Source organism: Ctenopharyngodon idella, chromosome 9 (assembly GCF_019924925.1).
Source record: "Ctenopharyngodon idella isolate HZGC_01 chromosome 9, HZGC01, whole genome shotgun sequence".
Classification (NCBI taxonomy): Eukaryota; Metazoa; Chordata; class Actinopteri; order Cypriniformes; family Xenocyprididae; genus Ctenopharyngodon; species Ctenopharyngodon idella.
The window spans coordinates 6,461,411-6,575,817 of record NC_067228.1 but is presented as its reverse complement, the minus strand read 5'-3'; the positions used below and the strand labels follow the sequence as shown (position 1 = coordinate 6,575,817).

Below are 114,407 nucleotides of genomic sequence, written 5' to 3'. Positions count from 1 at the left end.
GGCCATGTTGGGCTGCTTTTGAGAAGAGGAAGAGTTGTTGTAGTAGAGTGTTGTTGCCATGCCGTCATCTTACGCCGGACTGCTTCACAAACGAGGGTCAGTTCAACGTTGGATTTGCACAAAAGATTAACATGACGGCACATGCTAGTCGATGAGTTGAATCAACTCCACAGCAACTACATAAATTTATCCACTAGCCATTCAGAAATGTCCAGTTGCAGTTTCTAAAAGTTGTAACTTCTTCCTGAGTCTCTCTATCAGTGTCCGACTCCGGTTTGAACAATGTAAGGCTGAACACCGTTACTGACAATTGTCATTTTGGCTGCGTGAGATTCTCCAGCTTTGTTGTTGTTGAGCAACCGAAGCATGAGCTGTTAAAGCTCCGCCCTCTTCTGGAAAGAGGGATGGGAGCAGCAGCTCATTTGCATTTAAAGGGACACACAAAAACGGCATGTTTTTGTTCACACCCAAATAGGGGCAAATTTGACAAGCTATAATAAATGATCTGTGGGGTATTTTGAGCTGAAACTTCACAGACACATTCTGGGGACACCAGACACTTATATTACATCTTGTAAAAGGGGCATTATAGGTCCCCTTTAAGAGGCTGCATTCAGACTGCTCTGAAATCAAAACTGACCGTATTTACTTATTTAAGGTTAAAATGTGTAATTTCTACATCATTTGCATCACCAAATTTGGGAATTACAATAAAATAATGACTGTTTTCAAGCGGGTTTCCTGACCTGAAAACTCCCCTCGTCTTCCTTTGGCCATTGGTCACTGGATTGAGAGCAAACCTGGAGCCAGTCCAAACTAGTTTTGTGAAGCATTCCTGCTGTCAGGGAAAGAGAGAGAGTCTCTGTTCATGCTTCTCAATGCTGTGGGTCAGTATTGGGCCTGTAATCTACAGTAACAGAGTCATACAGTCATACCTGCTCCTGAGAGCTGTTGCAGTGACAGCTGCTGACTCCACGTCCACCAGCACAGGTACAGACTGCAACAGAGAGCATGCTACGGAAACACATAAGAGACTTTTTAAACTAACATGAAATGTATTTGACACTATTTACTTTTTAAATGCATGTTCCCGGCGTTATTGTGCATGATTCATCAGTGCATGTTATTCCATATAAAACATCTTTGTAGTCTTTACCATTTTTAAAGTTTAAAGTTGGCATAAGGGTTATTATCATTAACTAAATCCATAACAATTTTTTTCTTACTTGAAACAAAACGTTAACAGAATTAAAATAAAACAAATAATAAACTTTTCAAAATTTCTCATTTTCAGTTAATTTAACTTGTCTGAAGTACTAAAAACTAGTGCTGTCATATCGATTAATCAGGATTAATCACATCTAACCTAAAAGTCTGTAAATATACAATATGTGTGTGTATATACATACACGCACATATATATATATATATATATATATATATATATATATATATATATATACACATACATACAAGCTTTTATGTTAGATGTGATTAATCACGATTAATCGAAATGACAGCACTACTAAAAACTAAAAATCAATCAACTAAAACTGATTAATAAAAACTATTTAGACATTAAAAACAATAAAAATGACAAAAATACAAAATTAGTAAAACTAAATAAAATTCAAGTGAAAATATAAAAAAATTATTAAATTTGTATTATTGTTATACTTTGTTCTCAAACTGTTAATGTTAACAACATCAGCATTGCGTGACTATGTGTATTTAGTGTGTATTAGTGTTACCTGTAAATTTCAATGTCTTTAGCCACTCCGCAGTCCGAAGTCTTTTGCTTTTGACTACGGGTGAATCTCCAGCTGTCACTGATGATTGTCATTTGGACCTCGACTACAATCGGCCATCAAAATGATAAGTTTAAATGATAAGTTTAATTATTCCAGCTGCTTTGAGAAAATGATATAAATGATCTGTTACCTGTAGCATACTCACATGCCATATAGCCTACTAGCTGGGACTCCTTCTTCATGTAAACAGACGTGATGTAGGCCTAATGACGCAAAGACGAAGGGCGACATGCTCAAATTTCCCACCGAAACCTACAGTACCAGTTTTCTCTGAGTCATGGTAAAGCATGGTACTCGCAAAAAATCAAGAAAATTAGATTTAAACAAAGAGACTAAACGTGTTGAGCTATATAACAATAATTAGTTTTCTGTCTATAAATATATCAAAACAGTTGTTCTCTTACCTATTAAAACACGTAAATATTAAAGCGTCTTTGGTGTTTCCATGGTTTCTACAAAATAAAACCGGAAACCGAGGGTAAGGCAGGTATGACGCAATTGACAGGCGACTCCTCACACGTCCCGTATCCTTGGTTAAAATTGCAATTTTCTCACTATTTACAAATAGTTGCAAACATTTGTTATATTGTAAGTACTCAAGTGAACAAAATATATAACACTGGCCTAGTGGTTTTTGGATAATTTACTGAAAAATTCTTACATGTTACACCTTTAAATGAAATTTCACCCTATACTAATTTTATATTTTCTATATGTATGTTACTTATTTTACTGTAAACATATCATCAGTGCAAATTTTTTATTTAAAAAAATATTTAATCGAAATATCATAACTCGTTCTTCCGGTTCTCATGACATGCAGGAATTCTCCAATCATTTAGTCCGCTTAAACCCCGCCTCTGCAAGCTCATGTTAATCTTCCCCCACATCTCAACATCCAATCAGTAACTGACACATTCTAGATGGTATAATTTTACCTTGCATACTATGTTGATGGTTTTTGAGGTTGAGGGCATGTCACAACCTGTCCATGTTAGCTTTGATTGGATGCATCGCCATTGATGTCAGCAACATCAGTCCTATGCATGACATCAGTCAATATCAATCCTATGCCTGATTATATGGTTAGTTGTATTTTATTAATTACAAATAGAATTGTTTTTCTGTCCCCTGCTGTCCTTGACTTCATCAGAACATACCTGCGATCCGTGGTTTGAGATCCACCGCTATAGGCCATCCATCCAGTGAGTGCTGACCCATGTTATGTCATGTTGTCGGTTGCTGCTGGCCCAAGAAAAATTACTCTGCAACAAATTTATGTACGTGAAGGGTCGGCGTAATCACAGGCAGGGGGTTTATGGAGGATTAACATGAAATGGATTATTTATTGTGACATAAATTGACCAGCCTGTCTTGGCCTGTGGATCTTATGTTAAGAGCCACTGTAACCGGGACTAATGAAATGCTCCTACAATCAGTCTGTCCTGCTGCCCTCATATTTTAACTTGTTGAAATTATGCGACATGTGGGAGTCATCAAACAACATAGCGGCAATGTAAATCCCCTGTTTCCGTTTCTCTAGAGCTGCCGGGAGGAGGAGTGGGGTCACGTCTCTGCTCACTCAGCATCTGGCCCTGCGTCAAACCGATGGCCAGCTTCCCTAAAACATATCACTGACTTCACAAAACAGGCCTGTAATGACTACCAGAGGAGCACTTCAGTGAGGCCTAACTACAGTTTCTCCATTTAAAATCAGCTTACGCACCATCACTGAGCAGGTTTGACATCCTATTATGCATGAGAAGGGAAAGAATGGCTGATATATTCATTTTATGATGATGAGCAAAAGTGTTCGCTCTGATGCTGCTTCCATACAGACCAAAAGAAAATCTCCACAGCAAGGAGAAACAAAATGTGTGTAAAATCTAGTTCTAAATGGATAGACAGAATTTAAATTCCATAGAGTTTCATTTTTATTCATTCTCAGTATAAAATTGAAGCTGTGAGAAGACTTTTGCAGAGACAAGCAACACTTGAGGCCCAAAACATACTCTACTCAAGTATGTGAAAGCAAACACCAGTTCATTTCACGTTTTTGTGCTCCAAAATGTATAAGCAGTACGTTCTCAGTGTGGGACCAAGAGACCAAGTATTCCCATCTTTCTTTGTGTACCCATGTAAAATATGTTACTTGTTTTAACATATTGTTACACGAGGGGGCGATAGAGCTACCTTCAAATGTTTAACATGTCCACCATAAAAAAAAAAAAATATATATATATATATATATATATAACTTGCAGTGTGTTATGAATTGTGATCTGCCTCAATAGATAAAATTACTTATTACTTACAAAATTACAAATTACAAATTGAAAGAAAGCATTTGCTTTCACATAAATAAAATACGTAAATACTATATAAATAACATAATTTTAAGAATATATAGATATTGCATGTGTAATTATATATATATATATATATATATATAGAGAGAGAGAGAGAGAGAGAGAGAGAGAGTAGCACATAACTTAAAAAATAAGATCTCAGATATATACTATATATATATATATATATATATATATAAAAATTACACACACACACACACACACATATATATTTCTAATATAATTTGTTAATAAATAATACATATAATATTTAATATACACTATATTGCCAAAAGTATTGGGACACCCCTCCAAATCATTGAATTCAGGTGTTCCAATCACTTCCATGGCCACAGGTGTATAAAATCAAGCACCTAGGCATGCAGACTGCTTCTACAAACATTTGTGAAGGAATGGGTCGCTCTCAGGAGCTCAGTGAATTCAAACGTGGTACCGTGATAGGTTGCCACCTGTGCAATAAGTCCATTCCTGAAATTTCCTCACTACTAAATATTCCACGGTAACAAAGTGGAAGCAATTGGGAACAACACGAAGTGGTAGGCCACGTAAAATCACAGAGCGGGGTCAGCGCATGCTGAGGCGCACAGTGCGCAGAAGTCGCCAACTTTCTGCAGAGTCAATAGCTACAGAGCTTCATGGAATGGGTTTCCATGGCCGAGCAGCTGCATCCAAGCCTTACATCACCAAGTGCAATGCAAAGCGTCGGATGCAGTGGTGTAAAGCACGCCGCCACTGGACTCTAGAGCAGTGGAGACGTGTTCTCTGGAGTGACGAATCACGCTTCTCTGTCTGGCAATCTGATGGACGAGTCTGGGTTTGGCGGTTGCCAGGAGAACGGTACTTGCCTGACTGCATTGTGCCAAGTGTAAAGTTGGTGGAGGGGAGATTATGGTCTGGGGTTGTTTTTCAGGGGTTGGGCTTGGTCCCTTAGTTCCAGTGAAAGGAACACTTAATGCTTCAGCATACCAAGACATTTTGGACAATTTCATGCTCCCAACTTTGTGGGAACAGTTTGGGGATGGCCCCTTCCTGTTCCAACATGACTGCGCACCTGTGCACAAAGCAAGGTCCATAAAGACATGGATGAGCGAGTTTGGTGTGGAGGAACTTGACTGGCCTGCACAGAGTCCTGACCTCAACCCTGATAGAACACCTTTGGGATGAATTAGAGCGGAGACTGCGAGCCAGGCCTTCTCGCCAACATCAGTGCCTGACCTCACAAATGCGCTTCTAGAAGAATGGTCAAAAATTCCCATAAACACACTCCTAAACCTTGTGGAAAGCCTTCCCAGAAGAGTTGAGGCTGTTATAGCTGCAAAGGGTGGGCCAACTCCATATTAAACCCTACGGATTAAGAATGGGATGTCATTAAAGTTCATGTGCACGTAAAGGCAGGCGTCCCAAAACTTTTGGCAATTTAGTGTAGGTATATGTACATAATATTATATTTATACATACTCTGTATATATTGTAGCAATATCTTCTAAGTAACTGTAAAGATAGATAGATAGGTATCTTTTATATATAGATCTTGTTGCAAAAGTTATCACTACAAAACTCTCCAAAAGTCTTTAGTTGGCACAGCACACACTGCTTGGGTCTGGTGCTTAGAAGAGTACCAATAAAAATATGATTTGCTCAGCAAGAAAAAAAAAATAGGGAACATTGCTGAGCAGAACAACTCCTAAAATTGATCTAGGCCTATTTGATGTGGCCAGTCTATCCAGAACCGCTGACAATGAGAACTGTCCCCAGACCCTTCGACGGGACCTCCCTGCACTTCTGAATGGTGAGAAAGTATCAAAGACTTACTGACCTCCATATATCACACCATAAAGAACTGCTGACAAGAGAAACTGGCCTTTTGGGTCTCTTTTTCCCTTTTTAGACATTTCCTGTCACACCGTAGGGTCTGTGTTCATGAATATGAACTGTGATCAGAAACACGTGTGTGAAAAATCTGGGAATTGTTTCAAATTTGAGGTGTGCAGTGCAGTCCAAGTCACAATTACATGCTGATAATATTTCAAGGTCACAGTCATTCATATTTAATGATAATTTTCTCCATTTAATGTTTTTGTCCATGTGAGAATGAGTTACTGCCATACTAACTTAATAAATATTCTTATTATACATTAAAACAAATTAACTGATTAACAAACATACCTTTTCATTACTTTCATTACTTTCACTACTTTAAAGTAGAAGTGTGTAATTTTTTGGATGTTAAAATGGTTTTAAATATATATATGATACGCCCTCTGATACGTCTACATTCACATTCATATCTCATATGACTGAACTTCATTATAATTGTATTAATCAAAAGTATTATTCGTGCCCTTATGTGTAAAACATTTTTAATGAGGAAAAAAAGTACTGAGTGTACCTTTAAACTGCTCCTTGGTATTTTCTTCTGGTTTCTGTTTCTTCAGTATGTGTTAACAGGGAAAAAGATATTCCAATGCTAATTAAGTTTTGCACGCAAAGGGAATGAAATGGGCACAGCAAAGCCAAGAGTCACTTAGCAATAACCTTTCTCAAACAAGGCAACAGTTATGCTTATACATAATTTGGGCTTTTACAGCGGAGGAAACCCTAATTTAATATTTAACACATTTTGGGACTCCTTATCCAATCTACCTAATAGATTTTTTTAGACATTGATGGCACAAAGTAGTTTTGAAAATATTAACATTTCTACTTTAAGATGACCCCTGTAGAATGTGATTTGTCTTCAGACCACAACTCAGTACTTTATATAGGGGAAAAAAAATAATAAGAAGAAAAGCAGAAACATATGTATCTTACGTATATGAATATGCTTTTTTAAAAGAAAAATGACTTTCCTGCCACGACAGAGGGAAGAGTGTTTCTACTTTTGGTCAACACTGCCAGATATTTCTGAAAACATTTTTAAAAATCAGGCAAAAAGAAAAGTCAACTGTTATCCTGAAGGTCCTCTTTGCTTATTTAACCAGCTGTGAGTTCAACAACAGAACACAAACTATGGTGAGTTAATTTGTATGTTTTTAATAGTAATTTTCTTTTATTTTCTGTCATGAACATGAAATTTTAACTCCATCACACAAATTGTACATTTGCTGTTTTTTTTAGATACTTTTTTTTTTTTTTTACATATTGAGAAAATTTTCCTCATTTCGTAGGCTGTAGCTAGCTAGGATGCTAAATGCTATCTATCTGATCTGTCTGTCTGTCATATATTTACGCTAGTGGCAATTAGCTATTTTTTAAACGACGAGCAGTTTGATATGTCTCACTCAGACTTCTTATTTCATTAGGAAATACATCAACACCACTCTCTGGTTAGCATGGCTCAATTAGCCCCTTCTGGTCAAGGCTTGAACTTCACCGTTTTCAGGTAAAAAGCATATATTATGTTGTATGTAATGAATGGGAATTATAGATGGGAAAGGAAACTGTGTTTGTCAAGTCATATCATGGCATATTTAAATATGGTAAATGATTTATACAGAGCTGAGAGGACTACACTCTTCTTAGTAGCTGAAAACATGATAAAATTAGCCAAAAACTTTAATACACAAACACAAAGATATATGGGTATGTGTAGAACTTTGCCAGGAATTCCAAATCTGTGGAACTTTCTGAGAAGTTCTGATTCCATGTGGCTGTGCAGATAACTGACTCAAAGCACTTTCATATGTGCCTGGAGCTCTGCCGTGTGATCGGCCTCCTTCTGATCACCCTTGTTTTTGGAACATGAATAGGCCTATTGCACAATGCAGCACAGAGCAGCGCTGGACTATTTTGTTGAAATCAAGCCTGTTGTTTCCAATTAAGCATCAAAAGAAATCCATGACACAGAATCAGCGACACTTACTGTATGTTACCATTTCTATTATGCACACACACAGGGCCGTGCATGTGAGTCTCCTCCGCAGGTGCGAAGTGGTGGATGATGAAGGGTTGTCTGAAGGCTAGAGATCCAGCTCAAATGCTTTGCAGATGTCTGATTTAGTCTGCCTCACTGTTGCTGTTGCAAAACATTAAAACATCTGCGCTGCACGCATTTACGGCTTCTTTTCTTTGCCCTCTGCCACAGAAAAACAACTCTGCCCTTTAATGAGGCCAAAGACAAGTGGAGGCTTCCTGAGCCCCGTGTGGGCACTTACAGGAGAACGTCAAAACGTGAACAGCAGCTTTCTGGTGTGCGAACAGACAGTCTTAAACGGTTAGTTCAGGCACAGATTAACATTTTTGGTATCATTTACACACCCTAGTGTTGTTCCAAACCTCTATGACTTTATTTCTTCTGTGAAAACAAAAGGAGAAATTTTGCGCCAGTCGCTCTTTTTCATACGAATGCAATGAACGGAGACTTTCAAACTTTACAATGGATGCAAAAGCACCAAAACTACTATTCAAAATGTGTCTTTTTGTGCTTCATAGAAGAAAAAAACTCATCAGGTTTGGAACAGCATGAAAATAAGTAAATCAAAGTAAATAAAATTAAATAATTATGCAATGTTATAAAAATAAAAACAAATATATATAATGTTTTTATTTTTATAACATTGTATAATTATTTAAATAATTTTATTGACTATATACTGTATATATGCATGTATATTATTACTATATATTTAATGTATGTATGATTTATTATTTCTTATTATATTAATTTAATTAATACTATTTTGATTTACAGTATATATCCTTTTTTATTATTTATATATACAATTTATTATTTATTATCATTTAATTATATATTAATTAAAAAACAGAACAAATTAGCACCATGAATGTGGTCCATATGGCTTGTGCACTATGTATATACATATTTACTATTATGTTTTATATATATTTAAAGCCTTCTGAAGTCAAATGACAGCTTTGTGTGAGAAACAGACTGAAATTTAGATCATTATTTACTGAAAAAGGGATTTGAAGGGATTTGTCATGGTTCCTGCAGCAGTGATTCACTTCACACTAGATTCCCTCTGAGCACCACATTATCCAAGACTCCCACAATTCCATTCTTTAGAACTATTATGCTTTGTCTAGCATTGTTCTTGTTAACTTTGTGTACTAATTGATTCATTACCTGAAAAGAAGCCTTTTCCTCTCAAGGGAAATGTCAATGCTAATTGTTCAAATACAAAACCTGCCGTGAGGTTTTGAGGACTGAATAAGCGTACAGATGAATCCGTTATGATAAGATCTCTGGAATGATAAGCAGCCGCAAGCTGTTTTTGGATGTTCTGTAGAGCCAATTAGATGTAATATAGAGCTGTTCACAAAGACCCAATTATCACGTTTACATTGTCTGGACAAATAGATGCTTTACATTTTAGGTATCTTGTTTACCTAATCATTAACACCAAAGACTTCCACACACATCAAACAGAAGATTTACACACACACACACACACACACACACACACACACACACACACACACACACACAAGTTGATTAGACTTGATGGATTTAGAGCCCTTGTTTAATTCCCAAAGCGGAACATTCAGCTTTTAAAATGTTTTATTCGTTTGGACAAAATTTTAGCTCATAGGTCACTGACAAAAATATTGTGATATTTTAAAAATCTAGTTTAAAACACATGCACCAGTTTTATATATATATATATATATATACATACAGTCAAACCAAAAATTATTCAGGTATTTTTAATATATTTTTACTAGTGAGTGCAGGACACTATAGTTCATTTATGTAAGTGAGGATAGCAAAATAAAGTAAACTGTGACATATTATACCCAAAAATTCTTCATACAGTGGACTACCAATAAAACTGATAAAAATTTGGGACCAAAAATTATTCAGACACTTTGACCTGACCATGTTTTGCTTAAGTGTTATCTGACATAATTAAGATTATTTTTTTCTGACACAGTTGAACTCTGAGATCTTGTCATATTTTATTACCATTTTTTTTAAACTATAGTGAATAAACTGTAATAATGAATGAAATGTTCAAGGTGTCTGAAAAAAATTTGGTTTGACTATCTATCTATGTATGCATATACATATATATATATATATATATATATATATATATATAAACATATTCACATCTTGACTACCAAGCATTTTAAGGTAAAAATATTTTCATAAACATCTTGAATTATGACTATCATTATGTTTTGTGGTTATTTTATGTAATACTTGAAAACCTGAACTAAATCTTTTTTTTTTTTTAAATAATAATAATACATTTTAAAATATTTAATAAAATCGTTTTAATAAATAACATGTCAAACTACTGTCAAAGTTTTAAGTTTTTTCTAGAATATCAAAATTACCTTTAATTGAAACATATTGACCATACAAGCTGTGCATTCAAATCATTGTCTGTGTGACGATTGCAACTTAATAGATGCAAAAAAATAAATAAATAAATAAAATAAAATAGAAATGCTCATCACGTCATCAACACATCTACAAGACTTTCCCCTCGTCAGTATCTGCATCTGAATTTATAGTCATCAGGGAGTTTTATAGTCATTTTAGTTGAGTTGTGCACCTGATGGAGAAAAATCATTACACTTGCCACATGGGCTTCATAAAGCCTTCACCTCGACTCCCTAATGTCTGCGAACGTCAACTGCAGCAAAATAAAAGACTCAATTAAAAAAAAAAAAGAAAAAGTATTATTTTGGTGTGATATTTAATAAAAAAAAGTATAAAATTTTAATCAGGGTGTAAATTTCAAAACAATTTTATGATTGTCCAAAATGACGTTGGTTTTTAAAAGCATATAGTGTGTGTTTTCCGTGAACTCCAGTGTTTCTCTCGTAAAAACCACATTGTGGTTACAAGGTGCTACAACGCGCTGACGCCAGAACTGGGAAAAGCGCTGCCAGCCGAGAGAGCCTGTCCAGCGGCCCCAGGTGGGATTTTTCCACCTCAGAATGAAAGAAAATAAACATGTAGCGATCCCGCAGGGTCGCCCAGTTCCCCAGGAATCACCAGGGCAACCGCAGCTCTGGGAACGCTGCCTCACCTGGGCAGGACGTTCACACGCTTCCCATGATTCCTTTCCAATGTTCTCTAATGGTCAAAATGACCTTGAACAATTACTACTGAACCTTGCTTTAATTTGGGGTGTGCTGCTTTTTTATGGCCTTCTCCCCACCCTGTGCGTTACCCATGATTTCATAAGTGCTGGATGGGACCCGGCGGTTAGGGGGGTGCAGTGGGGTCACGCCGCTGAGGGATTTTCTTCCAGCGCCCGCATGCGAGAGGCCCGTGCGAGCTTTCATCCAAGGTAAGCAGCGTGTCCTTGGTGTCCGTGCGAGGGTGAGCCCTGTTCCAGCGCCCATGCCAGGACACACACTATGCACTATGAAGGGAGCTCCTGATGGACAAGGGGAAGAAAAGAGTTTGATGTGTTGCCACAGCCCCTGGACATTTCATCCTCCGAACATCTGCGCACGGGGCTGCCGTACCCTTCTCTTCTCCCTTGCTAAAATGGAGGAAGTTCAGATGAACTTAGACTGGAGGCGGCGACACGGTCGCAGAGGCCCCTGTAGAGATGGAAGAACAAATAGAAAGGTGCAGTTTTCAAAACCCAAACAAGTAGATCCATAATACCTGTTCAGAAATAACCCTTAGCATTCCCATTCATTGTACAGTACACAACCTGCTTGATGTCATCTTTGCTCTTGTTCTTCTGGGTATGTTTTTGAGCCATCTACGCAGACATCACAGTCTAGTAACTATCGTGAGCTGTAACAGCAGACAGCTAAAAAATGAAGTCCTCAAAGCCTCAAAAATAAATCCGGCACTGGCAAAATATCTGCTATAATATAATAAATTATTTGCAACTTGTATGCTTTCTTGCTTCTTTTTCATCAGATTACACAGGTACTTTTGAATGGCTGCCAATGAAAAAGGTCATCTTTAAACATTCTACTAACTTTGCAACTACATGTCAACTACCAGTCAATAGAGTATTAGCAGATATTAAGCAGCCAATCTCTTCTATCGCTTTATTTTGATGTTCCCCCAACAGACATTGTACTGACTATTAGTATCTTTGAAAGTAGATGTTAACTTATTCTACTAACCCTAACCTAAAACTCTGAGAGTTAGTTGACACGTAGTTACAAATTAGTGAGTTAGTTGACATGTAGTTGCAGTTACTTATAGTTAGTAGAATGTCTAAAGTGGACTATCAAAAAATAAAGTGTTAACATGGAGAAACATGATTTTTAGCCCCATTGTGCTGTAGTTTTGACACGTACCAGTAGAGGCTAACTAGACCATGCCAATCTGTTGATAATTTCATATCTTACCCTGCGTTCCATTTGGAAGTGCTCATCCCTATGCTCTAATCCGTTTGTGTAGGGTTTTTTTTTTAATGCACTTCTGCGTCATCTTAACGAGACAATCAAGGGGGCACCTTCGTCCCACATTTTGTATGCTGGTTGACCCCCCAAAAACGCTCTGAACGATGAGTAGATTGTGCAAACTGTGCCTTTTGTTTAATGTTAGTTTATTTATTTTTAGTTTATCGCACCATATTGTATCTTGTGTCTATGTATTTGAAACATTTGAATGGACTGACAAATGGAGCTGTAAAGTATTTTTGTTGAAGTACAATGTCATTTTGACTATAATAATGTACCAAATCTAACTCGTATAAATATTACAGTAGTATAGAAAAATACTATACCATTCTGTGATGCCAAACAACTTCCCTGTGCAAAGAATCATGGGGGCCCGAAGTGTCCATCAGTTGTACCCTTTGAAATCCTTCATTCCGAAAGGCCCTTTGAAGTGGCCAGTTTTGAGCACTTTGGTTTGGAACACTTCAATATGGCGGCCATGATTGTTTTCACTCCGAAGTGCCCTTCGGAGGCCAATATATCCCATTTGGAACGCACCGTAAATAAACCATTCGCCGCTAGAGGTCGCCTATTCGAAACAAAGGCATAGCTTGATGACACCAAGACTGAGTGCGGAATCATGGGAGGGGTCGTCTTCACCTCAGCTAGGGGAAAATCTGATGGGCAGAAATCATGTTCATGGATGAAATTATTAACATTACTGTAGTATGAAGCAGAGCAGGGCCGAGTACAGTGAGAGCTGAACGAGGCCGCTGGAGTGATTGCTAATGAGAGAAGAGCGCGACACATGGCTCAAAAGCAGCGTAACTTTTATGTCGCAGTCGCCGCTTTCGCTTTTTCAGGTCAAGCGAATGTGGGGTAAAGCAGCGCTGTTTATCATATTAGATACATTTGAGTGTGTTGAAAGTGATGTTATAACATTACTCTGTGCGTTCGCTCGGCGACTGCTATGAGACAGTTGTTGCACACTGCAGTAAGCTAGATCGATATTAGAATATCGTTTAATATAATCAAGAAAACGAGATTCAAACAATAAGACTAAATAGTGTTGAGCTATATAACAATGATTAGTTTTCTGTCTATAAATGTATCCAAGCAGTTGTTCCCTTGTCTAATAAACATAATAAAAGTGTCTTTGGTGTTTCCATGGTTTTTACCAAATAACAGAAATCGGGGGTAACGTGTGTATGATGTCATTGATAGGCGACGCACGGACACAGTCTATGTCCTGGTTAAAATTACTTATCGCTCTGGATTTAAACATTCTTGGAAACATTTGGGATAATGTAAGTATACAAGTCAACAAAATATATAACACTGTTCTTGTGGTTTAATCCAAAAATCTTATATATTGTGCCTTTAATGGAAAATGTGCAAAAATTAGGGGGATAAAACCTATGGAATAAAACCTGTATAATTTAAAGAGTTGGAATGAAAAATGGTCATAAAAATAGTTTCTTATTGGTAACATCATAAAGTGACCCACTTCACATACAACTTGAAGTAATCCTTAGAAATTTGGGATAGTATTTAACCATTATCTCAGCAAATATTAGAAATATAGCTAATATGTGCTATATAGAACTTACTTAATTAAACCCCCTTAATGAAAAACAACATATTAATGTAACTCAGTCAAAACAGCCAGTAACAAAATATCAGAAAGAACTATTTCACATAAACAGGGCATTGTGTCATGTTTATTAAGCTGTTGTTTCTACAAAACAATAGTGAATATCCCTCAGAATAAATGCAAACGTTCAATTTAACAGGCCTATGAGATCTTGATGTTAAATCACCGCCTCCTAGTGGCCACCTGGAGACCATTCACACACCTTTAATACAGAAAGATCAGTAAACAAAGTTTAAAAAAAAAAAGTATTCTACAACGAATCTCTGCAAACAAATATAGCTGCTGGACGCTAAAATGGTTAAAAGAGAACAAATAAAACAACATAACTGCAGAAAAATAAATTCAACTACAGATTTCATCTATAGCCAGTGTAGTTTTATGCTTTATACAATAATTTGCTTTAAACTCCATGATAGTTCTAAAAGCACATTGAAATAAAAGTCTTCTAAAGTTGTTCAGAAATGCAACTCCGAATTGCATTTTACCAAGTAAAATACATCTTTCTTTACAAAACAAATTCTTTACATTTCACCAGACCGTTTGAATCACAGAAATCCAACTGAAAGCTGAGCAGCTATGAGAAAATACATCTATTGTTACAGTCATAAATACAGTCTCTGTAAGGAAATGAAGACACGTTTTGACAGTACATTCACTGATTACAGAAGATCATAAATAATTGCACTGTGGTGACCTCTTCTTGAATCAGTAACACATTTAGAGGTGCATATTGAATCCTGATTCACTCCTCAAACCCTCTCTGAAGTTGAGGTGAGGCTGCTCCTTTCTACAGTCCATTTGGCAGTAAAAAACTCAAACAAATCTCTCACGCTCATCAAAGTGAGTTCATGAGTGTGCGTTTTCTCCCATCACTCTTACCACGCCACAAACAACAGCTTCTGTGGATCGCAAGATGTTTCCTATAGTTCATCCTGTAGGGAAGTAAATAAAAAAACAACAAAAACTTGATTTCAATGATTATAAAAACAGGATAATCGAGATAAAATTAGCTTCATCTGAGTTGGGAAAAATCTGCTTATTCATTGGACATCAGGCTTTCAACCATGTTACTTCCTGCCTAGAGGCTGGCTTCTTTGTATGGTGATTGGTCAAGCTCTCAAATGGCCGGTGATTGAATGGGTAATACATATATCTCATCACAGTCAGTCAGTGGAAATGTGTTGTGATTTGGCATTTTAGTTGAATGTTCACAATCTTGTGCTCATGCGTACTGTCAGTTGTAAATATCGTAAAATACAGTTTTGAACTTGGTTAATTATTATAATTTCACCTTCCCTGCTGAAAAAAAAAAACAACAACCGCTGAACCAGCCTATGCACCGGATTCTGTTGCATTTCACATTAACTGACAACAAATGCAAAGATTGAGTTTGCTGCATTTACTGTGAACCAAGCCACTCTAAAGCAGTGAACTCAATCAATATATTAATTTATTTTATCTCACTTTACATTTTTTTTTTATTGATTTTCAATAAAACATTAATGTGTAAAAGAGCACCAGTCAACATCCAAATCTTTACTTGAGAATGGCGAGCAGCAATATTTGCTTAGATTTCCAAATACCTGCAGTACTCCGACTCTCTGCCACAAGGACAAGTGTGTACGTCTGCTTAGACCCTGACGTGGTGCTAAGCACTTTTCCATGTCAAAGACCTTTTTTATAAAAATGAACATTGGCGGGGATTTTAGTGTATGCATGCTCTATAGTCAAATCCGTTTTATAAATGAGGCCCTATGATTCTAGAAATGATCTGTGCATGTGATGGAGGAATGCACAGTGCATTCAGGGGGTGTGGCCTCAATAGCACTGCAGGAAGTAGTGTGCCGTGTGCATGTGATTGAGGAATGCGCATGGTAGAAATTTAACTGAATTTGCATTAAATCTGGTTGTTTTTAAGATTATGCTGCGAGATGTTTTTTTCCCCAACTACATTTAACTTCCTTGTTATAGGCTAACCTGAAAATTTGCAGTATATTCCTGTTAATTCCCATGGAAAGCTTTTAACTTTGAAAATTCCTGGAATTTTGCAACCCTAGTTAAAATCATAGCAAAATTATTCCTAAACCAAAAGCAGTGAGATCCAATAGGCAGCGAGTATCTTACTTTAAGTTTGGAGGACTTTCCCTGTAACGCTAGCTGCTGGAGTCTCTGTCGGAGAACATCTGCGATGACGGTGGCGTCTCTGCTGTTAATATGCTCTCCTCCATGATCTCGCTAAAATAATTTGGGACACAAAGATAGAGAGGTTTGAGTAGATACAGAAATAACCCAGAGAGCACCTGGAACAATATGATGGCTAGCACTTGTGCCGTACCCGTGTGGTGCCTAGGTGGGGGTAGAATCGGACAGTGGGGTAAGCCTTGATCCCAGCGCTTTGGCAGGTCTGGTAGTGTGCCTGGCAGTCCACTTTGCCAGCTCGCACAGTTCCCTTCATCATCTGCAAAAGGGAGGAATAGATGACTGATGCTGGTGAATTATTCATGATCAGAGCACCTGCACTGATTGAAGCTAGTCAAGAGCCAGTGAAAATGTTCCTGTGTTGCATTTTTTAATTACAATTGCACTTATTGCATTTTTAATTTTCAATTTGATTGAAAAGTCTCAACTGAATTGCCCTTTTGCTTAAATGACTGTAGCACTGGAGCTGACATGAATAAAACCTGATGATCACGTTCTCCAGCATGATTTGAGAACGAACCAAAGAGAATATTGAGATTACACCGATACACAAGACTACAAAACGTGCAGGTGTGCAAGCTCGGTTCTGGAAGTATTTTCCCCATTCATTTTTCCCTTAAGGATTTAAAAAAAAAAAAAAAAAAAGCCATAAACCAAACCAACCAGCTATTTGATGAATTACAATATTACAAACTTTGATTTAAAGCAAAAAAGTATTTGAAAAATGAACAAAAAGACAAAGGTGATAGACTTGTATAACTTTAATGAAGTATGAAGTATGAAATTTGTCTTAATGAAAAGTAATACCCTGGCAAGAACTTCAAATTCAGGGGCAAATTGCTGGCATGGGCCGCACCATGGGGCGTAGAAATCCAACACCCAGTGGTCCTTCCCGCCCAAAACCTTTCTCTTAAAGTCCTCGGGTGTCAGATCTACTGAGGCACGAGGTAGCGAGCTGCAGACAGAAGAGTCCATGGGTTAGGGACTATGCAATATAGCAATATGACACAATTCACTGTGAATAAAAATCATATGTTGTTATAAAAGCCACATGCCCAAATTTTACAGAAATCAATTTAATTAAATCTCTCGCATGCTTACGAAAACGATCAAGCTAATTAAAACGCTGGTTAATTACTTTGTGAGAATTAATCTGACTCACCTCAAGGCCCAAGACTTGAGTGAAAAGGCATCCCGGTGCCATCCATTGTAGCTCCTGTTAACAATGGGAGAGAGAAACAGAACTTGTTTAACTGGTGTAATTATATATGAGGTAGAGAATGTAAAGCACACGCACTGGTACTGGTCTCTGCGGTTGCTGTTCTGAGGGAACAGGCGGATCTCTGGGTAAGCTCGGACACTCTCGCTCTGGCAGAACGAGTGGTGTCTCTGGCAGTCGACTGTTCCCACGTTTACAATCCCACTCAGCATCTAGAACAGACACAGCGGTAGGGTAGTTATGATCTTGACATTTTTGCAAGGAATTAATTGCCAAATGACTGCAATAAATTATTGGTCTTTTTTGTTCATGTAAAGTGTAATCTTAAAACCTTAAGATAAAGTCACTTATTCACACGGAACTTGGAAATATTTAAAATGAGCACCTGTAAGGCTGTGCAAAACAGATATTGCACAGGTTAAAATTATATGAGTAATATTTCAAATACTAAATATTATATACAATTAAATTTAAATTTTTAAATATAAATATTAATATAGAATATCATAACATTAAATAAAAATTAATCTAGAAGTCTAAAAGAAATAGAAAATAAATCTAAAGAAAAAAAATATTTTAGGCCAACTATACTTTTTAAATCCAGTACAATTATTACTTGTTATACTGAACGTGAACATAGTATTATGCCAAGCTGATAGACTGTAATAAAATCAATGGGTGCTTCAACTATTATAATTAACAATGTATTAGATCAGGGGTGTACATACTTATAATAACCTAACTGCATAAGTTTTTTTCTTTTTTCTGAAATGTAGCTTGTTTTCAGTGGCATAGCATAGGTTGTAATTTTTTTTACAATAAAATAAGCAAAAGTTCTGATATGATTTATCTGGTAACACTTTACAATAATGTTTCATTTGTTAACTAGTTAATGCATTAACTAACATGAACTAACAATGAGCAATACATTTGTTATTGTATTTATTAATCTTTGTTAATGTTAGTTAATAAAAATACAGCTGTTCATAGTTTGTTCATGTTAGTTCACAGTGCATTAACTAATGTAAACCAGCTGTTAACAGGAGTGTAGACTTTTTATATCCACTGTGTGTATGTGTGTGTGTACATATATATATATATATATATAAAATATAACATATGTTTTATTATATTTATTTTATTATAACCTATAATAATAATAATGACATTTTAATTGGTATTTATTATACCAATGAATTGGTATTTATAAGCATAATAGTATAGTTAATAATAGTAAACCGGACTTCATATGAACATTCAGGATTTTAAGCTTTGGATGAAGGAAGATCTTTTAGTTTTTTGTTTATATTTTAAATTTTGTCCTCTGTGTTGTTAGGCAGATAGTTACACAAATCACAAAAAGTGCACCTAGAATTCTCAATTAGTTTCATGGCTTTTCTAGTATTTGTGAAAATGTAAAAAAAATAAATGACAAGTGCACAATGACTGTGGTTATCACAAATCACAATTAAATCAAACATTTGTGGACAGGTGCTTATGTAATAAGTGCTTTCACATCGAAATCATATACAACTGCAAAAAGCAGTAATAAAAAGGTAAAAAAGGTAATGCTTTAGCACTCAGATGGGCTGTCAGTGTAATATATGAGGGCAGATACCCGTGCCATTCTCCTCCACTCTGGCAGCAGGGCCTGGCAGGGGCCACACCACGGAGCGTAGAAATCCACCATCCATGTCTCTGAGGACTTGCGTCTCTTCACCAGCTCCTGGAATGACTCTGGGGTCAAAGTCACCACCACAGGGTTCACCAGGTCCTGCAACAGACACAGAAATCTATTCATCTAAACAGATACGTGTGTAGTGTATGAATTATGAATAAGGGTATGAAGAATTGTAACCATAATCTGTGCCTCAGTCCTTTCTCACCTCTATGAACTCCAGGATACCGTCTGCAGAGTGATGGCCCTCATACTCATGAATGCTGGACTTGTTGAAGATTACAGTTGTTGGATATGCATGAATGTTGTACTGAAGAAGGGAGAGATGCAAAAGATGAGAACCGGCTACCACCTGAACGTTCATACTCTTGTAAATATTATTATAATTACTATTATAAGTTATTATAATTATTATTCTAAAAAAACATTATTATTATAAAATGTTTTGCGATTTTGTTGCTAGTGGTATAGTAATGACACCCTTCACCTTATGAAGAGAAAGTAAAAAGTTAAATGCTGTGGTTTCCTGTGGCAAAGATTCAGAAGGTATTGCGATGATTCTATAAACAGATTTGTTACCTGAGACAGGAAGCTAATGAGGATCTCAATCCCTATTAAGAACACGCTCTGCAGGAAACCACATTATTTCGCTAGAGAAACCGAGCACATGATGCTACCAGCTTCAAATCTAAGCCATCATGCCCAATCAACTGTCAATTTCTGCAACATTTGAGCGAAGGTGAAAATCTTAGTACCATGTTGCAGAGCCCCTCATGTATGGTACAGTCCAGAGTCCCAAACTTCAGCTGTCCAAAGAGCTGGACGGAGGCTTTTCTCAACTCAGGGAGAAGAGCTCGGCAAGGCGGACACCACTGTAGGACAGAATAATTACCCATAATAAAGGAGCCAAATTTCAAATGATGCTTTTAATGTATGAATTTCACACTGTGTCAGTAATGTTCACTGTGCTTGCCTCCGCAGATCATTTCTCACCCTACTGAGCTTGATGTACTGTATCAAGGAAGTTACCATGGTAATGTAAGTACTGTATGTGCTTAGCAGATAATCATTAGCATTCAAATGGAGGCTTCAGCAGAGGTTTAGATGTAACTCACAGGAGCGAAGAAATCAACCAGCCAGGGCTCTTTCTCATGGCTGGGGAAGTTCTCAGGTCTGAGGGTGGTGACGTGGGCATTCACACTTTCTTTTGCAAAGGCCACAACATTGTACAGGGCATCCTTACCTGGAGATTTAACACAAAGTACAATCACAAACATTTTAGACTAATATCAAATTAAATTTTACCAATTTGGACGAAAGGATTTAATGTCTTTTAACCCTCTGATACAGGAAATCTTTAAAGGCCATTTTTTGCTATTCAGGGTGTGAAGTTACATCTAAACCACATTTGACCTTTATTTAATACATTAGTGTTTACTAATGGGTGTTAGAATTTTTTTTTTAAAGAAATTAATGCGTTAAATTAATCAAAACCGACAGTAAAGACATTTATAATGTTACAAAGAAAATTATATTTCGAATAAATGCTGCTCTTTTGAACTTTCTATTCGTCAAAGTATCCTAAAAAAATGTATCACAGTTTCCACAAAAATATTGAGAATCACAACTGTTTTCAACATTGATGATAAATATTTCTTAAGCAGCAAATCAGCATATTAGAATGATTTCTGAAGGATCATGTGACATTGAAGACTGGAGTAATGATGCTGAAAAATTTGAACCACAGGAATAAATTACATTTTAAAATATATTAACATAGAAAACAGTTATTTTAAATTGCAATATTTCACAATATTAGTGAACATAGATGTCTTTCAAAAATTTTTTTTGAATGCATCAGAGGGCTAAAAAACACTTGTCTTTGTTGATATTTAGATGCAGAATATTAAGTCTTACTAAAACTCACCGTGGTAAATCTCAAAATCATGAATTCCAACCCCTTTAAAAACAGCCACACAGGGCTTCTGGATATACAGAGAAGCACACAGCTCTGAATCTGAGACGCAGTCCACCTTTCCCACCTGTACAAACAGATGAACGCAATAAATGCATCATAACAGCACCATATACCAGAAATCATATGACCTATGTACTGAATAAAACAACAGTAAAAACAGCAAATGTTCTGTCACCATTTACTCGCCACGTTGTTCTAAACCTGTATGAGTTTCAGCCTCAAAAAATAGGTGAACTATAAGTTCACTGTAAGTACTATAAATTAGTCCATATGACTTGCCTAAAGTTGGTTAAAGTTGTCTGAAGCCATACGATAGCTATATATCAGAAACAGACTGAATCTTAAAGCTTTAAAACACTTGGAATATATTGCGAACAATTCATATGAACTACTTTTATAGTGCTTTTTTGATTGTTTTTGCTTGATATGGTTACAAGCAGAATGACCACTCTTCAAAATTACTACTTTTGTGTTTCATGGATGAAAGTCAGTCATACGAGTTTTGGACATGAGGGTGAGTAAATTACATAATTGTATTTAAGCTAACTATAACTAAAATCAACATCATCCAAAAAAAAAAAAAAAAAAAAAAAAAATAATAATAATAATCATCAAGAACCTGTATGTGAGAATCCTTAAGAAGAGCTTTGAGTTTTTTATACTCATGTGTTGCCAAATTGTTGTGTCCAAAGGAGAAACTGACGAGCCATCGGTGATGAGCCAATTTATGCTGAAATGACAAAATCAGAAAAAAATTGATCATTAGTAGGGTATCTTTCATGACATTTCCAAACAGATGCACATAATTATGCCACGCAATCATATTTCATCCAGCGTGTCAGTTACTGTGTAAACAGTGATACTGCAGGTAGTTCAGGGTGCGGTACAGTTCAGTGCAAACAAACACTTTTTCTACAGCTTTTCCTTGTTCTTATGATCTTGAAGTCACTCGCACTCTTACCTCGAAGCTGCTCTTTGTAAGAATCTCCAGGTCAGGCAGATGCTGCAACACTTGTGCATATATCTCTCTAGTATCCAAACTCTGGATAAACTGCAAGGTTAATCAAATCAAAATGAAAACCAGCCCATCAGATTTGCTCAATTAAGAACTACTAAACAGAAAAGTTTAGCGTACAGACGACAACGTTGTCAAAATGATCCTCTTTCACACGGATCCACGAAAACGACTAAAAACACTGTATTATGCATGCCAGGACAGTAGTTGGCGCTGTCATTTTGTAAAAAAACACTACACACTTACACATAGGCATTCTTCTACAGAGCGGTGAATACAAACTGTAAATCTTTGCTGGAGAAGCATTAATAAACTCACTGAACATGTAATACGCATGTGCATGACGTCACCGTTTTCACAAATTTGCGTTTTTGTAGTTAACATGGAGACAATAACGGTATAATTTTCAAAAACTTGCACTTTGAAACCCATTTTCAAAAGTTTGCATTTTCAGACCCCCAAAACCCTGTTGTCGTGTAAATAAATGGTCTAAAATGCATAAAAAGTTTTCTGTTTTTAGTTGAAAAAGGTGTCAACACCCCCTTAGAAAACACCAATCCCTACCAATACGCTGCCTTTCTGAGCGAGGGAACTGCCAGGGGGAAAGAGGGCCGTTGTGCTAGTGGTGATCTCAAAGCTCTCACACAAATCTGCCTGTTTGGAGCAATCCATCCATCCTACATTGACCAGACCATCCTGTAGAGAAAAACATGTTCATTCATGCTCACAAGACAATAACATGCTTTATTAAATGCTTTGTTTGTGATATGTGACACTTGAATTGAATTTGGTTAAACATGATCAGCTCAACGCTTACCAACATTCCAGCTAGCTTCCGTCTCGTCTGAGGTTCCAGACAATCTATGAAAAAAAAAGTTATTATTAGTGATATTTTAAGAAAACAAGGTTTTGGATTTGCATTCCTAACCTTATACTTTAGTTGCTGTCTTACCCCCGGTGTCTGCACAGAAACTTATCAACCAGCCGATTCTTTCAGCAAACGCTTGTTCAATCTCATTGAAAATGTTCCCTGAAAATGAAAATCCATTTTACATACAATTTTCAGCATAAATCAAAGGAAATACAACATAAAAGACTATTTAATAGAATATTTAATAAAACTTAATACTTTGTATAAATACTTTACAACAATATATTCACATTACTTTAATAAATAAGAGTTTTTTTGCATTACTGTAAGGGGAATTGGGAGGAAACATGCTTAAATTTTAATGAAAATAATGTCGCAATGCAAGAAAGAAATAGGAACAATTTTCTTTATCCAAAATAAAACTTATTTTTTCGTTTGAATTTAGGGATGAACAGTAGTAAATGAAAAGGAATCTAAAAAGGTGTCGTCACACCAAATTGCACGAAACGAAAAAGTATGAAAGGGGTCATCATGACATGGATTTTTTAAAAATATTTTAATGTGTTTCTTGAGGTTCACTTAAAATGTTAATCAAGTTTTTTGCACAAAAAAGAACAAAAAAACCAAATAACTCTCTCGTGAACATGCAAAGCAGGAATTTTTCTTACAAAAACCCATTGTTTCACTTCAGAAGGCTTTTATTAATCCATTAAGTCATATGGTTTACTTTTCGGACACTATTCAATGCCATTAAAAAGCTGGGAAGAGCCAGGATATTATTTAGTATAACTCCGATTGTGTTCGGCTGAAAGAAGATAGTCATATACACCTAGGATGACTAAATTATGGGATAATTTTCATTTTTGGGTGAACTATTCCTTTACGGGGCAGCTCCTTTAAGGCTGAATGCCCACTGTTATGATTGGATAACATCATTACATTGGAAACAGCATCAACACCCACTCGCTATTGCACGCGACTAAGTGTTTTGAAAACACTTATGGTTTGCGATGTAGCTGCTGTCAGATCCAATTCAGCTGACTGCTTCGTCTTGTTCTTTGCAAACTCTCCATTACACTGTGCCTCGTTTACAAAACAATCTGCAGTCAAATTCTCCGAACAAGCATATGATCCTCCGACACAATCCATGACTCCATTAACAATAAACTATCCACTTCTCCCTGAAGCTGGTATCCTTCTGAAGTCTCTACAGAAATTAGCAAATCAGCTGTTTAAACAGGACATATCCAAGCGAACATTCCTTTATGCTTTCATTTACTCTTCCATTTGTCTAGTTGTCGGCAGACTCAAAGCATAGTGAATGCGCATCTGTATACTGTATCCAGTGTAGACAGCGTCAGTGATTATAATGGGTTCTATTTGCTTTTGACACAACGCTCACATCCAGTGTAGGCAAATTTTAGCCGTTAAGTGACTGAATGCCCGTGGTTGCTCTGGAGGCAGGCATATGCAAATGTATTTGCCCATGTGACATCACAAATTCCACAATATCCAAACGAGTCGTTTCTGGAGCCTGATTAAATAAATGCCTTGTTTATAACAAGGAGGATGTTTTAAGCTATGAAACTTGCAGGATGTTTGAATGGTACAAAGACCTCTCCTATGTCAAAAGATCAAGGCAAGTTTGATTTCTCATGTCATGACCCTTTAATATACATGTATAAAAAAAAAAAAAAAAAAAAAAAAAAAAAAAAAATTCAACTGGGCACAGACCACAAGTGAAAATGCATCTAAATACATAAATCTTATTACTTAGTATATTCACCTTTTGCTTTTTCGAGAGCAGCAGTTGAGCTGCATGAACTTCACAAGTCCTGAATATCTATTTTATTATTTCCTGATTTAAATAGGAAAATAAATAAATAAAATTCAACACCTTGCCATAGTTCCGTCACTTTGCTCTTCACAAACTGCATTGCATGTTTGGTGAGGCTTGATTTTGTTCTGTCGCCATAGTATTTTTCTGGATTCTGTTGGCATGATTACATTTATGTTTTATTAGATATTAAACGTACACATATATTATGTATATCATTTTAATAAAAGACAGAATGTTCTCACCATTCCCGCTCTGAACACATAGAGGCTGGGGTAGCTGCTGATGCCTTTGCTACGGCACAACATGCCATTATCACCGCAGTTCACGGCACCAATCCGAATCACACCATCCATTTCCTTAGCAAACTCCCGCCACTGTGGGGTGCGTTCACTTGTCAGTCAAATAAACTACAGTGCCTATAACAATTCTGAAATGTGTGCTGAGGAGGAAGTGACTAAGAGAAGAAGAAAATAGAGTTACGCACCGTGGGGGCAAGGTCGTGACAGTGCGAGCAGCGTGGGAAATAGAAATTCACAAACCAGACCTCTCCAGAATTTACAGCTGCATCTGTGGAAAAAGACAAAACCGGTGTCACAACACTCCACCATTGGCAAAAACAGGTTAGGCCTCTATTTGAATAATACAAAATCAGCTGAAAAACACAGAAGGGTGGATAAAATATTAAAAAAAAAAAAAAAAAAAAGCTTTTTCAGGTCATATTTCACCCCAAATTCAATGTAAATTTTTTTTTTTTTTTTTTTTTTTTTTTAAAGAAATCAAAATCTCAGAAAAAAAATATTTTAACTGGTATAAAGTATTTATAAAGATGTATTTATATAGTATTAAGTTTATATAATCACATTTATTATACCGCATTTAATTTGTGCTGAATTAAATATTTCTTAAAAATATGAATTATTATTATTATTAATGACAATCACCATTAACAATAATGAAAATTGCAAAATAAAAATATAAAGTAAACATATGGATGCATAATTTGAAAAACTGGAGGAAATTTTTTGAAAAATTGTCATAGAAATAATGTCACTGCACAAATTCTTAATTTATTTTATTAAAAAAAATATAATTCATTTTTTATCTTTTTGATTTTAGGGTGAAATATAACCTGGACATTTTTTTTTTTTTTTTTGTGAGATTCAGTCCAGCATACAAATGCTTTTTCCATTTGCCTAGAAACACAATATAATCGCATAATCTGGTTAATTTAAGATCATAACTTACCAAAGTCCCCTCTGTCTAGTGTAGTAATTTCTGGATCATCATCATAAATTCCTGAAAAACACAACTTCATGGTTTTTCCTCCAATATAGAGACAAGTACGGCATATCTTCTTACCCATTTACACTATGAGATAACATCCACACAGAACATAACGCAGAAAACTGAATTACCAAAATCATATCTGTAATAGTTCCAGCTTTCATATCTTCCTCCCTGTTGTTCATCTTGCAGGCCCTTCTCTCCATACTTGTCGTATTTCTTCCTCAAGTCCTCGTCCTTCAGCACCTCATAGGCACGATTGATCTTCAAGAACCTGTCATGGGCCGCTTCATCATTCTAAAAAGACAATAGCAGCGTTCTCAGAGTGTCACAAGAAAGGAAGACACACAGTCTGGGTGGCATGCCATAATAAATCTACTCACAGGGTTTTTATCTGGATGCATTGTGAGAGCAAGCTTTTTGAAAGCCTGCCGAATCTCACGCGTACTGGCCTCTCTTGAGATACCTAACAACTTGTAGTAATCTTCATCGGAGGAAATGGAAACGAAAAGCCATACTGCGATGAAGACAAACAGCAAAGACTTCCTCGGAGGTCTCAAATGATTTTGGAACGACTCCATTGTTGAAAGTTGTTGTTGATGCAGGTCTTCAGTGTTTTAAGGTTGGAGAACAGCTTACAGGAGTGTGATGATCATCCTGAATTAATACACCCTGTAAGTGATGACAAGAGAGTGAAAGAAAGAGAAAGAGGAAAGATCTCAAATGAACACGTAGGTGTTTACAGAGGGCGGAGCTACTTTCTCATGCCATCTCTGAAATAATTCACATCACTCTAACCATTTTTTAAAAAAATAAAATTACTATTAATACATTATTAAATAAAATATCAATATCTCAATCTCATTACTGTAATAATAATACAGTATATACATTATAACTAAAGGCAGTTCAATAAAAACTACAATGATGTAAACTTGTTTACAACATATATATATATATATATATATATATATTACAGTTGTCATGAAAATATATATATATATAAATATATAAAACATTCTAAATAATATTTATTTTTTGAAACGCATTTAAAATTGGTAAATTAAAGCTTTGTTAGTGTGTCTAGAGAAAAACTAGGGTTAGTTGTGCAAAGCTAAAGCTCCAAACTAGTACGAGGCTAGTCGGTTTAATATAACAGTTCACATTTAGATCCATACTTAAATGTTTTTAATTCATTTTCGTGTGTTAGTGAATGTTTATGTGAGATTACAGACACAAGCTGATAGATCATCAGCAGGCTAATTACTGCATTCCAGTCCAAAACTTTTGATAAAAAGCCACAAGTGATTCCCCGAGATAAATGTGAGTAACATTAACACCTGTATTACGATACAATGTGTATATTGTCTTACCTGTTCTTGAATGTTCTTTATTACTCCACCAGTTCTCCCCTAATTCATGATCTTACTCGCCGAATCACCGGTGTGCCTGCAGCAGTGTGAAGAAAGAGGCCGAGAGAGAACAACAAACCGCCCGGAAGTACGTAATTTTTCAAAATAAAAGATGTGCTCGATATTACTGAATTTGTTTCTCATGATCTTAAAGTTTTGACATGAAGGTTTTATGTTTAAATACTTGAAATTAGTTTTGTTGACAACTATAAACTGTGCCTACGTGTACATTTATTTACAATAACTAAAATTAAAATCAGAATGGGTTATCTGGAGTGGATAGTGAAGAAAATGAGCCACGCTCCTTCAGTGCCGTTTAAAAATATCCCAGGATGCATCTCATGAAATTGCTTGAGAAAATAAACAGCTGAAATCTAGTCAAAGAAGCTCAAATATAAGGGAACTTTTTTTTTTTTTTTTTTTTTTAAAAAAGAAACTTTATTGATCACTACATATTCCCTAATCATCATATGTGGTATTTCATAGTTTTGATAACTTTACTATTATTCTAAACAATAATAAATAAAAGTGTAGATAGTAATAATAAGGAATAGGAATGTCCAAACTTTTGACCAACGGTGGTTTATTATATTAAATGACCAAACATAGATATTCACAATGAAACAATTCATTTTAATCAAGGCACTGTGTTATTGCAAAAGTTCCCCATATTTTATTTGGTCAAATTTTCTTCAAACCTGAGGCAATTTTAAAATGATTCTAGTGTAAATTTACAGGATAATGGGGATCATATCACTTGAGGGCACTGTATGTATTTTAGAAAATATTATTTAACATTGTTCTGCATGTGGGAAAGAATATTTCTCCATCAGTACTACACGTACAACACGTTGGAGTTTAACAATTAACTAGACAGAGATATGCATGGTGATCAGTCACCATGTGATCAGTTGTATGTAGGATTTGCTGTTTATCAGGCAGCCTTTGGATCATTTAAACACTAAAATTGTGCAAGTCTATAAGGTGTGAGAGCAAGTCTATAAAATGCTATACACTCATAAAATGTTATACAATCATAAAACCAAAGTATATGTTGCCCTCTCTTTGGGATTGTATGTTCAATCGGCGTAATAGCTTATGAGTCTTTCTGCTTCTCTGACGCCTGTGAGGTACGCTCCATGGGTCGTGGTGTAAAAGTTCACATGTGTAGCTTCACCAGCAAATAACACCTGAAGGTGCTTCAAAAACAGAGAGAAATAAAATCATTTTGTTAACTTCATCACTGCTTGATTTTGGAAAATGCAATCTGCTACTTATCTTTTACACTTTACAGTTTACATAAGAATATGTGGATATGAGTATTGTTATTGTTGACTAAAACTAAAGCTATTAAAATTATTTTACTTATTTACTTAATTACTGAAATAAAATAATATATATATATATATATATATATATGGAAAACTGCCTTGGAAACTGAGGTAAAAGTAGTGAGTGCTGCTGTAAGTAGTGCTGTCAAATCGATTAATCATGATTAATCGCATCGAACATAAAAGTTTGTAAATATATAATATGTGTGTATTATATATATATATATATATATATATGAAATGTCAAAATTAACACGTTAATGCATGTGATTTTTTTTTTCAGTTTAAAGCATCTGTTTTTTTCCGTCATTCTTTAGCATTACATTATATAATCATGCTCTTATTTATGCAAATGATTTTAAACCATTCACGCGTGACAAGACACAAACTCAGTGCAGTACTGGCACACTGTCTGTCAATCTCCGGTCTGTGTGACACACACGACTCATGCTCACAGAAAGCCACTTCAGAGAGCGCACCAGTACCACTCTTTCGCACTTGAACGGACAAAAACACACAGAATTATGCTAAAGTGCCTGTTTTGTTGAGTATCCTTGTAAGCATATTCTTAAATGAGTTTAATAAAGTCTTAAATGAACATAAAAATGAAAAAATGGATGTGTGAAAATAGGATGTGTGTCAGATCTGCATCATGTGCGTCAGGTCTTAAAGTGACAGCAGCCTAATAAACCTGCTGCAGTCTGTGTCATTAATATTAATCAAAGAACAAAAGAAAAAGAGAAAATCATTCACTGCTCTTGACTGAATAACTTTTGTAGCTTTAATAAAAATTAATCTATTTTTATTTTATAATTTATGCAGTGAAAAACTGTGGTGTTTGATAACTATTCAATTTCTGTATATTTCCTAACTGTTAGATCAAATATTTAAAATATACTGTCTTTATGTTGTTTCTACATTTATTTGGAGATTGTTACGTGCAATTAATTGTAATTAATTACAGAAAAATGTGAGATTAATTTGTTATTTTTTTAATCTATTAAATTATTTATTTTTTAATCGATATATGTGTGTGCGTGTATATGTACACATATGTATACACAAACACATAAATACAAACCTTTATGTTAGATGTGATTAATCACGATTAATTGATTTGACAAAACTAAAAATAAGTTGAAGTACTAAAATTACTAAAATTTAAACAAAACAATTATTACAAAAACAAAAACTAATAAAAATGATTAAAAGAAAAACAAAATTATTAAAACTTAAAAGTCAAAATGAAAACTGAAAATGTAAATATAAGCTAATTTAAAAACTTACGTGATATCAAACACTACTAAAGATTTTGTTCTATACACATAAAAATTAAATGTATGTATATAATAGAACACGTATACAAGATATTAAGTTACCTTCCTTCCTCTGCATTTATCTTTAGGGGGAAGAGGTGACGCTAATGCCTTGTGTGCTTCCACTCCATTGACACCATCAGAAATGAATGTATAGGAGCCACGGACGTGGGGATCAGAACCCCATCTGGTGATCAGTGTCTTTGAGACTTCTGGCACTGACCAGCCTGTGAAAGACCTGAGCAACCTTTAAAAGACATAAACAGAGTTTGTTATATATGAAGAAAGACATGATATTTGACAGAGAGAGATATTTGACCATGGTAAAATGATCATGTATTTCATCATTATGTTACCATACCTCACACAGATAGCTCCGATTTCACTGTCCTGAAGACTCTCCATATACAGTGCTTCTCTACCTGTGATCCAGCCACAGAGAGCCGTGGGATGACGAGCCACAGTATCAAAACCAGTGATCTTCTTGAACCACGTCTTTTTCCAGGTTTCTCCTTCGGACAGAGATTCATAAACATCTTTATCTTCAGGCCCCTCTTTCCACACCAGCTGAACCCCGGCACAGTCGTCTGGCCAGAAACTTTTCTCGAAAAACAGGAAAATTTTGTCCACTATCCCAAAGCTAAGATTCTCAATTGCAGACAGCTTTTCTTCTGGTAAGGACGGTTCGAACATGGTTGTCGCTTTGTCTTTGAGAACCCCCAGAGATACGGTGACAATCACATGGTCTGCCTCAAAGCTCTGTCCATTTTCACAGACAACCTTAACAGGATACCTTTGATCTTCACCACTGCCTTTTTGGCCCAAGTCCCATTGGATGCTCTTGACCGGTGCATTACACTGGACAGTTCCTGAAGGCAGATCTTTCAGAAGAACATCCAAGATTGCTTGATATCCACCAGTTCCCAAAGTATTAAAAAATCCTCCCTCTAGAGCGGTGTAATAGCTAATCTGAGATGCAGAAACCTCATAGAGGCTAGAGCAAGCCTCATCTGTGCATTCGATCCTCTTGCACCATTCATAAACTTGCTGGCCTGTCTTCTGTTGAAGCTAAAGGAGATTCACCAAAGGCATCGTCCAGATAAGCACCTAGAGTTAGTTTTCTGTGCTTGCACTCAAGTTCATCATCAAAAGCTTTGTCGGTGAGCTTGTTGAAGTGCGAACACACCTGATCTACAACTTTTGTGGAGACCTGCTTGCCATCTTCTTTGAAAAAGTAATCTTGAGGAGTTACAGAACGGGGTAAGCACATGTTTTTGCGTGCAGACAGTCCCTCGGATAGCAGGTTCTTCTCTTTTGCAATCTTGAACAGGGGGTTTTCTTTCTGCCCGTGAATCCAGTTAGCTCCAATTTCAATGATATTCTCGGTGAATGGTTTAGTGGTGTGAACTCGACCTCCAACCCTCTCCTTTGCCTCAAGTACCAAGACATTTTTAAATCCTCCCTTCACCAACCTGGCTGCAGCAGCCAAACCTGCAAAACCTGAACCTATCACTACAACTTTGGCATTTTCTGGTCCTGTACAAGTACTCATTCTTACTACTTAGTTGTGCTGTTTAGAGAGAGAAAAGCAGAAAATGTATAAATGTAGTCGTAAGAACTAAAATCAACTCTTGCTCAGCAATAAGTAGCAAATAACAGAGAGTACAGGTGATAGGAGTGAAGTGCACTATGCTCTAAAGGAGTTTCGTTTATGTACCAGTGCTTAAACACCTGTAACACCTTATAAACCTGACCTTTGTAGTCCACTGATTCTTGAGATAAGGGACAAAACGTGTCTACACACAAAAGCCCTCTTTATGTTAAAAATGAAGAAATTCATAAAAATGTTCAAAAAGTTACATCTGATGGAAACCTGTATACTCAGGGCATTCATTGCTTATATTTTTTTTAAAAAAGTTTTTAGTATTATTTTGAATACTGGAAAACACATGTAATTTAACCTGTCCTCAGCATGAGGTCACAATGTAAAACTGCCTAACAAAGTGTTTAAAAATGCAAAAAAAAAACTATACAGTTAAATTGAAAGGCACAGATCTTAAGATCTTAAGATATTAAGCAATACAAAAGGTACATTTTTAATTATATTTTCCATAAAAAATGCCTATCAAAGTTGTGTCCTCACTTTGCATCAACTCCATCAAGATTTTGTAATTCTGAATAAATCAGGCAATGCCATGGTCAACTTTAACTGTGAGGACCCTTTCCTATTTCCAGCTCATTTTGGATGCCACAGTAGGACACATAGCCCTAGAAGTTTTATATAGATATTTTTTATATTTTAAACAAATAATGTTGAATTATCTGCCGTCACAGCTTTAACATGTCAACTCCGTCTTCCCAGTCTAATAGTTTCTGTAAATACAGTAGTTGTGGAATAACTCTTGGCATTTTTGTTATGTGTATAAGAAAGCTAAAACTGAGGAAAAAACGAAATGGCTCCACTGATACAACACATGGTTAAGATGGGAAAAATATTCAATTTTGTCAACTCCGTAAGACGTCAACTCCATCAGTTTTTATGTGTGACGGAGTTGACTTGTAAGCTAACTGAGTTGGCAAGTTCTCACAAAAACTATTATATATATTTTTTGCATATTGGGAATTATTGTATTGTTGCTTCATGATTATATTTACATATATTTGGCCTGATTTACATGCCTTTTATACATAAAATCTTTAAATCTACTGCTGACATGCACACAGACACACACACCTGTTTGTATAGCTATCTTTGTGAGGACATATATTGATATTAGGGATGTAACGATACCCTCATGTCACACTTTCATACATATCACAATACTGAACTCATGATATGATATTATTGCGATACTTCAAGGCATATGGTAAAAGGTTAACAAAAAATTAACTGTTGATTAAAATGCTAAATTTGTTATTACATTGGGGGTGGAAATGAATAGGCTTGGACTTGGTGCTGGTAACCCAATGCACAGGACAATGTTGATACCAGAATAAAAATATTCATGATTCTGAAGCTGAAAATGCAGAAAAATATGAACATGCTTGCACTGTCATTGACTAGATATATTTAAAATAATGTAGGCCACTTTTTACTGGTAACACAAGACATTTGGCATTATCAGGACCCACAAATATTCCCCCAATGCATTGTTATACATTATATTCAACATTATAAATAGTAGTTCAATGTAGAACTGACACTAAAAATTTGTAAACTTCAATTTTTTCTCACACAGTAATTTTCATTTCGGGTGAACTATACACAATACATATTGTCACTATCCACAAATCATATTGTTGCATTTCTTTATTGCGATATATTGTGACACGATATATTGTTACACCCCTAATTAATATACTAATGCAATCCCTAGCCCCTTATCCTAACAATCACAACTAATTTCCTAACCCTAACCTAAAAAAACAGCTCTTTTAAAGGTTTATTATACATGATCTATCCATGCACATTATTATTATTATTATTTTTACCACCTGTCACTCACATGAGATCATAGCAATAGCAAACCCTAATGTAATGGACTTAATAGAGAGCAAACATGTCCAACGCCAGCTGCCCAAAGCTTAAGTCTTGCAGGACAGTCACAAATTAAATTTACATAATAGTTTCGGTTTAAAGACAGGATACAGATCCTTTGGATTCACACAGAATTGAGAACATTGCTGTTGCTGCTACAGGGTGGCACATAGTAATGCTTACCTTTCTGGTCCCGAACAAGTACATTCTTGCTGCTTTGTTGAGCTGTTTATAGAGAGAAAGGCAGAAAATCTTTAAATGTACAAAAAAGCAACACTTGCTCAGCAATAAGTAGCAAATAACAGAGAGTACAGGTGATACAAGCGTAGTGCACGATGCTCTAAAGTAGTTTCCTTTATATAGTGCTTATAAACTCCTGTAAAACCTGACCTTTGTCTGTAGTCTATACAATGTATATTTGTTTACATAGATAGTCGGCCATGGGACATCCAATGGCAGATGAAGATTCAAATACTATCCTCTCATCTCGTTTGCATTTTTGAGGCTGTATGATACTTACAAAATGTAATTGCTGCCCTGTAAAACTAAATAAACGAACACATTTTTGTTTTCAATTCATACAGCTTCCTTGACGACCAGTAATGACAGTGTGAAGACATCAACGATAACGTTTTTTCAAAACGAATTCAAATTAAATGTCTGTGTAGAAAAAAAAAAGAAAAAAAAAATTAAAAAATTAAAAATAATAAAACTAAATACATTTTAAAAATGACACTTGTTCCACCAAACAAATAAAAGAATTTATAAAATATTCTTAATATTCCTTTTTTTCTGGATGAATACAGTTAACAGTTCTGCTCATGCAGAAGATGGCGCTAGTAAACTATTCTTTGGCCACTGTGCGTCCTGAGGTAAAAGTGGCTTCGCCCAAACTTAAGATCAACTGTTTATGAATGACCTATTAAATGACAAAAACCTCCAAACAACGAATCCAACTACATGCAGATAGACGAATGAAAACGAGAAATAATCGAATAAAAATACGCTAAACAATCACAAGACAGGGAAAATACATCTCCTGTACATACCTCACAAACTCCATCTATAGTTTACTGCAGTTACTGCAACTGCCTCAAGGTTAGTATTTGTGTGTCTGTCTGCACTGTCTTGCGAATATACTTATTTATGAATCATATATTAGAAATAATGATTAATTAGAATTTATGTAATCATGTGCTGTACTACGAGGTGTATGAGGTAACCTGTTTATATTTGGCAGCCTATGCTTTTCAAGTTTGAAAACTACAATCCCAGAACAATTTTACCAGAATAAAGTCTTTTGCTGGCCTTATCTAGCCTCGGTCCCAGGCCAGTCAGGATAGTATGATGCCATCTAGGATGACTTGAACATCTGATAGCTTTTCTGAGTAACTAGTAGGCTGCCATAATTTGACTACCATTCTCAAGCTTGATATCTATGCTATTGTTACAAGTTTGCTATTTCAGACATCTCACCCTGCAAACATTTCTGGGAGATGGCAACAATTCAATTAGCAAAGAAAACACACCAGTGTTTCCTCTAAGAAAACTTAGCAAGTCAACATGCCTGGTAAAGATAAAGTTTACAAGACAAAATATCATGCCATTTTGGTGTTGTATGCACTGTAGCATGTATGCAGAAGTTGAGCTACATGATCATTAGGCTAATCGTCACTCTGATAAAAAGTTTTAAAAGTATTTCTTTCTCTTTTTTTATCCATCATGTTTGTTTTAATTTAATTAGCTATATATAGAATATAGCTGCAAGCAGCAAGTAACGGGGTTCAAGCATATTAAGACCTTTATGCTATCTATTGGGTTAGGGTCTAGGCCAACACGAAAGCATTTAAGATTTATAGGCTTTTGGGCACATTTGGAGATGACAATTTTCTTAATGATCCTGTTGTAAAGTTCAAACAGTTTTTGATAATTATTAGACCTAAAAAATCTAGAGAATTGTATTGCAGTGGTTTTGAGGTTTAGTGAAATACCTAGGACCTTAAGGCAAAGTTATAGAGGAGGAGGAGATTCAACATATGCTATGAATATTGTTTATGTGTGATTACGTAGCACCACCCAGTGGCTGATTTCTTTCATACTTCACATAGACTGGTAGAGTCAAGAGTCAAACAGGCCGACTAAGTTTCGTTTTGATCAGCCTCCGTTAACCTGGTCTAACAGGTTCTCAAATTTCATAGGCCAATGGCAGCCATGTTTTTTGTGAGACGCAAAGGTCCTTATTCGGTTGTTAAGTCTGACGTCACGCGGCAGCGCTTCCGGGTCCAAACGCTCTATCTCATACCACAAGAAAACAACAAACAGTGCTAATATACACACACGATGTGGTGTAATACTACCAAAAAATTATAATCATATCAAAAAACCCAGATGGCCAGACAGTGATTCATCTTTTATAAATCGTTAAAATATTAATGTCTGTGACGCTGTGAGCACGGAGACTGTTGTGTAGACTGTAAGTATTTTAAACTTTTTAAAATGTTAAATGTTTATTATGAATAAATATCGCTCATGAACGACCGTCGAGATGGTATTCTCAAGTGAAACGAGTCGAGGTTTGGACCCAGAAACGGCGTTCCTTACGTCACGACTTAACAATCGGATAGACATTTATGGCACCTTCGGCCAAGACACTGCATGCCAATTTTCAAGTCAACTGGACTAACGATTGCGTAGTTATGGCCATTTTCATGTTTTTTTCCTGTTATAGCTCCACCAAGTGGACAATCGCTTTACCATCATGGCAACTTGGACAAGGACAGTGCATGCCAATTTTCAAGTCAGTCAGACTAACTGTTGTGTTTCCTACTGCAGTGCCACCTACTGGTCAAACGCTACAGTTTTTTTTTTACTGTGACCGCGGACTGAGCAATCGAAATTCTTTTGATAACTTTTTGCCATGAGTGTTTCTAGGTGATGCATGTCAAGTTTTAAACAGATTGCACAAATGGCCTATGAGGAGTTCGAAAAAGTAGATTTTTCAAATAATCGCAAAAGTTTAACGAAACAATTTGATTGACAGCAGTATTCTTGAGGCAAAGTTGTTCAGAATGAGGAGATTCAACATATGATATGAATATTGTGTCTAAGTGTGATACGTTGCGTGATATTTAGGGTCTAAAACATGATTGCGCCACCCAGTGGCCGTTTTCTTTCACACTTTGCACAGACCTCTAGGGCATTGGTCTCAAACTCAATTCCTGGAGGGCCACAGCTCTGCACAGTTTAGCTCCAACCAGCTCCAACTCACACCTGCTTGACGTTTCTAGTAATCCTGAAGACCTTGATTAGCTGGATCAGGTGTGTTTGATTAGGGTTGGAGCAAAACTGTGCAGAGCTGTGGCTCTCCAGGAATTGAATTTGAAAAACTTCTCTAGGGCCATGAGTCAAACAGGGCCACTGAGTTTTGTCCCCATCGGCCTTCGTTAACCTGGTCTAAGAGGTGCTGAAAGTTTATAGGCCGATGGCAGCCATCTTTTTCGAGATACACGAATGTCATCATAAATCATCAAGGCAATTGGACTTACAGTTGCGTAGTTTTAGCAGTTTTTATGTTTTTTTCGTATTATAGTGCCACCAAGTGGTAAATCTCCTCAATTTTTTTTGAATGACCACAGAATGAACTCGTACATGGGTATGACAAGCTTGGTAACTTTTTGCCAGGAAGGTCTCCAGATGATGTATATCAAGTTTATTCGAGTGAATTGGATAAACGGCCTATGAGGAGTTCGAAAAAGTAGATTTTTCAGAAAATTCAAAATGGCGGAAAATACGGAGATGGCGGAGATATACATTTTGTTCGTATTGAGCCAAGGATTCCAATGATATAAGACACTTGTGTCTACAAAAGGAGTTATGAGCAGTTTCATGTTGTTGATCTGGCCTACCATCTGGCCAGGTTTCAAGTCTCTAGGCCAGGGGTGGGCAAACTCGGTCCTGGAGGGCTGCTGTCCCTGCAGAGTTTTGCTCCAACCCTAATCAAACACACCTGAACCAGCTAATCAAGGTCTTCAGGATTACACGCAGGCAAAGAGTATAGAACCCAAGAGGCGACACTTTGATACTTTTTGGGTAACAGCCACTAAATGGCACTCTGGTAGCGTGGTCGCCATTATGGGGTGAAAATACTAACTGGACCATAGAATCCTTCACATCTTACGCACCCAAAATCGGCGAATTTCACTGCCAAATCAGAAGCGCAATAGAACAGTTTTTTAAATTAAGTCCCCAGTAAACTGTATGGCTCCTACAGTAAATGTTGTATTGTCTTATATATGTTTTATTTTACCAGTTGTGGAATCCAACCATTCAACCATCTGAGGTAACGTAGTTAGCCTACTTTATTGAGTATTTCCATTTTATGCAACTTTACACATTTATTAATAGTAAATTAATAATTAATAAATTTAAGATCATCATGTTTGCAGCGAACAATATATTTCAGACCTAATGGAATAATATTAATAATAGTATCTAGGTCTGAATTGAAATATATATTGTACGTTTTAACGATCTTATAATACATGATGCATTGCTGTGTCCGTTATCGCATAATTCTCACTTTTGGACACTTTTGCTGTAATGGACATTAGACAACACTGCAAAAACAAGCTGTTATTCATACATTTATTGTCCAACATTCCCAATTTTTCTGATGCATGTCCTTAATTTAATTTCATATGTTGGTATTAATTCAGTGTTTATAATGCTAATACTTGAACTTCAAATAATTTTAACCCAAACTGAATGGGTTTCTAGAGAGCAAAGGCTTTGTGAAAAAAGTGGAAGACTTAAACACAAAGTCTGTAAAATATGGATTTGATGATCACTAGTGATAGTATTTTATTCTGTGTTGTCATCATTCAGGTTGGATTTCAGCTTTAATGTATGTTTTTTTAACTCGCTTTCACCCCAAAATGGCGGAAATGCAGGGCCGCTGCTGGGCGCTGATGTTGCAATGGAACGTTCTATTGAGTGTCGCTTCTTGTTAGTGTATATTCTTTGACACAGGTGAGTTTTATCAGGGTTGCAACTAAACTCTGCAGGGACAGGCCCACCCCTGCTCTAGGCCTTACAGTTTGGTCTGCACGATCAGTTTTACGGCGGAATAATAATAACAGATACAATGGGGTTTCAGCGCTACGTGCTTGAACCCCTAAATTTATGTGCATGTGTGTGAGAAAGAGAGAGAGAGAGAGAGAGAAATATATATATGCTATATATAATCAGAAAAAATATCGTCCAGGGGAGCATCTGGTACTCACAAACAAAACTATGGGTGCATTCGGATGAGCAAAATATAAAAAATGGTAGGTGGATCCTGTTGCAGAACAAGAAAATCCATGTCAAGGCACTCCCATAGCGACGCTCCTAGTGGCACACCCTGACGAATGTAGCCCTGTCTTAAGATGTAGCCCTGTCTTACAATAAAGGCTTTTTACCTTCTAATTATGTGTGCGCCTACGTGGATTTTCTTGTTCTGCAATGGGATCCACCTACCATTTTTGATATTTTGTTCATCCGAATGCACCCATAGTTTTGTTTGTGAGTACCAGATGCCTAAAACTGCCAGTAGTTGGCAGCCCAACCCTGTCTTAACGAGTGAGTGATTCATTAAATCATCCATTCAGATGATTCGTTCAAAACGGTTGATTCATTTAGAAACAAAATGACAGATGAGCAGCTACTTATTTTGAATAAGTAATTACTTTAGGACCACTAAAAAAGTATGTTCTATATAGTATGAGTATGTGTAGTAGTGTGAATGTAATCCGGACGTACTACATTCGCCATGCTGTCATTATCATGTGACCCACCAGTTTCAGTTGCGTCGCTTCACTGCCATTCACAAATCCTCTCCCGTGGTCTCATGGGATAGTAAAGTGTCCATCATATGCACACTTCAAAATCTCTCAGGAAGTAGTAGGTCATCCGGGTACTTTTTTGCCTACTCTTTTGTGAATTCGGACATACTTCTTTTGTCACATACTGTTTTTTGCCTACTATATAGTAAGGAAGTATGTGATTTCAGATGCAGCCATTGTCTTTAGGAATAGGTAATTGAATCATTGACTCAAATGATTGATTTAAAAACACAGATTCATTCAAGTACGAAACATTGCAGTATTGCTCTGAGATGCACAAGTTCTGCCCTGGCTTTGTTTGGAACTATTTTCGTTGGCTAAACAGAGCAAAAACAGACAATATTGTGTTTAAAATGTAACTCACTCAATATTAACTTCTTGTTTGTTTAATTATCGTATAAAATAAATATCACACTCGCTTATGCGCTGATATTCGGGAAAACAGAACTCTTCCTTGTGTGATATTACTTATGTTAAAAATATAAAAAACAAAAATTCATACAGGGATATTTTTTCCCTCATAAATTGAATTATAGGGGCATTCTAACTGGCTTCTTCATGCAGTGAACGCTTTTGGATTTTCAAGACATGTTTTTGTATGTTTTTTGCAAAGTGAGTGACACAGGCTACTCGATAATGTCAGCTCGCTTATTGTTATAGCGACAATTATATTATCGTAAATGATATTGAAATTGAAATATGCATATCGCTGGGTATTCATTTATATGCATCTTTTGTGCAAGTGTGAATTCACCTTTAAAAAGAACTTACAGTACATAGCCTACCTATATTTCTTCTCTATAAAGCATAAGCATTTTATAATTTTTTTTTTCAAAAACAAACACACACACACACAAAAAAAAAACATGGATTAAACACACTTGTTACAGACACACCCCAAAGCAGAGGTATTTTAGCATTGTCTGAGTCACTGAGTGGAGTTTTGCCACAGTATTGGACATTGACTGTAAATGTTGCTCTTGGCAGTGTGGACAGCTTCCAAAGGTATTGCAAAGGTATTTCTAACTTCTTTTTACCCCTAAGCGAAGCACAAAAAAAGAACTTCGCTGTGTTGAAAAAAACATAGCTGTAGTGGAAATTCAACGGAAAGCCTGAAGTATGCTTTGGTTTTTACGCGTACTCGAGGGTCCTCATGCAGTGCGTGTGACACAAATTTCATCACCAGAATGGTATGCGTGTCACCTGATTTTTGTACACTTGCATACTGTGTACACACAGGTTGCACATGCACATTGAATTTGTTTTGCACTAATCAGTTTTTCCACAAGGTGGCAACACTGGCCCGGGTCGTTGTTTTACAGTAGAAAACGAAACTAAAGAGATGGAACAGCAACAAAATACGAGAGACTGCAACAACAACATACGCCCGCATTATGTGAGGGGGTTATGATATAGCCACAACTTCAGTTTAAAACAATAAAAGACATTTTTCTGGTCATAACTTATGCAGAAAAATAGCACAGACACTGGATAAACGTTGATGAAACTTTCTAGAGCGCATGTGTCGACCACCTGCATTTGCACATGCTATCAAACGAAAGGATAACATTTTCGAATGTATGCATATGCTAGCGTTCATAAAAAAATGAAGTATACTGTACTTTGGGATTAAGTTGCTTGGTTGCAGTTCACTTAACGGCCACCGGTGTCGCTAATAACAAGGGTTCCTGAATTCTACATAGCCCCTTTAAATCAAGTGGTGCTCAGATTATAGATATTCCCAGTGTAACAATTTATTTTAATCAAGGCACAGTCTCATTGCAAAAGTCCTCCATATTTTATATTGATCAACATTTTTCCTCCAAAAAATTCAAGACAATTTTAGAACAATTTTTTGATTAGTGTAAATTTTAAGGATCATGCTGCACACCACCTGAGGGTTCTGTATGTGTATCACAGTTTGAGAACCACTAAACATAAACATAGTCATTTAAACATAAAACTTGTGTAAGTCTATAGGGTGTGAGAGCAAGTCTATAAAATGTTATACAATTTTAACATTTTATTTTCATGAAACCAAAGTGTATGTTCTCTTCTTTTTGTGACTGTATGTTCAGTCGTTGTAATAGTTTATGAGTCTTTCTGCTTCTCTGACGCCTGTGAGGTACGCTCCATGGGTCGTGGTGTAAAATTTCTCATGTGTAGCTTCACCAGCAAACAACACCTGAAGGTTCTTAAAAAACAGAGAGAAATAATATCATTTTGTTAATAACATCATTGATTTTGGAAAATGCAATCTGTTAATCTTTTACATTATCGCAACTGACAGCAGAATATGTGGATATGAGTAATGTTATTGTTAACTAAAACAAAAGCTATTAAAATTTTTTTTTTTTCATTGAAATAAAGTTAAAATAAAATAATTGAAAACTTTGCCTTGGCAACTAATTGATGTAAAATACACTGGAGTACTAAAATGACAAAAAAACAACAAAAAACAACAACTAAAACTTCAACAAAAAAATGAAAATATTACTATAAATGTTAATTCAAATTATTAATAAATACAATAATAGTATATAAATAATAGTAAAATAACACTGGCACATCCATAACCAGTTTTGTAATAATCATTAGTTATGAAAAACTAAAGAGATATCAAACTCTACTAAATATTTTGTACTAGATAAAAATAAATATATGTATATATATATAACCAAAATAATAGAACACTTATACAAGATATGAAGAGTTACCTTCTTTCCTTTGCATTTATCTTTAGGGGGAAGAGGTGACGCTAATGCCTTGTGTGCTTCCACTCCATTGACGCCATCAGGAATAAATGTATAGGAGCCACGGACGTGAGGATCAGAACCCCATCTGGTGATCAGTGTCTTTGAGACTTCTGGCACTGACCAGCCTGTGAAAGACCTGAGCAACCTTTAAAAGACATAAACAGAGTTTGTTATATATGAAGAGAGACATGATATTTGACAGAGAGAGATATTTGACCATGGTAAAATGATCATATATTTCATCATTATGTTACCATACCTCACACAGATAGCTCCGATTTCACTGTCCTGAAGACTCTCCATATACAGTGCTTCTCTACCTGTGATCCAGCCACAGAGAGCTGTGGGATGACGAGCCACTGTATCAAAACCAGTGATCTTCTTGAACCACGTCTTTTTCCAGGTTTCTCCTTCGGACAGAGATTCATAAACATCTTTATCTTCAGGCCCCTCTTTCCACACCAGCTGAACCCCGGCACAGTCGTCTGGCCAGAAACTTTTCTCGAAAAACAGGAAAATTTTGTCCACTATCCCAAAGCTAAGATTCTCAATTGCAGACAGCTTTTCTTCTGGTAAGGACGGTTCGAACATGGTTGTCGCTTTGTCTTTGAGAACCCCCAGAGATACGGTGACAATCACATGGTCTGCCTCAAAGCTTTGTCCATTTTCACAGACAACCTTAACAGGATACCTTTGATCTTCACCACTGCCTTTTTGGCCCAAGTCCCATTGGATGCTCTTGACCGGTGCATTACACTGGACAGTTCCTGAAGGCAGATCTTTCAGAAGAACATCCAAGACTGCTCGATAGCCACCAGTTCCCAAAGTATTAAAAAACTCTCCCTCTAGAGTAGTGTAATTGCTAATCTGAGATGCAGAAACCTCATAGAGGCTAGAGCAAGCCTCATCTGTGCATTCGTTCCTCTTGCACCATTCAAAAACTTGCTGGCCGTCTTCTGTTGCAGCTAAAGGAGATTCACCAAAGGCATCGTCCAGATAAGCACCTAGAGTTAGTTTTCTGTGCCTGCTCTTGAGTTCATCATCAAAAGCTTTGTCGGTGAGCTTGCTGAAATACGAAGTCACCTTATCTACAACTTTTGTGGAGACCTGCTTCCCATCTTCTTTGAAAAAATAATCTTCAGTGGTTACAGAACGGGTTTTTTTGCGTGCAGACGGTCCCTCGGATAGCAGGTTCTTCTCTTTAGCAATCTTGAACAGGGGGTTTCCTTTCTGCCCGTGAATCCAGTTAGCTCCAACTTCAATTACATTCTCAGTGAACGGTTTAGTGGTGTGAACTCGACCTCCAACCCTCTCCTTTGCCTCAAGTACCAAGACATTTTCAAATCCTGCCTCCACCAACCTGGCTGCAGCAGCCAAACCTGCAAAACCTGAACCTATCACTACAACTTTGCCATTTTCTTGTCCCGAAGAAGTGCTCATTCTCGCTGCTTAGTTGAGCTGTTTAGAAAGAGAAAAGCAGAAAATGTATAAATGTAGCTGTAAGAACAAAAAACAACTCTTGCTCAGCAATAAGTAGCGCATAACAAATACGAGTGTAGCGAACGATGATCTAAAGGAGTTTCCTTTATATAGTGCTCAAACACCTGTAACACCTGTAAAACCTGACCTTTGTAATCTATACATTTCACAGTATCATTGTTTACATAGATCAGGTGGTTATGGGACATCCAATGGCAGATGAAGGTTCTAATCCTATAGCATTCAGCATGACCTCTCATCTCGTTTGCACTTTGGAGGCTGTATGATACTCACAAAATTGATTTGCTGCTCAGTAAAACTACAAACACATTCTTGTTTTTATACTGCTGCCTTGATGACAGTGTAAAGACAGTGACATTTACGTTGTTTTTCAAAGAGAAAATTCAAAATAAATGTCCATGTACTGAAAAAAAAATCATTAAAAAATTATAAAACTATATACATTTTAAAAAGGACATTTGGTCCAACCCCCAAACAAACAAAATATGCTCATATAAAATAATACTTATATTTTCCTCTGTTTTATTTTTACATAATAACATTTACAATTGCAAAACAATTATCCCAATATACAGACAGATCGCTGTATTAATTTATTTAGTGCTGCTAAGCTTGTATGATTGAGGGAACAATTACTGAGTAGTAGCCTACACCTTTAAATAGGCCTATATGTTTTCGCTTTGTCACATATGTAAACCTGCCGTGAATGGTATTGCTTTTCAATGGAAAACTCCAAACGTAAGCCCTATAAGAGACATCATGTTAGCCTAATAGCTCATTTGTAACGAGATGTTTTTCTGGATAAAATACAGAAGATGGCGCTAGTAAACTATTTTTCACTTGTGCTTCCTGAGGTAAAAGTGGCCTCGCCCAATCTTCACGATCAACTATTTGTGAAATGACCTATAATACTTAAACAAATCACCAAACAACGAATCCATCTCCTAACAGATAAACCAACAAAACGAGAAATGATCGGAAAATAATCCAAACAATCACAAGACAGGGAAAATGCATAGGTCAATCTGTATCTACCTCACAAACGCCATCTGCAGTTTACTGCAGCTATTGCAACCATCTCAAGGTTGGTATTTGCCTCTCTGTTTGCACTGCCTCGCGAATATACTTATTTATAAATCATAATAGAAATATTTATTCATATATTTAATCATTGGTCTGCTGTACTACGAGGTGTCTGAGGTAATTCTACCATTTTCTGCCTATGTTTTTCAAAGGCTTTTTAAGTTACAGTACGTCCCTTATTAAACTCTTTAAAACTCTTGACAACTACAATCCCATAACTTAAACCAGCCTAGATCGTTTGCTGGTCATTTACTGGTTTTAGAGAGGTTTTTGGATACCAGCAAACTAGCCTAGACTGGGCTTTTCTCTTACAAGCTAGGATATCTGATAGCTTTCCTGAGTAATAGGCTGAGTAGTAGGCTGCCATAATTTGACTACCATTTTCAGGCTTTGATCTCTATGCTATTTACATGAGAACTGTACTTACAAGTTTGCTGTTTTGTGAGATTAAGATGCAAATGCTTTGCCCAGGGCCACAAAAAGGGTTTTGCAATACCTTATTGAATTTGTGCATGGGTTAATGTATAATATTTGCATTAGCAAAGAGGCAACAAAAGATTTTCCATTACAATGAGGTCTTTTTCTGTTTATTGACTTTTCCATTAGACAGGTGGTGTGCCTCTTGTATACAGTAAATGATTAATACCATTGGAAATTACATTAGACAGTAGACAGTCTCCAGTACTTAACACTCACTATACATGATTAACCTCATATAAAAATCTTTATTTTAGTTCAAATATATTAAATTTTATTGTAGTGCTTAAGCCACTAAAAAGCAGCTTTTAGTCAGTGCTTGAAGGTATCCCATTGAGATGCATTAAGGAAAGATTAAAATTGAAGTTCACCAAGCAGCTTCAATACTCGCTGTGTAAAAAGGACCTGCAAACTTCATTTTCCCATATCGCCTATATTTTCTGTTGTAAAATTATACTCTAAGGTAATTACATCTGCTTTATAACATTAACTTCAAATACAGCAATTTCAAATAAATCAATTTGCATGTGCCAAAAAATATATTTAAATAAAGTAATTATATACTGTAAACATGTAAATCTATAAACTCTAAAAAGAAATGATCCTGACTGTAGTGTTTTTGCATGGCATCACTACTAACATTCATACAGTTTAGCATAAAATGAAGTCTGTTTTGTAGCACAGGATTGTATTTGTGCCCATCCTAAAACAGGCCCTTTTCTTTCTTTATGTTCAGCTGCTTCCAGGATGGCATAGCATAGAAATCCACCCGAGAAATCCCCATGATCAGGAGGAAGTCGTCGTTTGAGAGATAGTCCTGCATAGATGATAGAGGTATGTGTTATAATTCACACAAAAACTTACAATATATATATATATATATATATTTTTTTTTTTAATTTAGGTGCAATATGACATACTCATATTCTACATATTTGACATACTCTTCACAGATTTTCACATTTATGGTGTTTATTTACTAATTTAGTTTGGCATAAAATGTTCTTATTCCCTCATGTACGTGTTAACAGTAACATTTTATTGTTTTGGGGACAATTTATTGCGTTTTGGCAGTGTGTATTTTATATTTGCTATGGTGTGTGAAAAAAGACATCTGTAGATCAAGAGTTTACCTCTTTTCTTGTGGGATCGACTCCATCCGGCAGGTCTTCCGTCTGAACGTTCACCAGCTTCTCTGGAGGGAAGGTTTGCGTGACAGAACGGGATATCACAGCCCCTTGAGTTGAGCTACCTGAGCTACTTGAGTTGGTTTGGTTTGAGGTTGGTTGGGTCAGATCCTGTGCACAAGATGTCAAGACATTTTCACATGTCACATTTATGGATTTGGCAGGCGATTTTTGACCTAAGCAACTTAAAGAGCATTCAAGTTATACTGTACATTTTATCAGTTCCCTGTAGGTAACTGAACCCATGACCTTGACGTTGCTAACAAACCTACCACAGTAATTTTAATGAGATCAGTTGCATCTCCCAGCTCTGATTTAAGCTGGTCATAGGATTTCCCACCCTAAAAGAGAATAAAAAACATTAATCCCCTGTACCATACACTTGTGAAATATGTTGTCATGCCAAAAGATATATCATGTCAGCTACTTACACTCCACTTTTGTGGGTCCCAGGCGTGGAACCAGCCTGTAAAGGTGGGCGGCTCAAACCCTTGCTTCACCACTAGGATAGGTGTATCCAGGTCACGCCCTGCAGGATGGGACTTCAGATATTCCTGTGCTGTAACCACTGCGTCATGCTTCTCCTTGTCATTGGCACCTTTGCCGATCCACAGGTACACCTGACGGAACATAATTGTGCTGTGATTTTTAGTGGTCTGGAAAAGATATGAACAATTGTGAAGAGAGACATCCACCCTGACATTCACCTGATCCCAGATGTCCAGCAACATTACGTCATCCTCATCCAGGTCATCCTGGTTAAAGTTTGTAATCTCTGTCGCTATAAAGCGACCAGTCTGGTTGGAGCACTCAAACAACCGGGGCGTAACACTGCTGTTCTCATCCTGAAGTCTGAGAATAGGAGAAACTTATAGGCTGTGTCCCAAAACTTGCAAACTGTCTACGTAGAATCACATATATCCTTTGCAAAGAAAGCAAGACCAAAACCCAACTGAAATCAAATGTCCAGTCTCCTTTGTTCTTCACATGAAGAACGCTATTGAGTGCAGCAATGCCCGCCAACTTTTTCTCTGGCATTGGTTCCGGAAGTGTTTTTTCCATTCACTTTTCATTTTTAAAAAGTCTTTGTTAAAGCATTTTAAGCCATGAACCACACTAACCATTACACAAAATTGCAAACTTTTATTTGAAGCAAAAAAGACAAAGACTGAGTAATTAACGGTTTTAATATGGGAAAGAACTACAGTCTCATGGAGCATTGTGAAGGACATAACCGAATTTAAAACGATGGAGAAATATATATACTGAATATAGTAAGTATTTTGAGAGTGTATCAAGGCTGACCAATTACGTCATTTACTTCGTAGTGCTTCATGGGAGTTTACGTTCCTTTGCTGAGCTCTTTTGGCCTGATTTTCTTGCTCGACACTCTAATTGGTGTTTTTTTTTTTTTAAAGCATCACGGGTAATGTAGTTTTTCCACCAGGAATTTCACTGTTAAACATGATTCTTTAAAAAATAAGCTGAAATACTGTTGGCTTCAACAAAAGCTTATACCATTGATTAACAATCTCAGAGCTCACAACAGGTATGTCTTTAAAGGTTTATAAGTTAACGTTAAAAATCAATTTCCCTATGGAGAAAAAAATGGAATTTTTGTATTGAAAACCCAACTGTTGCACTCTTTATTATGCATTCTCTACTACAGTATGTACAGCATTTTAGATTGGCCATTTATAAGGGTTCCATTTCAGTTAGGATGCAGCCTTAGAATGTAGGTGCCCTATGTAGACAGCAAATCAGCTCAATAGGTTTTGGGACAGAGCCATATCAATTTGTGCATTTACAGTGCCCAATGTGCAAATGTTACTGTACCTTTTGCTGCTGGCATATTGGGATTTTCCACCAAGGTTTACCCAGAAGTCAGCTGGTTCCTGACCCTCTGCAATAACATTTTTCTCCCTTTTGGAGATGATGTCAGCCAGTGTTTTGGCCACCTCTCTCTCGTCTCCACTGCAGCCCTGCATTGTAATATTTAAATCAAGTATTTAGGACAGACAGGTAAGAGGTAAGACATACTGGTGCTCTCCTATACTCTTTTGCAGAAACATCTTTTGAAATATGCCAGATGTTTTCAGTATTAAACTCTACCAACCTTGCCATACCACAAGTAGCAGCACTTATCTGTGCTGAGCACAAACACATCATTGGAGTTCAGAGAAGATGAGCGTGGAGGCACCTCAATGGCACGCGTGTTGAACTCATTCGTTCCATGGACGTGAAACAATCTTGCTGATGGCTGAGAATGGGAGGAGCCTTCTCTGGAACTTCCTTCCTGATATTCAATCACAACCAGTCACAACAATGATTTGGCATGCACCGCGAGGATTAAGGACAAGTTTCACTTCTAGCAGCGCCAATTGTTTCCAAAAGACTCTTGCCCCATATTTACCTTTGACCATCCCACCTCAATTGTTTTAAAGGCGCCACACATTTTATGCTTGTCAGGCTGTGATTAGCTTACTTTAATTTTCTTTGCAAATTAAACTTGGATAGGTGAAGGTATTTGCACAGCAAAAATTACGTCACCTTTAACTACTCACACACATTCTTACACTCTCAGAAAAAAGAAGTACACATTTGCATCAAATCTACCCTTAAAGGGTGCACATTTATTATCTTAAGGAAATAATATGACCCCCTTAGGTCCAAATATGCACCCTGATTTGATATGGGACAAAGTTGAACCTTTAAGGTGGCAAGCTGTTGCACTTCTTATTTTTTGCTATTTTTTTTTTTTCTGATAGTGTTTTTATGAACAGAAACAGAATCATTATTAAAACAGGAAGTGTGTTTGGGTTTTGGGTTTCCGTTGTTGCTACGGAAAACTGTTGTTTTGTTATAGAGCAGAACAGGCTGACAGACCCACCTCATAAACAACCATTTTGCCCTTGAAAATGGCCATCAGGTGCATGGGCTCCTTTCCCATGGGAACGCGGACCTGCACCGGTTCTCCATTGTACTTCTGGTCCAGAATCACAGCCTGATATGCAGAGGCTGTCAGCTCCGCTGTGCTTGCATGGCGACCCTAAAATTTCATCAACAGAGTTTCTAGTTTAGGATTTTGGGACAATAGCATTGGTTGTGCTGTCATCAAATGCTGGTTTCCTTGAGATCCAGGGTTGTTCAGCATTCAGAACTGAACTGAGAATACCTTTTTTAAATTCCAGTTAAATTCCTGAATTTTAATTCAGTTGTAAAGGACAATTCACACCACACAGACAGACGCCAACAAACACAAACAATCAAGTTGGCCGTTGGATTTAGAATTTTATAAAAAATAACTGTCATGTTCACGCTATGCCAACAGACACAGACAAGCAGAATGTCTTTACATGTCATTTTCTCACATGAAAAGAGGGCATACAGAAAGAATGAGGTTGTGGGTGAAGCTGTGGTTGCTGTGACGAGAAAGAAAGGGCATGTAGCTTACTTGAATTTATGCAGAGAACTGCAGGTGATCTGGACGAACTGTTTCATTAGAAAGATTAAATACTCCAGCTTCGATAATTGTTCACTGTTTATGATAAAATTTGGTTACAGTGACAGTAATTTCTTAATTTATGTCAGGAGTGCAAAATAATCAGTTGGTAACTAACTTATGATATTTTAAAACGCATATTCAGTCATGTCTGCTTTGGTTTATTTGTGTTCACACAGCTGCACTGAACAGCGTCCGTTAGGGCTTTTAGTCCAAAAGTGTGCATACTTGGAGAAATATTGATATATTTACACAAGATTAGACAGAATCATAATTTCTATTCATTATCCACTGATTTATGCGATCCGATGACCATTGGCGGATTTCTGCGCTGTGTGTGTTTTCACTTCCCAGAGAAATGTTTCTACGTATGAAACATGAAGCTAATAAACACACGATTACGACAGTATATGATTTCTACGGTATGTGATTTTCATATCAATAAAGAATGTTTACATGAGAGTACGTCAGAGTTTGTTGGCATTTGTTGGAAAATCATAGCACAATGCTCAGACATTCCAAGACCCGACAAACGCCGATTAAACATGTTTAGTTGGGTGAAAACAAACCCCGATCGACGCCAGCAAACGCTGACGGGGGGTAACACACTGATCCGACAAATCCCAACGAACGAATTTGTCGGTGTTTGTTGGTGTCTGTCTGTGCGGTGTGAATTGGCTTTAAGCTGCTGAATTCCAATTCAAATGTGAATGTAAGAAAGTAGAATTAAAATTGAATTGAAATTCATATAACTGTAAATTTTAACTATAAAAGCTAAGCTTGTAGAGCCAAACTTTTAATGTTGGCTGAACAAAATTTGAAAAAAAGTTTAAAAAGCTATAGATGTAGATACATTAAAAGGGAGCCAGTTCTATAGTTCAGAATTTTTCACAACCCTATTGTGATCAAGAGGTACACTACCATTAAAAGGTTTGGATCAGTTAATAAATTAATACTTTTATTCTGGAAGGAACATCGAGCTGATCAAAAGTGACAGTGAAGACATTTATAATGTTACAAAAGATTTAAATTTCAAATAAATGCTATTCATTTGAACTTTCTGTTAATTGAAAAGTCTTTCCACAAAAGTATTAAGCTGCACAACTGTTTTCAACATTGATAATATTAAGAAATGCTTATTGGGCACCAAGTCAACATATTTGAATGATTTTTGAAGGATCATGTGACACTGACCGGAGTAATGATGCTGAAAATTCAGCTTTGCCATCACAGGAATAAATGACATTTTAAAATGTTCAAATAGAAAATAGTTATTTAAAATTGTTGTAATAATATTTCACAATATTACTGTTTTTTGATTAAATAAATGTAACCTTGGTTAACATTAAAAAATCTTACCGACCCCAAACTTTTTGAAAGGTAGTGTACAGGGAGTGAGTAAATGAGGGAGGAAGATAAACCTACTTGCCACATGTACAGAATGTAGTGTATTTTGCTGCTGACTTCATATTTGTAGAGAATAAGGTAACAGTCCCCACCATAGAAGTGACCAAGCCACTTCCTTTCCACAGGGACGAGCTCATTGTCCTCTATCCTCCATACCTGAGGGATGAACACATTCATGTAATGAGTTCAGTTTCACTAAGATGAATGAAAGGCAATGAAAGGTCATTTCACTGACCTCGGCTTCGCCTGACCCATCATCCACCATTTTCTGCTGTGCAGCCAAGTCAGGTCTGGCATGCATAGAGGTGGCGTCAAACTTGACTTGCTCAACCTTGGCTACAGAAAGCAATTAATAAAAAAAATGAATAGAGTCAGTCATGTAGAATAAGATAGGTCTGTAAGGGGGTGTTTATACAGGATGCATTCTTCGGTTTTGTCTTTGATATTTTTTAATGGTTGGCCTTCTTCCGCAGGGCAGAAGAATGTGTTTTTTTTTTTTTTTATCAGCGTCTCACCACAGCTATTTTTTTTAAACATAATAACGCATCCTGTATGAATGCTGCCTTATTCTTAAATAGATGCGGTCTTGAAAGGATGACAACTAAAAGTAGCAAAGCAGAACACAGATATACAGTGCCGCTTGAAAGTTTGCGAACCCCTTTCAGAATCTGTGAAAATGTGAAAAATTTTAACAAAATAAGAGAGATCATACAATGCATGTTATTTTTTATTTAGTACTGTCCTGATTAAGATATTTTGCATAAAAGATGTTTACATATAATTCACAAGACAAAAAAATAGCTGAATTTATTAAAACAACCCCGTTCAAAAGTTTGTGAACCATTGATTCTTAATACTGTGTGTGGTTACCTGGATGATCCACGACTGTTTTTTTGTTGTGTGATGGTTGTTCATGAGTCGCTTGTTTGTTCTGAACAGTTAAACTGAGCTCTGTTCTTCAGAAAAAATCCTCCAGGCCCTATGGATTCTTTGATATTCCAGCATCTTTTGCATATTTGAACCCTTTCCAGCAGTGACTGTATGATTTTGAGGTCCATCTTTTCACACTGAGGACAACTGAGGGACTCAAACACAACTATTAAAAAAGGTTTAAACATTCACTGATGCTCCAGAAGGAAATACAATGCATTAAGAGCCGGGGGGTGAAAACTTTTGAACAGGATGAAAAAGTCCAAATTTTTCTTATTTTGTTTAAATATCAGTTTTTTTCATTTAGTACTGCTCTTCGGGAGCAACAGAAGATACTTTCATGTTTCTCAGAAGACAAATTAAGTAAATTTTTCCTTAATCTTCGAATTCAAAAAGTTTTCACCCCCCGGCTCTTAATTCATTGTGTTTCCTTCTGGAGCCTCAGTGAATGTTTGAACCTTTTTTAATAGTTGTGTTTGAGTCCCTCAGTTGTCCTCAGTGTGAAAAGACGGATCTCAAAATTATACAGTAACTGCTGGAAAGGGTACAAATTTGCAAAAGATGCTGGAAAACTGAAGAATCCGCAGGACCTGGAGGATTTTTCTGAAGAACAGAGCTCAGTTTAACTGCTCAGACCAAACAAGGGACTCATGAACAACCATCACAAAACAAAAAAACAGTCGTAGATCATCCAGGTATTTTTTAATTTTGTATGATCTCTTATTTTGTCAAAATTTTTCACATTTTCACAGATTCTGCAAGGGGTTCACAAACTTTCAAGCGGCACTGTATAGATATGGTTAGCTACTTTTCGTTAGCAAATTGTAGTGTAGCTAACTACTATTTCGAAGGATGAACTTGACTGTATTTTAACTTAAACTCTAGCTGGACGAACTACAAGCTTTAAAGTAACTCCCCAAACACTGCATTGCAGAACTGCCTATTTTTTTATGTCATTTTTAATTATTACAAAAAATAACACATTTATTTTTCTCTATTATCACAATCTCCTGAACCTTTTTCTTTTATCTCCTGGACTTCTGTTTTTGCCAGTGCTTCAGCTACGTCAGTAGTGTTTTTAGTGTGGGTCTTCACTCTAGTACACCATGCTCACCTATTTTCCCTGGACTGTGTGTGGTGCCCATTCCAACTGTCTGTCCCTTGTCTGTCCACTTCTGGAAGAGTTGCTTGAACACTGATGATTCTGCTCCTTCACTCACGGTCTCTACATAGGTGGATGAAGGATATCCTTTTGCCTTTATGTAGGCCTAGAACAATAGAACGTTACATGAGATGATGAAGTGTTTGTGAGATGTGATTGCATTAACTTTTGGTGCAATATACTATGCTGAGATTAAAAATATTGGGCCTTATTCACTAACGATTGTGTAGAAGTGTTCTTAAGTGCGCAGAAATGGTTCTCAAGCTAATTTTTTAAAAAAAAATCCAGAATATGTCAGATAATTATTTATCTCTAAATTGGCTTAAAGACTTGAATTTTAAGGACACTTTAAGGAATCAATTAGTTGATGATAAATCATGATTTCTGCATGACAGCATTCATACAAATACGTGCATATGCACATTTGTATGAGGCACATTGTAAAAAATAGTTTGGTTAGTGCTTCATTGGTGTATGTAAATTGTCTGGACTCACCTCTGCTTTCTTCAGAGACTCTGCCCTTTCAGTTTTTGATGCCTTTTTGCCCTTCCAGACAAAGATCTTTATTCCGCCTTGATCTAGCAGATAGCAGTCCTGCCACAGGAATCAGATTTCAATACATTTATACTGCAGCTACTTAGCAGTATCTTTTTTTTCTTTTGAGAGCCATTGTCTTTTGTGTACCAAAATGAGAATTATACACTCAATTTGCATTTGAATAGCTGTTCATCATGCATACATCTTGCTTGTTTCTTTACTGGTCCTGCTTCTCCATTTCAAGTCGACATGAAATCAGATTTGATTCTATTTACTTTTTAAATGCATATTGTGCACAATTCATTGGTGCATACTATTTCTTTTTTTTTTTTTTTTAAAGGTTTGTCTTCATAACCTTGTATCAAAACATAATAATGTAAGAACTTGCTCAGCATCTGAAACAACTCTCTTTTTTCAGTTGATGTCACAAGTTCCTCTTTCTTTTTAGCCCATTTCCTCCAACTACTCCATCCTTGGCTTCAACTCTCATGTTTCACTATCTAATCGATTCCTGATAAATAAAATCAAGTCTCGCAATGCATTTCTCATTGAACATCCCTTTTGTCTTGAGGGTATGTCAGATTACAGAAGCAAAATGGTTTGCCAGGAGCATTTCCTGGTGACTTTGACATTTTGAATGGTAGTCGGTCATATTTGCATCACAACCGCTTGACCAGGTCAAACTGAGTAGTGAAAATGACTGTGTTCCTGATAGTTCTGTCTTATCTTAACAGACATCTACTACAGTTTGTAGGCTTGCACGTTATGCTGATGCAGACCCAATTTACACATATGTCCCTCCCAGCTGTGATCAATGAAATGCACCTGTGCACTTTCACCTTGCTATCAACTTGGCCTTTATACAGAATTGCTTTGGGTGAGGGATCAGGGTTAATCATACCTCAGTTTTCAGTAGGTCTTGTGTGAGAGGTTTCACTGCCACCTCCTGAACTACAAGGTTACCGTCAGCATCTGAAATACTTTTCACACAAGATTGTTTTAGTTGCAGTGCTTATTTTTCAATACAATAATGCAGCAAGATGCAGTTGTGATTTAAAACAGTTTCAAGTTTAACTCACTGAAAGAGTTTAATGGCAGTCTTCAGTTTCTCATCAACAATCTCATCTGGGATGGCATCTCTGATCTCTTTTCTGTCCCCCAATGCCTGCTTCATCATTTTCATGGCTTCCTCAGAGGATTTCTCATCATCTCCTTCCACTACAGTCACTTGTGCTCGACCACCTCTCTCTCGGTCACGAATGTCCTTCGCTAGGTTCATTCCCTATTAAAAGCCATCAGTAAACTTACTGTGCAGATGTTTTAATATAGATCTTCAGCATCAAGAATGTGATTCTTTACTTTAAATTGGGCTTTTTTTGCACAGGAAATCAATTCTAATGGTTTACCCTTAACCTCTCCATTCGGTTACTCTTGGGTCCATTCCACTGAATGATCAGGCTCCCCAGATCCAGCAGGAACACATCACCTTTATTAAAGCTCTTCCAGCTCATTTCCACCTGAACACAGACGGATTGAGCCACATTATTACACTTTTTGGGGGAAATCAGCTTACTTACTTGGGGGTAACACATTACAAGTAACGCGAGTTATGTAATCAGATTACTTTTTCGAGTAAAGTAACACATTACTTTCAAATTTACAACAAAATAGTTACTTTTCTGAATTAGTAACGCAAGTTACTTTGTTTTCCCATTTACTTACTGACACCTGTCCCCATGTTGAGAGAAATCAGGAGTAAGTGCAGAGGCGTTGTGTGCGTTTTGTGAACATGATAGGTATTGTAGTTCTGGTATCACTAAATGTGAACATGCATTTACTCATCTCCCTTGCACAAAAACAGATTCAGTATTTCTCAAAATGAATAAAAATAGTTAAAGGCAAACAGTGGCGCCTGCAGCCGTACGGCTGTACGCACTGTGCGTACCATGAGAAGGGCGCTAATTAATGCCGTTTTTATTTTTTACATAATTTTTAAATTGATTATTAAAATCTTTCTGTGTACACTCATGACATATTAAGAAAGCAAGAGAGAATGAGAATAAATAAAGGTGTGCGTTTGTGTGTTGTAAAGTCAAATGTGTTTATGTGTGTGCATGGGTGGGCGTGGGGGATATGGGTGAAAAGAAATCTGATTGGATAGTTTAGTTTCGTCACTTTTTGCACACATAAAAAATATTACTACGGGGGGGAACGTACCTGTGGGAACATTTTCGCGAGTTGCAAAATAGGTACCAATACGTACATATCACTGCAGTTTCAATGTGAAATGTCCACTGAGTGGCACTAAAAGCGTGTTTTTGTTTGTTTGTTTGTTTGCCAGAACAGATAAATGTGAATATGGCACATTTTTATGACATTGGTTTTTATACGAATCACCGCTGTTCTGATTTTAAAATTTGTTCGGTGAGTAGCGCTAAAAGTGTAATGCTCCATTATTTTTAAAATAACGTACCACCAACACTACACCTAAACCTACCCGATAGTGTTAACAAAAGCAAATGTGACATAAAAAGCATCCGTAATCGTGCCGATTTAGCTTGTTTTGATCTCTCATCTTTGAGCTCTTTTACCATGACTCATTTTTCCCTGGATTCGTACCCAAGTCTACCTCATCCTAAGTACAACTCCATATCAGCTGAGCTACCGAGCAAGCTTGTTATGTCAGAAAAGCGAAACATATGGAGCTGGTTAAGGGATGCAAAGTCCAAAATATATTTGTTTACAAATCGTGCACTTTGGTAGAAAGCGTTTTGAAGTCATAACATAATATTGTGCAAGGAGACGTGAAAACAAGTCTTTATTAATCCATAAGCTGACCCTGTAATAGTAACTGTGTATGAAAGCGATTAAAAGCGCTTGCTGTTTTACTGCCTCTAGTGTTAATTTCTGTTGGAAACTGCAGTGATATGTACGTATTGGTACGTATTTTTGCGACTCGCTGAAAACGTTCACACAGGTACAGTACGTCTTTCCATGAGACCAGGTTGGTTATAATACAAATATACTTTATGTATTTAATCTCACTTTATTAATCATTGTAAAGTAACTAAGTAATGCAATTAGTTACTTTTATGGAGTAATGCAGTATTGTAACGTATTTCTTTAAAAGACAACACTGCTTACTGCCTCTCAAGCTAATTTAAGACACATAATGCATATAATACTAATACATTCACATAATTAATATAATACTAAATCATTTATGATCTGAGTGGTTGGTTTTTGTGTGGTTGACACAAGAAAAAAAGGAGTAGTAAAATGTCACACAGTCTAGGAGGCGGCTTTTTACACCACTGACCAGTATGCAGTGTTGTAGTGGGTCAGAGTTCCTCTATTGTAGTCTGATTGGGGCTATTCTTACCTCTCCTGCAACCACATGCTTATTTCCCTTAACATGCAGCAGTCTGCGAATGTTGTACGTGTTTGTCTCCACTTGTTTCATCCCAGATGCGACACCACCTTTTTTGTATCTAGAATAATGAGATTAACAGGGTGATTAATTGTTAGTCATTTTCACTCACTCAAAGTTTATCACTTCTTAGTTGGAAGCTGAATGTAAAAAGTCTATTTTTGTAATCTTCCACATTTTTTGTTTACTCTTCGTGACTAACAGAAGAGAAGCATTCTAAAGTCATGTGCTTCTCACAGCATCTTAAAAAAGAGGCTCATTTGCGGAAATTACTATTGACGGAAAATATATGCAAAGGGTATGAAATCACATGAATTTGAACTCTCCTTGAAAATGTCATTTATAAACCATAAATTACAGTAAGGGATGACTCCCGTCAAGAACATGCTAGGGTCAGTTTTCACCAAAATAAATTAGAAATTGTAGTTTGCATAAATAAAATTAAGGGTATTTTTAGGATCGTTGAAGTTTTTTGCATTTTGACATTATTTTCAGGGCAACTGTAATGTAACATACATACTATTTAAATGGTAAAGCCTTTAAAATATTCTTATTTAAACACAAAATCAAACTATAATCAGAAGAACATTTGGGAATAATGGGAGAATTACAAAAACATCCAAAGTAAAACATCTGGAAACAAAAATAATGAGAATTTGTGGGCAAAGTAATTGTTATTAAATTAAAGGGTTAGTTCACACCAAAAATTTTAATTCTGTCATTAATTACTCATGTAATTTCAAACCCCTAAGACAGGGGTGTCCAATCCTGCTCCTGGAGGCCCACTGTCCTGCAGAGTTTAGCTCCAACCCTGAACCAGCTAAACAAGGTCTTACTATAGGCTAGAAACTTCTAGGCAGGTGTGTTTAGGCAAGTTGGAGCTAAACTTTGCAGGACAGTGGCCCTCCAGGACCGAGTTTGGACACCCGTGCTCTTCGGAACACAAATGAAGATCTTTTTAATGAAATCTGAGAGCTTTCTGTCCCTCCATTGACAACTACGCAACTACCACTTTCAAACCCCAGAAAGGTAGTAAAGACATCATTAAAGTAATCCATGTGACTCCAGTGGTTTAACCTCAGTTTTATGAAGCGATGTGATGTGAGTGCTTCGTTTGTGCATAAAAACATAATTTACCACTTATTTACAAAATATTAAACTTCAATGAGATCTGCTCTTGCATCAACACAACACATATGCATCATAGTGTGTTGGAGATTAATATTTTGTAAAGAAAGTGGTAAATTATGTTTAACAAAGCACTTGCGTCCCTTCATAAAATTGAGACTAAACCACTAGGGTCACATGGATTACTTTTATGATATATTTACTACCTTTTTGGGGCTTGAAAGTGTTTAGGCTATCAATAGAGTGACAGAAAGCTCTCAAATTTCATCAAAAATATCTTAATTTGTGTTCCGAAGATCACATTTGACATCAGGGTGAGTAATTACTGACAGAATTTTCATTTTTGGGTGAACTACAGTCAAACCAAAAATTATTCAGACGTTTTTGATATTTTGATATATTTTTACTAGTGGGTGCAGGACACTGTAGTTCATTTATGTAAGTGAGGATAGCAAAATAAAGTAAACTGTGACATATTATACCCAAAAATTCTTCATACAGTGGACTACCAGTAAAACTGATAAAAATTTGGAACTAAAAATTATTCAGACACTTTGACAGGATAATGTTTTGCTTAAGTGTTATCTGACATAATTAAGATTATTTTCTTCTGGCACAGTTTAACTCATATTTTATTACCATTTTTTTTTTTTAAAAACTATAGTGAATAAATTGTAATAATGAATTAAATGTTCAAGGTGTATGAATAAATATTTGGTTTGACTGTATCCCTCTAATGTCAAAATACAAAAATCTTTCTAAAAACAGGCTTCATTTGTTTATGCAACATTTTATTTTTATTTATTTTATTTATTAGCCATGAATCCTAATGGTGCTGAATATATATTTATTTGAAAAAAAAAAGTGTGACCTTTACAATTTTTGATTAGATTAATCCAAAGTAATCCAAGATGTCTTACACGATGCCCTGTTTGAAGTATCCTTGGAAGGTGGCGCTCTCATGGCCCTGGGTCTCACGATGCTGCACAGCAACGCCCCCTAGGTGATCATCCATCTGTGTGGTGTATATCGCTGCTGCTCCCTGCTCATCCTGGGAGGTGGCCTTGCCCAGCCAATAATGAATGTCATAGGAGTAGTTGTTGCTGGTCTTGTGAGTCTGAAAATTATTTTTGTTTCTTATTAGCTCAAACATTTGTTCACTGATCTCTAAGGTTGTCAGCTCGAAAGTACTAGAGTTAATTACCGGGCACTTAGTGCTGATACTTACATAGAGTATTACATAGCTGTCTCCCTCAAAAAACTGTCCGAATGTTTTAGATGGACAGGGCACAAGCTCCATGTTCTGCATCGATTAAACAGAAAACTGATTAGTGATTTGCTAAAGATGGTGGTATTTCATATGTTGAATGCACTGATTTGACAAAGTATCTGTGCTGTCTATCATTACTGCTTACCTCCACTCTCCATATCTGAAGTCCTGGTGTGGTTTTATTGAGGACTTTGGGAACATCGGTCTTGACTTGGTCCTGTGGCATGGTGCCAGCTTAAGTCTCAATGAAATACCTGGAAGAGAGAAAAAAAGGGAGGGTTGGATAGGAATTACTTGAATTCAGTGAGACAAAATGTTTCCTAGAATTACATATCCTGTGTATGATTTCCTCATAAATGTTTGTATGCATCTAATATTACACTGAGTAGTATTATCTAATACAAAGTTTACCATACCCATATTTTGTATCTACACTTTTCCTGACCTCACCGTATAGCAAAGTATATAATAGTAAAAGTTACTATTCACAAAAAAAAAAAAAGATTATTCTGTCATTATTTATTCACCCTCATGTCAGTCCTAAAGCTATATGCAGTTAAAAAAAAATGCTGTATTCGATATTAGACTTGTAAAGATTGAGTGATGAGTTTTTGAACTAATAATGAAATATGTTCATCCCACAAAGCTATAAAGTGACTTCAGATGACTTGTTTTTTGTTGTTTATAACCTTGGTTTATATATAAATGGTTGCTTAATGATTTCTTTCCTGTTAGGCTTATTCAGTGTCATTCAAAGACAAAAGTGGGTGCGGCCTAAACAGAAGTCAGTTTAGTTCATGTATTAGTAAACCAAGACACTAAAGCAACAGTTAAACGGAAGAAAGATAGTCAGCCACCCCTGGGAAAGGAAGTGAAAGCCTCATGTCGTATATCATGCAAATCTGTAGTAAAAAGACTACGCCTCTACATCTGCGGCAGTTATCATTAAGTGTGGTTGATGTCAGGGTGTGTTCGAGTCCTACAGTCCTTCACTTTATCTGCAGAAGTGAGCACATAGTTCAAACCCTGTTAGCTGCAAATAATCTTTTTTTGAACTTATTTTTACTTTTTACTTGAGAAGGAAAACTGTTTAAAATGACATCTTTTTATTTATAAAGTGTTTTTGAGATATATGCATGTGGTAAAACAAAAAAAGCTTAATTCAGGATATATTATAGGTGTATAGAAGATGCTTAATTGTTATGAAAATAAATGCAAACTGCAAAAAGCTTCCTAAAAATAGGCTTCATTTTTATGCACGTTATGTATTTAATTTTAATGTATAAATTTATTTTTAACTTGAGATATATTCTCTGAAAACAATTGAAAATATGTATTTTTGTATTTCAAACGATAATGGATATTTAAACATTTTACTGAAAAACAGACAAAATGCTGAATTGGCTATTTAATTTTATAATTTAATGATAAAAATCCCAATAATTTTTGTTGTGTTATCCAATCCACTTTTATTATTTATTATATAAATATTTTTTACATTGACCCAGGTAACCCATGATTATTATGTATCTAAAGGAAGTTGTACATGGTTAATGATAGTCAGGGGACTATAAAAATTTGATTATATTGCGTTTGCTTTGTCTTTGTTGTGTGCATACTACCCCTCTGTTTAAATATACTGCAAACTATGTGGCTTGTGTGGTATAGTGTCTCTGTTTCAAAGCCATGGCTTCTCATCTTAAAGCATCAACCAAATCCTCTCTATCCTATCCTCATTTCCACTATCTCTATCCTCATTTCCGCATTCTGGTTTTTCCACATCCTGGTTCCACTGATTTAAAAAACTTTCCATTGCTTGATTGCTATCATCTATTTTCAGACAACTGCATTTCTGTGGTGTTGTGCCTAACAAATTAGGCAGGAAGCTACTATCATGTAGATCATGTGGTGTCATCGCACCAGATGATAGCTCTTATAAGAAACGGTATTGTAATTTAATGATGCCTTTCGGGCAATGTGATGTATATTTATCATCACAATATAGTTCAGTCACCTGCAAGCAATCACATCATTAATTATAATATAGTTCAGTCATCTGCAAGCAATCACATGATTGCCATATGGCACAAGCTGATTGGCCTCTGCTAATCCTGCAGCCAGTAAGATTGCTTGCTCTGCAGCAGCAACAATAATCAACAGCAGCAGTGTAGCACATCTAGTCCGCCAAGACCAAAGCCATGTAAAACGTCAGATCATGTACATTATCAACAAGTAATATACATACATGCATACATACAGTATACACACCCTTTATGGATCTACACACACACCCTAGAAGATCATTTTCTGTTTGCATATCCCAAATTTATGAGCTTCCTTATCAACATCTTTTTATGTTTGCCTGGTACCTTGCAGCGTACATGTTGATATGGTGTGATAATACAGATGACTCAATCTCTCTTGTTTGATTGGATGGTTGGGTTTTATTAGGGGGTTGTATCGCTGTCTCTAGTGTGAGCAGATTGCACTGACCCTTAAGTCACCGATCACAATCCCTCTGCCCAGTGCAAAGGTCCATATTTCCTAACTAAATCCTAAAAGTTATGTCGTTGGTGCAATAATGGCTCTGCTCTGCTGTTACAATTACAACAGCATATCATGAATTATCTGCCCTCCAGTATTACTAGATGCGGTGTGTCAGAACAAACAGGAAAGTGTGCAGAGTTTTTATTTAATCGCCCAATGTTTGATCAGGCCTGACAGTGCTGTGTACATGGCTCATCTCCACCTCCTTCCCTATAACCTTGATTAATATTCTTCCTGTATACTCTTCCAACTCTTCCATCTTCCATAAGCTTCTGTTTCAGTCCTAAGCGCATCAGATTTTGCACTGAAAACCTTATAATGTATAATGTAATATAGGCTAAAATAGCATGTTGATAAGTTATTCAAGCATAAAGCCAGCATATAAAATGGACGCTTTTGGTCACCAGTCATTCATCAAGACATTGACTTTGTTTGCCCATGACCTTTCACTATGAATAACAGCAAACAAGCTTAAACACCAAACAGACATTGGTATTGCCAGATACACTGTATACTAACAATATTAAGAGAAGGACATTTCATAAGGACATTTGATCCTAGAAGGGAAGGGACAGTCAGAAATAAATATTCTCATTAGAGAATTATATGTGCTTCAGGAATTGATTTGAGGAAACTTTTTGGGAAATACTTTATATATGAATGTACATGATGTCCCTTTATATCAAATGCTTCAAATGAATAAGTTAATTGATTCAATAGATGTAAGAAGACAGGAATATTTTTTGCCGCCAATGTTAGAAGAGTAATTAAAAATAGTTATTCATGATCATGCACACAATAATATTCTGATATTCAATTAAGAAGCACTGTTGTATTATTCACCAAATTTACAACTGGTTTTCCCCTTTTCTTCTTTAACAGGGTCAACTTTTACAGTCTGCTTGGCTAATGAATCACTTTAATGGGCATCTTCAAAGCTAAAGGTCTTTTCTGCAATGGAAAAAGTGAGAGTAAGAGGAACTCACCTGCCACCGGAGCAATCGAGAAGGACGCAGCCAGGTAAAGGTGCTGCTGGTTCACAGACAGTGGTGGAGACTGTACAACTCCCTCCCTCTCTACTTTACAACCCTTGCACTTTTATCTCTCTGTTCATTCACTCAGGGCCATATATGGCAAGAGCAGGTGATATGCATACAGGTGTGTCATATCTGTAGTTACATGCATGAGGTTCATCTCAGCCCCCTCCCCAGTAGATCTCTCTGAGCAATAAAGCAAAACAAATGTATTGTTTACCTCTCCACCCCCAGCCCATCTGGTGCTGCACATACTTTTCCTTTGCATTTTACTTTAATGTGTTGAAATAACTGTGTACAGTAAAATTCAGTAAAATTTTTATTTAAAGAGCATAACAAGAAAAAAATTAAATGCACTATATAAATGTTAATGATTTTATAATATTCTCCAGGCATGACGTTTAATGGCTTTATTTATAGTAAAACTTCAAAATCAATTTTACAGTTCTCTGATATTCTAGGGAGTTCCATATACTTTTTTCAGGGGTTATATATAAAAACCACAGAGAAACCACTATATACATTCATTTATTTAAAACAATTCTGGTCTGTCTTTAAAATTAATTTTGTCATTTTGAAAGTTTTAAAATGCCCTTATATTTCTGTATATTCCACGGAATTGACTGCAGACAGTGCAGTCTGTATCTCTTTGCTTGAGCAGATAGAATTGTATTCCGTGAAGAATAAGACCTTTTTACAAATTCATAAGTTACACATTCCCTTTAGTTCTGCATACTACATATCTAATCTGCTCAGAAAAAAATATATAGTTAAAGAGAAGGAGAGGCTCCAAAGCATGAGGTCATATCTACCTATGAGATATTGGCAATTAGTAAGATGAGTCAGCTTATATGACTGCAGAACAGAAAAGAAGATATTTTGATGATGGTTTTTTTTTTTTTTTTTTGTCCAGGTTAATAATGACATGAGAGTGAGTAAATGATGACAGGATTTTTTTGAGTGAAATACCATTTAAACTAGAGACCTTTCGTGTCATGGACTTTTAATGAAAAGCTAATGCAACAGCTCCTCTTCTAACAGGAATTCCAGAAAAAAACAATTCTCCAACCAAAATAACCCTGATTTGAAGCTTAAATTCAAAGAGTGAGAAAACGCGCTCTAATCTGGACTGGAATGTATTACTGGTTAACTCTTTCGCTTTTGTGGTATTAGATGCAACTAATAACCAGTCAAAAGTCTGGAAACAATTGACTGAATTTATATTTCTCATGATGTTAAAACCCTTTTGACAAAGTCTAATGCTGAAATACTTGCGTTTATATTTGTAATCACATTGCCTACATATCAATTTCTATACAAAACTGTTAGTTAATTTTAAATGGATGTCTTGGAACAGATAGAAAACGAAAAGCTTGTTAACATTACTGTTTAAAAAATAAAGGTTCTTTATTGCCATATCGATGGTTCCATGAAGAACCTTCAACATCCATGGAACCTTTCCATTGCACAAAAGGTTCTTTATAGGGGAAAAAAGTTCTTTAGATTTTTAAAATGTTCCTCACACTAAGAAAACAATGGTTCTTTTAAGAACTAATCACTGAAAGGTTCTTTGGGGTTCTTTAGTTCTTCTATGGCATTGCTGTGAAACCCCCCTTTGGAACCTTTATTTTTAAGAGTTAAATGAAGATACAATAAAATATAGCTTTGATTTGTTTAACATTTTTGGCTGCATAATTCCGTATTTCCATTTATAGTTTTGATATTTTTACTGTAATAATAAAATGTGGAAAATAGTAATAATAAATAACGAGTAGGTGTGTCCAAACGTTTGACTGGTAGTTTATCTTACTACAACTCCAAAGTCCATGCATAGTTACCGAATGAATCAAGTATGCCATGACACTTGGAAAAAAGGTTTAAAAATATATCTGCTGTAATTAAGTCGAATGTTTCTCTAGTTAAAGCCTCTTTGGTCATGGAACTTCCTTGGTGAATCTCAGCAAGTTCTTTCAGTGCATTGATGTTGTCTATAGCATCAATGCAGACAGTTTTTCTGGGTTAGGGCAGCAATGAGCTGGCCAGATCTTTTGAGAGTTAAACAGACCATCAAAAGTGGGTTGGTGATTATTAGTGAGATGTACAGTGGCTCACTGTTAGTCTACCAGTGACCACTCTTTGTTGTGCTGTGCTCAACCCTTTGCAGCCAACAGTAGAGCCTTTGTGAAGGACATTATGAAGGATGGGAAACAGGGCGAATTGAGAACGAAATTGCTTTGCGTTTACTAATTTATGACTTCCCTACATATTACACCATAAAATGGCTGCACAAGCTCTTGCATTAGATAAAGCATGAAGTTTACATTATAAATCATTTAAACTCCCATCAATAGTTGTTCTGTTTTTATAGTTAAAAGTACTATAAAACTATGCATTGCCAGGGAATGTTGCCTACCTTCTTTAGGCAGTGTGTTTCTGTCCTTGATAGCCAAGCGTTGGGCTCCTCTCCTATCTTTTCACTTCCAGATTGTCTCTAGGTGAACTTCAGCCTCCAGAATGCGGCCACTCCCGTCCTTCCTTAAACTCATTAACCAGCCGCTGCTGCCCAGGGAGAGAGCAGCCAGCCACCAATAGTTCAGTTCTAACTCACCCCCTTCTCTTACATAATCCAGGACACATGGCAACATGGTGTTAGTTCAGCTCAATGAACCTGCTTTTGTGATCGTGCTGCAGAGTGAGTTAGGCCCCAGTGGAGGTTGGGCTTCAACCATGCGCTCTCAAATCTAAAAAAAATTTTTACAGGTAAAGGCGGTAGGACGGCATCAAGGCAGGTCCAAATGTTTGCATAACAGCATGTCTACAAAGATGCCTTCATCTAGGGCAGTGGAGATGAATAGTAGAAGTCTGCTACCCAACCTGAGCCTCACCAGACCACTGTACACTCTAAAAATGCTGGGTTGTTTCAACCCAAATTTGGGTCAAATACGGACTAATTAAAAACCGTTCGGTTAAAAATTTTATTTAAAAAATTTAACCCAACAGAAACCCCCCTTTGGAACATTTATTTTTAAGAGTTAAATGAAGATACAATAAAATATAGCTTTGATTTGTTTAACGTTTTTGGCTGCATAATTCCGTATTTCCATTTATAGTTTTGATATTTTTACTGTAATAATAAAATGTGGAAAATAGTAATAATAAATAACGAGTAGGTGTGTCCAAACATTTGACTGGTAGTTTATCTTACTACAACTCCAAAGTCAAATAGTTGGGTTTGTCCATATATGACCCAAATTTGGGTTGAAACAACCCAGGATTTTTAGAGTGATAGGGTTTCTGGTCAGGTTCGGTTCAGATTCAGGTTTATTAATTAAAGAAAAATAGTTATACATATTTAAATGTTTAGTATTAATCATTTTTATTAAATATTAAATAATATTTGTATACACTACCATTCAAGAGTTTGGGGTCGGTAACATTTTTGAAAGAAGTCTCTTATGCTCACCGAGGCTGCATTTATTTGATCAAAAAGGATGTCAGTAAGCAAACATTTGATGGGCCCCACTGACTCTCATAGTATTTTTTTCCATACTATGGAAGTCAATGGGATCCATCAAGTGTTTGCTTACTGACATCCTTCAAAATATCTTATTATCTTATCTTGTGTTTGGCAGAAGTACGAAATTCCTACAGCTTTCGAACAACTTGAGGGTGAGTAAATGACAGAATTTTTATTTTTGATTGAACTATCTCTTGGAAACTGAGATCATTTTTTTCAGGAATCTTTGGTGATAAGAACAGCATTTATTTGAAATAGAAATAATTTGTAACATTATACGTTTCTTTACTGTCACTTTTGATCAATGTAATCAAAAAATGTTTTATTACGTCTTTACAACAATTCTGGATAGATGCTCACAACTGCCTACAATATCCAACTATTCTGTGTAAGAAATGATAAAAATGGCATCTGAGGGACTGTATGCCAATGTTTTCCACTTATGATTCAGTTTTTACTGAGAATTAAGCATTGCAGCCATTAAATATTAAGTTGTTTGTGTCTAAAACCTTTTTTTCCCTTTTCTTTTTTTAGATCAAGAAACATGACATTATGGGACATTGGAAGCCAGTCTGAAGCCATAGGATGTACCTTTTTGATTTATTTTCAATGTTAAAATGCCGTTGTGCCATCAGAGACCCAAATGCATAGCCCAAATTCATAAAAGAACAAGGCAAAGTACAGTTGTAATTTATTTATATTTTAGACATTTACAGAGCCTTTATATACAAACACACATATTCTATATATTCTATATCCTATATATTCTATAACCTAAATTGAATGTTATGAACATTGAAGGACCAATAGGCATGTTACAATGCAAAGCTAAGCAAATGTCTATTATGTTAATAATGTGGAAAGCCAGCGTTCAGTGTTCAGTGCTCATGTTTCATAATGGAGAATATGTGAAATGCAGTACAGAGGCATTGCATAGAGATATCATTAGTTTCCATAGGGATTTGCATCTGGACAGACATTGAAACATACAATATTAAGGTACTGAGAGTTTCTAAAATGTAAATGCTTTTACCAATGCACAACTGTAGAGACAGACATTTTAACGAGGCCTTTGTGAACTGAAATTGCCAAAACCTTTCCAAGAGTCCTCAGAAAACAGTGCCATTGAAGGTTCTTGTTTATCATTAAGCGATACAAAAATATAATGATACATTTATTTATAAATTAATCCCAGATGGAACTTGTTGTAAAAGTAAATTTTGCACTCTTTACTCTTCTGTATTTCCCTGTATACAAAATTTGAAAAAATTGTGACCAATCTTTGTAAATGAGACAAAACAGAAAATAAAAAAGCATGTTAAATATAAACTATGTTAAATATATTTAATGCAGTTAAACATTTAATCTGAATTATTACTAATACAATAAAATCAGTGCACGAATTTTATGAATTTCACATAAAGATTGCAATGGACATTTTAAGCTCTTTCATTTTTTTGCATGATCATGTATCAGACCTATAGATTATTTACCACACATCCACACTGTGCTTCATGCGTTTCAGCACCAACAAGTTTTTTCAAGAATCTCCAGAAAATGTTGGGTTTTGAACTGTGGTCGTAGCATTCTGGAATAATGGGTTGGTACCCTGTGGGAGGAGAGGAAAACAATCTGCTTAATTAAAAAAGTCAACTGTGAATAATGAACAGCTTTTGGCAGTTTGACTGAATATGAAGGGTAGGGGTTTTATGTATAAAGAAAACAGAACTTACAGATGTTTTTTCATGTTTTCTGTCTTTTTCAAATCTCTTCCATTCTCTAAGGTCGCTTGCATATAGAATTGCCTTGACAATGAGGAGGATTAGGAGACCAATCAACGCCACACCTGCCAGAGATCCTCCTACGATGGCTGCTATGTTCGGCCCCACAGGACATTCTAACACAAGAAACATGAAGGTAGAATGCTTTTCTTTTTGCTGTTTCAATTGTGATGCTTGTTTAAAATGGAATATTTGTCCAAAAATGAAAAGTATGTCATTATTTACACACCCTCATATTGTTGCAAACCTCTATACTGTTTCTTATGCTGTCAAACATCATAAAAAGTCTTTTACTACCATATAAACTACTTTTACAGTTTTTACTTGTTTGTCATTATAAACTATTGCTGTATGTAAAATAAATATTAAAGGGTTAGTTCACCCATAAATGAAATTTCTTTCATTAATTACTCACCCTCATGTCGCTCCGAACACGCAAGACCTTCGTTCATCTTCGGAATACAAATTAAGGTATTTTTGCTGAAATTCGAGAGCTATTTGACTCCTCAGTAGACAGCAATTTAACCACCACTTTCAAGGTCCAGAAAGGTACTAAAGATATTGTTAAATAGTCAACGTAACTGCAGTGGTTTAACCTTAATTTTATGAAGCAACAAGAATACTTTTTGTGCACAAAAACTAAACAAAAATAACTTTATTCAACAATATCTTCTCTTCTGTGTCATTCTCCTACGCTTTTTTACTGCCAACGCTTCCAGGTTCTACGTCAGAACGCCGGCTCAGTATTTTTGTTTTGTTTTTGCACACAAAAAGTATTCTCGTCACTTCATAAAATTAAGGTTGAACCACTGCAGTCACGTCGACTATTTTAAAGATGTCTTAAATATTTTTCTGGAACTTGAAAATGGTGGTTAAATTGTTGTCTATTGAGGAGTCGGACAGCTCTCGGATTTCATCAAAATTATCTTAATTTGCATTCCGAAGATGAACGAAGGTCTTACGGGTGTAGAACGACATGAGGGTGAGTAATTAATGACAGAATTTTCATTATTGGGTGAACTAACCTTTTAAAGGTGCAATGTGTAAATTTTAGGAGGATCTATTGACAGAAATGCAATAACTATGTTTTCAGTGGTGTATAAAGACCCTACATAATGAACCGTTATGTTTTTATTAGCTTAGAATGAGCCATTTCTATCTACATACACCGCGGGTCCCCGTTACATGTTAAGTCGGCATTTTGCACCGACATGTTTCTACAGCAGCTCTAAACTGACAAACTGTTCTACAGAGCGTGTTTGCTTGACTGGCAACTCTCTTCTGTCTCAGACGACGACATCTTTGTCCTGTGTTGGCCACCGTAGCTTCTCTATATTGCAATTTGCAACCTCACTGCTAGATGCCGCTAAAATTTACACACTGCACCTTTAAGAGAATAAAGATTCTTCAGAAATTCTTCACATACACATGTTGGGTTGTCATGTTTTATGGTGACATTCCATAGACATAATGGTTTTTATACTGTACAATCCGTATTTTCTATCCCCCTACACTACCCCTACCCCTAAACCTACACATCACAGGAAACTGTGCACATTTTTACTTTCTCACAAAAACTCATTCTGTATGATTTATAAGCCTTTTAAAAAATGGGGATATGGGGTAATGTCCTCATAAGTCACCCTCTCCTTGTAATACCTATGTCATACCCATGTCATTATACAAATTTATGTCTTGATATGTCACAAAAACACACACACACACACACACACACACACACACACACACACACACACACACACACACACACACACAAATCTGCAAGGTTTGGAACAACATGAGGGTGAATAATAAAAGAACCCAATTAACTAGTACATGTTTCAGTATTTCTGGGTATGGTGTCTGTGTCTATACCTCTGTCTTTCAGGACATTGATAAAGTACGTGTCAAATCCAAGCAATTCTGTCATTGTAAATGTCATCCAGCAGCCTTCTTTATCTTTGACTCGACAGTCGCTCGTGACTAATTTTTCAACCGTCGCAAGCTTCAGATGGCCACAGGCTAAAGAGCAGTTCTTTTCAAACGGACCGGTCCCAAAGGCCAGACATTCAACACAACTCCTGCAATAGGTCAGGAATATTTTAATAATTTATAAATACATATAAAAATATAAAACATCTAATTTAATATATAGAATTGTATTTATATTTTATATTATTATATTAAAAATATGTACAACTACAAATACAAATACAACTAAAAAAATAGAAAATTATCAATGGAATAATGGTTCATTGAAATAAATCATCCATATGAACTGATTTACTAAATGAATCAGATTTTTGTAACTAAGCTAGTAGTTTTAGGTAGTAATCCTCTAATTGGGGTTATGAAATTATTAGTAACTAGTATTTTAAGTAATAATTTGTGTATTTATAGGGCGGCTTTGTAAATGTCAAGGTCACACAAGTTTTCTTACCCTGACTGTTGACACGGACGTTGACAAGTAGGACATGTTTTGCAGTAGGGCCCCTTGTATCCTCTCTCACATACACACCGGTTACATTCACATTTACCACGGTTAAAACAAACACTCCCATCTGTCTTGCAAGCCTCATCGGATTTTGCACAGTGACACGCTGTGCCCTCGTAGCCTTGTTCACACTCACATTTACCACATTTGCACTTGCCATGGCCTGTAAAAAGTAAAAACATTACACTTAAGAACTTATTCTAAAAAACAAACTATAAATCACTTAAAAATTTCTACACAAATCACCTGCACACTGTTTATTTTCATATTTTTCACAGTGCTCATCGTCACATTCACAGTGTTCGCCATAGAAATTGCCACCGCCCTCTGTGATATGGCACTGACACCGTCCACAAACACAATCTCCTTTGCCTTCGCATTCGGTCCCGTTGTCCTTCCGGCACTGCGCTTTCAGTGAGGCCTCGTCCTTTTGGCCTAGTTTGCACTCACAGCGCTGTCCTAAGTAACCAGTATTACAACTGTGGATGTGGGGAGGTTGTTAATTTTAGTCATGTGTAATGGATTGTCTGTCACTACAGTCAGTATTTGTGTACTTCAGACAAGGCTAAATAGGTTTGTTGGATGTCAATGTATGCATCCGCATCCCGTCACAGGAACCTAACATAATTGTAACATTCTTAAAAAAAAAAAAAAAAAAAAAAATATATATATATATATATATATATATACAGTCAAACCAAAAATTATTCAAATTATTCATTACAGTCAAACCAAAAATTACTTAGACACTAGATATAATTTTTTATATTTTTTACTAGTGGGTGCAGGACACTATAGTTCATTTATGTAAGTGAGGATAGCAAAATAAAGTAAACTGTGACATATTATACCCAAAAATTCTTCATACAGTGGACTACCAGTAAAATGTATAAAAATTTGGGACCAAAAATGATTCAGACACTTTGACCTTACCATGTTTTGCTTAAGTGCTATCTGACATAATTAAGATTAATTTTTTCTGACACAGTTTAACTCTGAGATCTTGTCATAGTTTATTATCATTTTTTAAACTATATTGAATAAACTGTAATAATGAATGAAATGTTCAAGGTGTCTGAATACATTTTGGTTTTACTGTATATGTAAGAATGTTAGAATTATGTTAGATTCCTGTGATGGATAAGTTTAGGGATAGCTTCCTGTGAACTGTATAGTCACATCCATATACATGCACATATACAGTGTGTATATATATATATAATAAAATGGTCTGTTACCTGCAGCTGCCACAGACGACTGTACCCTGACCCCCACAGTGAGGATGAGGTTTATTGGAATCGTCACATTCACATTTACATCGAGTCTGAACGGTCACTTTCAGTTTTTCATTAAAGCCCAGTGGCCCAATGAGGAAGCTCTGACTGTCCTCAAAGCATTTGTCTGCTGTTACTTTCACAGTAAAAGTCACCTGAAAGGATAAAGGTAATAGTAAGGTTATTTACACAGTGTAAAGTTGTGTATTATTGCATTTGCTAAATCTGCAAAAATGATAAATCAAGATTTAGATCTGCACTCGCGTTAGTCTATCTTTAGGTTGTGTGTACTCACGTTCTGTCCAATGTTCACATTGTCACACTTCCCCCTGTCACTGGGTTTTTCTCCACCTGCACAGTTTGATGTGTATTTCACAGATATGAAGTTCGGGAGGGCATCATGAGCCATGATCACTTCAGAGGTTAAGTTCTGTTCAAACCCCACGAGACATTAATAAAGGCGTTAAACACAGAAAAACTCTCACATCGTAATGTTTTATTTCTTTACTCTTTAAAAAAAGACAAGGATTGATGCAAATCACATGCACTCACATTGTATGCATCCACAATTAGTTTGACAACGTTGCTTGAGTCGTCAGAAAGCACTCCTACTGCAGATTTAGGGATCAGTTTGCTCAGCTCCTATAAGAACATACAACTGTGGTCATGTACACCATTGTACTTCTACTATTAGAAATATTAATGTGGATTGTGCGTAAATGACACAAGGTAAAAAGTGGTGTTATAATTTATTCACTAAACAGAACTACAAAAATAATCACTCTCAGACACTCCCAATCCGCCAGTGGCTGGGCAATGTTTTTAAAGTGCCACAGAGTCACTTGTTTACACTTGTTTGCTAACTTATTATAGCTTTTCCCCCCCAGAAAATATATTTGCTTATTTTAGCTAAGCATGATTTACTTACTGCGTACACAGTTTCCATTTTTTTAGTGACGGCAAAAATTGGTTGTATGTTTTGCTCCTCCAGCTTGCGAGCTATCTGTCCAACAGATGGGTAGTCCTGAAAACATAGATCATATTATAGTTGTGATATTTTCACATATATCAAGGTATTAATACAGTAGCAGTATTACAGTATAATTTATCAATATGACCATGTGTTGTATAATGTCCCTAAAGTTTTACTAATGTAAATGGCTTCAGTGTCTATCCAAATGTACAATTGTAGTTAGTATTTTTATGCTTTTAGTTTTAGTTAGTTAATTATAATCCTGCCTTGGACTTTCTGGTGTAGTTCAAATTTTTTTTTAACATAAATATTCAGAAGTATTAAATCATACCCAGATGTTGCTCATGCTGTACTTATTGCCGACCATCTGACAGGTTTCTTTGTTTGGTTCCAGAATGGCAGCGAGTTTTCCATCCCCTGCCATGTGGAAGCCGTCATCAGTGGCCAGCACCAGCAGCCGAGTGCTGTTTCCCCAACCAATCTCATCCTGTGCACAGGTAACACATTTTGCTTTGTATTTACATACATGAAATAGAACGTCATGCATGAATCAGGCTTCGTATAACCTCTTGCTCCTTTGCATTATATATAATGAAGGTAAACAGGTTTTATGTAAGTATTTCACACAGCATGACATATAATTCACATTCCTTTGTACACAGTGTCTGTTAATATGGTTGCCAAAGTAAATTTCTGCCACTTATGCATGTGGTGTGAAGTGTTCTAAGTCTCACCACACAGACAGCGGCTTGCATGATGGCATCCAGACTTCCCTCTGGAGGGTCCAGGTTTCCAGATATATGCTGCTTGGCTACCATATCTCTAAACTTATTCCCGTCTTTTGTTAGTGAAAGCACATGCTGAAAGCCAAATGCAGGCTGGCATGGTTCATTTTTATCCGCGCATGGCTGTTTGAGCTTCGCTTCATTGGTGTCAGTGTATGGAAGAAGAGTTTTGTCGACAAACGAACCAAATCCTGCATCAGAAAAGTTGGTTAATGAAGCCATTGTCATAACACTCTCACTCTCTCTCTCTCTCTATTTATATATATAAAGGTGCCCTGGCCTGGGGTAAAAGGTGCATTTGATTTTATTTTCTTCTAAACCACTAGATGGCACAAAAACTTGCCGCAGCGCTTTAAGTAGCAAATGAGAATCACTAAAGTTATAGAGTATATTTTGAGACACAGGTCTTGTTAATGTCTTTCGGTTTTGTTTAAGGTAATTAAAGCAACAGTTTTTTCACAGAAGAATATGTAAAAGTATGGAATTTGTGGTAAAAGGCACCCCTGCTGTTGGGGCAAAAGGCACAATAATTAACATGATAATAAATAGCTGGCTGACTTTTTCATTTGTTGACATTACATGGTTAGATTCAGATGGTAAATATCATCATATTAAGTTGGGTGTCCACCTTAGAAATAATCACCATATTTATAATGAAACCATCATATATATCAAAAAATATTTATCATATATCAAAAATAAAAAATATTAATGATATCATATAAAATATTATTTATTGTTACTACAGTAAGGCTATATTAAATTATTATGGGATCTTCTTCAATGCTTTCAGAATCTTTACTTTTTAAAATAAGTTTGTTTCTGTATTTTTAAAACATTTTTATATTAACATATTTTAATGACAGTATATTTATTGAACAAAAATGAATTATTTTATTTATCAAAATAAACTAGTACAAACTTTGCTAAAGTGATTCTTTTGAACAAGTATTAACTTAGACATTATTAAAAATATATTATTTAGCTGAAGTATTTGTACTTTGTGCTTTTTGCCCCATGCCACCTTTTACATTTATAAGATTTTTAAACAAAACAAACCACTTTTATGATTTATTTTTACACAAAGTCTGTTGCTGCATCAATGTTCAATACAAACATATATAATTTTTCTGCAATCATACACAATGGGAGTAGTGAAATGCACATTTTTCTTTAGCCCTGTTGTACCCTATAGATATATGCTTACCTATTCTGGCATTGCCAGTAATTTTATTGAGCTCTTTAAGTAAATCATTTCCCAGGTTTTTCACATTTTCCAAATCGTCTTTCATAGAGTAGGAGAGATCCATTAGGTAGTAAAGATCTATGGGATAGCCTTCTGCCCTTTTAAAATATAGCTGAAATTCATGGGGCATCCCTGAGAAAACAACACAATTAGTCACCTCTATTCTTTGAAAGTCAGGATCAAACTTACATTAAGCATATAAGTCATTGTTTTGATCTATACAATAGTTTGTAAGGATATAACATACCTGGTCTAAGATCTAGATGTATTTCTTGTGGTTGGATTTGCACTGGATTTTGACCAGTATTCTGACCAGTATTCAGGGGCCTGTTTGAATCATACTGAATATTGTTTTTAGGATTGATTATGCTCTTGACGGGACATCCTCTTTCTTTAAGCACGGCAACAGTGTCACAACGTGCTGCTTCCTGCTCCCCAGTCTTGGTGAAATTCTGTGGTTTAAATAAGACAAACAGCAGGATTGGAAGGAGATGCAATGTGGAATTCAGTAGGTTTTTAATTGAAAAGGCTGTTGAGAACCAACACTGGATAACCAATGTTAAAGATTAAATAGCTGACCATCTGAAATATATTGCACAAAATTTGAATGCATTTAAATGTTGCTGGCTCCAATTAGATTGTCCGACAGCGATAAAACTTTGAGAGTTTGTGTTTTTATCATTTAATAAACAGGAAAAAAATGCAGTGACGCCAAACTCCCTCGTGGAAAAAGAACGCTGTCGTGTTTACAACTGTGACAATAAGCGCGTATCAAGATCAACTAAATGTTTCAAAAGTTTCAAAATTATGTGAAGTTTGCGGCTCCATTGTTGCAGTAAACTTGCACAACGTTATTGAATTAATAATTTATTCGATGCATGCCGGTCTGTTATTGTTAGGACATCGACTTTACATTTTCACGCCCCTAAACATGACGCGGAAAAAAAACGAACTGTGATTGGTTGCATGTAGTGTTGTCAGGGTACCAAAATTCCAGTAGTCGGTACCAATACCATAAAAATTTTATGGTTCTCGGTACCAATTTCGGTACCACAGCAAAATCTGTTGGAACTATTTTACAATTTTATATTGCCTATTTTAAAAACATATTAAATATGGTAATCGTACATATAAATATTTGGAGCGTGTGTGTGTATATATACCTCAATGAAATAAATTTTGAAATATAAAAAAATAAATAAATGCTCAAACATCCATTTTGTAACAGACATGCGTGTTTATCTTAGCTATTTCTTCAATGAAACGACACACTGCAGCCTGTAAAACTATGAAATAAATATCGGTAAATAATGGTAACCTAAATAATAAGAAAGTTAAATATTATTTAAAAAAAAAAACATTTTTTTATTTCTACACAAAGATGCGTCATATAGCCTACTGCTCTGCTCTTTTAGAGGGATGTGGGACACGAGCAGGAAAGAGGTCATTTCTCTTTAATAATATCTTAATGTCATCTCCTAATGTTACAAGGAACTGACACTTGTTGTAAAAGGTCTGAAGAGCGAGTTTTATCTTCACACATTCAGGCTATATTTGATTTAGCGCTGCCAGGGAAAGCGAAAGTAAAAATTACCAGCGTGTGTGAAAAGCGCTATACAAATAAACTTGACTTATGAAGTCTAATAACAAGCACAAACTGTGTTAAATAGAAACTGACGTGCAAGCAAAAAGGTTTCTGTCCTACGGTGTTTTTTCTACTTTACCACAGTAAAGAATGCGAATAGCCTATAATAGGCCTAAAAGCGAACGAAAGAAAGAAACGTTATAATCCCCTGCGTGAGTGAAGATTTGGGAAAAGAAACAGAGATTCCATGTTCAGTGGAATAACTAATGGAATATTGTTAAATTCTCTGCTAATCGGAAGACCAGATCGTGATTCGCAAAACAGAATACAAAGCTTAAATGTATGGACTCACCTACCTCTCTCATTCGGCATGAACCAAAATGTTTCCATGGCTGCGATGTCACATTTAATTGCTAACCTATTATTTCTTTTGTAAACAAAGCTTTGTGCTTCACTCGTGTCATATTCAAGTAAATACTGGCACAGCCCTATCAGTGGGTACCGAATATACCCGGATTGTCGGTACTACCGGTACTACAGAAATGCCGGTATCGTGACATTTTTAAAATTTCAGTACCGACTTGGTACCGAAGTACCGGTACTTTTGACAACACTAGTTGCATGGCATGTCAGTCAAACGTCCTCTTGGGCGGTCCTTGGCCAATGAAAGCTGCGATAGAGTCCAGACCTTCTGCCGTCAGTCTGAAGGTCTGGCTATGCGAGACTATACTTTATTTGACTCGTACGAGTACACAGGCGTTCGACGCGTGCTCCATTTTGAGCAATCTCTCGCCACGAGTTACAACCCATCTTTGTATCTTTCGTGCTAGAGTTGTACAAATTAGAGTATTTTCTAACCTCTTCACACAATCTCTTGTCTATGTAGGCCTCCATCGTCGCTGGAACCTGCATGCGTTCCGGTCTGTTCTGTTTATGCAGTTTTTCTTTGACTACCTTGTGAATCGACGCCCCCAGGGCACTGTTGGCACCTTGTGGATAAACTAATTGCTGCAAAAAAAATTAAATGCGCATGTGCGACATGCACATACAAGTACACGCCGATACAAAAATCCGGCGGTGCACATACAGTATGTGCGTACACGTCTGATGACGAAATTCGCATCACGCGCGCTGTTTTAGGGGTTTGATAATGCACTTATCCATTTGGTTGCGAGTGCAGTGCACTTGAAGAGAGTCCGCCCATACGCTCTTTTGATTGGCTGTGATTTTTGATTGATATTGTCCAACTCGAGTTGAGTCTGGTTTGAACAGATAAATTGCTTGCCGCTGGAATCTTATCGCATCTCATCTGGATTGGACACTGTGTTAGGCTGATTAAATTTGCAATTTCTGCCAAAGGCCAACACAAGAAAAAGAATATTTCCATACTCTGGAAATATTCTGGAAATAAGGCCATACTCTGCCATATAAACGCCGCACCTGATTAGCATGATTAGTATTAATACTTTTGGACTGAGTCAGTTATTTTCTGAAGGGCAATTAAATTGAACCGTAAAGCAGGGCTTACCAAGTCTTTACACCAGGCACAGCCGGGTCCGGATTTGATACAGTCTGCACATGTGTATACTGAAGCTTTTAAGCATTGCTCCTGAGTGTAGACTGCAACAAACAGTTTGAACTACAGTTATGTATTTAAACACATTGTTTGCATGATTCAGCATCCTGGATATTTGATCTGTTGTGACTGATGTAGTTAAAAGACACAAAATCCATTTATTTGTGAGACACATGCTTTGTTCCAAAACCTGGTGTAGGCAGCATTTTATAGCATTTGACTGAAGACTTTTCCAAAAGGTATGCGGCATTGTTAAACTTCTATGACACCTTCAATTTCTAAAGACAAACTTCAATAAGTACACTATCGTTCAAAAGTTTGTGGATGGTACAATTTTTTTAATTTTTTTAAAAAGGTTTTAAATAAATGCAGTAAAAAACAGAAATATTGTGAAATATTATTACAGTTGAACTGTTTTCTATTTTTATATATTATAAAATGTAACTTATTCCTGTGATGGCAAAGCAGCCATTACTCCAGTCTTCAGTGTCACGTGATCCTTCAGAAATCTAATGCTAATTTGGTGCTCAAGAAACATTTCTTATTATTATCAATGTTGAAAACAGCTGTGCTGCTTTATATTTTTGTGGAAACTGATTCTTTTTTCAGGATTCTAAGATTAATAGAAAGTACAGCACTTACTCGAAATAGAAATATTTTAACATTTTAAATTTCTTTAGTCACTTTTGATCATTTTAATGTGTCCTTGCTAAATAAAGTATTGTATCTTTTTAAAAAAATCTTACTGACCCCAAACTTTTAATGCCAAACTATAGAGATCAATTGTGAGATGAAAGTCTTGTTCTCTGCAGCTCACTAGGTTTTGGAACAGAGGCACAATTCTTTAAATGAGGCCTAGATAGACAGCTGTGTCCAAATCTGAAGTTAGCTGCCCTGTGCTCTCCTGAAATGGTTTTTAGACTGGCTTCCAACGCACCATAACATCAGACACCATTTTTGTTTTTGTATGAACTGCAGGCACAGGATTATGTATGGAAACTTGTTTCCACCACTAAATAAAAAAATAAAAAGGTAATTGTGGCTTTTTATCTCACAATTCTGACTTTATTTCTCAGAATTGCAAGGTTTAAATTGCAATTGTAATCTATAGAGTCAGAATTGCGTGTTATAAAGTCAGATTTTTTTTCTCGCAATTGCAAGTTTTTATCACGCAGTTCTGACTTTATAACCTGGTTTCACAGACAGGGCTTAGACTAAGCCAGAATTAGGCCTTAGTTCAATTAGGGCATCTAAGTAACTTTTATGAACATGCCCTATAAAAAACATTACTGGTGTGCATCTTGAGACAAAACAATGGCACTGACATATTTTTAGATATGTCAGGGCAAGTTACTCTGTTAAAACAGCTCAAACATGCATTTTAGTCTAAGACTAGCTTAAGCCTTGTCTGTGAAAGCGGGGGTATATCTCACAATTCTGACTTTTTTTTTCTTCTCAGAATTGCGAGATATAAACTCACAGTTGCAAGTTATAAAAGTCAGAATTGCATGATATAAACTTGCAGTTACGTCTTATAAAGTCGGATTTGCATGATATAAACTTGCAATTGCTTGATATACAGTCAGAATTGTGAGTTATAAACACAATTGTGAGTTATAAAGTCAGAGTTGTGAGTTATAAAGTCAGAATTGCGAGATATAAAGTCAGAATTGCGTGACAAAGTCAGAATTGTGAAATATAAACTCGTAATTCTGAGAAAAAACGTCTTACTCAGAACGTTTTAACATGCAATTGCGAGTTTAAATCTCACAATTCTGACTTTATATCATGCAATTCTGACTTTATAACTCACAATTCTGACGTTATAATTCACAATTCTGACTTTATATCACGCAATTCTGACTTTATAATTCACAATTCTGACTTTATATCACACAATTCTGACTTTATAGCTCTCAATTGTGTTTATATCTCAGTTCTGAGAAAAAAGTCAGAATTGTAAGATGTAAACTCACAATTGCGAGAAAAAAAGTCAGAATTGTGAGATAAAAAGTTGCAATTACCTTTTTTATTTTCTTATTCCATAATTATGGGATAATATAGGCAGCAAAAGAGGCCTCACAAACATTGGCATAATGATTTCCCACCTCCTAATACTACTTTTCAGGTTTCAAACACAGCTGTGAATCCAGTTTAAGGACATTTGCACAAGGTGTATTTCATGTACCTACCCTGTCTTCCCACCAACAACAGAAGAAGTCCCCTCAGACACACTGACTGAAGCATTTCCTAATGTAAAACAGCATTCTTTATCATCATAGTTCCTTATTTTCAGCATCTCAAACAACTACTGAAAACTATTGACATGAAAAATGAAATTGCGGTTGCTCTCTGTTTTAAATTGCAAATAAACCTTTTCAGTTCCTGAGCAGTTTTGCAGAAGCTGTGCAAGGTGCTGCAAAGAAAAAGTGTGAACTTGAAAAAAAGCAGGTGATGTTTTTAGCAGAAGCCAATATAATGTGCGGCTGACACATCTCAGAAGTAGATGATAAAAATGGTCTATAAACTGCCATAGATGGTCGAGTGATCTGTGTGCTTGCCATTTATTGGTACATCATAGTTTTATCACCCAATGAAACATGCTTTCCACACAGAGAGCTGTATGTAAATTTAGATTCTATAGTGAGATGTAAGTGTTCTTTCCGTGCAGTGACCTAAACGGATATTTGAAATTTGAATACGGATATTTGAAATATTTGAAAATGAAAATTTTTCCATCATTTTCTAACCCTCATATTAAGTCAAACCTGCATGACTTTGTTTCTTCCGTGAAACAAAAGAGAAGGTGTTAGGCAGAATGGCTTTCTGATTTCCATAAAATGGATGTTTTGATGTATACTGTCAAGTTCAAAAACATATCATGCATACTGTACAACTTTGTACTACTCATTTTTTGAGCTTGACTGTATAAATAACCATCCATTTTGTTTTACAATAAAAAGCAGCTTGGTGATTTTATTAACAAAATGATTCTTATTTTGTTTTACACAGAAGTAAGAAAAAAATAATATGCTGGTACGACATGACAGAATATTCATTTTTGGTTAACTATTCCTTTAATATATTGTCTTAATTTATGATGTGATTATTTCTGTCTTCAACTTCTACCAGATTCCTTCACGAATTCAGTAAATGCAGTTGATATAGCCATTATATAGTATTTTAGGGAAATTCTCCTTACTGTGTAAAGTGATAAAATGTAAGTCCATTTAAATTAGACTGTAAATTTCTGAGATCTATATAAACCCAAATGTCACACTTTTAAATAACAATGATGTTGTAAAATCAACATCATGATAATATACTTAGTCTGAGTGGATTAGTGAACTAACGGTTACGCATATAGAAATATGGAGCTGCTCTTTAAAGCTGCAGTAACTGTTGTCAAAAAAAAACTGATAAGAATAAGAATTATAACAAAATTATATAGTCATGCACATTCTTTTTTTAAAACCAAAATAACCATAAAAAAACAAGTATTTAACAAGCCTTACTTACTCTTTATTGAAATGCAACGCCCAACCGTCATAAGTGGCTATGAGAAGTTTGATTTCCTCAAACCGAAGGCAGTTGCTTCAGAACTGAGAAAGTTAGCAAACTTCTGCACACATGACAGGAAAGCAGAGAGGATGTACATGATGTAAGTCCTGCGAAAAATAATGGGCGTTGGGGCAATGGGGAGCTGAGATAATGCAAATCAAAACCACATGTTTAACTACAGTTTATTTCACAATAAAAGTTTTGGTCCTATTTTCATCCCATATTAGGTGGCCTTATCTACTATGTACTTATATTTAAATTAATCATTTGATACAATGTACTTATTGTGTACATACATGTTTTACATTGTACTTAAATTAAAAAAAATACCAGCATGTAATTACATCTGTAATTAATTTCTTTAATTACATTTATACATATAGCAGCGAATAGCATTTAGCAGGGTTAAAGCACAAGGCCTTTAAGCACATGCGTAAAAAGGTATTATGTTTTAACTAACAAGCCTGTAACCATCTCGATCATGGATGGAAAAGACAATTTACAGCCTATACAAGCAATTTACCATACGAAATATGGTTTATAAAGCTTTTTAACAGTTATTAAGGTTGAGGCAAAAATCAAAAATTCCTGTGAAAGTTGTTTTTTTGTAATAATCTCCAAATATTTAATGAACAATTCAATGAACAGCAGCGGTCCTAGAGGCAAAGTTTCTCAGAATGAGGAGTTCTACCATGTGGTACGAATTTCATGGGCGTGTGCAAAAAATCATGTGATATACAATCCTTTACGCATGTGAAAAACGCAAAAGCGCCCCCTGGTGGCTGATTTCTTTCGAATTTCTCTTTTGGGCTGTGAGTCAAACAGGCCCAGCGAGTTTCAATCCGATCGGCCTCCGTTAAACTTGTCTGATAGCTGCTCAAATTTCATTGGCCGCCACCAGCCGCGTTTTTTGAGATAAACCTTGGACAAAGACACCGCATGCTGATTTTCATGTCAATTAATGCTGGGCAAATGATTAATCATGATTAATCGCATCCAAAATAAAAGCTTGTGTTTACATATATGTGTGTGTACTGTGTATATTTATTTTGTATATTTAAATACACACAAATACATGTATATATTTAAGAAATATTTCCATGTATATACTGTACATATATTTATATAATTTATATTATATATAAATATAAATATTTTATATATAAATATAACAAATTTTTCTTAATATATACATGCATGTGTGTATCTATATACACATAATAATTATACACAGCACACACACACATATATTATGTAAACACAACTTTTATTTTGGATGTGATTAATCGCGATTAATTATGGTTGGAGCAAAAAGTTGACCGAGTGGATCTCGGCTGAGCTTGTGAGTGAGTGGAGGCGGGGCTAATTATCATATTCATATATATCCATGTATATTAAATGAGGCAAGGGTGTAGAGTTACATTCAAGCCATTTTAAGGCATTAAGTTTTTGTTTTCACAGGAAAAAACATTTAAATATTTAATTTTGGTGATCAAATATGAGTTTTAAGGGATAAAATTATTGACTACAGGGGGACTTTAAGGCCACCTAATATACATTTTACAATAGAAAATGTTACTGAGCATGTTACTATAGCCATTTTTTGAAATTGCCATAATTTACTTTTTCATCTCCATTTTCCATCTTCTCTTTGTGACTAAACAGACGGTTTCTTGCTGTTTTTTTTAGAAAAAAGAAAAAAAAACTTCTGCTACTTCTACTTCTCCTTTAGCTTACTAGGAAATTTTGTGGTACTGTGAGTATTGTTGGCTTTTGTATGAAAAATGCCTAGTGATGTTCCTCATTTGTGATTTGCTTTGAATAAAACCAAATCTGCCAACATTTACACTTTACAGCAACTATGAAACTGTGGTAGTGGTAGGAAAATCATCGAAATAAAAATATACATCTCATTCAAAATGTTTTGTTATTTTTTTGCATGTTTTATTTCTGTCTGATTTTAATTTTAACATTATTTAGGGGTGTAACAATATATCGTGTCACAATATATCGCAATACAAAAATGCAACAATATGTATCGTGGATAGTGACGATATGTATTGTGTATAGTTCACCCGAAATGAAAATTATTGTGTGAGAAAAAATTCAAGTTTTAGTGTCAGTACTACATTTTCTTTTTCCTTTGCTCACTCGGTTCCTCCATGTCCGCACCTGTGCTCTCGTCATCACTGTGTCTATGCTGGCTCGTCCTTCCACCAGCATCCTTGACCTCCAAACTTTGCTTTTTAAAGTATTCAGCTATTGACCTTTTCATTTTAATATGGCTTAATTCCTAAATTTGCTGAATTCCTAACTGGCGCGTTTCATCATCTGTGTGCAATGCGCGTGTACATTCGCTCTCTAGCGGTTAATAAATAGAACTGCATGTGTCTTGCGGAAGAACATTGTAGCTGGAGCTACTTCTCTCTGTTTATGTCTATGACGAGTCACGCAGGTACTGTGTTACTCCGCAGCAGAGCCAAGCCGACAGGTCTAAAATAGTCAGAATATAAACACTTATTATAGGCGTACCGTAGTGATTCAGGATAAGACAAAAACACGGTTTGGAAAATAGATTCATGATGTACTCGTTCATTATATAAATTTTGTTCATTTTGAACACAAAAAAGTTACGGACTGCAGCAGCTGCTGATACAACGCCGTTCTGTTGCGCACGCGTGAATTTAACTGAGTGCACTCGCACAAATGCTACCACATCAAATTTTAACTCGCACATTCTCAAAAAATGGTCGCATATACCAGTGAAAAGTATCCTACATTATGTCAAATCTATCTAGTCAGTGACCGAGTGCAAGTATATTAGTGTAAAATAATTCTGTATTTTCAGCTCATGATTATTTTTATTCTGGTGTCACCATTGTCCTGTGCATTGGGTTACCAGCACTAAGTCATTTCCACTCCCAATGTAATGTCAACAGTTCATTTTTTGTTAACCTTTTACCGTATGTCCAGGAGTAGCGCATTAATATCATATCGTGAGTTCAGTATTGTGAAATGTATCGAATCGTGATGAGAGTATCATTACACCCCGATATTAATACAACTTTATGCGCCAATAAGACTCCACCTTTTAACATTAACAGTGCCGGATTGTCTTCAAGACTGTGCACCAAATTTTATTTTATTTTATTTTATTTTATTTTATTTTATTTTTCTGCCCTTAAAGTATCTGAGCTTGATATCCTGAAGAAGAGTGGTTTGTTTTTTATGCTTAAAGATTGGATTTGGCACTCTGTAAAAAAAAAAAAAATAATAATAATTAAACGAGAAAGATATGTTTTATTTGTGTGGATTGCAATATTTGAAATGTTTTTTGAAATAATATGTTTGAATTGTATTACATAACTTAATCTGTGCTAATTTTAGATGCTGCTTTGGTATCTTCCACAGATCTGCAAAGAGCCAATCAAGGAACTCATAAGAGTTTCAGCATCAGGATTTATATTTACTAGATGAGTACTGGAACAGTATTGGTAATCAAAATATTGTGTATGCTGTTGTATGTCCTTAAAGTCACCATGAAATCAAAATTGACAATTCTTATTTATTTCAGAATGTTTCTGTGCTTATTATAAAATTCATATGCCCTAGTAATCTTTAATCAAAAATGTTAACCTCCCTCCCCCTCGAAACCACGTCTGTTTTCTTCATGACACGTTTCTCAGTTGAAGGTGGGGCTATATATATATATATATATATATATATATATATATATATCCTCCACAACTGACTGCAAACTGGTATCTGCCTTCATTTACACCCAACTTCCTACAATCCAGTCAATCCCGAATGAAGAAATCAAAACCCGCCCTACATTTTTCTTATTCCAGAAGCCGTTTGACCGAATATATGTCACAATAGGGAAGAAATGACTAACTTCCGTTTCATGCTGACTTGGTAATTTTGGGATTGAGAACCACTGTGTTAATGTTTTTATTTGTTGTTAGAAAGTTGTGAAGGTTTGTAATTTGACAATTTTTGCAGCTTGGTTTATATTTATGGTCTTCTTGGTCTAGGGAGGAAGTGTGTGTTCTTGTGTTCTCTTGCATTTTTTTCCCATTAATACACATTTATTTCTGAAAATCAAGGAAAATTTTAAATTCATTTTATGAATTTTTAATGGCAAAATTCTCAGCCGGCATATGCAAGATAAACATAGCACTCTTTTTGCTGGCTTCCTGTGAAGTTTCACACCTCACAGCAAAACAGGACCGTGTTTGTTTAACTTTAAATAATCTTAAACTAGACGTCTTTCTGTCTCCTTTTGTGGTGGTTTGAAAATGATGATTACCAGTTTCTGAACAAGGAAGTTAAACCACAAAGAGGGAAGTCGCTGGTGTTCTCTTCTAAATATATTTTTAAAAAGTGGGTGTAGGGCTATTGACAGTCACATATCTATTGCAACATTTTCTGTTAAATTACTTTTATGAATATATTTTTGATTCTTGCAACAGTGTGGGGGAGTGCTAGAAAGTGACCTATGACCTTTTTGATTATGACCTTTATCTCTGAGGGGCTGTAAAAAAAAAAAAAAAATGACACCCACCCCCGACTCCAACAAACTTTTGAACTTCAGCTAACACAAACTGGGTGTTTCTGCATGTTTCTGAATTGTGGAAATAGCACCATCTATTGAGAAGCGAGGGCATTACTTCTGAAAAGATAAAGCCTTTCAGTCATAATGTTCCTGTTAGTAAAACTTGAATTTGAAGATGATTCCTATCATAATTGTGTTGATGACTGAGTGCAAGTGTGGATAATGTCCTCAACAACACTGAGATTGCATTCATGATACTTGTGTCTTGCATCAGCTCTGCCCTGTTTCGCAAACAATGAGTGGTGCCAGTTTATCTCTTTACAAACAGTCAGACTTGAATGAACTAATCACAGGTAATTGATCCGAGTGCAGATGAAGTGATGTTAAAGAGAAAGTGTGTGATTTTTGTTGTTTAAGTTCCTGATTGGTTTTAGGCAACATTGATTGTCTCAAACTCTCTCTCTTACAGGTTTCCAGAAACATAATAGTGTCCACTTTATAAGCTCTAAAAGTATCTCAATTCTTTTAAATGTTGTACAATCACCATAATCTTTCATAGAAGTTAACTGCAAAGGCAAATTGCAGTAAGTACACATTTAATCAGAACTGAATTTTGACTAAAATCAAGTTTGTGTTTGTCTTTATGAGAGAAAAGAGCATTCATATCAATCAAAATTCTGTTTAAAAATGGATTTTTGCCTTTGTAGTGGAGAATGAACCGAGACTGCACTTTTCAAAAGTCCCAGTGAGTCAGCGTTAACTCCCACTCACACAATTATCTGAACCAATGCTCTTCCTAAAAAGGAGCTGCTCTTTCATTTTGGTGTCAGAATGTTCTTCTTGTGGCCCATTTTGTAAAAAAGCAGTCATAAATACACCTGCAAATTATGGGTGAAACGGTAGTGCAAATTTTATTTTTGGCAACAAACAATAAGGCTATCTATCAGACTGTGCAAGCAGACTCATTCATGATTTTTCTGAACAATATACTGAATTCATGAAGTCTGAACTTTTCTTGACAGGTTACCGTGCGATTTAGTTGACCATCGAAATCATTGCAGGGTGTGATTTGCATATGAGTATGGAAGGATTAGGAATAATATTATAATATTAATTATAATATTACATAATTCTAAGCTTAGGAATTTAAAAGTTGTAGTTAGTGCAATCCAACGACCGTCAGGACATGGTCCCAGTGAATTACAAAGTTTCATTTTAATATACAGCAGTATTGTAGAGATTTACTGAAGTATGGGGTCAAAAAAAAAAGAAAAAAAAAAAGAAGTGCAGTCTCTACCGTAGTAAAAAAAGTAATATATTTATTTTATATAACACATTTATTTCATACTAAGTATAGTTCAAATATATTAACATATTTACTGACATATCGCTTGATACTTATATATGATATAAAAATTATAATTAAACTTTATTTGGAGTACTACTTGTTACTACATTTCTTAAGATTAAGCCTAAAATGGGTTTTAATGTCAATATTGATAAGGATTGTATGAACTTTGAATAATATCAGTCTTTAAATGCAAGATATTTAAAGTGTACCTAAAGTATACTTGCAATAGTCAAACGTTAGCACAATCAAATATACTTGAGTATGTCTTTAGTTGGACCTCAGCACTACTTAAAGTGCATTAAGTACAAAATGAATTGTACTAATTTAGCAGACTTTAAGTATGCCAGTTTAGTATACCAACAGTACAATTGCAAGGTATTTTTTATTAAGTACATAAATATGTAAACGTATTTGTAGTATACTTAGCATGAAATAACTATTTCAAATACATTTTAGTATATTTATTTTTCACTAGGGTAGTTGGTGACACAATTTACAGCCAGAGCCAGTCTGCAGATTTTAGGCAGTTGGATTTGACAGATTACACAGAAAATATATAATGGTGTATAATAAATCACCTAGCAATGAAGCACATTTCTGCGTGAGTTTGTTTAGACTAGAAAGTCTAATAGTGTGGTAGTGATCCTCAGTCATGTATTGTATAAAGCCCAGTTTTTCTCTGTAATCACTTACAAAGTCAGCAAATGTATGATGCCTAGTGTTTTTAAAATGTGTTCAGAAAAGTTGTGTGGTTTAGTTGGAAGATTATCAGTGTTTTAAGGTAGCAGTTGTGATTCGTAGACACTACACTGAGAGGGGAAAAAAATCAAAGTAATGCTATTATATGAAGTTGTTCACCTCTGAAATTACCCCTCTTCGTTATAAAGCTTCTGATACCAAAACTCATTATTATTTTTAATATTCTTAAACTCTCATATATGCATAGTGTCAGTATATGGAAGATCAGTTTGGCCATTGTCCTCAACAACATTGATTTGGTTTCTCAATTGTTTGGTGGAGGGAACAGGCCTGATTCTGCAAAACACAAGTATCTTGAATGTAGTCTTTCCATATCTGTCACTTACAACTCACTCGATTCACAATAATTGAACAAAGTACAGATGAAGTGATACTGAGAAAGTACATGGGTTGATGTTTGTTGTTTTGAGATCTGTCCCAGGCTTACTGGGAGCTGATACGGAGTGAAAAATTTCTACAAATCAACACAAACAGTCAAGTTGATGTATTTACCTAAAAGATAACAAAAAAATCTGCATTCTCACATTGACATTGTGAATCTGATTGAGTCAAGGTACACCAGTGTTGATCAAACATGTTTATTCTCTCCACCCACAGTTTAGACGAATAAAAAGGGTCTGCACTCAACCATCAGCACTAGACTCCTGGCTTTGAGGAGCTATTGCTTGAGCTCCTATCACCTTACAAAGCGCAAATCTTCCAGAAGAAAGCACCAGCTGCTCTTTAACTGCTCTTCTTCTTCCAGCAACTAAAAATGAGGTGGTTTCTGCTCTTCTCTGAATGGTTTGTGGACTGGGCTCGTGGTACATACTGGTACCTGTTCGGCAGGAGAAGTGGACTGTGCAAGACGCCCATCAGTCCTCAAAGCTCACTAGCTATAGATGAAAGAAAAAAGAACAGAGTGCTTCGAAAAGGTAAGCTTTAGTTCAGAAGGATTGAATGGTAAAACAACTTTAATACAACTATGTGTGCTACTAATTCATTCTCAATTTCTTAACCTACAGAATTTGATGAATTTGAAGTGCCCAGAAACCTTGACGTCATCGTGATTGGCAGCGGTATTGGTGGTTTGACTGCAGCGGCAACTTTAGCCAAACTAGGAAAGAAAGTCCTGGTGTTGGAGCAAGACAAGCAGGCAGGAGGCCTGTGTAAGACCTTCACTGAGAAAGGCTTTGAGTTTGACTGTGGTAAGAACCTCAATGATGTTCATGGAGTTACATAAGTGATCAAATGCTGAGTATCTCAACTTCTATCATTTACACAATGTACATTTTTGTCAAAGGCTTCCATTATGTTGGACAACTTCATGAGAATGGCTTCCTGAAAATTGCACTGGATCTGATCACTGATGGCCAGGTGCATTTTGCTGAGCAGGGTTCCCATGTGGACACTGTTGTTATCGGTAAAGGCAAACAATGTAAAAAATACACTGTTTACAGCGGCAAGAAGCAGATGGAGGCTCATCTGAAGAAGCAGTTTCCCAATGATACTAAAGCAGTAGAGGAGCTCTTCAAAATCATGAAGGTATTTAGTTGAAGTTTTTGTAACTAACAGACTTCACAGATTATGGCCCTAAAATTATTTATGAATGTCTCCATTTCCCCCCATAGATTTGTTCCAAGAAGATCCATCTGCTGTGTATGCTGAAGATGGTCCCACTCTGGTTTGCTCGCTTCATATTATGGAGTGGAATTGCTGACTTGATCTCCCCGATTTTCAGATACTCCCGCACCAGTACAACAGACATGGTCAAGACTTTTACCAGCAACCGTGACCTCCTCACTGTGTTTTCTCAAATATTTTATGGTAAGAGAGTAGAATGTCTATTTTGTTCCCAAATTATTTTGCATTCTTTGAGAAGTTATAACTACAATCATTGTTTTTCTCCTGAAGGTGTCCCACCCAAACAAGCCAGTTGTATGATCGACGCCCTCTTCCTGCACCACTCCAAGCGTGGTGTGTATTATCCTAAAGGGGGCGCTGGTGAGATCCCGTACCACATCATCCAGGTTTTGGAAAAGCATGGAGGAAAAGTACTGGTCAATGCTCCCGTGTCTAGCATTCTAGTTGATGGAAAACAAAATGCATATGGTGAGTTTGTTATTTGATTGTTAAACAACAGTGGACATTCAAAAGCTATATTGGAATCCAATATGGGTTCTCCAGTACTAGTAGACAGATGAAACAAATAATTATCCATGTGTTTGAGTGATTGGTACTAGTGAATTGGACTTACGTAGCACTTTAGCCATCTGGGATGACTTCACTGCTTGAGGCCTGAATTAATATTTCAGTACATTTTAATAAAACCAGTTCTGTTTCTTATGTTGCATTCTCAAAATTCCTTGTTTTTTCTGACCAGGAGTGGCTGTGAAGACAGAGGGTGAAGATGTTGAAGTCCGGGCTCCTGTGATTATTTCAAATGTTGGCATGTTCACCACATTCAAGAAGCTTCTTCCTCCAGAGATCCAGGCAAATCCAGGTAAGGGAGTGAACATCTTCAACTATGAACAGTGTTATGAACCATTCAGCACATGAAATGGTCATGTGATGGTCTGTCGTAACACATGCATCTCCTGCTCCTTACAGGGATCCAAGACTATCTTCATACTCTGAAACCAGGCAAAGGATTTTTCCAGGTGTTTGCTGGTTTTAATGCCACTAAGGAAGATCTGGGCATCTCCTCAACCAACATGAGACTCTATAAGAGCAACAACATGGATGAAGTGTAGGTGTATAAGTCCACTGAAGTCAATCTTCAGTGCTGTTTAAGGATTTATGTTTACAGTAAATAATACCATAAATATGTGTTCATAATGATTAGGATGGAAGAATACTTTGCTTCAGACAAGGAGGACGCACCTGATAACATTCCCATGATGTATGTCTCCTTCCCCTCTGCAAAGGATCCCACCTCGCGTACCCGTTTCCCAGGTTTCCCATATGTCCTTTCTACATACTCTCTTATCATTTTTTTTTATTACAATCAGAACCATAAAATAAAATTATTTGTCAATACCTTTTTACTTTTTTAGGGCAATCACGCATGGTGATCCATACTATGGTCAATCCAAAGTGGTTTGGACAGCTGAGCAATGTCAATGAGACTGAAAGAGGACAGGAATATGAAGAATACAAGATGAGATTTGCTAATCATCTCTTTGACTGGGCTTGTGTCCACTTCCCCAAGCTGAAGGAGAAGGTAAATTTGTTCTGTGTCATATTTGAGTGCTGCTTAATAACCAAACTGTAATAAAGCTGGAAGCTTTGATAAGTTATCTGTGTTTATTGTCCTTTGTAGTTGGTAATGTTGCATGCAGTCAGTCCCATCAACATGCATGGGCTGGGGGCCACATATGGGTCCATGCTGTCTGCAGAACACAGTCTGGAGAGATTCGAACCTCTGAACATTGCCAAGATCAGGTGCAACACTCCCATCAAGAACCTCTACCTGTCAGGTAATATTCCAAGTTTGAGTATTAAGACATTAGATGAGCATAGCTATGTAGGAAATTGGTTTTCTTGGATCAGCCATCATTATTCAGAAATATTTGACTGCTTAATGCCATGATTGGCCATTCAGAATTATGCTGATGATATACAGGGCAACTTTTTGAGCAATGTTGCTGGGCAGTGTCACCGAGCGATGATGCATGGGCAATTTCCCATTGAGAATGGGCAAGTATCCAGATAGAAATTTGTTGCCCATTCTCAATGGGAAAGTGCCCAAGCAACATCGCTTGGCAAAATTGCTCAAAAATATGCAATATTATTTACAATAATATTGCATATTTAATAGTGCATCAAAGGATTTAGACAGTGGCATGTTTTGTGTAATGTACTTATACATGTCTTTTCTTGTGTTTTATCTCAGGGCAAGATGTTTTCTCTGCTGGTTACTCTGGTGCTCTGCATGGTGGTCTTCTCTGTGCTTCAAGTGTTGTAGATCACTCTCTATACATTGACCTTCTGCTTCTCCAAAAGAAACTGAAGAGGAAGGGGGTCAAGAAACTAGAGTGAGAAAAGTGTCAAATAAGTGAGAAGTGAGTTGTTGCTCAGATAAATGTATCAATTGTTAAACTATTTCATTCCCATTTTAGTATGTTTTAAATATGTAAAAACAGAAGATCAAAGAGTGAGGGCTTGTCAGTATCTAAACCTCATATACTCAGTGAGATAAACTGCATGCTTTGATCAAAATGCTATAAAATCAAGGTAAATCTTAAGTACAAAGTTTGAATGTTTTTAATCTCATTCTTAATTATAGTTATAACATGTACATCATCCACACAGTGATCATTCTGAAGAATAAGAATGAATAAGAAAAACTAAGTTTTACATTTGTATGTACTGAATGTTTGCAGTAATGTATTTGTGTTTCTCAAAAGCACTGCAAGCTAGAGACCATTGGTGCCAATGGCTTCACAATCTACTTAGGCTTTCGATACTTTTTGGAAATGCAGCCCTGTTCTTCATGCATATAATGTTCTAGATTAGTACCATTTCTTTTCATGTACATTTGTCTGTTGTGCTGCAAATTCTGTTGCAGTTATCTTTGCTATCGCAATATATTAATAAAGCTGTTAATGATTTACCATTCAAAAGGTGTTGTAAAAATATTTTAATATTTGGGTATTTATCTGTGGCCCCCTCCTTTAAAAATGTGCAAATGACCAGACAGCCAGTGTTTGACATTGTGTGTGCAATATGTGATCAGTACATGCATGGACTGTGGGCTACCTATGACTGCAACTACTACATCAATGACCTTTCAACTGCAAACACATTATTAAATACATTTTTATTTAAATTATATGTACTTATATAGCCAACCAAGGCTCTGCTATTCAATATCCCAGCAAACAAAAGGAAAGTCTATATATAGGCCTACTTCTGTAAAAATAATTGTTGTGTTGGGAGAATACCTAGTACTAGTCAGGTAAGAATGTGTCTTGATACCACAACTCTAATCTTTTTAGTGACTAATTCAAAAAATTCCCTCATAATACATGACACGAACCGGTATAATTATGTCAGAAAGCGTCACCGAATTAATTAGTGAAAAAAACAAAACGAGTCTTGAGGAATCAAGATGAATAAATAGTCGAGTCAGTGGGATGATTAACACTTCCTGTTAAGGCTCTCCTGGGATTCCCCAAAGACTATAGGACTTCGGATTCCCTGAGTGAATTCAAGTAAATTCTCTTGAATAATTCACTGTTTTGCCCTCAATACTTTTACCTGTCGAGGTTGTCGCTTATATTGCTATGGCCGCGATTGTGTTGCTCTAGGATAGTGTTTTGAGTGAAACACGATTTTGAACTGTCGAAGGCCGCGCGTAAAAAAAAGCTTTTAGACGCGAACTAAAAGCGAAAGCAAACCAAAGCGAAATGGAGGAAATTCAAACTGTATTTGCGGCCTTGAACGGCACTGGGGGGTGCGGACTTCAATTAATTTTTATGATCATGATCGTCGCATCCTGGCAATTATTTTTGAAAGCTGAGTTATAATCACTAGGAGTTACGTGAAATATTCTATAAATATTAATTTATTTTCATCTTTGTTTGTTGTTTCGTGGTAAGCTTCGTAAAAGAGACTGTACGCAAGTAAATAAATCCAAAATAGGGCTGGAATTGATTCTGAGGCGTTGAGTCGTCTTACACTTGACCAGTAGAGCCTTGTCAGTGACTCGAATCTTTTGGTTCTTTTCAGCAAAAAGACTCGTTCTGGACTTGATATGGTTCTGGATTGTTTACTAATTCAGTACTGAACTAGATAAAAAAGTTTCTGATGTTAAACCACCCGAATCAGAACAGTCAGACTGAAACGAATTTCCAGAAATGCGATTTGAATGATTTCAAACCACATATGAATGTAATTGCATTTCATGTGATTTTTTGCTGTTCACACTTGCTAAATCTGATCGGATTTAAATAGGATATGCACAAAAATTGGATTTGGTCTGAACGTATAGCCTATCAGTGTGTGGAAGAGTTTGCTTTACAAGCATAATACTTGTCTTGTTCAATTCAATGGTGCCAGTTTATCACTTCAAACAATCAGAACGTATTTAAAGTAAATCAATGAACAAATGAATTAATCTGATTTATCACCTATAAAACATACAAAAATTGATCCAAGTACAGATGAAGTGATCAATACAAAAGATCAAGCTGATTTATTTACTTGACCAGATTATAAAAAAACAAATACTTGCATTTCCACATTGGTTCACATTTTATGCAAAACAGCAGGTAATCGTTATCAACTAACGCAAAGCAGTCAGTTTGCAAATCTGATTGAATTAAGTGTCTCCACCCACAATTTAGACTAGTAAAGAGGGCCTTAACTCAATCACCAGTACTAAACCGTTGTCTGCAGTCTCTGGAAAGAACTGCTGCTTGAGATTTTAATATCTTATAAAGTGTGAAATCTCCAGCAGTCACTCGTGAAACTGAAAACACCAACTGCTCTTTTTCCAGCAATTAAAGATGTGGTGGATTCTGCTTTTCTTAGAATGGCTGGTGGACTGGGCTCGTGGCACGTTCTGGTATTTGTTTGGAAGGAGAAGTGGACTGTGCAAGGAGATTATCAGTCCTCCTGGCCCACTAGTTGTAGACCAGAAGAAAAAGTACAGAGTGCTCCAGAGAGGTATATAAACTTTAGAGGTGTTGCATGCTAGTGAAACAAGCTGAATGTAAATGAGAGGTGTCCATTATTAAATAATATTTCTTGACCTACAGAATTTGATGAATTTGAAGTGCCCATAAGCTTGGATGTCATTGTGATTGGCAGCGGTATTGGTGGTCTGACTGCAGCGGCAACTTTAGCCAAACTAGGAAAGAAAGTCCTGGTGTTGGAGCAAGACAAGCAGGCAGGAGGCCTGTGTAAGACCTTCACTGAGAAAGGCTTTGAGTTTGACGCTGGTAAGAACCTCAATGATGTTCATGGACTTTGTAAGTGAACAAATGCTGAGTATCTCAACTACTTACTTAATGTGCACTCTTGTCAAAGGCTTCCATTATGTTGGACAACTTCATGAGAATGGCTTTCTGAAAGTTGCATTTGATCTGATCACTGATGGTCAGGTGCATTTTGCTGAGCAGGGTTCCCATGTGGACACCGTAGTTATTGGTAAAGGAACTCAATGTAAAGAATACACTATTTACAATGGCAAGAAACAGATGGAGGCTCATCTGAAGAAGCAGTTTCCCAATGATACTAAAGCAGTAGAGGAGCTCTTCAAAATCATGAAGGTATTTAGCTGATGGCTCTGAAGTTTCTCATCAGTCATTATGGAGTATGATTTTTGGTGTTACAAATTATCTTTTCCTTATAGATTTGTTCCAAGAAGATCCATCTGCTGTGTATGCTGAAGATGGTCCCACTCTGGTTTGTTCGCTTCATATTGTGGAGTGGAATCGCTGACTTGATCTCTCCAATTTTCAGATACTCCCGCACCAGTACAACAGACATGGTCAAGTCTCTTACCAGCAACCGTGACCTCCTCACTGTGTTTTCTCAAATATTTTATGGTAAAAGAAATGTCTATTGTGTTTCCAAGTTATCTTGCTTTTTAATGCATTTGAGATTAAATAGAATTAACTCTTCCTTCAAGGTGTCCCACCCAAAAACTCCAGCCTCATGATTGATGCCCTTTTCCTGCACCACTCCAAGCGTGGTGTGTATTATCCTAAGGGTGGTGCTAGTGAGATCCCATACCACATCATCCAGGTTTTGGAGAAGCATGGAGGAAGAGTCCTGGTCAATGCTCCTGTGTCCAAAATTTTAGTTGATGGAAAACAAAATGCATATGGTGAGTTATGAACTTGGACCATGTCATGTTTTCTTACTCTTATGGTAGGGTTTGTTTGTTTTTGTTTTTTTTGTGTGTACTGAAACTGGCATCACATGTGGTGGCATCCATTACATACTTTGCTCCAGTAACTTTCAGATGCATGAGACAAACAAGGACTGTCTCTTTGCTTAGGAGTGGCTGTGAAGACCGGAGGTAAAGATGTTGAAATTTGGGCTCCTGTGATCATTTCAAATGCTGGCATGTTCACCACCTTCAAGAAGCTTCTGACTCCAGAGATCCAAACAAATCGAAGTAAGTGACAATGTCTTCAATACTATGTGTATGTATGACTTTTGTTAATGTGCATCTTCTGCTTCTCACAGAGATCCATGATTATATTCATACTCTAAAGCCAGGCAAAGGCTTTTTCCAGGTGTTTGCAGGCTTTAATGCCACTAAGGAAGAACTGGGCATCTCCTCAACCAACATGCGTCTCTATAAGAGCAACAGCATGGATGAAGTGTAGGCATTCAAGTCCAATCACTTTCTTCAGTATGTTAAGTTCATCTTTATACTCTCCACAAACTCTTACAATTGACTTTTCTTATTTAGCATGGAAGAGTACTTTGATTCCGACAAGGAGGACGCACCTGACAGCATCCCCATGATGTACATTTCCTTCCCCTCTGCAAAGGATCCCACCTCGTGCACTCGTTTCCCAGGTTAATTTCTTCTCTGTATTTTGTACACCCAGAACCGTCAAAGTAAACCAACTAAAGTGTCATTTATTATTGGTGGTTTGTTTTAGGGCAGTCCCGGATGGTGATCCATACTATGGTCAATCCAAAGTGGTTTGGACAGTGGAACAATCTGAGTGAGACTGAAAGAGATGAAGACTATGAAAGATACAAGATGAGATTTGCTAATCATCTCTTTGACTGGGCTTGTGTCCACTTCCCCAAGCTGAAAGAGAAGGTAAATTTTTGTCCTGTCCTATGAGTGCTGCTTAACTAATAAAGTGACAAATGTAACTTAACTGATTTGTTTCCTGACTTTTGTAGTTGGTGATGTTGCATGCAGTCAGTCCCATCAACATGCATGGGCTGGGGGCCACATATGGGTCCATGCTGTCTGCAGAACATAGTCTGGAGAGATTCGAACCTCTGAACATTGCCAAGATCAGGTGCAACACTCCCGTCAAGAACCTCTACCTGTCAGGTAATATTCCGTATAACTTTAACCTCTTTAGGTAGCTATTTAGGCCCATTACAGGCATTTCATACAGGGTAAGCGACAACCCACTTGAGGGTATGTGTTTATGACTGGCTGAGTTGTTGGTCACGATTTTAAAAAAAAAAATATATATATATATAATTAAAAAAAATATTTTTCCCTTCCTCACCTCAGGACAAGATGTCTTTTCTGGGGGCTACTCTGGTGCTCTGCATGGTGGTCTTCTCTGTGCTTCAAGTGTTGTGGATCACTGTCTGTATGTTGACCTTCTACTCCAACAAAAGAAACTTAAGAGGAAGGCGGTCAAGAAACTAGAGTGAGAATGTATTTCCTGTATGTATATCACAAGAGTTCTTGTCTTATGACTGTCCTCTTCATACTGTTGTCTTGCTCTCTTGTTTTGCTGTGTATTTTGTCCCCTCTGCTGCAACTCTAAATAAAGCAGTGACTACTGCACAATGTGTTACTGGTAATGTACATTATTGACTGTTTACTTTACATCAAGCTGCCAGAACTAGGTCTCGAGTTGTGTAGTCAGACTTGACAGCCCAAATGGCTTTGCAGAAAGTTGCTATTTGTGTCCCAAAATAATACTGCTACCTTGTACACTATTCACCTAAAGTTCTTAATTCACTGACTTAATGCTTGGTAACTTTTCATGGTCTGTCACTAGATGTCAGCATTTAATTTTAGTTTAAGGAGTTTTAGCCAACAACCAGACCCTACTGTTCCTGAATTTCATTTGGGAATGGGAGGGGTACTTGATTACATTAGCAAGAAATTCTGTACACAAAACAGACCGTAGCCCATTACACTGCAGAATTACAAGGGTTACACTATTTTTGGGATGTTCATCCCTTCATTTTGGTTACACATTGTTGTAAAAACTGTCTTCTATAGGTGGAACTTAATTTGCCTAAAAAGATGAGCTGGAAGCCAGAGAATTTCAGCTGTGCTGTTAAACCATGTGATCTGAAACTGCTATTGAGTTATATTTATCAATTTTGGTATTGTGAGGGGAATCTTCAAATCAGTCACTCAATTTATTATGGGTTCACTGAGTCTAAACATTAAATTCTCATTTAAAATGCAGATATTGAAAGGACATCAGCTAAATGATCAACTTTTTTTTTTTTTTTTTTTTTTTTTTAAACATGTAAGACAACACAACAGCATAATTTATAAGCTACTGTGCTTAAAGGATTAGTTCACTTTCATGTAAAATTTTCCTGATAATTTACTCACCCCCATGTCATCCAAGATGTTCATGTCTTTCTTCAGTCGAAACAAAATTAAGGTTTTTGATAAACATTCCAGGATTATTCGCCTTATAATGGACTTCAATGGCCTCCAAACAGTTCAAGGTCAAATTATAGTTTCAGTGCAGCTTCAAAGGGCTTTAAACGATACCAGACGAGGAATAAGGGTCTTATCTAGCAAAATGATCTGTCATTTCGAAAAAAAAAAATGTAAATGTATATGCTTTATATAAACAAATGATCGCCTTCCAAGTGCTTCCGCCAAAACCGTACTTTCGTATTCTTCAAAAGCTTACGCTGTATGTCCTACGCCTTCCCTATTCTACTTACGGAAAAAATGTAACTGGCGCTGCGTTCGTTCCGTAAGTTGAATAGAGAAGGTGTAGGACATACAGTGTAAGCTTTTTGAGAATACGAAAGTACGGTTTTGGCGGAAGCACTTGGAAGGCGATCAGTTGTTTATATAAAGCATATACATTTACATGTTTTTCGAAAATGACCGATCGTTTCGTTAGATAAGACCGTTATTCCTCGTCTGGTATCGTTTAAAGCCCTTTGAAGCTGCACTGAAACTATAATTTTGACCTTCAACCGTTTGGAGGCCATCGAAGTCCACTAAAAGGAGAATAATCCTGGAATGTTTTCATCAAAAACCTTCATTACTTTACTTTTCGACTGAAGAAAGAAAGACATGGACATTTTGGATGACATGGGGGTGAGTAAATTATCAGGAAAATTTTATATGAAAGTGAACTAATCCTTTAAAGACTTTTTTTTTTTTTTTTTTTTTTTTTTTTCCAGAAAATGGCAAGATATTATTGATACCATCAATCATGATTGCAAATTATACTTGTTGTCTAGCCTATGTTTATTGTTATATTTTAAGTTCACTTCATCTCCCCTTTTTTCATCAGAATGGAGAAAATAAGTCTACAATCGACTCATTTTTTAAATGTATGACTCTACTGTAATCACTAAAAATTTGCTTTGTGATCTAGCTCGCTTGATTTGTAGTTCGTTGCACATGTTATGATGCTTTGGATGCCTGAATTGCCTTCACACTCACACAACTGCCATTGACTGACTGGACTGCAAAGCAATTCCTTTGCTTTCAAATGCAGCCAATAGGCTATATGTAGTTGTGCAGCTGTCCTATCCTGTGAGGTCGACCAGTGAATTTTAATGTCTGTATTTACGCATGCATATTTGCATGTAAGAAATGCAGTAACTCACAACATAAACACATTTGCCCACCTCAGAGTTGATTATCTTGTGGAAGAGTTTGCTTTATAAGCATGATTGTCTAAAGTCAGCTTGGTCTCATATTCCAAAATAATCAATGGTGCCAGTTTATCACTTTACAAACAATCAGGTCTTAAAATATATTTAATGTAAATCAATGAACTATATGATTTATCACCTACACAACTTACAAAAATTGATCCAAGTACAGATAAAGTGATATTAAAGAGATTACATTAGAGTAAGCTGATAAGGAGGGAAACATTTCTCCAAATCAATACAAAATGTCAAGCCGATTTATTTACTTGACCAGATTATAAAAAACAAATACTTGCATTTCTACATTGGTTCACATTTTATGCAAAACAGCAGTTAATCGTTATAAACAACTAACGCAAAGCAATCAGTTTGCAGATCTGATTGAATTAAGTGTCTCCTCCCACAACTTAGACTAGTAAAGAGGGCCTTATCTCAATTACCATTAACAGCTGCCTGCAGTCTCTGGAAAGAGCTGCTGCTTGAGCTTTTAATATCTTATAAAGTGTGAAATCTCCAGCAGTCACTCGTGAAACTGAAAACACCAACTGCTCTTTTTCCAGCAATTAAAGATGTGGTGGATTCTGCTTTTCTTAGAGTGGCTGGTGGACTGGGCTCGTGGCACGTTCTGGTATTTGTTTGGCAGGAGAAGTGGACTGTGCAAGGAGATTATCAGTCCTCCTAGCCCACTAGTTGTAGACCAGAAGAAAAAGCACAGAGTGCTCCGGAGAGGTATATAAACTTTAGAGGTGTTGCATGCTATTGAAACAAGCTGACTGCAAGAGAGGTGTCCATTATTAAATAATGATATTTCTTGGCCTACAGAATTTGATGAATTTGAAGTACCCAGAAACTTGGATATCATTGTGATTGGCAGCGGTATTGGTGGTTTGACTGCAGCGGCAACTTTAGCCAAACTAGGAAAGAAAGTCCTGGTGTTGGAGCAAGACAAGCAGGCAGGAGGCCTGTGTAAGACCTTCACTGAGAAAGGCTTTGAGTTTGACGCTGGTAAGAACCTCAATGATGTTCATGGAGTTACATAAGTGATTGAATGTTGAGTATCTCAACTTCTATTTTTCACAATGTACACTTGTCAAGGCTTCCATTATGTTGGACAACTTCATGAGAATGGCTTCCTGAAAATTGCACTGGATCTGATCACTGATGGTCAGGTGCATTTTGCTGAGCAGGGTTCCCATGTGGACACCGTAGTTATTGGTAAAGGAACTCAATGTAAAGAATACACTATTTACAATGGCAAGAAGCAGATGGAGGCTCATCTGAAGAAGCAGTTTCCCAATGATACTAAAGCAGTAGAGGAGCTCTTCAAAGTCATGAAGGTATTTTGTTTATGGCTCTGAAGTTTCTTGTCAGGCATTAGAGTATGGTTTGTTACAAACTGTCTTTTCCTTTATAGATTTGTTCCAAGAAGATCCATCTGCTGTGTATGCTGAAAATGGTCCCACTCTGGTTTGCTCGCTTCATATTGTGGAGTGGAATCGCTGACTTGATCTCCCCAATTTTCAGATACTCCCGCACCAGTACAACAGACATGGTCAAGACTTTTACCAGCGACCGTGACCTCCTCACTGTGTTTTCTCAAATATTTTATGGTAAAAAACATGTTGTGTTCCCAAGTTATTTTACCTCTTTAATGCATTTGAGATTAAATAGAATTAACTTTTCCTTCAAGGTGTCCCACCCAAAAACTCCAGCCTCATGATTGATGCCCTTTTCCTGCACCACTCTAAGCGTGGTGTGTATTATCCTAAGGGTGGTGCTAGTGAGATCCCATACCACATCATCCAGGTTTTGGAGAAGCATGGAGGAAGAGTCCTAGTCAATGCTCCTGTGTCCAAAATTTTAGTTGATGGAAAACGAAGCGCATGTGGTGAGTTATGAACTATGGTCGTATCACAATGTTTTGTCTTGCTCTTATGGCAGTAAGCTTATTTGTACTGAAAATGGCCTTACAAAAGTGGTGTCATCTACTATGTATTTGGCTCCAGTAACTTTCAGATGCATGACACAAACAAGGACTGTCTCTTTGCTTAGGAGTGGCTGTGAAGACCGGAGGTAAAGATGTTGAAATCCGGGCTCCTGTGATCATTTCAAGTGTTGGCATGTTCACCACCTTTAAGAAGCTTCTGACTCCAGAGATCCAAGCAAATCGAAGTGACAATGTCTTCAAGTGGTCTAATGTACTTCACATGAAATGCTCAATTCCCCCCCCCATGTTTTAATAAGCATTTTCTGCTTCTCCCAGAGATCCAGGATTATGTTCATACTCTAAAGCCAGGCAAAGGCTTTTTCCAGGTGTTTGCAGGCTTTAATGCCACTAAGGAAGAACTGGGCATCTCCTCAACCAACATGCGTCTCTATAAGAGCAACAACATGGATGAAGTGTAGGCATTCAAGTCCAATCACTTTCTTCAGTATGTTAAGTTCATCTTCATACACTCCACAACTTATACAATTGACTTTTCTTAATTAGCATGGAAGAGTACTTTGATTCCGACAAGGAGGACGCACCTGACAGCATCCCCATGATGTACATTTCCTTCCCCTCTGCAAAGGATCCCACCTCGTGCACTCGTTTCCCAGGTTAACTACTTCTGTGTTTTGTACACCCAGAACCATCAAAGTAAGTTTAACCAACTAAAGTGTCATTTATTATTGGTGGTTTGTTTTAGGGCAGTCCCGGATGGTGATCCATACTATGGTCAATCCAAAGTGGTTTGGACAGTGGAACAATCTGAGTGAGACTGAAAGAGATGAAGAATATGAAAGATACAAGATGAGATTTGCTAATCCTCTCTTTGACTGGGCTTGTGTCCACTTCCCCAAGCTGAAAGAGAAGGTCAATTTTGTCCTGTCCTATGAGTGCTGCTTAACTAATAAAGTGACAAATGTAACTTAACTGATTTGTTTCCTGACTTTTGTAGTTGGTGATGTTGCATGCAGTCAGTCCCATCAACATGCATGGGCTGGGGGCCACATATGGGTCCATGCTGTCTGCAGAACACAGTCTGGAGAGATTCGAACCTCTGAACATTGCCAAGATCAGGTGCAACACGCCCGTCAAGAACCTCTACCTGTCAGGTAATATTCCGTATAACTTTAACCTCTTTAGGTAGCTATTTAGGCCCATTACAGGCATTTCATACAGGGTAGCGATGACCAACTTGAGTGTATGTGTTTATGACTGGCTGAGTTGTTGGTCACGATTTAAAATTTACTTTTTTTTTTTTTTTTTTTTTTTTTTTTTTTTTTTTCACCCACCTCAGGGCAAGATGTCTTTTCTGGTGGCTACTCTGGTGCTCTGCATGGTGGTCTTCTCTGTGCTTCAAGTGTTGTGGATCACTGTCTGTATGTTGACCTTCTACTCCAACAAAAGAAACTTAAGAGGAAGGCGGTCAAGAAACTAGAGTGAGAATGTATTTCCTGTATGTATATCACAAGAGTTCTTGTCTTATGACTGTCCTCTTCATACTGTTGTCTTGCTGTATCTTGTTTTGCTGTGTATTTTGTCCCCTCTGTTGCAACTCTAAATAAAGCAGTGACTACTGCACAATGTGTTCCTGGTAATGTACATTATTGACTGTTTACTTTACATCAAGCTGCCAGAACTAGGTCTCGAGTTGTGTAGTCAGACTTGACAGCCCAAATGGTTTTGCAGAAAATTGCTATTTGTGTCCCAAAATAATACTGCTACCTTGTACACTATTCACCTAAAGTTCTTAATTCGCTGACTTAATGCTTGGTAACTTTTCATGGTCTGTCACTAGATGTCAGCATTTTAATTTAAGGAGTTTTAGCCAACAACCAGACCCTACTGTTCCTGAATTTCATTTGGGAATGGGAGGGGTACTTGATTACATTAGCAAGAAATTCTGTACGCAAAACAGACCACAGCCCATTACACTGCAGAATTATGATGGTTACACTATTTTTGGGATGTTCATCCCTTCATTTTGGTTTGTAGGAGCCATGGACAAACCAGACAAATGACTCATTCAGATGATTCTTTCAAAACATAATTCCAGAAACCCAAACTCAGAGAATCTAAGTTTCAGCTCCAATCTGTCTACAGAAAAACCCTTGCTAATTACTTTTATGACACCCATGGTTCCTGACAGGAGAAGTGACAAACTGAAGCTATTTGTGACAAACCAAATGGTCACCAAGAAAAAGTTTTTGATCTCCAGATCAAAAGAGACAGACAATGCAGGCCACTTTTGTTTCTCTGAGAGACCTAACTTTACAGAAAAACTCACAGGAAAAACTTCTACAACTAAAACTGCATCAAATGGTTCCAAACAATTTGAAATGGACTTATTAAACATCTTTTAACTGCATACATTTTATATCATGTCCACACATACTACCTGTAACCAGTTATGCTTTAGAACACCGAAATTCATGTAAATGTGATAACTTTTTCAAATGGTTGAAAGAAAGTATTTAGTGTCGGATATGTTTTTATTTCTCTTCTTCTCCTCTAAATCATGGCTTGAATTAAATTGTGTAAAATGGATCATATTCCATTTAATAGAAATTATGTCTAAAACGGCACTCCCTGCCAAAGCCGGCAATTCCAGAGACTGAGGTAACACTTAGGTATGATTGGCCAAAACTCCTCTCAGAGGTGGGACGAACACCTAAGTTTAAATAGTCATATCACAAGACAAAGAACTAGTGAAGAGTGAACTAGTAAGCAGAACAAAGAGTAACAAGAAGAAACAAAGACAAGACCAAGCAGCTCATTCAAGCCATCCAACTTTCACTCACTTTCCTTTTCTTTTACTTAATGTTCTTTTCCGTGAGAGTCTCGTGTTCTAAGTTTTGCCGCAAAGTTCAAACAATGGCTTTTGCCGCTTCAACTTTAACTCCAGCCACGACAAAGAGACTTCCTTTCTGCCAGCAAGCTCAAACATGATTGATTTTTACCTAACACAATCTGGACCTGAAAGACCCTGCAACAGATCGTCAACTTGGAAAACCCTTCTGTCCACGCCGACGAGAAGATTCATATTTAAAGTCGACTCAAGCAAGTACCTGCAGATTCTAAAGCTGAACTGGTGCATTTAAATTAATGATTCATGGTTCGTTCAGGTCAGGTCTTTTGAAGTGCATATTTTGCTAGGAATCCTGTTCATCATATCACTCTCTCTCTTAAAACTCTTTCCCTCTCATTTCCTTTCTTACTGCAACGCGTATGAATGTGTGTGTGTGTGTTTGTGTTAGATTAGTTTTTGTTAGAATAAATAAAGTCTCTTGTAGATTTTAAAAGAAAGTGTCTTGTATTATGTGCTTGTAAAATTTAATGTCTTAAACTGTCGATCTTAAAGGTACCACGCTCTAATCAGTGTTTTCACGATAGTGGATATTCATATCCGCTACAGAGCTTATTGCGATCCGAGCAGATGAACGCTGGACGATTCAGTTGGCTCGGTCGTAAACTAAATGACTCTTTATAATTCCCTATGAATTAATTATTTCATTTGAGCTAATTTTGGTCCTTTCCTTACAGGTTACACATTATGTTGTAAAAACTGTCTTCTATAGGTGGAACTTAATTTGCCTAAAAAGATGAGCTGGAAGCCAGAGAATTTCAGCTGTGCTGTTAAACCATGTGATCTGAAACTGCTATTGAATTATATTGCTTTATCAATTTTAGTATTGTGAGGGGAATCTTCAAATCAGTCACTCAAACAATTTATTATGGGTTGTTCACTGAGTCTAAACAACCTTAAATTCTCTAATTTAAAATGCAGATATTGAAAGGACATCAGCTAAATGATCAACAACGGGTAAGACAACACAACAGCATAATTTATAAGCTACTGTGCTTAAAGGATTAGTTCACTTTCATATAAAATTTTCCTGATAATTTAATCACCCCCGTGTCATCCAAAATGTCCATGTCTTTCTTTCTTCAGTCGAAAAGTAATGAAGGTTTTTGATGAAAAAGGGCTTTAAACGATACCAGACGAGGAATAAGGGTCTTATCTAGCGAAACGATCTGTCATTTCGAAAAAAAATGTAAATGTATATGCTTTATATAAACAAATGATCGCCTTCCAAGTGCTTCCGCCAAAACCGTACTTTCGTATTCTTTAAAAGCTTACGCTGTATGTCCTACGCCTTCCCTATTCTACTTATGGAAAAAATGTAACTGGCGCTGCGTTCGTTCCATAAGTTGAATAGAGAAGGTGTAGGACATACAGTGTAAGCTTTTTGAGAATACGAAAGTACGGTTTTGGCTGAAAGAACTTGGAAGGCGATCAGTTGTTTATATAAAGCATATACATTTACATGTTTTTCGAAAATGACCGATCGTTTCGTTAGATAAGACCCTTATTCCTCGTCTGGTATCGTTTAAAGCCCTTTGAAGCTGCACTGAAACTGTAATTTTGACCTTCAACCGTTTGGAGGCCATTAAAGTCCACTATAAGGAGAATAATCCTGGAATGTTTTCATCAAAAACCTTAATTTCTTTTCGACTGAAGAAAGAAAGACATGGACATTTTGGATGACATGGGGGTGAGTAAATTATCAGGAAAATTTTATATGAAAGTGAACTAATCCTTTAAAGACTTTTTTTTTTTTTCCCAGAAAATGGCAAGATATTATTGATACCATCAATCATGATTGCAAATTATACTTGTTGTCTAGCCTATGTTTATTGTTATATTTTAAGTTCACTTCATCTCCCCTTTTTTCATCAGAATGGAGAAAATAAGTCTATAATCGACTCATTTTTTAAATGTATGACTCTACTGTAATCACTAAAAATTTGCTTTGTGATCTAGCTTGCTTGATTTGTAGTTCGTTGCACATGTTATGCTTTGGATGCCTGAATTGCCTTCACACTCACACAACTGCCATTGACTGACTGGACTGCAAAGCAATTCCTTTGCTTTCAAATGCAGCCAATAGGCTATATGTAGTTGTGCAGCTGTCCTATCCTGTGAGGTCGACCAGTGAATTTTAATGTCTGTATTTACGCATGCATATTTGCATGTAAGAAATGCAGTAACTCACAACATAAACACATTTGCCCACCTCAGAGTTGATTATCTTGTGGAAGAGTTTGCTTTATAAGCATGATTGTCTAAAGTCAGCTTGGTCTCATTTTCCAAAATAATCAATGGTGCCAGTTTATCACTTTACAAACAATCAGGTCTTAAAATATATTTAATGTAAATCAATGAACTATATGATTTATCACCTACACAACTTACAAAAATTGATCCAAGTACAGATGAAGTGATATTAAAGAGATTACATTAGAGTAAGCTGATAAGGAGGGAAACATTTCTCCAAATCACTTCAAAATGTCAAGCCGATTTATTTACTTGACCAGATTATAAAAAACAAATACTTGCATTTCTACATCGGTTCACATTTTATGCAAAACAGCAGTTAATCGTTATAAACAACTAACGCAAAGCAATCAGTTTGCAGATCTGATTGAATTAAGTGTCTCCTCCCACAACTTAGACTAGTAAATAGGGCCTTATCTCAATTACCATTAACAGCTGCCTGCAGTCTCTGGAAAGAGCTGCTGCTTGAGCTTTTAATATTTATAAAGTGTGAAATCTCCAGCAGTCACTTGTGAAACTGAAAACACCAACTGCTCTTTTTCCAGCAATTAAAGATGTGGTGGATTCTGCTTTTCTTAGAATGGCTGGTGGACTGGGCTCGTGGCACGTTCTGGTATTTGTTTGGAAGGAGAAGTGGACTGTGCAAGGAGATTATCAGTCCTCCTGGCCCACTAGTTGTAGACCAGAAGAAAAAGTACAGAGTGCTCCGGAGAGGTATGTAAACTTTAGAGGAGTTGCATGCTATTGAAACAAGCTGACTGCAAGAGAGGTGTCCATTATTAAATAATGATATTTCTTGACCTACAGAATTTGATGAATTTGAAGTACCCAGAAACTTAGATGTCATTGTGATTGGCAGCGGTATTGGTGGTTTGACTGCAGCGGCAACTTTAGCCAAACTAGGAAAGTCCTGGTGTTGGAGCAAGACAAGCAGGCAGGAGGCCTGTGTAAGACCTTCACTGAGAAAGGCTTTGAGTTTGACTGTGGTAAGAACCTCCGTGATGTTCATGGAGTTACATAAGTGATTGAATGTTGAGTATCTCAACTTCTATTTACACAATGTACACTTGTCAAGGCTTCCATTATATTGGACAACTTCATGAGAATGGCTTCCTGAAAATTGCACTGGATCTGATCACTGATGGTCAGGTGCATTTTGCTGAGCAGGGTTCCCATGTGGACACCGTAGTTATTGGTAAAGGAACTCAATGTAAAGAATACACTATTTACAATGGCAAGAAGCAGATGGAGGCTCATCTGAAGAAGCAGTTTCCCAATGATACTAAAGCAGTAGAGGAGCTCTTCAAAATCATGAAGGTATTTAGTTTATGGCTCTGAAGTTTCTTGTCAGGCATTAGAGTATGGTTTGTTACAAATTGTCTTTTCCTTATAGATTTGTTCCAAGAAAATCCATCTGCTGTGTATGCTGAAAATGGTCCCACTCTGGTTTGCTCGCTTCATATTGTGGAGTGGAATCGCTGACTTGATCTCCCCAATTTTCAGATACTCCCGCACCAGTACAACAGACATGGTCAAGACTTTTACCAGCAACCGTGACCTCCTCACTGTGTTTTCTCAAATATTTTATGGTAAAAAAACATCTGTTGTTCCCAAGTTATTTTACCTCTTTAATGCATTTGAGATTAAATAGAATTAACTTTTCCTTCAAGGTGTCCCACCCAAAAACTCCAGCCTCATGATTGATGCCCTTTTCCTGCACCACTCTAAGCGTGGTGTGTATTATCCTAAGGGTGGTGCTAGTGAGATCCCATACCACATCATCCAGGTTTTGGAGAAGCATGGAGGAAGAGTCCTGGTCAATGCTCCTGTGTCCAAAATTTTAGTTGATGGAAAACGAAGCGCATGTGGTGAGTTATGAACTACGGTCGTGTCACAATGTTTTGTCTTGCTCTTATGGCAGTAAGCTTATTTGTACTGAAAATGGCCTTACAAAAGTGGTGTCGTCCAGTATATATTTGGCTCCAGTAACTTTCAGATGCATGACACAAACAAGGACCGTCTCTTTGCTTAGGAGTGGCTGTGAAGACTGGAGGTAAAGATGTTGAAATCCGGGCTCCTGTGATCATTTCAAGTGTTGGCATATTCACCACCTTTAAGAAGATTCTGACTCCAGAGATCCAAGCAAATCGAAGTAAGTGACAATGTCTTCAAGTGGTCTAATGTACTTCACATGAACTGCTCCATTCCCCCCCCATGTTTTAATAAGCATTTTCTGCTTCTCCCAGAGATCCAGGATTATGTTCATACTCTAAAGCCAGGCAAAGGCTTTTTCCAGGTGTTTGCAGGCTTTAATGCCACTAAGGAAGAACTGGGCATGCGTCTCTATAAGAGCAACAACATGGATGAAGTGTAGGCATTCAAGTCCAATCACTTTCTTCAGTATGTTAAGTTCATCTTCATACTCTCCACAAACTCTTACAATTGACTTTTCTAATTAAGCATGGAAGAGTACTTTGATTCTGACAAGGAGGACGCACCTGACAGCATCCCCATGATGTACATTTCCTTCCCCTCTGCAAAGGATCCCACCTCGTGCACTCGTTTCCCAGGTTAACTTCTGTATTTTGTACACACAGAACCATCAAAGTAAACGAACTAAAGTGTAATTTATTATTGGTGGTTTGTTTTAGGGCAGTCCCGGATGGTGATCCATACTATGGTCAATCCAAAGTGGTTTGGACAGTGGAACAATCTGAGTGAGACTGAAAGAGATGAAGAATATGAAAGATACAAGATGAGATTTGCTAATCATCTCTTTGACTGGGCTTGTGTCCACTTCCCCAAGCTGAAAGAGAAGGTGTTTTTTTTTTTTTTTTTTTTTTTTTTTTTGTCCTGTCCTATGAGTGCTGCTTAACTAATAAAGTGACAAATGTAACTTAACTGACTGGTTTCCTGACTTTGGTAGTTGGTGATGTTACATGCAGTCAGTCCCATCAACATGCATGGGCTGGGGGCCACATATGGGTCCATGCTGTCTGCAGAACACAGTCTGGAGAGATTTGAACCTCTGAACATTGCCAAGATCAGGTGCAACACTCCCGTCAAGAACCTCTACCTGTCAGGTAACCTTCCGTATAACTTGGTTTAAAAGCTGTCTCTTTGGGTAGCTATTTTGGCCCATTACAGGAATGTCATACAGGGTAAGTTACAACCTACTTGAGTGTATATGAAAGGCTGTATACACTATATATATATATATATATATATATATATATATATATATATATATAAAAAAAATAAAAAACTATATCATCACCCCTCCCCAACAGGACAAGATGTCTTTTCTGGTGGCTACTCTGGTGCTCTGCATGGTGGTCTTCTCTGTGCTTCAAGTGTTGTGGATCACTGTCTGTATGTTGACCTTCTGCTCCAACAAAAGAAACTTAAGAGGAAGGCGGTCAAGAAACTAGAGTGAGAATGTATTTCTTGTATCTATACAGTAAAAGTTAGTCTATACAGGGAAAGGTTATCCTTTTGATACTGTTCTGATGTCTGTCCCCTCTGCTGCAACTCTGAATAAAGCTGTGACTACTGCACAATGTGTTCCTGGTAATATATGGTATTGATGTGTAGTGGAATTCAGTTAGATACCAGATGATGGATGCAGACCCAGAGTCAAGGTTTAAAAATATCAAAGGGAATCTTACTGTAGTTTCAGCAGAAGTCTGCTTCAACACTCACAAGGAGTTCATAGGCTGTCCTGTCCTGTGTAGAGAAAGAGTTGGTGTTGTCAAAAGTACCGGTACTTCGGTACCAAGTCGGTGCTGAAATTTTGAAAATGTGAAGATATCAGCATTTCTGTAGTACCAGGAATATTCGGTACCCACTGATTGGGCTGTGCCAGTATTTTACGTGAATATGACAAGTGAAGCACAAAGCTTTAAGGAAGAAATGGGTTAACAATTTAATGTGACATCGCAGCCATGGAAACATTTTGGTTCATGCCAAATGAGAGAGGTAGGCCAAGGCCGTAACCATGTCTTGAACATTGGGGGCTGGACCTTTTTTTTTTTTTTTTTTTTTTTTTTTTTTTTTAAATCCTAAAGAAACAAAACAGTGAACGAAATTGCTGCTAATACAATGCTATATCAGATATGTACAATAAGAATACAATAGATCCGAGATTCTTCAATTTAGTGAATAAATGCATCTATCCGTTTCAAACTTCTAAATTCCCTAGTGGTTTAGTGGTAGAGTTTTTGATAATAGTATCAAAAGTTGCATGTTCTAATCCGCCCTTGCATAGTTTTTTTTTTTTTTTTTTTTTTTTTCCCCTCATTAAAATCAAAGATGTCCATCAATGGTTGTATATCAACCATATCACGTTTGTGTGCTTTTTTTTTTTTTTTTTTTTTTTTTTTTTTTTTACCGGAAAAATAAAACCTCCGCAACGATGTTTAGCGATCGATTGATGCGCCCGTCTGTGCTCAGTGCTGTTAAGACTGTATGCACGTGCAAAAAGAGAACGTAAACCCCGCCTACTTTTTAATTTGATTGGCCATCTCAATCATGATTTGGCCATTTCTAATTATTGGGGGGGACTTGTCCCCCTCAACATCTATGGTGGTTACGGCCCTAAAGTAGGCTACGTGAGTCCATACATTTGAGCTTTGTCAGCTTTGTATTCGGTTTTGCGAATCGCGATCTGGTCACCCGATTAGCAGAGAATTTAACAATATTCCATTAGTTATTCCACTGAACATGAAATCTTTGTTTCTTTTCCCAAATCTTCACTCACGGGGATTATAAACATTTCTTCCTTTGGTTCGCTTTTCATTAGGCCTATTATATTCGCATTCTTTACTGTGGTAAAGTAGAAAAAACACTGTAGGACAAACCTTTTTGCTTGCACGTCAGTTTCTATTTAACACAGTTTGTGCTTGTTATTAGACTTTATAAGGCGCGTCAAGTTTATTTGAATAGCGCGTTTCACACACTCCGGTGATTTTTAGTTTCGCTTTCTCTGGCAGCGCAAAAGCAAACATAGCCTGAATGTCTGAAGATAAAACTCGCTCTTCAGACTTTTACAACAAGTGTCAGCTGCTTGTAACATCAGGAGATAACATGAAGATATTTTTAAAGAGAAATGACCTCTTTCCTGCTCGTGTCCCACATCCCTCTCAAAGCGCAGAGCGATAGGCTATATGACGCATCGCTGTGTGGAAATAAAAAACGAATGTTTTTTAGAATAATACTTGACTTTCTTATTTAGGTTACCAATATTTACTGATATTTATTTCATAGTTTTACAGGCTGTAGTGTGTCGTTTCACTGCTAAAGTAAACATGCACGTCTGTTACAAAATGGATGTTTGAGCATTTGTTTGTTTATTTTTTTTTATATTTCAAAATTTATTTCATTGAGGTATATATACACACACAAACATACACACATGCTCCAAATATTTATATGTATGATTACCATCATATTTAATGTTTTAAAAATAGGCTAGTTAAATAAAATAGTAAAATAGTTCCAACAGATTTTCCTGTGGTACCGAAATTGGTACCGAGAAGAGAACCGTAAAATTTTAATGGTATTGGTACCGACTACTGGAATTTTGGTACCGTGACAACACTAGAAAGAGGTAGTCTAGTGATTAAAGACAAAAAGTAAAAATAGCTACTTAATCATATGCTGGAAGTCATTGAAATCATTTACTTTTTAAGATTAATATTGAGTATTATCAAAAGATATACATTGAAGTGACAGTGGATTCCAGAATCCACCCCCTTCAGATGCATGAGTTTACATCATGCTGCCAGAATTAGGTCTTGTGTAGTCAGACTTGACAACCCAAATGGTTTTGCAGAAAATAACAGTTTGTGTCCCAAAATAATACTGCTACCTTGTATGCTATTCACTTACAGTTCTTAAAAATGCTGTTCATGGCCTGTCGCTAGATGGCAGCATTTTTTAGCTTTAGTTTATTGTAAGGAGTTTTAGCCAACAACCAGACATTACTGTTCCTGAATTTCAAGTTTGGATGGGATGGGTACTTAATTACATTAGCAAGGTACAAATTGTATACACAAAATAGAATGTAGCCCATTACACTGCAGAACGACAATGGATTACACTATTTTGGGATGTTCATCCCTTCATTATGTTGTGAAAACTGGCTTCTCTGTGGAACTTAGTTTGCCTAAAAAGATGAGCTGGCAGCCAGAGAAATTCAGCTGTGCCGTTAAACCATGTGATCTGAAACTGCTCTGTTGTACAGATATTTGCTAGTGTTCATTTATCTAAAGATAAATATATCAAGGAACATCCTTAATCATATCTAAAAGAAAATGGTGGGATTTTACTTGAATCAAAAGCTCATTTTAAAGGGCACCTATTATGCCCATTTTTATAAGATAAAAAGAATGTGTCTGTGAAGTTTCAGCTTAAAATACCTCACAGATCATTTATAAATACATGTTGTAAATACCCATTTCTGACTACAGTCAAGAACATGCTGTTTGCGTGTATGTGCCTTTAAATGCAAATGAGCTGCTGTGCCCCGCCCCCTCTCCACGTTCACAGTTCCTGCCTCAATCGGATTCTCTGCCAAATATTAACAAGACAT

General features: G+C 36.4%; 6 protein-coding genes, 1 long non-coding RNA gene and 1 pseudogene across 17 annotated transcripts; 4 read left to right on the top strand and 4 right to left on the bottom strand.

Annotated features, from left to right (window-relative positions):
* Positions 1–14,203: 14,203 nt before the first annotated feature.
* Positions 14,204–27,790, bottom strand: dnajc10 (DnaJ (Hsp40) homolog, subfamily C, member 10). Its single transcript, XM_051905637.1, has 23 exons — positions 27,623–27,790; positions 26,633–26,921; positions 26,381–26,546; positions 26,211–26,261; positions 25,450–25,532; positions 25,208–25,339; positions 25,023–25,116; positions 23,207–23,284; positions 23,072–23,115; positions 22,819–22,950; positions 22,201–22,290; positions 21,859–21,969; positions 21,189–21,303; positions 20,377–20,504; positions 20,017–20,133; positions 19,470–19,571; positions 19,202–19,357; positions 17,662–17,795; positions 17,527–17,580; positions 17,172–17,319; positions 16,501–16,623; positions 16,290–16,400; positions 14,204–15,097 (listed from the first exon to the last, which is right to left on the bottom strand). The coding sequence occupies exons 2-23, from the start codon at positions 26,828–26,830 to the stop codon at positions 15,086–15,088; spliced, it is 2,379 nt and encodes a 792-aa protein (XP_051761597.1). The 5' UTR covers positions 26,831–26,921; positions 27,623–27,790; the 3' UTR covers positions 14,204–15,085.
* A 437-nt stretch (positions 27,791–28,227) lies between these two features.
* zgc:66484 (uncharacterized protein LOC327557 homolog) lies at positions 28,228–44,011 on the bottom strand. 3 transcript variants are annotated; one of them, XM_051905638.1, is made up of 4 exons: positions 43,367–43,939; positions 30,670–31,292; positions 30,372–30,555; positions 28,228–28,860 (listed from the first exon to the last, which is right to left on the bottom strand). In XM_051905638.1, exons 1-4 carry the CDS (start codon positions 43,922–43,924, stop codon positions 28,741–28,743), a joined length of 1,485 nt encoding a protein of 494 aa, XP_051761598.1. In that variant the 5' UTR covers positions 43,925–43,939; the 3' UTR covers positions 28,228–28,740. The 3 variants fall into 3 exon arrangements, with proteins under 3 accessions (XP_051761598.1, XP_051761600.1, XP_051761599.1); XM_051905640.1 differs by lacking the exon at positions 43,367–43,939 and having other exon boundaries at positions 30,670–31,580; XM_051905639.1 differs by lacking the exons at positions 28,228–28,860; positions 30,372–30,555; positions 30,670–31,292 and adding exons at positions 41,441–41,922; positions 42,446–42,629 and having other exon boundaries at positions 42,744–44,011.
* Positions 44,012–45,625: 1,614 nt separating this feature from the next.
* Positions 45,626–66,260, bottom strand: vil1 (villin 1). 2 transcript variants are annotated; one of them, XM_051905409.1, is made up of 21 exons: positions 66,092–66,259; positions 63,631–63,864; positions 60,243–60,351; positions 60,056–60,130; positions 59,748–59,944; positions 57,652–57,760; positions 55,676–55,786; positions 55,349–55,551; positions 55,171–55,249; positions 54,228–54,326; positions 53,685–53,838; positions 51,876–51,976; positions 51,659–51,796; positions 49,622–49,780; positions 48,848–49,027; positions 48,568–48,713; positions 47,439–47,583; positions 47,163–47,351; positions 47,004–47,072; positions 46,678–46,842; positions 45,626–46,361 (listed from the first exon to the last, which is right to left on the bottom strand). In XM_051905409.1, the coding sequence occupies exons 3-21, from the start codon at positions 60,321–60,323 to the stop codon at positions 46,248–46,250; spliced, it is 2,514 nt and encodes an 837-aa protein (XP_051761369.1). In that variant the 5' UTR covers positions 60,324–60,351; positions 63,631–63,864; positions 66,092–66,259; the 3' UTR covers positions 45,626–46,247. The 2 variants fall into 2 exon arrangements, with proteins under 2 accessions (XP_051761369.1, XP_051761370.1); XM_051905410.1 differs by lacking the exon at positions 63,631–63,864 and having other exon boundaries at positions 66,092–66,260.
* Positions 46,242–68,290, top strand: LOC127518568 (uncharacterized). The gene is made up of 4 exons (XR_007931594.1): positions 46,242–46,378; positions 63,527–63,664; positions 67,311–67,347; positions 67,730–68,290. It is a non-coding gene; the product is annotated as an uncharacterized LOC127518568 (long non-coding RNA).
* On the bottom strand, positions 67,875–82,636 carry itgb2 (integrin, beta 2). 2 transcript variants are annotated; one of them, XM_051905414.1, is made up of 17 exons: positions 82,429–82,545; positions 81,284–81,325; positions 81,102–81,159; positions 78,862–78,953; positions 75,996–76,200; positions 75,710–75,880; positions 74,452–74,693; positions 74,049–74,204; positions 73,673–73,768; positions 73,297–73,386; positions 73,040–73,174; positions 72,709–72,899; positions 71,717–71,949; positions 71,417–71,633; positions 70,852–71,057; positions 68,929–69,092; positions 67,875–68,804 (listed from the first exon to the last, which is right to left on the bottom strand). In XM_051905414.1, exons 3-17 carry the CDS (start codon positions 81,154–81,156, stop codon positions 68,736–68,738), a joined length of 2,322 nt encoding a protein of 773 aa, XP_051761374.1. In that variant the 5' UTR covers positions 81,157–81,159; positions 81,284–81,325; positions 82,429–82,545; the 3' UTR covers positions 67,875–68,735. The 2 variants fall into 2 exon arrangements, with proteins under 2 accessions (XP_051761374.1, XP_051761373.1); XM_051905413.1 differs by lacking the exon at positions 81,284–81,325 and having other exon boundaries at positions 82,429–82,636.
* Positions 82,637–89,651: 7,015 nt separating this feature from the next.
* Positions 89,652–93,736, top strand: LOC127519063 (inactive all-trans-retinol 13,14-reductase-like). The gene is made up of 11 exons (XM_051906483.1): positions 89,652–90,052; positions 90,143–90,325; positions 90,421–90,662; positions 90,749–90,944; positions 91,032–91,229; positions 91,501–91,620; positions 91,728–91,866; positions 91,963–92,072; positions 92,174–92,340; positions 92,440–92,596; positions 93,013–93,736. The coding sequence occupies exons 1-11, from the start codon at positions 89,893–89,895 to the stop codon at positions 93,156–93,158; spliced, it is 1,818 nt and encodes a 605-aa protein (XP_051762443.1). The 5' UTR covers positions 89,652–89,892; the 3' UTR covers positions 93,159–93,736.
* Positions 93,737–95,489: 1,753 nt separating this feature from the next.
* LOC127519061 (inactive all-trans-retinol 13,14-reductase-like) lies at positions 95,490–104,280 on the top strand. 7 transcript variants are annotated; one of them, XM_051906481.1, is made up of 11 exons: positions 95,490–95,789; positions 95,882–96,064; positions 96,153–96,394; positions 96,478–96,673; positions 96,757–96,954; positions 97,129–97,248; positions 97,320–97,458; positions 97,549–97,658; positions 103,400–103,566; positions 103,652–103,808; positions 103,994–104,280. In XM_051906481.1, the coding sequence occupies exons 1-11, from the start codon at positions 95,630–95,632 to the stop codon at positions 104,137–104,139; spliced, it is 1,818 nt and encodes a 605-aa protein (XP_051762441.1). In that variant the 5' UTR covers positions 95,490–95,629; the 3' UTR covers positions 104,140–104,280. The 7 variants fall into 7 exon arrangements, with proteins under 7 accessions (XP_051762441.1, XP_051762442.1, XP_051762440.1 ...); XM_051906482.1 differs by lacking the exons at positions 103,400–103,566; positions 103,652–103,808 and adding exons at positions 97,745–97,911; positions 97,998–98,154; XM_051906480.1 differs by lacking the exon at positions 97,549–97,658 and adding an exon at positions 103,201–103,310 and having other exon boundaries at positions 95,491–95,789.
* A 3,975-nt stretch (positions 104,281–108,255) lies between these two features.
* Positions 108,256–111,866, top strand: LOC127519064 (inactive all-trans-retinol 13,14-reductase-like; annotated as a pseudogene).
* Positions 111,867–114,407: the final 2,541 nt, after the last annotated feature.

What these genes read in the sequence shown, in the direction of transcription:
- zgc:66484 (XM_051905639.1), bottom strand. Translation starts at nt 43,924, where the DNA reads ATGAGCACTTCTTCGGGACAAGAAAATGGCAAAGTTGTAGTGATAGGT. An exon ending in ATCGGAGCTATCTGTGTGAG is followed by an intron (nt 42,630 to 42,743) that starts GTATGGTAACAT and finishes TGTCTTTTAAAG; the next exon opens with GTTGCTCAGGTCTTTCACAG. An exon ending in ATAAATGCAAAGGAAAGAAG is followed by an intron (nt 41,923 to 42,445) that starts GTAACTCTTCAT and finishes CTGTTTTTTAAG; the next exon opens with AACCTTCAGGTGTTGTTTGC.
- LOC127519061 (XM_051906481.1), top strand. Translation starts at nt 95,630, where the DNA reads ATGTGGTGGATTCTGCTTTTCTTAGAATGGCTGGTGGACTGGGCTCGT. An exon ending in AGGCTTTGAGTTTGACGCTG is followed by an intron (nt 96,065 to 96,152) that starts GTAAGAACCTCA and finishes CTCTTGTCAAAG; the next exon opens with GCTTCCATTATGTTGGACAA. An exon ending in AGCTCTTCAAAATCATGAAG is followed by an intron (nt 96,395 to 96,477) that starts GTATTTAGCTGA and finishes TTTTCCTTATAG; the next exon opens with ATTTGTTCCAAGAAGATCCA.
- vil1 (XM_051905410.1), bottom strand. Translation starts at nt 60,323, where the DNA reads ATGCCACAGGACCAAGTCAAGACCGATGTTCCCAAAGTCCTCAATAAA. An exon ending in ACAGCTATGTAATACTCTAT is followed by an intron (nt 59,945 to 60,055) that starts GTAAGTATCAGC and finishes AATAATTTTCAG; the next exon opens with ACTCACAAGACCAGCAACAA. An exon ending in CAATATGCCAGCAGCAAAAG is followed by an intron (nt 47,584 to 48,567) that starts GTACAGTAACAT and finishes TCCTATTCTCAG; the next exon opens with ACTTCAGGATGAGAACAGCA.
- dnajc10 (XM_051905637.1), bottom strand. Translation starts at nt 26,830, where the DNA reads ATGGAGTCGTTCCAAAATCATTTGAGACCTCCGAGGAAGTCTTTGCTG. An exon ending in ATGAGGGGCTCTGCAACATG is followed by an intron (nt 19,572 to 20,016) that starts GTACTAAGATTT and finishes TCCCTTCTTCAG; the next exon opens with TACAACATTCATGCATATCC. An exon ending in AGTGGAGGAGAATGGCACGG is followed by an intron (nt 17,796 to 19,201) that starts GTATCTGCCCTC and finishes TGTCTGTTCTAG; the next exon opens with ATGCTGAGTGGGATTGTAAA.
- LOC127519063 (XM_051906483.1), top strand. Translation starts at nt 89,893, where the DNA reads ATGAGGTGGTTTCTGCTCTTCTCTGAATGGTTTGTGGACTGGGCTCGT. An exon ending in AGCTCTTCAAAATCATGAAG is followed by an intron (nt 90,663 to 90,748) that starts GTATTTAGTTGA and finishes TTCCCCCCATAG; the next exon opens with ATTTGTTCCAAGAAGATCCA. An exon ending in CTCGCGTACCCGTTTCCCAG is followed by an intron (nt 92,073 to 92,173) that starts GTTTCCCATATG and finishes TTACTTTTTTAG; the next exon opens with GGCAATCACGCATGGTGATC.
- itgb2 (XM_051905413.1), bottom strand. Translation starts at nt 81,156, where the DNA reads ATGCTTCAGTCAGTGTGTCTGAGGGGACTTCTTCTGTTGTTGGTGGGA. An exon ending in ACAGCATGAGCAACATCTGG is followed by an intron (nt 73,769 to 74,048) that starts GTATGATTTAAT and finishes CTATGTTTTCAG; the next exon opens with GACTACCCATCTGTTGGACA. An exon ending in TGAAAATAAACAGTGTGCAG is followed by an intron (nt 71,634 to 71,716) that starts GTGATTTGTGTA and finishes TACTTTTTACAG; the next exon opens with GCCATGGCAAGTGCAAATGT.